At 41.7% G+C, this 140,692-nt stretch overlaps 4 protein-coding genes and 2 long non-coding RNA genes across 6 annotated transcripts in view; 3 read left to right on the plus strand and 3 right to left on the minus strand.

Annotated features, from left to right (window-relative positions):
• The window catches only part of LOC145867156 (uncharacterized), a 2,558-nt gene extending 2,148 nt beyond the window's left edge, over nucleotides 1-410 (plus strand). Inside the window, exon 3 of the long non-coding RNA XR_014383246.1 lies at nucleotides 1-410. This exon is cut by the window's left edge and continues 576 nt beyond it. This is a non-coding gene — a long non-coding RNA (uncharacterized LOC145867156).
• A 26,071-nt stretch (nucleotides 411-26,481) lies between these two features.
• On the minus strand, nucleotides 26,482-30,523 carry LOC145867143 (NLR family CARD domain-containing protein 3-like). The gene is made up of 3 exons (XM_082971198.1): nucleotides 30,440-30,523; nucleotides 30,084-30,312; nucleotides 26,482-29,697 (listed from the first exon to the last, which is right to left on the minus strand). Exons 2-3 carry the CDS (start codon nucleotides 30,265-30,267, stop codon nucleotides 27,902-27,904), a joined length of 1,980 nt encoding a protein of 659 aa, XP_082827324.1. The 5' UTR covers nucleotides 30,268-30,312; nucleotides 30,440-30,523; the 3' UTR covers nucleotides 26,482-27,901.
• A 149-nt stretch (nucleotides 30,524-30,672) lies between these two features.
• On the minus strand, nucleotides 30,673-33,633 carry LOC145867155 (uncharacterized). The gene is made up of 3 exons (XR_014383245.1): nucleotides 33,560-33,633; nucleotides 31,506-31,739; nucleotides 30,673-30,804 (listed from the first exon to the last, which is right to left on the minus strand). It is a non-coding gene; the product is annotated as an uncharacterized LOC145867155 (long non-coding RNA).
• A 16,404-nt stretch (nucleotides 33,634-50,037) lies between these two features.
• Nucleotides 50,038-96,030, plus strand: LOC123740283 (NLR family CARD domain-containing protein 3-like). The gene is made up of 12 exons (XM_082971222.1): nucleotides 50,038-50,168; nucleotides 51,487-51,585; nucleotides 57,311-57,427; nucleotides 57,767-57,851; nucleotides 57,981-58,209; nucleotides 58,571-60,335; nucleotides 60,612-60,785; nucleotides 69,310-69,483; nucleotides 77,846-78,019; nucleotides 84,383-84,556; nucleotides 85,642-85,815; nucleotides 95,322-96,030. Exons 2-12 carry the CDS (start codon nucleotides 51,503-51,505, stop codon nucleotides 95,401-95,403), a joined length of 3,231 nt encoding a protein of 1,076 aa, XP_082827348.1. The 5' UTR covers nucleotides 50,038-50,168; nucleotides 51,487-51,502; the 3' UTR covers nucleotides 95,404-96,030.
• LOC145867151 (stonustoxin subunit beta-like) lies at nucleotides 78,808-90,104 on the plus strand. Its single transcript, XM_082971214.1, has 4 exons — nucleotides 78,808-78,959; nucleotides 86,649-86,822; nucleotides 86,996-87,042; nucleotides 87,437-90,104. Exons 3-4 carry the CDS (start codon nucleotides 87,021-87,023, stop codon nucleotides 87,961-87,963), a joined length of 549 nt encoding a protein of 182 aa, XP_082827340.1. The 5' UTR covers nucleotides 78,808-78,959; nucleotides 86,649-86,822; nucleotides 86,996-87,020; the 3' UTR covers nucleotides 87,964-90,104.
• Nucleotides 96,031-121,293: 25,263 nt separating the features above from the next.
• Nucleotides 121,294-133,501, minus strand: LOC145867144 (uncharacterized). Its single transcript, XM_082971200.1, has 2 exons — nucleotides 132,977-133,501; nucleotides 121,294-123,951 (listed from the first exon to the last, which is right to left on the minus strand). Exons 1-2 carry the CDS (start codon nucleotides 133,263-133,265, stop codon nucleotides 122,477-122,479), a joined length of 1,764 nt encoding a protein of 587 aa, XP_082827326.1. The 5' UTR covers nucleotides 133,266-133,501; the 3' UTR covers nucleotides 121,294-122,476.
• Between the last annotated feature and the right edge of the window lie 7,191 nt (nucleotides 133,502-140,692).

A 140,692-nucleotide genomic window follows, 5' to 3' on the forward strand; every position in this document is an offset into this window, starting at 1 on the left:
CCCAACCAATCTACCTACCTCATCATTGTTTTTATTTACTTTGCTGCTCTTTTGCACACCAGTATCACTACTTGCACATCATCATCTGCTCATCTATCACTCCAGTGTTAATCTGCTAAATTGTGATTACTTTGCTACTATGGCCTATTTATTGCCATAAGTCCTCACGCCATTTGCACAACCTGTATATAGACTTTTTTTTAAATTTTGTGTTGACTGTACACTTGTTTATTCTATGTAACTCTGTGTTGTTGTTTCTGTCACACTGCTTTGCTTTATTCTTGGCCAGGTCGCAGTTGTAAATGAGAACTTCTCAACTAGCAACCTTGTTAAATAAAGTTGAAATAATAAAAATAAAAATATCCTATATCATAATGAGTCAGATTACATGGAGAGGGGGGACCTGATCCTAGATCATAATGAATCAGATTACATGGAGAGGGGGGACCTGATCCTATATCATAATGAATCAGATTACATGGAGAGGGGGGGACCTGATCCTAGATCATAATGAATCAGATTACATGGAGAGGGGGGACCTGATCCTAGATCATAATGAATCAGATTACATGGAGAGGGGGGACCTGATCCTAGATTATAATGAGTCAGATTACATGGAGAGGAGGGACCTGATCCTAGATCATAATGAGTCAGATTACATGGAGAGGGGGGACCTGATCCTAGATCATAAATAATCAGATTACATGGAGAGGGGGGGACCTGATCCTAGATTATAATGAGTCAGATTACATGGAGAGGGGGGACCTGATCCTAGATCATAATGAATCAGATTACATGGAAAGGGGGGGACCTGATCCTAGATTATAATGAGTCAGATTACATGGAGAGGGGGGGACCTGATCCTAGATCATAATGAATCAGATTACATGGAGAGGAGGGACCTGATCCTAGATCATAATGAATCAGATTACATGGAGAGGGGGGACCTGATCCTAGATCATAATGAATCAGATTACATGGAGAGACGGATATATATAATATAGGCTACTATTTTTTAAATATTTAATATGCCATAAACTATTGTTTTTTTAACAGTTTCATTAATTCATTGTAATTAACTTAATCATTATGACACACCCCTCTCTATTGTCATTGGTTGCACTAATTGCACTGTTTGTCAACATAACCTGGTTCAAGTATTGATGACATCACCCTGAAGAAGGCACAGTGATGCTGAAACGTTGGTAAATACCCAATAAATTACTGGGAGTTTATATATGGAGTGTGGGATTCTCTTTATTTTGATAGTTTATAACTCTTATGTAGTTGCCATCTTTTTGTGTTTTTCAGGCAGCCTGGGAAAGAACTGAAAAAACTCACTAAAGAGTCAAGACAGAGACACCAGAAAGACCCAAGAAGACTTGGACGCAGCATCAGAGGACAGAGAGGGATGTTCAGAACTCACTCAGTCTGGTCAGTTGGTGAGGGTAGACTTGGAGGCTGCTTACCTGACACGAAGTCTGGAGGACATGGAGGAAGTCCCCCCTCCTCTCCCCTACCTTCCCTATACCCCCCTCCTCTCCCCTACCTTCCCTATACCCCCCTGTCCCCTACCTTCCCTATACCCCCCTCCTCTCCCCTACCTTCCCTATACCCCCTCCTCTCCCCTACCTTCCCTATACCCCCCTCCTCTCCCCTACCTTCCCTATACCCCCTCCTCTCCCCTACCTTCCCTATACCCCCCCCTCTCCTCTACCTTCCTATACCCCCTCCTCTCCCCTACCTTCCCTATACCCCCTCCTCTCCCCTACCTTCCCTATACCCCCCTCCTCTCCCCTACCTTCCCTATACCCCCCTCCTCTCCCCTACCTTCCCTATACCCCCCCCTCTCCCCTACCTTCCCTATACCCCCTCCTCTCCCCTACCTTCCCTATACCCCCTCCCCTACCTTCCCTATACCCCCTCCTCTCCCCTACATTCCCTATACCCCCTCCTCTCCCCTACATTCCCTATACCCCCTCCTCTCCTCTACCTTCCCTATACCCCCTCCTCTCCCCTACCTTCCCTATACCCCCTCCTCTCCCCTACCTTCCCTATACCCCCTCCTCTCCTCTACCTTCCCTATACCCCCTCCTCTCCCCTACCTTCCCTATACCCCCCCTCCTCTCCCCTACCTTCCCTATACCCCCTCCTCTCCCCTACCTTCCCTATACCCCCTCTTCTCCCCTACCTTCCCTATACCCCCTCCTCTCCCTTATACCCCCTCCTCTCCCCTACCTTCCCTATACCCCCTCCTCTCCCCTACCTTCCCTATACACCCTCCTCTCCCTTATACCCCCTCCTCTCCCCTATAACCCCTCCTCTCCCCTACCATCCCTATACCCCCCTCCTCTCCCCTACCTTCCCTATAACCCCTCCTCTCCCCTACCTTCCCTATACCCCCTCCTCTCCCCTATCTTCCCTATACCCCCTCCTCTCCCCTACCTTCCCTATACCCCCTCCTCTCCCCTACCTTCCCTATAACCCCTCCTCTCCCCTACCTTCCCTATACCCCCCTCCTCTCCCCTACCTTCCCTATACCCCCTCCTCTCCCCTACCTTCCCTATACCCTAATCCTCCTCCCCCCTACCTTCCCTATACCCCCTCCTCTCCCCTACCTTCCCTATACCCCCCCCTCCTCTCCCCTACCTTCCCTATACCCCCTCCTCTCCCCTACCTTCCCTATACCCTCCTCCTCTCCCCTACCTTCCCTATACCTCCCCTCCTCTCCCCTACCTTCCCTATACCCCCTCCTCTCCCCTACCTTCCCTATACCCCCTCCTCTCCCCTACCTTCCCTATACCCCCTCCTCTCCCCTACCTTCCCTATACCCCCCCTCCTCTCCCCTACCTTCCCTATACCCCTCTCCTCTCCCCTACCTTCCCTATACCCCCTCCTGTCCCCTACCTTCCCTATACCCCCTCCTCTCCTCTACCTTCCCTATACCCCCTCCTCTCCCCCACCTTCCCTATGCCCCCTCCTCTCCCCTACCTTCCCTATACCCCCTCCTCTCCCCTACCTTCCCTATACCCCCTCCTCTCCCCTACCTTCCCTATAACCCCTCCTCTCCCCTACCTTCCCTATAACCCCTCCTCTCCCCTACCTTCCCTATACCCCCTCCTCTCCCCTACCTTCCCTATACCCCCCTCCTGTCCCCTACCTTCCCTATACCCCCGCCCCCCCCATTATGTTGGACCATCATGTTTATTTGTTTGAATCTTGTCTTTGTTTGTGATCAGGTTAGAAGAGAATGACTCCTCAACCCAAGAGGCCGTGGAGCAGCTGTGATCAGGTTAGAAGAGAATGACTCCTCAACCCAAGAGGCCCTGGAGCAGCTGTGATCAGGTTAGAAGAGAATGACTCCTCAACCCAAGAGGCCCTGGAGCAGCTGTGATCAGGTTAGAAGAGAATGACTCCTCAACCCAAGAGGCCCTGGAGCAGCTGTGAGAGAGCAGCAGTGTGGAAACATTTGGGGAAATTTAAGGAAGGTTTCCTGGTAAAGAGGATTGACTGTTACGTAAAGGGTCAGAGCCACTGAGTGGACAAAATATTAAGGATACCTTCCTAATATTGAGTTACGCCTGGTCAGTTTGTCATGGAAAGAAAGGTGTCCTTAATGTTTTGTGTAAATTACATAATAACTATACATTTATGGATTGATTTATATAGCCTATTGTTTTCTATTTATTCAACCTGCCATCTACCCACCTGGGGACTGAGGGTTATGAGAGAACCCCCACATCACTAGCTTCTCTTTATTCAACCTGCCATCTACTCACCTGGGGACTGAGGGTTATGAGAGAACCCCCACATCACTAGCTTCTCTTTATTCAACCTGCCATCTACCCACCTGGGGACTGAGGGTTATGAGAGAACCCCCACATCACTAGCTTCTCTTTATTCAACCTGCCATCTACCCACCTGGGGACTGAGGGTTATGAGAGAACCCCCACATCACTAGCTTGCAGGTTCTGCAGCCTTGTAAAGATAAGGAGGGGATGAATGGGAGGCAGGTTGGCATTTATTGTCATAAATCTTGCCCTGGAGGCAGGTTGGTATTTATTGTCATGAATCTTGCCCTGGAGGCAGGTTGGCATTTATTGTTATGAATCTTGTTCTGGAGGCAGGTTGGCATTTATTGTCATGAATCTTGTTCTGGAGGCAGGTTGGCATTTATTGTCATGAATCTTGTTCTGGAGGGAGGTTGGCATTTATTGTCATGAATCTTGCCCTGGAGGCAGGTTGGCATTTATTGGTATGAATCTTGCCCTCTAGGCAGTTCAGCAAAGTATTCACTAGCTGGCACAGGCACAAAGTAATACAATCAGATTTTAATCCTTACCTCAACCCTAACCACACTGCTAATCCTTCCCTTAAATTAAGACCATAAAACAACATTATTTTCCACAGCCAATTCTGACTTTGCAGCTGACATATCTAGAGGAAATCGCACAGTTCTGCCTCCAGGTCAAGATTCATGACAAACGTCAACATGAGACAGGGAGAAGCAATGTAAAAATCAATAACGAAATTGTTTTCACAATAAACATGCTTTTTCTTGTTTCAAGTATGTTTTATTATGAAAAGTACAATATATCCATGTATACTTGTACAACTATGGAGCGTATGTCCACATATAATTGTACAATTTGTTTTTCCAACATAAAAGACAAGAAATGATCACATTGGTATTTTAACAGTGTTATTGTAAGAGTTTAAATGTTTAAACAGAGGATACATCTAAAACAGGATAAAACAAGTGCAGTATGTTGTGAGAATGTTACTTTAACGTCGACTCATAACGTCACACTATAACTTCATGGGAGTCTTGTGGAAAGACTAACGGTGTTATTGTAAGAGGTCATGGGTCAAGGTCCTCACAATTATAGGAAGATGCGCATGTGTGTGTGTATGTGTCCTGTTTGTGTGTGTGTGTGTGTGTGTGTGTGTGTGTGTGTGTGTGTGTGTGTGTGTCCAGTGTGTGTGTGTCCAGTGTGTGTGTGTGTGAGTCCAGTGTGTGTGTGTTTGTTTGTCTAGTGTGTGTGTGTGTGTGTGTGTGTTTGTCCAGTGTGTGTGTGTGTGTGTGTGTGTTTGTTTTTGTCCAGTGTGTGTGTGTGTGTGTGTGTTTGTCCAGTGTGTGTGTGTGTGTTTGTCCAGTGTGTGTGTGTGTGTGTGTTTGTCCAGTGTGTGTGTGTGTGTGTTTGTCCAGTGTGTGTGTGTGTGTGTGTTTGTCCAGTGTGTGTGTGTGTGTGTCCAGTGTGTGTGTGTGTGTGTCCAGTGTGTGTGTGTGTGTGTCCAGTGTGTGTGTGTGTGTGTCCAGTGTGTGTGTGTGTGTTTGTCCAGTGTGTGTGTGTGTTTGTCCAGTGTGTGTGTGTGTGTGTGTGTGTGTGTGTTTGTCCAGTGTGTGTGTTTGTCCAGTGTGTGTGTGTGTGTGTGTGTTTGTCCAGTGTGTGTGTGTGTGTGTTTGTCCAGTGTGTGTGTGTGTGTGTGTGTTTGTCCAGTGTGTGTGTGTGTGTGTGTTTGTCCAGTGTGTGTGTGTGTGTGTGTTTGTCCAGTGTGTGTGTGTGTGTGTGTGTGTTTGTCCAGTGTGTGTGTGTGTGTGTGTTTGTCCAGTGTGTGTGTGTGTGTGTCCAGTGTGTGTGTGTCCAGTGTGTGTGTGTCCAGTGTGTGTGTGTGTGTGTGTCCAGTGTGTGTGTGTGTGTCCAGTGTGTGTGTGTGTGTGTCCAGTGTGTGTGTGTGTGTGTCCAGTGTGTGTGTGTGTGTCCAGTGTGTGTGTGTGTGTGTCCAGTGTGTGTGTGTGTGTGTCCAGTGTGTGTGTGTGTCCAGTGTGTGTGTGTGAGTCCAGTGTGTGTGTGTTTGTCTAGTGTGTGTGTCCAGTGTGTGTGTGTCTGTGTGTATCCAGTGTTTGTGTGTGTGTGTGTCCAGTGTGTGTGTTTGTCCACTTTGTTTGTCCAGTGTGTGTGTGTGTCCAGTGTGTGTGTGTGTGTGTGTGTATTTTTGTTTGACCAGTGTGTGTGTGTGTGTGTCCAGTGTGTGTGTGTGTGTGTGTGTGTGTGTGTGTGTGTCCAGTGTGTGTGTGTGTGTGTGTGTGTGTCCAGTGTGTGTGTGTGTATGTGTGTGAGTGTGTGTGTGTTTTCGTTTGTCCAGTGTGTGTGTGTGTGTGTAAGTGTGTGTGTGTGTGTGTGTGTGTGTGTGTGTGTGTGTGTGTGTGTGTGTGTGTGTGTGTGTGTGTGTCCAGTGTGTGTGTGTGTGTGTGTGTCCAGTTATTATTTCAGGGACACTGAAGAGCCAACATCCCAAACCCCAAACCCTGGATAGAGGGGCTCAGTGAATGTGGAGGTGAATGTGATCAGGTGGGTCAGTGTGTCAGAGGAGGCTCTATAGAAGGACAGAGTGCCGGCTGACCAGTCCAGATACACTCCTACTCTGTGGGATCTGGAGGAGGGGACGTCTATGGTAGTGGAGTTATTATTATACCAGCTGGAGGAGGGGACGTCTATGGTAGTGAGATTATTATTATACCAGCTGGAGGAGGGGACGTCTATGGTAGTGGAGTTATTATTATGCCTGGCAGAGTAACTGTTGTCATAGCAGAACAGACACCAGGACTTGTCATTGTATCCAAGCCAACAGTCCTTACTCCTTCCTCTCCTGCTGATTCCTTTATATGTCACTCCTATACCAGCCCCCATTATCCCACTCCACTCTACCTCCCAGTAACAGCGCCCAGTCAGACCCTCTCTACACAGCACCTGTCCCCAGTCCTCAAATCTCTCTGGGTGATCAGGATACGGCTGCTCCTCTGTCCTACATGTCACCTTTCTGTTCTCCTCAGACAGAGAGAGGAGTCTGTTTACTGTGTTTGGGTCCAGTGTGAGATCACAGACATCTGATGGATGAAACCAGACACAATATTAGAAATCATCATCATTCACATTAGAATGTTAACTCACTTTTCACTAATTCATTTAATGTAGATGTTTCTAGGTATCAAAAGGAGAAGTTAAGGTAACTTGAGACTTGTTGAATGATCATATGTTATACTGTATGGTAATATAATACACACTTATTCACATTAATTACACACACACACACACACACACACACACACACACACACACACACACATCAACTCTTTGTAAACGTTGGTGTCCCTGATTTCTGCTTCTGTAGAACTACAGATGATATTTAATATGACCAAGTCAGTAATGATGGTGGTCTTTGACTTAACTTGAATTAAGACTTATTCTTAGTCATATTCTTCACAGCAGTCAACACTCACATTTTCTAAGTCCAGGTTTCATTCTGTTCTCTCCACCATGTTCCACACTGTAGCGGTAAGCAGAAGAACAGACAGTCATTGAGGGATACACCTGAACTCTCTCACACACACACACACACACACACACAGCATATAGCTTTGTCCAAGTGGTGGTCAGAATGTTTGTATTAACTAGCCTGAAAAGTCAAACATGTCTGATATGAACATTGACATAAACCCTCTACATACTTGAGTTTCTCCAGTCTGCAGTGTGGATCCTCCAGTCCAGCAGAGAGCAGTCTGACTCCTGAGTCTCCTGGGTGATTGTAGCTCAGGTCCAGCTCTCTCAGGTGTGAGGGGTTTGACCTCAGAGCTGAGACCAGAGAAGCACAGCCTTCCTCTGTGACTAGACAGCCTGACAGCCTGCAAAGAGTCAAATCATATTAAAATCACACTGATATTCTTTGGTGGTGAAAATAGTGGCAGTATATTTCTTCAACATATTCAGATATATCAGTCATGAAACCTTTCATATCTATTCAGAAATGAATGTATCATATTATAAATTACAAATTATCAATGTGTTACCTGCAGATAGAAACATATATAGTACAAATATTTGAGTAGACTGACCAGACCAGTTTAAAAGCAGTATCAGTCAAAAGACAGACAGTGAGGTATCAGATTTAGATTGTATTGAGTATACAGTCCACACCATAGCTATTTTGACAGTGAAGATAACAATTTAAATGTGGTTCTAAACTCTAACATTTTGGATTTCAGATCAAATGTTTCATATGAGGTGACAGTATATAATGTCACCTTTTATTTGAGGATATTTTCATACATATCTGTTTCATTATTTAGAAAAATGAAAGCACTTTATGTATCTAGTCCCCCTATTTAAAGAAGTCATATGTTTTCTGACCAATTCACTCATAGTGGCTTAAAGTAGTCACAAGTTGAGTATTTGATCCGATATTCCTTGAACGCAGCGACTACATCAAGCTTGTGACTCAAACTCGTTGATTGATTTTTCAGTTTGTTTTGGTTGTGTTTTGGGTTGTGTTTTGCCCAATATTAAAATGGTGGATGGTGTAACGTCTGCTTCCAGCTCACACTCTCAAACACGTGGATCCCCCTGAACGCAGCTCACTCTCCAGATCCCAGTCACCTGAATTCTGATCACCTGTTCACACACCTGTATGTCATTATCAAACTCTATTTAGTTCAGTTCTTTGCACCCCCATCATTGTGATGTAATGTTTGATTTGCGACACACGGCTATTCGGAGCGCTGAGTTTCCTTTAATTTACTCCTCCCGTGTATGATAGTTTTTGCCTGCCTCCCTAACGACGCCTTTTGCCTATTCCCTGCCTGTACCTTAGCCCATTGGATTTCCTGTTATCAACCTATTCCCTGCCTGTACCTTAGCCCATTGGATTTCCTGTTATCAACCTATTCCCTGCCTGTACCTTAGCCCATTGGATTTCCTGTTATCAACCTATTCCCTGCCTGTACCTTAGCCCATTGGATTTCCTGTTATCAACCTATTCCCTGCCTGTACCTTAGCCCATTGGATTTCCTGTTATCAACCTATTCCCTGCCTGTACCTTAGCCCATTGGATTTCCTGTTATCAACCTATTCCCTGCCTGTACCTTAGCCTATTGGATTTCCTGTTATCAACCTATTGCCTGATCTCCCGGACCACGGCCTTTTCCCTGCCTGTTGCATTTTTGGACCCTTTTTGATCTTCTGCCTGCCCCTGGACCTGTGGTCCTTTACAATAAACACCTGCTGAGCCCTGCACTTGAAACCAGCTCTCTGTCTCCCATCGTGTTCATTACAGATGGTGACTGGAGTCATTTTATTTATAAGTGAGTAGATAACATGTTTCTAAACACTACTAAAAGCATCCTGATGATGCCATGATTAAGAGAAATCATGAATGAATCATGAATAATAGTGAGAAAGTTACAGAAGCTACAATAAAACATGCTAACCTCTCACCATTACCAATAACAGAGGATACAACAAAACATGCTAACCTCTCACCATTACCAATAACAGAGGATACAACAAAACATGCTAACTCCTCACCATTACCAATAACAGAGGCTACAACAAAACATGCTAACTCCTCACCATTACCAATAACAGAGGCTACAACAAAACATGCTAACCTCTCACCATTACCAATAACAGAGGCTACAACAAAACATGCTAACCTCTCACCATTACCAATAACAGAGACTACAACAAAACATGCTAACCTCTCACCATTACCAATAACAGAGGATACAACAAAACATGCTAACCTCTCACCATTACCAATAACAGAGGATACAACAAAACATGCTAACCTCTCACCATTACCAATAACAGAGGCTACAACAAAACATGCTAACCTCTCACCATTACCAATAACAGAGGCTACAACAAAACATGCTAACCTCTCACCATTACCAATAACAGAGGCTACAACAAAACATGCTAACCTCTCACCATTACCAATAACAGAGGCTACAACAAAACATGCTAACCTCTCACCATTACCAATAACAGAGGCTACAACAAAACATGCTAACCTCTCACCATTACCAATAACAGAGGCTACAACAAAACATGCTAACCTCTCACCATTACCAATAACAGAGGATACAACAAAACATGCTAACCTCTCACCATTACCAATAACAGAGGCTACAACAAAACATGTTAACCTCTCACCATTACCAATAACAGAGGCTACAACAAAACATGCTAACCTCTCACCGTTACCAATAACAGAGGCTACAACAAAACATGCTAACCTCTCACCATTACCAATAACAGAGACTACAACAAAACATGCTAACCTCTCACCATTACCAATAACAGAGGCTACAACAAAACATGCTAACCTTTCACCATTACCAATAACAGAGGCTACAACAAAACATGCTAACCTTTCACCATTACCAATAACAGAGGCTACAACAAAACATGCTAACCTCTCACCATTACCAATAACAGAGGATACAACAAAACATGCTAACCTCTCACCATTACCAATAACAGAGGCTACAACAAAACATGCTAACCTCTCACCATTACCAATAACAGAGGATACAACAAAACATGCTAACCTCTCACCATTACCAATAACAGAGGCTACAACAAAACATGCTAACCTCTCACCATTACCAATAACAGAGACTACAACAAAACATGCTAACTCCTCACCATTACCAATAACAGAGGCTACAACAAAACATGCTAACCTCTCACCATTACCAATAACAGAGACTACAACAAAACATGCTAACCTCTCACCATTACCAATAACAGAGGCTACAACAAAACATGCTAACCTCTCACCATTACCAATAACAGAGACTACAACAAAACATGCTAACCTCTCACCATTACCAATAACAGAGGCTACAACAAAACATGCTAACCTCTCACCATTACCAATAACAGAGGCTACAACAAAACATGCTAACCTCTCACCATTATCAATAACAGAGGCTACAACAAAACATGCTAACCTCTCACCATAACCAATAACAGAGGCTACAACAAAACAGGCTAACCTCTCACCATTACCAATAACAGAGGCTACAACAAAACATGCTAACCTCTCACCATTACCAATAACAGAGGCTACAACAACACATGCTAACCTCTCACCATTACCAATAACAGAGGCTACAACAACACATGCTAACCTCTCACCATTACCAATAACAGAGACTACAACAAAACATGCTAACCTCTCACCATCACCAATAACAGAGGCTCATTCCTCATTATTCACAATTAATTCCTGATTATTCATAATCATGGTAGCATCCACATGAATGTAGAAGTGTTCAGAAACATCTATTCTTACTGACAATACAAGTGAAGTGACTCCAAAATGACAGGACATTATTCACCATTCAGTTTCTATTAGGAAAAACATCATCCAAAACACAACCAAGACAAACTGTAAATGAATTCAACAAGTTAGTAGAATCACAGGCTTGATGTAATCACTGCAGGCATGGAATATGGGACTAAATACTAAACTTATGATTAAATACATTTGTCCAAATAATTAAGACTTCTTCAAATGGGAGAACTAAACTCAGCAATAAAAGAAACGTCCTCTCACTGTCATTTGCGTTTATTTTCAGAAAACTTAACATGTGTAAATATTTGTATGAACATAACAAGATTCAACAACTGAGACATAAACTGAACAAGTTCCACAGACATGTGACTAACAGAAATGGAATAATGTGTCCCTGAACAAAGGGGGGGGGGTCAAAATCAAAAGTAACAGTCAGTATCTGGTGTGGCCACCAGCTGCATCAAGAACTGCAGTGCATCTCTTCCTCATGGACTGCACCAGATTTGCCAGTTCTTGATGTGAGATTACCCCACTCTTCCACCAAGGCACCTGCAAGTTCCTGGACATTTCTGGGGGGAATGGCCCTAGCCCTCACCCTCCGATCCAACAGGTCCCAGATGTGCTCAATGGGACTGAGATTTCGGGCTCTTCGCTGGCCATGGCAGAACACTGACATTCCTGTCTTGCAGGAAATCACGCACAGAACATGCTGTATGGCTGGTGGCATTGTCATGCTGGAGGGTCATGTCAGGATGAGCCTGCAGGAAGGGTACCACATGAGAGAGGAGGATGTCTTCCCTGTAACGCACAGCATTGAGATTGCCTGCAATGACATCAAGCTCAGTCCGATGATGCTGTGACACACTGCCCCAGACCATGACGGACCCTCCACCTCCAAATCAATCCCGCTCCAGAGTACAGGCCTCGGTGTAACGCTCATTCCTTCGACGATAAACGCGAATCCGACCCTCACCCCTGGTGAGCCAAAACCTCGACTCGTCAGTGAAGAGCACTTTTTGACAGTCCTGTCTGGTCCAGCAACGGTGGGTTTGTGCCCATAGGCGACGTTGTTGCCGGTGATGTCTGGTGAGGACCTGCCTTACAACAGGCCTACAAGCCCTCAGCCCAGCCTCTCTCAGCCTATTGAGGACAGTCTGAGCACTGATGGAGGGATTGTGCATTCCTGGTGTAACTCGGGCAGTTGTTGCCATCCTGTACCTGTCCCGCAGGTGTGATGTTCAGATGTACCGATCCTGCGCAGGTGTTGTTACACATGGTCTGCCACTGTGAGGACGAACAGCTGTCCGTCCTGTCTCCCTGTAGCGCTGTCTTAGGCGTCTCATAGTACGGACATTGCAATTTATTGCCCTGGCCACATTTGCAGTCCTCATGCCTCCTTGCAGCATGCCTAATGCACGTTCACACAGATGAGCAGGGACTCTAGGCATCTTTCTTTGGGTGTTTTTCAGAGTCAGTAGAAAGGCCTCTTTAGTGTCCTAAGTTATCATAACTGTGACCTTCATTGCCTACCGTCTGTAAGCTGTTAGTGTCTTAAGGACCATTCCACAGGTGCATGTTCATTAATTGTTTATGGTTCATTGAACAAGCATGGGGAAACAGTGCTTAAACCCTTTTCAATAAAGATCTGTGAAGTTATTTTGATTTTTACGAATTATCTTTGAAAGACAGGGTCCTGAAAAAGGGATGTTTCTTTTTTTGCTGAGTTTAGATGCCGAAAGTGCTTTCATATCTAAAACGGTAAAAAATACAGTCTTGGCCAAAAGTTTTGAGAATGACACAAATATTAATTTTCACAAAGTCTGCTGCCTCAGTTTGTATGATGGCAATTTGCGTATACTCGAGAATGTTATGAAGAGTGATCAGATCAATTGCAAATAATTGCCAAGTTCCTCTTTGCCATGCAAATGAACTGAATCCCCCAAAAACATTGCCACAAAAGGACCAGCTGACATCATGTCAGTGATTCTCTCGGTAACACAGGTGTGAGTGTTGACGAGGACAAGGCTGGAGATCACTCTGTCATGCTGATTGAGTTCGAATAACAGACTGGAAGCTTCAAAAGGAGGGTGGTGCTTGGAATCATTGTTCTCCCTCTGTCAACCATGGTTACCTGCAAGGAAACACGTGTCGTCATCATTGCTTTGCACAAAAAGGGCTTCACAGGCAAGGATATTGCTACCAGTAAGATTGCACCTAAATCAACCATTTATTGGATCATCAAGAACTTCAAGGAGAGCGGTTCAATTGTTGTGAAGAAGGCTTCAGGGCGCCCAAGAAAGTCCAGCAAACGCCAGGACTGTCTCCTAAAGTTGATTCAGCTGCGGGATCGGGGCACCACCAGTACAGAGCTTGCTCAGGAATGGCAGCAGGCAGGTGTGAGTTTTTCGGAGGATGGCCTGGTGTCAAGAAGGGCAGCAAAGAAGCCACTTCTCTCCAGGAAAAACATCAGGGACAGACTGATATTCTGAAAAAGGTACAGGGATTGGATTGCTGAGGACTGGGGTAAAGTCATTTTCTCTGATGAATCCCCTTTCCGATTGTTTGGGGCATCCGGAAAAAAGCTTGTCCGGAGAAGGCAAGGTGAGCGCTACCATCAGTCCTGTGTCATGCCAACAGTAAAGCATCCTGAGACCATTCATGTGTGGGGTTGCTTCTCAGCCAAGGGAGTGGGCTCACTCACAATTTTGCCTAAGAACACAGCCATGAATAAAGAATGGTACCAACACATCCTCCGAGAGCAACTTCTCCCAACCAGTCAGGAACAGTTTGGTGACAAACAATGCCTTTTCCAGCATGATGGAGCACCTTGCCATAAGGCAAAAGTGATAACTAAGTGGCTCTGGGAAGAAAACATCGATATTTTGGGTCCATGGCCAGGAAACTCCCCAGACCTTAATCCCATTGAGAACTTGTGGTCAATCCTCAAGAGGCAGGTGGACAAACAAAAACCCACAAATTCTGACAAACTCCAAGCATTGATTATGCAAGAATGGGCTGCCATCAGTCAGGATGTGGCCCAGAAGTTAATTGACAGCATGCCAGGGCAGATTGCAGAGGTCTTGAAAAAGAAGGGTCAGCACTGCAAATATTGACTCATTGCTTCAACTTCATGTGATTGTCAATAAAAGCCTTTGACACTTATGAAATGCTTGTAATTATACTTCAGTATTCCATAGTAACATCTGACAAAAATATCTAAAGACACTGAAGCAGTAGACTTGTGAAAATTAATATTTGTGTCATTCTCAAAACTTTTGGCCACGACTGTATATGTATGAATACCTTTAAATAAAAGGTGACATTCTGTACTGTCACCTAATATGAAACATTCGATCTCAAATCCAAAATGCTGGAGCATAGCACCACATTTAAAACTGTAAGCTTCACTGTCCAAACATATATGGTGTGGACTATGTGTGTCTGGTAAACACATGTGGATCTGGTGAACAGTTATCACTTGTTGACCAACTACAGGAATACTGACCTCAGAGTCTCCAGTCTGCAGTGGGGATTCCCCAGTCCAGCAGAGAGCAGCTTCACTCCTGAATCCTTCAGGTCATTGTTACTCAGGTCCAGCTCTCTCAGGTGTGAGGGGTTTGACTCCAGAGCTGAGACCAGAGAAGCACAGCCTTCCTCTGTGACTCCACAGCCTGACAGCCTGCAAAGAGTCAAATCATATTAAAATCACACTGCTATGCTTTGGTGGTGAAAATAGAAGCAGTATATTTTTATTAACATATTCAGATACATCAGTCTCCTGAAACCTGCCATATATATTCATAAATTAATGTATCATTATTAGAAATGACAAATTATCAAAGTTTTGCCTGCAGATAGAAACATGTATAATACAAATATTTGAGTAGACTGACCAGACCAGTTTAAAAGCAGTATCAGTCAAAAGACAGACAGTGAGGTATCAGATTTAGATTGTATTGAGTATACAGTCCACACCATATCTATTTTGACAGTGAAGATAACAATTTAAATGTGGTTCTAAACTCTAACATTTTGGATTTCAGATCAAATGTTTCATATGAGGTGACAGTATATAATGTCACCTTTTATTTGAGGATATTTTAATTCATATCTGTTTCACCATTTAGACAAATAAAAGCACTTTATGTATCTAGTCCCCCCATTTGAAGAAGTCATAAGTATTCTGACCAAATCACTCATAGTGTATTAAAATAGTCAAACGTTTAGTATTTGGTCCCATATTCCTTTAATGCAACAACTACATCAAGCTTGTGACTCAAAGTCGTGTGTTGCATTTGCAGTTTGTTTTGGTTGTGTTTTGGGTTATGTTTTGCACAATATTAAAATGGTGGATGTTTTCTGTCTAAGTGAGAAGATACATGCTGGAGCATAGCACCAAATTTAAAACTTTAAGCTTCACTGTCCAAACACATATGGTGTGGACTATGTGTGTCTGGTAAACACATGTGGATCTGGTGAACAGTTATCACTTGTTGACCAACTACAGGAATACTGACCTCAGAGTCTCCAGTTTACAGTGGGGATTCCCCAGTCCAGCAGAGAGCAGCTCCACTCCTGAATCCTTCAGGTCATTGTTACTCAGGTCCAGCTCTCTCAGGTGTGAGGGGTTTGACTCCAGAGCTGAGACCAGAGAAGCACAGCCTTCCTCTGTGACTAGACAGCCTGACAGCCTGCAAAGAGTCAAATCATATTAAAACCACACTGATATTCTTTGGTGGTGAAAATAGTAGCAGTATATTTTTTTAACATATTCAGATATATCAGTGTCCTGAAACCTTCCATATCTATTCAGAAATTAATGTATCATATTATAAATTACAAATTATCAACGTTTTGCCTGCAGATAGAAACATGTATAGTACAAATATTTGAGTAGACTGACCAGACCAGTTTAAAAGCAGTATCAGTCAAAAGACAGACAGTGAGTTATCAGATTTAGATTGTATTGAGTATACAGTCCACACCATATCTATTTTGACAGTGAAGATAACATTTTAAATGTGGCTCTAAACTCCAACATTTTGGATTTGAGATCAAATGTTTCATTTGAGGTGACAGTATAAAATGTCACCTTTTATTTGAGGATATTTTCATACATATCTGTTTCACGTTTAAAAATGAAAGCACTTTATGTATCTAGTCCCCCTATTTGAAGAAGTCATAAGTATTTTGACCAATTCATTTATAGTGTATTAAAGTAGTCAATAGATTAGTGTTTGGTTGTAAACTAGTTGGTCTTATTTGCAGTTTGTTTTGGTTGTGTTTTGCACCAATAATAAAATGGTGGATGATGACTGGATAATTTTCTGTCTAAGTGAGTAGATAACATGTTTCTAAACACTAAATTAATCCTGATGATAACATGATTAATACAAATCATGAATGAATCATCAATAATAATGAGAGAGAAAGTTACAGAGTCTACAACAGAACATGCTAACCTCTCACCATTACCAATAACAGAGGCTACAACAAAACATGCTAACCACTCACCATTACCAATAACAGAGGCTACAACAAAACATGCTAACCACTCACCATTACCAATAACAGAGGCTACAACAAAACATGCTAACCTCTCACCATTACCAATAACAGAGACTACAACAAAACATGCTAACCTCTCACCATTACCAATAACAGAGGCTACAACAAAACATGCTAACCACTCACCATTACCAATAACAGAGGCTACAACAAAACATGCTAACCTCTCACCATTACCAATAACAGAGACTACAACAAAACATGCTAACCTCTCACCATTACCAATAACAGAGGATACAACAGAACATGCTAACCTCTCACCATTACCAATAACAGAGGCTACAACAAAACATGCTAACCTCTCACCATTACCAATAACAGAGGATACAACAGAACATGCTAACCTCTCACCATTACCAATAACAGAGACTACAACAAAACATGTTAACCTCTCACCATTACCAATAACAGAGGCTACAACAAAACATGCTAACCTCTCACCATTACCAATAACAGAGGCTACAACAAAACATGCTAACCTCTCACCATTACCAATAACAGAGGCTACAACAAAACATGCTAACCTCTCACCATTACCAATAACAGAGGCTACAACAAAACATGCTAACCTCTCACCATTACCAATAACAGAGGCTACAACAAAACATGCTAACCTCTCACCATTACCAATAACAGAGGGGGTTTGATCTTTGTGCCTCCGTTTCTCATTTATCATCATTCACGATTCATTCATGGTTATTCATAATCATGGTAGCATCCACATGAATGTAGAAGTCACTGACAATAAAAGTGAAGTGACGCCAAAATGACAAGAGACATTATTTACTATTCAGTATCTATTAGGAAAAACATCATCCAAAACACAACCAAGACCAACTGCAAATGAATTCAACAAGTTAGTCGAATCACAAGCCTCACTGCAGGTGTCAGGAATCCCGCTTCCTGAGTCTGTTTCTGCCTGAGCTGACTGTTTTCTGTTTGGAGTCTAAGGGTGCGTTCAGAAACCTATCTGGTTGCTAGGCAACGAAGTTAGGCGGGAGATCTAGTGATATTATTACCCTATCTGGTTGCTAGGCAACGAAGTTAGGCGGGAGATCTAGTGATATTATTACCCTATCTGGTTGCCAGGCGACGAAGTTAGGCGGGAGATCTAGTGATTACCCTACACCTGCATCTCATCAACCTTCTGCACACCTGGTCCTGATCATCACCTCTTCATAAGCCCTGAGCTGACATCCATTCCCTGCTGGATCGTTAGCAACGAACAGCCTCATGTTTCCTGAGCTAGTCTTGTTGTTTTGTTCTTGTTACTGGTTACTCCCCCCCCGTTTACTCTGTCTACAGTCATCCTCCCGGAACATTCAACTCCCTTGCCTGGCCGTCGGTGGATACAGTGACGTCATTGAATCCACCCATCTACTCTCATCAACTCACCTCCGCTTCGTCTCCTGGATCACTCAAATTACACATCAAGACTACCAATAAATACTCACCTTCATTTTACTCACCTTGTCCTGGTCTGCTTCTGGGTTCTGTCTTAGAGAAACGTGACAGCGGGCATGGAATATGGGACAACATGCTAAACTTATGACTACTTTAATACACTATAAGTAATATGTCCGAATAATTACGACTTTTTCAAATGGGAGAACTACATGCATAAAGTACTTTCATATCTGATAATACTGACCTCAGAGTCTCCAGTTTACAGTGGGGATTCCCCAGTCCAGCAGAGAGCAGCTTCACTCCTGAATCCTTCAGGTCATTGTTACTCAGGTCCAGCTCTCTCAGGTGTGAGGGGTTTGAACTGAGAACTGAGGCCAACACTTTACAGGATGTCTTTCTGAGTTTACAGCCTGACAGCCTGCAAAGAGTCAAATCATATTAAAATCACACTGCTATTCTTTGGTGGTGAAAATAGTAGCAGTATAATTTTTCAACATATGAAACCTTCCATATCTATTCGTAAATGAATGTATCATTAAAAATGACAAATGATCAAAGTATTGCCTGCAGATAGAAACATGTATAGTACAAATATTTGAGTAGACTGACCAGACCAGTTTAAAAGCAGTATCAGTCAAAAGACAGACAGTGAGGTATCAGATTTAGATTGTATTGAGTATACAGTCCACACCATATCTATTTTGACAGTGAAGATAACATTTTAAATGAGGCTCTAAACTCCAACATTTTGGATTTCAGATCAAATGTTTCATATGAGGTGACAGTATATAATGTCACCTTTTATTTGAGGATATTTTCATACATATCTGTTTCACCATTTAGAAAAATGAAAGCACTTTATGTATCTAGTCCCCCTATTTAAAGAAGTCATATGTTTTCTGACCAATTAACTCATAGTGTATTAAATTAGTCAAATGATTAGTATTTGGTCCCATATTCTTTGACTGCAATGACTACATCAAGCCTGTGACTGCCATGATCGAGAAAGATCATGAATAATAATGAGTGAGAGAGTTACAGAGGATACAACAAAACATGCTAACCTCTCACCATTACCAATAACAGAGGCTACAACAAAACATGCTAACCTCTCACCATTACCAATAACAGAGGCTACAACAAAACATGCTAACCTCTCACCATTACCAATAACAGAGGCTTCAACAAAACATGCTAACCTCTCACCATTACCAATACAGAGGCTACAACAAAACATGCTAACCTCTCACCATTACCAATAACAGAGGCTACAACAAAACATGCTAACCTCTCACCATTACCAATAACAGAGGATACAACAGAACATGCTAACCTCTCACCATTACCAATAACAGAGGCTACAACAAAACATGCTAACCTCTCACCATTACCAATAACAGAGGCTACAACAAAACATGCTAACATCTCACCATTACCAATGACAGAGGGGGTATGATCTTTGTACCTCTGTAAATTTCTCATTCCTCATTATTCACGACTAATTCCTGATTATTCATAATCATGGTAGCATCCACATGAATGTAGAAGTGTTCAGAAACATCTTCTATTCTTACTGACAATACAAGTGAAGTGACTCCAAAATGACAGGACATTATTCACCATTCAGTTTCTATTAGGAAAAATATAATCCTAAACACAACCAAGACAAACTGGAAATGAATTCAACAAGTTAGTAGAATCACACGCTTGATGTAATCACTGCAGGTATGGAATATTGGACCCAACACTAAACTTTTGACTAAATTAATTTGTCCAAATAATTAAGACTTCTTCAAATAGGAGAACTAAACTCAGCAAAAAAAGAAACGTCCTCTCACTGTCATTTGCGTTTATTTTCATCAAACTTAACATGTGTAAATATTTGTATGAACATAACAACATTCAACAACTATGACATAAACTGAACAAGTTCCACAGACATGTGACTCACAGAAATGGAATAATGTGTCCCTGAACAAAGGGGGGTCAAAATCAAAAGTAACAGTCAGTATCTGGTGTGGCCACCAGCTGCATTAAGTACTGCAGTGCATCTCCTCCTCATGGACTGCACCAGATTTGCCAGTTCTTGATGTGAGATGTTACCCCACTCTTCCACCAAGGCACCTGCAAGTTCCTGGACATTTTGGGGGGGAATGGCCTTAGCCCTCACCCTCCGATCCAACAGGTCCCAGATGTGCTCAATGGGATTGAGATCCGGGCTCTTCGCTGGCCATGGCAGAACACTGACATTCCTGTCTTGCAGGAAATCACGCACAGAACAAGCTGTATGGCTGGTGGCATTGTCATGCTGCAGGGTCATGTCAGGATGAGCCTGCAGGAAGGGTACCACATGAGAGAGGAGGATGTCTTCCCTGTAACGCACATCGTTGAGATTGCCTGCAATGACAACAAGCTCAGTCCGGTGATGCTGTAACACACTGCCCCAGACCATGACGGACCCTCCACCTCCAAATCGATCCCGCTCCAGAGTACAGGCCTCGGTGTAACGCTCATTCCTTCGACGATAAACGCGAATCCGACCATCACCCCTGGTGAGCCAAAACCTCGACTCGTCAGTGAAGAGCACTTTTTGCCAGTCCTGTCTGGTCCAGCGATGGTGGGTTTGTGCCCATAGGTGACGTTGTTGCCGGTGATGTCTGGTGAGGACCTGCCTTACAACAGGTCTACAAGCCCTCAGTCCAGTCTATCTCAGCCTGTTGCGGACAGTCTGAGGACTGATGGAGGGATTGTGCATTCCTGGTGTAACTCGGGCAGTTGTTGCCATCCTGTACCTGTCCCACAGGTGTGATGTTCGATGTACCGATCCTGCGCAGGTGTTGTTACACGTGACCCTGCCACTGTGAGGACGATCAGCTGTCCGTCCTGTCTCCCTGTAGCGCTGTCTAAGGCGTCTCATAGTACGAACATTGCAATTTATTGCCCTGGCCACATCTGCAGTCCTTGTGCCTCCTTGCAGCATGCCTAAGGCACGTTCACGCAGATGAGCAGGGACCCTGGGCATCTTTCTTTTGGTGTTTTTCAGAGTCAGTAGAAAGGCCTCTTTCGTGTCCTAAGATTTCATAACTGTGACCTTCATTGCCTACCATCTGTAAGCTGTTAGTGTCTTAACGACCGTTCCACAGGTGCATGTTCATTAATTGTTTATGGTTCATTGAACAAGCATGGGGAAACAGTGCTTAAACCCTTTACAATGAAGATCTGTGAAGTTATTTGGATTTTTATGAATTATCTTTGAAAGACAGGGTCCTGAAAAAGGGATGTTTCTTTTTTTGTTGAGTTTAGATGCATAAAGTGCTTTCATATCTAAACGGTAAAAAATACAGTCTTGGCCAAAAGTTTTGAGAATGACACAAATATTAATTTTCACAAAGTCTGCTGCCTCAGTTTGTATGATGGCAATTTGCATATACTCCAGAATGTTATGAAGAGTGATCAGATAAATTGCAAATAATTGCCAAGTCCCTCTTTGCCATGCAAATGAACTGAATCCCCAAAAAACATTTCCACTGCATTTCAGCCCTGCCACAAAAGGACCAGCTGACATCATGTCAGTGATTCTCTCGGTAACACAGGTGTGAGTGTTGACGAGGACAAGGCTGGAGATCACTCTGTCATGCTGATTGTGTTTGCATAACAGACTGGAAGCTTCAAAAGGAGGGTGGTGCTTGGAATCATTGTTCTTCCTCTGTCAACATGGTTACCTGCAAGGAAACACGTGTCATCATCATTGCTTTGCACACAAAGGGCTTCACAGGCAAGGATATTGCTGCCAGTAAGATTGCACCTAAATCAACCATTTATCGGATCATCAAGAACTTCAAGGAGAGCGGTTCAATTGTTGTGAAGAAGGCTTCAGGGCGCCCAAGAAAGTCCAGCAAACGCCAGGACCGTCTCCTAAAGTTGATTCAGCTGCGGGATCGGGGCACCACCAGTACAGAGCTTGCTCAAGAATGGCAGCAGGCAGGTGTGAGTGCATCTGCACGCACAGTGAGGCGAAGACTTTCGGAGGATGGCCTGGTGTCAAGAAGGGCAGCAAAGAAGCAACTTCTCTCCAGGAAAAACATCAGGGACAGACTGATATTCTGCAAAAGGTACAGGGATTGGATTGCTGAGGACTGGGGTAAGTCATTTTTTCTGATGAATCCCCTTTCTGATTGTTTGAGGCATCCGGAAAAAAGCTTGTCTGGAGAAGGCAAGGTGAGAGCTACCATCAGTCCTGTGTCATGCCAACAGTAAAGCATCCTGAGACCATTCATGTGTGGGGTTGCTTCTCAGCCAAGGGAGTGGGCTCACTCACAATTTTGCCAAAGAACACAGCATGAATAAAGAATGGTACCAACACATCCTCCGAGAGCAACTTCTCCCAACCAGTCAGGAACAGTTTGGTGAGGAACAATGCCTTTTCCAGCATGATGGAGCACTTTGCCATAAGGCAAAAGTGATAACTAAGTGGCTCTGGGAACAAAACATTGATATTTTGGGTCCATGGCCAGGAAACTCCCCAGACCTTAATCCCATTGAGAACTTGTGGTCAATCCTCAAGAGGCAGGTGGACAAACAAAAACCCACAAATTCCGACAAACTCCAAGCATTGATTATGCAAGAATGGGCTGCCATCAGTCAGGATGTGGCCCAGAGGTTAATTGACAGCATGCCAGGGCAGATTGCAGAGGTCTTGGAAAAGAATGGTCAGCACTGCAAATATTGACTCATTGCTTCAACTTCATATGATTGTCAATAAAAGCCTTTGACACTTATGAAATGCTTGTAATTATACTTCAGTATTCCATAGTAACATCTGACAAAAATATCTAAAGACACTGAAGCAGCAGACTTTGTGAAAATTAATATTTGTGTCATTCTCAAAACTTGTGGCCACGACTGTATATGTATGAACACCTTTAAACAAAAGGTGACGTTCTGTACTGTCACCTAATATCCAACATTCTATCTCAAATCCAAAATGCTGGAGCATAGCACCAAATGTAAAACTGTAAGCTTCACTGTCCAAACACATATGGTGTGGACTATGTGTGTCTGGTAAACACATGTGGATCTGGTGAACAGTTATCACTTGTTGACCAACTACAGGAATACTGACCTCAGAGTCTCCAGTTTACAGTGGGGATTCCCCAGTCCAGCAGAGAGCAGCTTCACTCCTGAATCCTTCAGGTCATTGTTACTCAGGTCTAGCTCTCTCAGGTGTGAGGGGTTTGACCTCAGAGCTGAGACCAGAGAATCACAGCCTTCCTCTGTGACTCCACAGCCTGACAGCCTGCAAAGAGTCAAATCATATTAAAATCACACTGCTATGCTTTGGTGGTGAAAATAGTGGCAGTATCATTTTTCAACATATTCAGATATCAGTGTCCTGAAACCTTTCATATCTATTCGTAAATGAATGTATCATCATTAAAAATGACAAATTATCAAAGTTTTGCCTGCAGATAGAAACATGTATAATACAAATATTTGAGTAGACTGACCAGACCAGTTTAAAAGCAGTATCAGTCAAAAGACAGACAGTGAGGTATCAGATTTAGATTGTATTGAGTATATAGTCCACACATATCTATTTTGACAGTGAAGATAACATTTTAAATGTGGCTCTAAACTCCAACATTTTGGATTTCACATCAAATGTTTCATATGAGGTGATAGTATATAATGTCACCTTTTATTTGAGGATATTTTAATACATACAGTTGAAGTCAGAAGTTTACATATACCTTAGCCAAATGCATTTAAACTCAATTTTTACAATTCCTGACATTTAATCCTAGTAAAAGTCCCCTGTCTTAGGTCAGTTAGGATCACCACTTTCTTTTAAGAATGTGAAATGTCAGAATAATAGTAGAGAAAATGATTAATTTCAGCTTTTATTTCTTTCATCACATTCCCAGTGGGTCAGAAGTTTACATACACTCAATTAGTATTTGGTAGCATTGCCTTTAAATGGTTTAACTTGGGTTAAACGTTTCGGGTAGCCTTCCACAAGCTTCCCACAATAAGTTGGGTGAATTTTGGCCCATTCCTCCTGACAGAGCTGGTGTAACTGAGTCAGGTTTGTAGGCCTCTTGCTCGCACACGCTTTTTCAGTTCTGCCCACAAATTTTCTATAGGATTGAGGTCAAGGTTTTGTGATGGCCACTCCAATACCTTGACTTTGTTGTCCTTAATTCATTTTGCCACAACTTTGGAAGTATGCTTGGGGTCATTGTCCATTTGGAAGACCCATTTGTGACCAAGCTTTAACTTCCTGACTGATGTCTCGAGATGTTGCTTCAATATTTCCACAATTTTCCTCCCTCATGATGCCATCTATTTTGTGAAGTGCACCAGTCCCTCCTGCAGCAAAGCACCCCCACAACATGATGCTGCCACCGCCGTGCTTCACAGTTGGGATGGTATGATGGCTGTGTGGTCCCATGGTGTTTAGACTTGCATACTATTGATTGAACGTATTACCTTCAGGCGTTTGGAAATTGCTCCCAAGGATGAAGCAGACTTGTGGAGGTCTACAATTTTTTTTTCTGAGATTTTGGCTGATTCGTTTTCATTTTCCCATGATGTCAAGCAAAGAGGCACTGAGTTTCAAGGTAGGCCTTGAAATACATCCAAATTATGTCAATTAGTCTATCTGATGCTTCTAAAGCCATGACATAATTTTCTGGAATTTTCCAAGCTGTTTAAAGGCACAGTCAACTTAGTCTATGTAAACTTCTGACCCACTGGAATTGTGATACAGTGAATTATAAGTGAAATAATCTGTCTGTAATCAATTGTTTCAAAAATGACTTGTGTCATGCACAAAGTAGATGTCCTAACCAACTTTCCAAAACTATATAGTTTGTTAACAAGAAATTTGTGGAGAGGTTCAAAAACACGTTTTAATGACTCCAACCTAAGTGTATGTACACTTCCGACTTCAACTGTATGTGATTGACGATTAAAAATTAAATTCTGATGATGCCATGATTAAGAAAAATCATGAATAAATCATGAATCTGAATGAGTGAGAAAGTTAAGAGGCTAAAACAAAACATGCTAACCTCTCACCATTACCAATAACAGAGGCTACAACAAAACATGCTAACCTCTCACCATTACCAATAACAGAGGATACAACAAAACATGCTAACCTCTCACCATTACCAATAACAGAGACTACAACAAAACATGCTAACAGCTCACCATTACCAATAACAGAGGCTACAACAAAACATGCTAACCTCTCACCATTACCAATAGCAGAGGCTACAACAAAACATGCTAACCTCTCACCATTACCAATAGCAGAGGCTACAACAAAACATGCTAACCTCTCACCATTACCAATAACAGAGGCTACAACAAAACATGCTAACCTCTCACCATTAGCAATAACAGAGGATACAACAAAACATGCTAACCTCTCACCATTACCAATAACAGAGGCTACAACAAAACATACTAACCTCTCACCATTACCAATAAGAGAGGCTACAACAAAACATGCTAACCTCTCACATTACAAATAACAGAGGCTACAACAAAACATGCTAACCTCTCACCATTACCAATAACAGAGGCTACAACAAAACAGCTAACATCTCACCATTACCAATTACAGAGGCTACAACAAAACATGCTAACCTCTCACCACTACCAATAACAGAGGCTACAACAAAACATGCTAACCTCTCACCATTACCAATAACAGAGACTACAACAAAACATGCTAACCTCTCACCACTACCAATAACAGAGGCTACAACAAAACATGCTAACCTCTCACCATTACCAATAACAGAGGCTACAACAAAACATGCTAACCTCTCACCATTACCAATAACAGAGGCTACAACAAAACATGCTAACCTCTCACCATTACCAATAACAGAGGATACAACAAAACATGCTAACCTCTAACCATTACCAATAACAGAGGCTACAACAAAACATGCTAACCTCTCACCATTACCAATAACAGAGGATACAACAAAACATGCTAACCTCTCACCATTACCAATAACAGAGACTACAACAAAACATGCTAACCTCTCACCATTACCAATAACAGAGGCTACAACAAAACATGCTAACCTCTCACCATTACCAATAACAGAGGCTACAACAAAACATGCTAACCTCTCACCATTACCAATAACAGAGGCTACAACAAAACATGCTAACCTCTCACCATTACCAATAACAGAGGCTACAACAAAACATGCTAACCTCTCACCATTACCAATAACAGAGGCTACAACAAAACATGCTAACCTCTCACCATTACCAATAACAGAGGCTACAACAAAACATGCTAACCTCTCACCATTACCAATAACAGAGGATACAACAAAACATGCTAACCTCTCACCATTACCAGTAACAGAGGCTACAACAAAACATGCTAACCTCTCACCATTACCAATAACAGAGGCTACAACAAAACATGCTAACCTCTCACCATTACCAATAACAGAGGCTACAACAAAACATGCTAACCTCTCACCATTACCAATAACAGAGGGGGTTTGATCTTTGTTAGTAGAATCACAAGCCTCACTGCAGGTGTCAGGAATCCCGCTTCCTGAGTCTGTTTCTGCCTGAGCTGACTGTTTTTTGTTTGGTGTCTAAGGGTGCGTTCAGAAACCTATCTGGTTGCTAGGCAACGAAGTTAGGCGGGAGATCTAGTGATATTATTACCCTGTCTGGTTGCCAGGCGACGAAGTTAGGCGGGAGATCTAGTGATTACCCTACACCTGCATCTCATCAACCTTCTGCACACCTGGTCCTGATCATCACCTCTTCATAAGCCCTGAGCTGACATCTATTCCCTGCTGGATCGTTAGCAACGAACAGCCTCATGTTTCCTGAGCTAGTCTTGTTGTTTTGTTCTTGTTACTGGTTACTCACTCCCCGTTTACTCTGTCTACAGTCATCCTCCCGGAACATTCAACTCCCTTACCTGGCCTTCGGTGGTTTCAGTGACGTCATTGAATCCACCCATCTACTCTCATCAACTCACCTCCGCTGCCGCTTCGTCTCCTGGATCACTCAAATTACACATCAAGACTACCAATAAATACTCACCTTCATTTTACTCACCTTGTCCTGGTCTGCTTCTGGGTTCTGTCTTAGAGAAACATGACAGCAGGCATGGAATATGGGACAACATGCTAAACTTATGACTACTTTAATACACTATAAGTAATATGTCCGAATAATTACGACTTTTTCAAATGGGAGAACTACATGCATAAAGTACTTTCATATCTGATAATACTGACCTCAGAGTCTCCAGTTTACAGTGGGGATTCCCCAGTACAGCAGAGAGCAGCTTCACTCCTGAATCCTTTAGGTCATTGTTACTCAGGTCCAGCTCTCTCAGGTGTGAGGGGTTTGACCTCAGAGCTGAGACCAGAGAATCACAGCCTTCCTCTGTGACTCCACAGCCTGACAGCCTGCAAAGAGTCTAATCATATTAAAACCACACTGCTATTCTTTGGAGACAAAGAGATCATTACTTCAAACACATTGTTAATTTAGTGTAGAAGGACAATGGCAGATGCATTTGGTTAATTCTCCCAAACAACATATAGATTCTTCTTCTGTCTCCTAGAATTGTATGGTCATATTGTTATACTATACTAATGTGAAAATCAATGCATTTATTCAATGTTTTCAATATAATATTATACACATATTATAATGCATATTTTTCTTTAACCTGAATATTTCTTCCTGATGAATACTTCTTATATGTCATTTTATGTACTCACAGAACAGCTCTGGAGGCTTTGACCACTGGCAGCAGCCTCAGAAGACCTTCCTCTGATCTGGAGTATTTCTTCAGGTCAAACACATCCAGCTCCTTTTCTGAAGTCAGCAACACAAAGACCAGAGCTGACCACTGTGCAGGTGACAGGTTGGGTTTTGAGACACTTCCTGAGCTCAGGTAGCTTTGGATCTCCTCCACTAGAGAATGGTCATTCAGTTCATTCAGACAGTGGAACAGATTGATGCACCTCTCTGGAGAGGGATTCTCCCTGATCTTCTTCTTGATGTACTTGACTGTTTTTTCATGGGTCTTTGAGCTGCTTCTTGTCTTTGTCAGTAGATCTCGTAAGTGCTTCTGATTGGACTCCAGTGAGAGTCCCAGAAGGAAGCGGAGGAAAAGGTCCAGGTTTCCCATCTCACTGTGTAAGGCTTTATCCACAGCACTCTTGTAGAAAGAAACTTCAGACTTGTCTCTGAACAGCACAGAAAGGTTCCTGGACGTTGATTGCGGTTCGGCCATTAGATTCTCATTGTTGTTGATGAATGAGAGGAACACATATACAGCAGCCAGAAACTCCTGAATGCTCAGATGAACAAAGCAGTACACCTTGTCTTGGTACAGAACACATTCCTCTTTAAAGAGCTGTGTGCACAATCCTGAGTACACCGAGGCTTCATTGACATCAATGCCAGCCTCTTTCAGGTCTTCTTCATAGAAAATCAGATTGCCATTCACAAGCTGTTGAAAAGCCAGTTTTCCCAGTGACAGAATGCTCTCTTTATTCCAGTGGGGACCTGTCTCTTCTTCCCCAAGATACTTTTCATTCTTCTGTTTGGTATAAAACTCCACAAGGTGTGTGTACATATCAGTCAGAGTCTTGGGCATCTCTTCTCTCTTATGTTTCAGCATGTGTTCGAGGACTGTTGCAGAAATCCAACAGAAGACTGGAATGTGGCACATGATGTGGAGGCTCCTTGATGTCTTTATGTGTGAGATGATTCTGCTGGCCAGGTCCTCATCACTGAATCTCTTTCTGAAGTACTCCTCCTTCTGTGGGTCATTGAACCCTCGTACCTCTGTCACCTGGTCAACACACCCTGAAGGGATCTTATTGGCTGCTGCAGGTCGGGTAGTTATCCAGAGGAGAGCAGAGGGAAGCAGATTTCCCTTGATGAGATTTGTCAGCAGAACATCCACTGAGGTTGACTCTGTGACGTCCCAACAGATCTTGTTCTTCTGGAAGTCTAGGGGCAGTCGGCACTCATCCAGACCATCAAAGATGAACACAACTTTGTACTTGTCGAAGTTTGAGATTCTTGATTGTTTGGTTTCCATTGAGAAGTGATAGAGAAGTTCAATGAAAGTGTGTGTGTCATCTTTCATCAAATTCAGCTCCCGAAAAGGGAATGAAAACACAAATTGAACATCCTGATTTGCTTTTCCTTCAGCCCAGTCCAGAATGAACTTCTGCACAGAGACTGTTTTTCCAATGCCAGCGACTCCCTTTGTCAGCACAGTTCTGATACGTTTGTCTTGTCCAGTTAAGGGTTTGAAGATGTCGTTACATTTGATTGCAGTCTCTGGTCTTGCTTGTTTCCTGGTTGTTGTCTCAATCTGTCTCAGCTCATGTTCATTATTGACCTCTCCTGTTCCTCCCTCTGTGATGTAGAGCTCCGTGTAGATCTTATTGAGAAGTGTTGGGTTTCCTTGTTTAGCGATCCCCTCAAATACACATTGAAACTTCTTCTTTAGATTAGATTTGAGTTCACGTTGGCAAATCACAGCAAGCTCATCTGAATGAAGAAATAACACAGAGGATATTAATATTACGTCTGTTTTAATGTCTACAGTATTGAAGGACTGTTAAAGTTTTAAAATAATAATTTATTCTCTTAAGTGACTGTATAAATGTATCAATGTTTTCTTAATGCATTACAGACTGGTGTGACTGATTATATTATTATTGGTGTTATTGATGGTATTATTAATGTTGTCTCTCTCTGTCTCTCTCTCTAAATTAATCAACACAACACATCCCTTCTGCTACTTGATGAGGTCACAAGGTGTTGTGTTAAGGTTGCTACAATATCATTGAGTTACACAGCTACTTTAGCTGTACTTTAGCCACAGCTTTTAAATGTTATAAAACAGCATTCAACATGAGGCAGACATATCTTACATTTCTCCAGTGTGTCAGCAAGCTCCTTCCGGTTCATTTTCCTCAGGACGTGCAGTGTGATCTTCAGAGCCCCCTCTCTGGCACTGCTCTCCTGCTTCTCATCTTCAGCATCCACCACTTCCTCCTCCTGCTTCTGACTCTCAAAGCCTTCTGGGAGTTCAGGACCAAGAATCCTCTTGAACATCTTCAGCTCGTTCTTCACAAATGTTATAATTTTCTCTTCAAGCAACTGAAATAAATCAAGTAAATAAGTTAAGCAAGAGAAGAAATGCTTTCTCATTAACACATGAATTAATAATTGAAAGAAACATTACTTGAGGAAAACAAAAACAAATGTACATAACAGGATCACATACACTGAATATAGAGTCCAGGTCTGTTTGATGACTCTGGGAAGACTGACCACTGAGAATCTCTGACTCTGATCTCTCCTGTTGGTTTCTGTGGACAAAACATGAGATTACAGTACACACACACACACACACACACACACACACACACACACACACACTGTTTTAGGACTATGAAAATGGACTAAAGTAGGAGAAATGACTAGAGACAGTGTTGTTTAACACACTGACCATGACCCATGAGTTCTTCTTACCTTTGTTCAGTAGAAAAGTCTCCCTCTCTAAAGTGTATAGGATGATTCATAGACTTGTCACTCTTCATGGACACACAGCTGGGAACAGGGGAGGCTGGTCTCTCCTGCTTGATTGGTCTTCAACACAACAGAGACAAACATTACATCTCTCATCTACTCTGATCTCAGATGGGGAACATAAGAAGAGTTCCAAAACGCAACATATCACTTTACAGAAATGAGCTTTTATTGTTTAAAGAAATTATGTATAAATTATTACATCTCTCACAGACAAGGATTTGTTTCAAATCTATCACTTGATGGTTTCATTTCAGAGAGACAAAAATCTTTTTTTTTATGCAAAATGCTATATATCTCCCTCACTCTCAAATGTGACCGACCGGCTCAATTTGGTCATTAACTAAATAACTACATATATAGTGATTTTGGTTTATGTCAGTTTAATTGTTTGTTATGTATAAGTTGTTATTTTATGATTGTAAGTGATAAAATTAACTAGTAATTCTCAGTAATTACTACTTTAGTAAGGAATAACAAATTTTTTCAGCACTACTGCAGTTGCTAAATAATTCCAATAGATGGGAACATAAGACCACAATGACATTTCAGAATATTAGTTTAGTTTTCTCCCTGGATACACCACCACTCCCCGCGCTTCCTGCAGAACCCCTGCAGTACCTCCGCAGACCCCGGATTGAGAACCCCTGATTTAGCAGATGCTCTTATCCAAAGAGATTTACAGTAACTGCATTCACCTTAAGATAGCTATTTATTTAGGAAATAAACTTAGTTAATTATTCATAAAATTGTCATCTTACCTCTTAGCTTTGGTGTTATGTCCGCCAGAGAGATGCATTTTGGAGGCAGGGCCCCCCTTCTCTCTCTCGCCAGAGAGACTCATTTTAGAGGCAGGGCCCCCCTCCTCTCTCTCCCCAGAGAGACTCATTTTAGAGGCAGGGCCCCCCTCCTTCCTCTCGCCAGAGAGACTCATTTTAGAGGCAGGGCCCCCCTCCTCTCTCTCCCCAGAGAGACTCATTTTAGAGAACTGACCCCTAAACAGAGATCCAACATGTTGGTTGTGGTTAACACAGTGACGTCCTAAACAGAGATCCAGCATGTTGGTTGTGGTTAACACAGTGACAACTAAACAGAGATCCAGCATGTTGGTTGTGGTTAACACAGTAACAACTAAACAGAGATCCAGCATGTTGGTTGTGGTTAACACAGTGACAACTAAACAGAGATCCAGCATGTTGGTTGTGGTTAACACAGTGACAACTAAACAGAGATCCAGCATGTTGGTTGTGGTTAACACAGTGACTAATTCTTGAATGTCAATTGTTCTCATTCATTCATTATCTCTTTGAGAAATATATTTTTAACAACTTTCTCTTTTACTTCACTACATTCATGAAGAAAATGATGTACTTTTTACTCCATACATTTTCCCTGACACCCAAAAGTACTCGTTACATGTTGAATGCTTATTAGCAGGACAGAAAACGGTCCAATTTGAACACTTATCAAGAGAACATCCCTACTGCCTCTGATCTGGAGGACTCACTAAACAGAGAACATCCCTGGTCATCCCTACTGCCTCTGATCTGGAGGACTCACTAAACAGAGAACATCCCTGGTCATCCCTACTGCCTCTGATCTGGAGGACTCACTAAACAGAGAACATCCCTGGTCATTACTGCCTCTGACCTGGAGGACTCACTAAACACAAATGCTTCATTTTTAAATGATGTCTGAGTGTTGGAGTGTGACCCTGGCTATCCGTAAATTAAAATAACAAGAAAATTGTGCCGTCTGGTTTGCTTAATAAAATGATTTTTAAATGATCACTACTTTACTTTTACTTTTGATGCTTAAGTATATTTTAGCAATTACATTTACTTTTGATACTTAATTATATTTTAAACCAAATACTTTTAGACTTCTACTGAAGAAGTATTTTACTGGGTGACTTTCACTTTTAATTGAGTCATTTTCTATTAAGGTATCTTTACTTTAACTCCAGTATGAGAATTGAGTACTTTTTCCACCACTGTTCTAACGTTCTAGAGACATATGAGCCACAGTTTCAACAGACATTTTGTAACTGCGTGGGCTACAAAGTTACTTTCAGTTTCATATAAGGAAATAAAGTAACGGTCACTGGGTGAATTTGTTTTGCATTGCCCGGCTCCCCGGGTGCGCAGAGTTTACGCATTTTAGACCATTCCATTGTTCCTTAAAATAAAACTCCACTCACCTGTAGCACCGGGCCATGCAAAACGAACTTCCCACTGTCGCAGGGCACTGAGACACAGAGTTCTAAACCCAGAGGCATTTACAACAGTAACCAGAGGTAACAGTCAGTTGCATGCGACAGCAGCAAATCATGACATTGTACCGAATCTTGCTTCAGTTTTTTTATTATAGTCCTTCTTATGTTATTTTTGCTAAACATATAATTTACTCGTAACCAAGTTTAGCTGTGTTTTTTTCCTCCAAAATATGAATTACTGTAGGACTTTAATAATTGGAAACAGGCCTACAAACCCAAAAGGTTTTAATGATGCCTTAAATCTATCTTCAAATATATATTTGATGATTAGTTGAATCAGGTGTGTAAGTGCTGGTAAGAACAAAAGGATGAGAAACCCTGAGATAAACATTAAACCATATAATGTAAAAGCTCCTCCGCCATCTTTACCAGACGTTTTACTGATAACATGTAGACCTACTGATTAGTTTCCACTTTGAAAACTGCTGTCTGTCAGCAACTCAGCTCAAGTAGCAGTTCTACTAACTAGTAATATCTCATTCCAGGTATTCATTATCTTACTCTGTCCATTAGAATAAATTAATGTTCAGAAATACTTACTTTATTTTTCAATAATCTCCATGTAGTGTTTTCTGCTCTGTCGTCTCAAAATGGATCCTGAACAAAAGAACAACTTTACTTTCGGTTTCAATCAGGCGTCTCCCCACCCTGAAAATAAAGTGTTTTATTGGTATCTTCCACTAGATGGCAGTAAACACCTGCTGTAACTACACTTTACAACTATGTGTTCGGTTTCATACAGGCAGTGTCCCAGAGTTAGATTGCTGATGTAGGATCAGGTCCCCCCCTCTCCATGTAATCTGATTCATTATGATTTAGCATCAGTTCCCTCCTCTCCATGTAATCTGATTCATTATGATCTAGGATCAGGTCCCCCCCTCTCCATGTAATCTGATTCATTATGATCTAGGATCAGGTCCCCCCTCTCCATGTAATCTGATTCATTATGATATAGGATCAGGTCCCCCCTCTCCATGTAATCTGATTCATTATGATATAGGATCAGGTCCCCTCCTCTCCATGTAATCTGATTATTTATGATGTAGGATCAGGTCCCTCCTCTCCATGTAATCTGATTCATTATGATCTAGGATCAGGTCCCCCCCTCTCCATGTAATCTGATTCATTATGATATAGGATCAGGTCCCCCCTCTCCATGTAATCTGATTCATTATAATCTAGGATCAGGTCCCCCCTCTCCATGTAATCTGATTCATTTTGATCTAGGATCAGGTCCTCCTCTCCATGTAATCTGATTCATTATGATCTAGGATCAGGTCCCCCCTCTCCATGTAATCTGATTCATTATAATCTAGGATCAGGTCCCCCCTCTCCATGTAATCTGATTCATTATAATCTAGGATCAGGTCCCCCCTCTCCATGTAATCTGATTCATTATAATCTAGGATCAGGTCCCTCCTCTCCATGTAATCTGATTCATTATAATCTAGGATCAGGTCCCCCCTCTCCATGTAATCTGATTCATTATGATATAGGATCAGGTCCCCCCTCTCCATGTAATCTGATTCATTATGATTCATCATTATGCTTTGTTTGGCTACTTGTTGTCCATTGTCTGAAGACGCCTATTGTGGTGAAATGTCAGGAACACATTTTTTAAAATGTACTTTTAATCTTTTTAGAAACTTTTAAAAGAACCACATGGATTCTAACTGGGGATTCAGCTAAAATGTGTATTTTTTGGACCAGATAAATTGATACCAACAGTGGACAATTCCCAGCAAAAGCATGGAGCTACAACTGTCAAGAGGAGAACAGGGGGAGTATTCCCCTTGGAGAACCCAGAGTGCAACACTGAAGAAAAACATACTGTAGAATAACAACAATCTCAATCTGAAGCTCTAAAGAAAAAATAGGAATTGTATGAATCAGGAACACCATTCTTCCTCCTGTCCACCTATTGTCCCTGTATGAATCAGGACCACCATTCTTCCTCCTGTCCACCTATTGTCCCTGTATGAATCAGGACCACCATTCTTCCTCCTGTCCACCTATTGTCCCTGTATGAATCAGGAACACCATTCTTCCTCCTGTCCACCTATTGTCCCTGTATGAATCAGGACCACCATTCTTCCTCCTGTCCACCTATTGTCCCTGTATGAATCAGGACCACCATTCTTCCTCCTGTCCACCTTTTGTCCCTGTATGAATCAGGACCACCATTCTTCCTCCTGTCCACCTATTGTCCCTGTATGAATCAGGAACACCATTCTTCCTCCTGTCCACCTATTGTCCCTGTATGAATTAGGACCACCATTCTTCCTCCTGTCCACCTACTGTCCCTGTATTAATCAGGAACACCATTCTTCCTCCTGTCCACCTATTGTCCCTGTATGAATCAGGACCACCATTCTTCCTCCTGTCCACCTATTGTCCCTGTATGAATCAGGACCACCATTCTTCCTCCTGTCCACCTATTGTCCCTGTATGAATCAGTACCACCATTCTTCCTCCTGTCCACCTATTGTCCCTGTATGAATCAGGACCACCATTCTTCCTCCTGTCCACCTATTGTCCCTGTATGAATCAGGACCACCATTCTTCCTCCTGTCCACCTATTGTCCCTGTATGAATCAGGACCACCATTCTTCCTCCAGTCCCACCTATTGTCCCTGTATGAATCAGGAACACCATTCTTCCTCCTGTCCACCTATTGTCCCTGTATGAATCAGGACCACCATTCTTCCTCCAGTCCCACCTATTGTCCCTGTATGAATCAGGAACACCATTCTTCCTCCTGTCCACCTATTGTCCCTGTATGAATCAGGACCACCATTCTTCCTCCTGTCCACCTATTGTCCCTGTATGAATCAGGACCACCATTCTTCCTCCTGTCCACCTATTGTCCATGTATGAATCAGGACCACCATTCTTCCTCCTGTCCACCTATTGTCCCTGTATGAATATTAGTTGGCATCTAATTGAAGAACATACTGCTTTATAGATCCCAGCCTGACAAACAATTGTCTGGACCTTACTTTGGGCACTTGCACTGGGCCTCCATTGAGTCTCCATGTGTCAAGCAGTACAGAGAAACCCCCTCTAGATGACAGCAGAGGCTCTTGGATCTACCCTGTCTATCCACCAGTTTAGTGACCTTGTTCCATCAATATGTCCATACTACTTCACAACCCATTTGAGGTCTTGACCAGCAATGTCCCATTGGGCTCAACCAAGCCGAGAGTGAGGTTCTAGAAAGAGGACTGACTTTCATACCAACTCCTAAACAGGTGGACTGACTTTCATACCAACTCCTAAACAGGTGGACTGACTTTCATACCAACTCCTAAACAGGTGGACTGGCTTTCATACCAACTCCTAAACAGGTGGACTGACTTTCATACCAACTCCTAAACAGGTGGACTGACTTTCATACTAACTCCTAAACAGGTGGACTGACTTTCATACCAACTCCTAAACAGGTGGACTGACTTTCATACCAACTCCTAAACAGGTGGACTGACTTTCATACCAACTCCTAAACAGGTGGACTGACTTTCATACCAACTCCTAAACAGGTGGACTGACTTTCATACCAACTCCTAAACAGGTGGACTGACTTTCATACCAACTCCTAAACAGGTGGACTGACTTTCATACCAACTCCTAAACAGGTGGACTGACTTTCATACCAACTCCTAAACAGGTGAACTGACTTTCATACCAACTCCTAAACAGGTGGACTGGGAGGAGCTCCGGAGGGGATCAACACGTCTATCATAGAAGATTGAAGTTATCAGATCATTGTGAATATGAAACAGATTTTCCTCAGATACTATTTCCAAACCCCTCACATTGGGAACCTCAGTTGGAGTCAGAAACTATACAGATACGTAGGGATGTGGCTTCCTTTTCACAATTCAGAACCAGACCTGTTTATCAGCTTAACCTTACAAATGGTTAAAAACCAAGCTCTAGAAATATAGTGATTAAACCAGCAGATAAGGGGGCTCAGATAGTTGTAATGGATAAAGTGAATATCTTCTTGAAGCCAATAGACAATAGGATCATGTTAAACACTATGTTGCATTGTTCCACTCAACACAACCGGAAAACACAAAGATTAATCCAGGAGATAAACTGTATGAGGATAAGTACATTACAGATAAACAGATGGTCTGTCTTTTTGGGCCAGATTCACTAAGGACTAGGCAGTTTTACTTACTGCCTAAAATACATATCTCCTGAGACGTGGGCGGTTCCCTGCGGCTGACCAATAGGAAGTGATTGTGTCTCAGAGACGTGGGTGGTTCCCTGCAGCTGACCAATAGTAAATGATTGTGTCTCAGAGACGTGGGCGGTTCCCTGCGGCTGACCAATAGGAAGTGATTGTGTCTCAGAGACGTGGGCGGTTCCCTGCGGCTGACCAATAGGAAGTGATTGTGTCTCAGAGACGTGGGCGGTTCCCTGCAGCTGACCAATAGGAAGTGATTGTGTCTCAGAATCTTACTGTATTGCTGAATATATAGAATTTTATTGCTGAATATATAGACTTTTATATCAACCCTCTATCCCAGAAACACACAGCTATGTTCAGGATACTGATGAATGAAGGGTTTATTACTATTGTAGTACTGACTTTAATATCAACCCTCTATCCCAGAAACACCCAGCTATGTTCAGGATACTGATGAATGAAGGGTTTATTACTATTGTAGTACTGACTTTAATATCAACCCTCTATCCCAGAAACACCCAGCTATGTTCAGGATACTGATGAATGAAGGGTTTATTACTATTGTAGTACTGACTTTAATATCAACCCTCTATCCCAGAAACACCCAGCTATGTTCAGGGTACTGATGAATGAAGGGTTTATTACTATTGTATTACTGACTTTTATATCAACCCTCTATCCCAGAAACACCCAGCTATGTTCAGGATACTGATGAATGAAGGGTTTATTACTATTGTAGTACTCTTTTTATTAACTTAGCTACTGACTTGTTCTATTGTTGTTGCATTGTCAAGAGGTTAACCTGAAAGGAAGCATTTCAGTACATAATACTTGTATTGTACTTTATATTATTATAGATATTTTAGGGTTGCCATGGATTTCAAGCAGACAATGCCATCAGGTCCAAACCCAAAACAAGGAAATTGTAGGAGACAGGCGTGTTGGGGTTTCCTGCCAGCGTGACCACCCGCTTCACTTCCTGAACATGAAAAAGGCTGAAAGGTGGGATGCAGTAATAAGGAGTTTTTTTCAGTTTCTTTTTCAGTATTTTATTTCAGTGTTGATTAATTTTGTTAATTTAGTAAATTGTATTTAGTTATTTAGTGCAGATAATGATGTACTTCTTCTGTAGTTTGTCAAATGCAGTGAACCTGCTGAGAGATGAAGGAGGGGATGAGAGGCCAGAACATCAATCTCATCTTCATGGAGGACATTGATGCCAGATGCAGTGAACCTGCTGAGAGATGAAGGAGGGGATGAGAGGCCAGAACATCAGTCTCATCTTCATGGAGGACATTGATGCCAGATGCAGTGAACCTGCTGAGAGATGAAGGAGGGGATGAGAGGCCAGAACATCAGTCTCATCTTCATGGAGGACATTGATGCCAGATGCAGTGAACCTGCTGAGAGATGAAGGAGGGGATGAGAGGTCAGAACATCAACCTCATCTTCATGGAGAACATTGATTCCAGATGCAGCTGCATGTGCAAGTAATTCATCTTTTTTATTCAAGATCTCATTGACTTTAACATTTTAAAAGCAGTTTCTCCAACAATAGTTTTAACATGAACATTTTGTCCATAACCTTTTAGAGAAACTTTCCTGAATTGAATCATGGGACCAAATTGGTTGATCCAGTTTTCCATGCTGATGGACATGACTTGCCATGTCAGGTACTTGAACAGGATCATTAATATTATCAGTAGGTATTAATTCATATTTTATAAGGTTTTAACCAAATAACCCTTTTACCATGGTATGACATGATTTTATATTTCTAGATGAAATTCAACACCCGATATGTGGAAGGTGCTGGACTGGCAGATGGGGAGCAGATGGAGAGGCTGTGGTCGTATCTGAGGCGCTTTGGGAAGGTCACCAAAGAAATGAGGCCGTCCCATCTTATTGACCTCCTGACTGATGCACTTCTCCACCATGGGAAAACGCCAGAGGCTACGTTAGTACACTTGGAATTGTTATTCATTTACTTGATGCTGGTTGACTCTAGTGATGTTCCTAACATTTCCTGTTGTTTTGATGTAGTGGACTCTCTGCCATAGAGGGTTTCCCCAGCAACAGAAGTTGCAACAGAGGCAAAAAGGGAAATGGAAGAAATTGCACAGTCTCTTCCAGGTAAACCATTGTATCAATAATCTAAGCATAGAATTTCAGTATTGATTAGAAATGTTGTCACATCTGTCACTGTTGTTATGTTTTAGGAACAACACTGGACACCATTAGGGATTGGGGCAGGAATGTCAGTGTAGTTATGTTGTAGGAACAACACTAGACACCATTAGGGATTGGGGCAGGAATGTCAGTGTAGTTATGTTGTAGGAACAACACTAGACACCATTAGGGATTGGGGCAGGAATGTCAGTGTTGTTATGTTGTAGGAACAACACTGGACACCATTAGGGATTGGGGCAGGAATGTCAGTGTTGTTATGTTGTAGGAACAACACTGGACACCGTTAGGGATTGGGGCAGGAATGTCAGTGTTGTTATGTTGTAGGAACAGCACTGGACACCATTAGGGATTGGGGCAGGAATGTCAGTGTTGTTATGTTGTAGGAACAACACTGGACACCATTAGGGATTGGGGCAGGAATGTCAGTGTTGTTATGTTGTAGGAACAACACTGGACACCATTAGGGATTGGGGCAGGAATGTCAGTGTTGTTATGTTGTAGGAACAACACTGGACACCGTTAGGGATTGGGGCAGGAATGTCAGTGTTGTTATGTTGTAGGAACAACACTGGACACCATTAGGGATTGGGGCAGGAATGTCAGTGTTGTTATGTTGTAGGAACAACACTGGACACCATTAGGGATTGGGGCAGGAATGTCAGTGTTGTTATGTTGTAGGAACAACACTGGACACCATTAGGGATTGGGGCAGGAATGTCAGTGTCACCCTTGAGAGGCAAAAACCTGTTCTGTGCTGGGAGGAGCAATATGTTGCAATGCTCCAGCAACATACAATTGCAATGTATGCAATTAATTTCAAATGACTAAACAAAGTTGTTATTTTTCGACATGCATTATTGTATGCCCTCTGTAATCCATGTTTTATTTTCAGGGCACAGCAGGAAAGTGGAGATGGAACAGCTGTTTTTCAGCTTGTGCAGTTCGATAGGTACTTCCTCAGTTTTTAACAGTGTAATTGTTAGATCAATGAATATAATTGATCTCCCTGGTCAAAGTATTTAGAACCTTTCTGATGACAGAAAACTGAAGACGATGGAGAGGAAGAACAGCATCCTCCATCGATGGTCCCCAACCAGCAGTCTCTTCCAGACTGCACTCCACAGACTGCAGAGTAACAGATTGATGGTCCCCCACCAGCAGTCTCTTGCAGACTGCACTCCACAGACTGCAGAGTAACAGATTGATGGTCCCCCACCAGCAGTCTCTTCCAGACTGCACTCCACAGACTGCAGAGGAACAGATTGATGGTCCCCCACCAGCAGTCTCTTCCAGACTGCACTCCACAGACTGCAGAGGAACAGATTGAGGACCAATCTGGAGGGAACCTTCAGTCTGCTGCTAGAACGGAGGTTCCTCTGTGGCCTGAAAATATGCAGGTTATAGATATATATTCAACAATAGGAACAAGTCAGCTCATATCAGTTCTATGATAATTCTGGGTGGTCAAACACAATAATAATGTTTATTTGTATCTGAACTTGGTTTCTGTTGCTAATGATCTATTGTTGGATGGTAATCAGAGTAATTTTATAGCAGCTTTAGGTCATTTTTTATGTATTTTTTATTTAGATTGGATTACCTTTAACATATTTTCTGTCTGTATTATCTGTTATCAATAGATGGTCAAGGTATTGATTATGTCACACTCTGACCTAGGAGAGCTGTGTTTTCTCTGTTTAGCTAGGCCAGGGTGTGATAGGTGGGTGGGCAATCTATGTTTTATTTTCTATGTTTTGGCCGGGTATGGTTTCCAATCAGAGGCAGGTGTCTTTCGTTGTCTCTGATTGGAAGCCATACTTAGGCAGCCTGTTTTTCCTTTGTCCTTGTGGGTAGTTATTTTCTGTTTAGTTGGTGAAACCTGACAGAACTGTTTTGCTGTCGTTTTGTTTGATTGTCAGAGTGTTCTGAGTAAAATAAATACAAGATGAACATCTTCCACGCTGCACCTTGGTCTACTCCTTTCAACAGCTGTGACAGATTATCTGTTATCAATCGATGGTCAAGGTATTGATTATCTGTTATTAATAGATGGTCAAGGTATTGATTATCTGTTATTAATAGATGGTCAAGGTATTGATTATCTGTTATCAATAGATGGTCAAGGTATTGATTATCTGTTATCAATCGATGGTCAAGGTATTGATTATCTGTTATTAATTGATGGTCAAGGTATTGATTATCTGTTATCAATAGATGGTCAAGGTATTGATTATCTGTTATTAATTGATGGTCAAGTTATTGATTATCTGTTATTAATTGATGGTCAAGGTATTGATTATCTGTTATCAATAGATGGTCAAGGTATTGATTATCTGTTATAAATAGATGGTCAAGGTATTGATTATCTGTTATCAATAGATGGTCAAGGTATTGATTATCTGTTATCAATAGATGGTCAAGGTATTGATTATCTGTTATCAATAGATGGTCATGGTATTGATTATCTGTTATAAATAGATGGTCAAGGTATTGATTATCTGTTATCAATAGATGGTCAAGGTATTGATTATCTGTTATCAATAGATGGTCAATGTATTGATTATCTGTTATCAATAGATGGTCAAGGTATTGATTATCTGTTATCAATAGATGGTCAAGGTATTGATTATCTGTTATCAATAGATGGTCAAGGTATTGATTATCTGTTATCAATAGATGGTCAAGGTATTGATTATCTGTTATCAATAGATGGTCAAGGTATTGATTATCTGTTATCAATAGATGGTCAAGGTATTGATTATCTGTTATCAATAGATGGTCAAGGTATTGATTATCTGTTATCAATAGATGGTCAAGGTATTGATTATCTGTTATCAATAGATGGTCAAGGTATTGATTATCTGTTATCAATAGATGGTCAAGGTATTGATTATCTGTTATCAATAGATGGTCAAGGTATTGATTATCTGTTATCAATAGATGGTCAAGGTATTGATTATCTGTTATCAATAGATGGTCAAGGTATTGCCAACTGCCTGTCCAAAAGGCCACGGTCGGTAGTAGCATAAAAACACATGTGAAGGACTACAACCTGAGGAGACGAGGTTTGTCCTCACAGCTCCTACAGGCCCTGGTGTATGAGGATGCAATGCAGGTGGACAGCACTGATTGGTCCTGGAGAGCAGGAGGAGCAGAGGATGATGGGGAGGTGCACCTCAAGCTAAGGCTCTTGGTGCTCTTTGTGAAGAGAAGCGGTAGATTGAGGATGATGTCTTCACTGCCAAGATGTTCTACTCACATGAGCAGGAACTGATCGTGGAGACCTTACAACATTACACAGAGCAGGAACTGATCGTGGAGGCCTTACAACATTACACAGAGCAGGAACTGATCGTGGAGGCCTTACAACATTACACAGAGCAGGAATTGATCGTGGAGGCCTTACAACATTACACAGAGCAGGAACTGATCGTGGAGGCCTTACAACATTACACAGAGCAGGAACTGATCGTGGAGGCCTTACAACATTACACAGAGCAGGAACTGATCGTGGAGGCCTTACAACATTACACAGAGCAGGAACTGATCGTGGAGGCCTTACAACATTACACAGAGCAGGAACTGATCGTGGAGGCCTTACAACATTACACAGAGCAGGAACTGATCGTGGAGGCCTTACAACATTACACAGAGCAGGAACTGATCGTGGAGGCCTTACAACATTACACAGAGCAGGAACTGATCGTGGAGGCCTTACAACATTACACAGAGCAGGAACTGATCGTGGAGGCCTTACAACATTACACAGAGCAGGAACTGATCGTGGAGGCCTTACAACATTACACAGAGCAGGAACTGATCGTGGAGGCCTTACAACATTACACAGAGCAGGAACTGATCGTGGAGGCCTTACAACATTACACAGAGCAAGATGGATGTTGTCTTGGGGAAAGAGCTGTCCTTGCTGGAAAGCTTGATGAGCTACAGCACGCAGAAGGACAATGTGAATCGTTCAGAAGGGCTTTTATTGAGGGCAGAAACTATGAAGAGGAGGAGGATGACTATTATGATGTCGACGATGACGATGACAACGATGGTGATATTGATGGAGGAATAGATGAATGAGGCTGAGGGTGATGACTACAACAACCATGGTGATGTTGATGGAGGAATAGATGAATGAGGCTGAGGGTGATGACTACAACAACGATGGTGATATTGATGGAGGAATAGATGAATGAGGCTGAGGGTGATGACTACAACAACCATGGTGATATTGATGGAGGAACAGATGAATGAGGCTGAGGGTGATGACTACAACAACGATGGTGATATTGATGGAGGAACAGATGAATGAGGCTGAGGGTGATGACTACAACAACGATGGTGATATTGATGGAGGAACAGATGAATGAGGCTGAGGGTGATGACTACAACAACGATGGTGATATTGATGGAGGAATAGATTAATGAGGCTGATGGTGTATTGTTTTTAACATGTCCATTGCTTTTTAATTGATGTCATTGTATTCCTGCCCTTTGTTTATAATGGTATGTTTTATTGCTCTTTTGGGGTTGAAAGAAGCACATTTCTGTTTAATTGTTAGATGTGATACAGGCCATTGTTGCATGTCATTTACTATTGATGTGATGGTGAGGAGAACCTGACTTGAGCCTGATATACCCCAAGAGTCTAATGGAATAGACAGGTTTGCTTCCTCTAAAGTATTGTCTTTTTATTGACCTGTTAGTTGTGGAGTTTGTAAATATATTTTATTTAACCTTTATTTAACTAGGCAAGTCAATTTAGATTAGTGTGTAAATATTGTCATGTGAATATCTAGATCCCCATCATCAATGTAGATTATTGTGTAAATATTGTCATGTGAATATCTAGATCACCATTGTCATCTTTAAATAAATTAATAACTTCTGCAGCTGATCCTGCCTGGCACCCACTAAATTTAACCGTCCAATAATGGAATTAGTAACTAAGGATTGTAGCTTTAAGGTTTCAGTATGTAGCCTACAGAGAAACACATTCAGAGATCAAGCCTTGTCATTTCAGATAAATTCACTTTGCAGGAGAGGGGAGACTGGAGGCCATGGTGGGGTCAAAGTAGCACATTTAATAAATAATTATTCTAAACAAAAACATTGTTTCTATTGAACATGCCATACTAATAAAGGCATTTTAATCAATTATATGAAGAGTGCCTTGGTCCTCCTTTCTTTTTGATGACCAACTCACCCCTTTTACCAAAGAGCACCTTCTGTCTACCAACATTTACTATTGTGTACCTTAGTAGCGCTTCCCTTCCTCCTCTTTCTACTAAACCACAAAGGGGTTAGAACTACAATTCCGGCGCCATTTCCGGTTGCCGTCGCTGGACGCGATGCAACGTGAAACAGGGAGTTGTAGTTCTTCACAGAAAGCCCAGGTGTATTCAAACCATTACAGTTTTACATTTTACATTTTAGTCATTTAGCAGACGCTCTTATCTAGAGCGACTTACAGTAGTGAATGCAGACATTTCATACATTTTTATTTTCCCGTACTGGGAAAAAAATGACACACAGTTCCTCAGCACTGGAACATTTTGGAATCACAGTCATGAAACCCCCCTTAAACATATGACACAATGTTCTCACTACAACTGAGGACTCTTACAGTGGTGGACTTTATTTTAATAAATAGGTCTCAAATCAAATCAAAGTTTATTTGTCACTTGCGCCGAATGCAACAGACCTTAGAGTGAAATGCTTACTTACAGGCTCTAACCAATAGTGCGAAAAAAAAGGTAGTGTGTGTGTGTGTGTGTGTGTGTGTGTGTGTGTGTGTGTGTGTGTGTGTGTGTGTGTAAGTAAAGAAATAAAACAACAGTAAAAATACATTTGAAAATAAGAGTCGCAAGGCTATATAAAGACATCGGTTAGTCAGGCTTAAGAGTTGTGAACTACAAATATGGCGTCTTTTTGTAGTTTTCTTCCTAACTCTAACCCTAGCTCAGTTGATCTGCTTTATCAATGGTGCAACATTCAACCCCTCCAAAATGCCTTAATTCATCTGATGCATCCCTCACGCAGATCCACTGACGTCCGAATCACTATTTCAATTTGTCTACAGACTCAATAGTATTTGCATTTCAAAATGCAATATTCTCATTCATTTTGATAATTCTTTCTTATTAAGAGACATTCACTAAGAGGATTTGTTCAGACCAATGTGCTGCTCTAACATTTTAACACTGAGCCATGTGACTATACAGTAGCCTACATCTATAGTCTACTGTAAAATCATATGCTGCTTTAGGCTAAATACTATAGTTTTCTGTGTGTTTCAAAGGGACAAATGGAAAGAGGTCCTACTGTATTCTAAATTGTGGTGTAGAGTATCTACAATGTGACCTCCCTAAATAATGGTGGTGTAGAGTATCTACAATGTTACCTCCCTAAATAATGGTGGTGTAGTGACTCTACAATGTGACCTCCCTAAATAATGCAAAAGTTACATTTTACCTTCATTCATGAGGAGAGAATGCAGGAGACAGTCAACTAATAAAGCAGGCAGAGGACCATTTTGTGGTGCTGAAATGTAAAGCTGCAACTGCAGCGCAATCAATAGGAGGTGAACAGCACCTGGTGCTGAAAATATAGCAGCACAATCAATAGGAGGTGAACAGCACCTGGTGCTGATAATATAGCAGCACAATCAATAGGAGGTGAACAGCACCTGGTGCTGATAATATAGCAGCACAATCAATAGGAGGTGAACAGCGCCTGGTGCTGAAAATATAGCAGCACAATGAATAGGAGGTGAACAGCACCTGGTGCTGAAAATATAGCTAACTTGTGATGCAAGTGTTGCACAGCAACAGATGGAGAAAACCTACACCAGTCGAGTAATTAATTTCAACAATAATCTTCATTTTAATTTGACTTTAAAAACAACAAGAGAGCTTAATTGGAGTCTATTTCTTCAGAATGAAGGCCCATATAAAATAACTTAACTGGCTGAGCTAGGCTGTGTGGGGGTGAAGGCCCATATAAATAACTTAACTGTCTGAGCTAGGCTGTGTGGGGGCGCAGGCCCATATAAATAACTTAACTGTCTGAGCTAGGCTATGTGGTGCCGAAGGCCCATATAAATAACTTAACTGTCTGAGCTAGGCTGTGTGGGGGCGCAGGCCCATATAAATAACTTAACTGTCTGAGCTAGGCTATGTGGTGCCGAAGGCCCATATAAATAACTTAACTGTCTGAGCTAGGCTATGTGGTGCCGAAGGCCCATATAAATAACTTAACTGGCTGAGCTAGGCTGTGTGGCTTAACAGCATCTTTCACAAGACAACAACATGGCCTAATAAAAGAGGGATTTGTATTTATTTATTAGGCCAACTTACAACTGCAACATGGCCAAAAAGGCAGCATCCTACATAAAACAATAATTTAAGAAAAAAAGGTGATGTCTGTGTCTGAGTGTCTGTAGCCCTGTATCAGGAGTCTGGGATAACCTGAGTGTCTGTAGCCCTGTATCAGGAGTCTGGGATAACCTGAGTGTCTGTAGCCCTGTACCAGGAGTCTGGGATAACCTGAGTGTCTGTAGCCCTGTGTCAGGAGTCTGGGGATAACCTGAGTGTCTGTAGCCCTGTACCAGGAGTCTGGGATAACCTGCTCCTGTAACGACAAAACAAACAGAAAATACTGTCAGCATGAGACCTAAAATAGCCATTGATAAGCACTAATAATCACAATAATAATAATAGCAATAATAACAATTATAATAATAATAATAATAATAATTACTATAATGTTAGTAGCCTATATGACTATTTATTAAATACTAAGTGATTTACTTAATGGGAAAAGTTGCATTTCCCCTCGGACACGATCTTGTGGATGTCAGGTGAGAGGGATGTGATGTTGATGAGCAGGCAGTCCTCGGTTGCCTTATGTGAAAGCCGGTTCCTGTCGTGAGTCGATTGCATTCATAGAGGAAAAGGAGGACTCACAGGTGTAAGTTGATCCAAACATTGTTAGCACATAAAAGGAATTCCTCCATTTCCAAAATACGAAGGTGGTCAGCTGCTGCCCTCATTGGGTATAGCGAGCACCATCCCCCTCTCTCTCCCTCCATCTCCCTCTCTCTCCCTCCATCCCCCTCTCTCTCCCTCCATCCCCCTCTCTCTCCCTCCATTCCCCTCTCTCTCCCTCCATCCCCCTCTCTCTCACCCAGGTTCTGTTATCTCAGGTCATAAATTCCTGGAGGAGACTCTCTCCCTCGTGCAGTATAGAGAGAGGGTTTCACACTCTGATGGATGAGACAATGCAAGCCATTCATTTGTGGGGCGATTTCCTTCAACCTGCTGACCAGGCCCCTGTGTCTGTCCACCATAGCAGGAGCCCTGACGGTGACCACAAAGTTGACTTTTTCCAGTGACAGGCCATGCTACGTAAACAATTGTTCCAGCTTTGTGAATAGGATGTCCCCGGTGGTGTGTCCTTCCAGGGGAACGTCCCCGGTGGTGTGTCCATCCAGGGAAACGTCCACGGTGGTGTGTCCTTCCAGGGGAACGTCCCCGGCGGTGTGTCCTTCCAGGGGGATGTCCCCGGTGGTGTGTCCTTCCAGGGAAACGTCCACGGTGGTGTGTCCTTCCAGGGGACCGTCCCCGGAGGTGTGTCCTTCCAGGGGAACGTCCCCGGCGGTGTGTCCTTCCAGGGGAACGTCCCCGGCGGTGTGTCCTTCCAGGGGAACGTCCCCGGCGGTGTGTCCTTCCAGGGGAACGTCCCCGGCGGTGTGTCCTTCCAGGGGAACGTCCCCGGCGGTGTGTCCTTCCAGGGGAACGTCCCCGGCGGTGTGTCCTTCCAGGGGAACGTCCACGGTGGTGTGTCCTTCCAGGGGAACGTCCCCGGCGGTGTGTCCTTCCAGGGGAACGTCCCCGGCGGTGTGTCCTTCCAGGGGAACGTCCCTGGTGGTGTGTCCATCCAGGGGAACGTCCCCGGCGGTGTGTCCTTCCAGGGAAACGTCCACGGTGGTGTGTCCTTCCAGGGGAACGTCCCCGGTGGTGTGTCCTTCCAGGGGAACGTCCCCGGTGGTGTGTCCTTCCAGGGGAACGTCCCCGGTGGTGTGTCCTTCCAGGGGTACGTCCCCGGTGGTGTGTCCTTCCAGTTGAATCAGTGCCAGTAGCTCTTCTTTAAAGTCATTTCCATGAAAATAACGGACATAAACACACAACTGTGCTACATCGGTGTTGTCAGTACTCTCATCAATAGCCAGGGGAAAATGCTCAGCCTGACTGAGCCCCTCCAGAACAATCCTATGCACATCATCCGCCAGAGCACAGACACGCCGTCCAGGCTGTTGTCACAGACAGGGGCACCTGTTTGACAGACGCAATTATGCTGTCCATAGACTTGTCTGTAGCCAATTCCTCCAAAACTGTCACCATGCAGTTTTTAAACAGCTCTGCGTCTGTGAAGGGCATGTTGTGTTTGGTTAGAACCCAGGATGCTTTTAGGAAAGCACTTGGACCTTCTGTTGTTGGATCAGGCCACGAAGGAGGATTCTACTGCCGTGTTTGTAGGTTGTAGTTAATGCTTCAGTGTTTCTGCGTCGGGCCTCTGTCTGGGGCGGGAAGGCCCCTTTGAAAGTACTACGCTTAGATTCATAATGCCATCTGAGATTGAATTATTTGCAAACAATGACATTTTCATTGCAAACAAGACACTCTGGCTTGGCATTGGAGAAAGATGGTAAGATGAATGGATATCTCTCTGTCCGTTCTTCCCTGAAACTTTGATTTTCATTATCCACCTTTTGTTACTTTTTGAGAACGACATGTTCTCTTGCTATCAAGCCAATTGTTCTGAATGAATGTTGATATTAATAAAGTAGTGTAGACTACAATAGGCTACGTAGACCTGTTTTTCCCCACCAATCAACGCACAGAGAAATAAACAAAAAGTTATAATTGAATAGAGATATTGGTGATTTTATGAACTTAATCAGATCTAAATTATTTTATTGTCCCTCAATGTACTATGTACTAATCAAATGTGTTAAACATGTTGTTAAATTTGTAGTGTTGGCGTATTAATTGTGCTAATATTATATGCTAATTATGTTCTGGCCTGCCGACTTTAACTCAGAAAAAAATTCTCCCGATGTCACGTCCTGACCATAGAAAGCTGTTCTTTTCTATGGTAGAGTAGGTCAGGGCGTGACAGGGGGGTTTTCTAGTTTCGTTTTTCTATGTTGTTTTCTAGTTTTGTATTTCTATGTTGGGTTTTGTTTGGGATGATCTCCAATTAGAGGCAGCTGGTCATCGTTGTCTCTAATTGGAGATCATACTTAAGTAGGTGTTTTTCCCACCTGGGTTTGTGGAAGATTGTTTTTGAGTAGTGTATGTTTCACCTCTGCATCACGGTTTGTTGTTTTTTTGTTCTTTAGTTTATGTGTATGTATTGCATAGTTTCACAGTTCAATAAAATATGTGGAACGATAATCACGCTGCACTTTGGTCCGCTCCTCTCTATGACAACCGTGACACCCGAAGCCAAATCTAGTTGACAAACCCTGTTTTATAGTATGTCATGGCCTTTTCTGGCCAACTGCTGTTATGTTTATAATATACTATGGTGTTGTGTCACTAGACTTTGACCAGATATTATTGCATCCAAAGATCAACTGTACCTAGAACATAGATACAGAGACACTTGTTATCAGGAAGCTGCTCTCTCAGCCCAACGGAAAATATCTCAATAACTTGACATGTTCTGGTTGTGAATTCAGGCTACAAGGTAAGAATCTTCCCAGGGATTATTGGAAAGTGTGTAGAGAAATTAAATGTATGGTGTTATTTTAGTATAGTGACTGACAGTAAAACACTCAGATTTAAAAGTCCATTTCACCTGGGACAGTTATGTGACAGTTCAATCATACAAAATGGCGCTAACTGGGCGTAGGCAAGTCAAATTCAAAAACATATTGTTCATATATTCGTATATTGTGGTTATTTTACAATTTGTATATTTTTATGTATAAGTTGTAAATCGTCTTTTCAAAATATCGTAAAATTTGTTTTCTAAACTACAATGAGCTCCTCTTTCCTGTGTAATCTGGTTTGAAACCACTGAACATACTTTTCTTAACATTGTTATTATGAACTGAATTCAGTAACAGCATAATAATATCATACCTGTTAAACAAAGCAACACACTAGAATGAGAGAAATTATTAAAAGAGAAAGTGACTTATTAATATTATATTGTTGTTATTATTATTATTATTATTATTATTATTAGTTAAACTATATGGAGAAAAGGTTAAAATATCAGTCACGACTACATGTTCATGTGATGCATTAAATCACCTGACTGTTGGGATGTATCTGTTAGTAAATGTTTTATTGCTAAGAGATAATTAATAAAATACAACAATTGACATTCAATAATTAGTTGTCACTGTGTTAATCACAACCAACATGCTGGATCTCTGTTTAGTTGTCACTGTGTTAACCAACATGCTGGATCTCTGTTTAGTTGTTACTGTGTTAACCACAACCAACATGCTGGATCTCTGTTTAGTTGTCACTGTGTTGACCACAACCAACATGTTGGATCTCAGTATTTAAAATGTAATAAAATGTATGCACTCTACTGTAAGTCGCTCTGGATAAGAGCGTCTGCTAAATGACTAAAATGTAAATGTAAAATGTTTAGTTGTCACTGTGTTAACCACAACCAACATGCTGGATCTCTGTTTAGTTGTCACTGTGTTGACCAACATGCTGGATCTCTGTTTAGTTGTCACTGTTAACCACAACCAACATGCTGGATCTCTGTTTAGTTGTCACTGTGTTAAACACAACGAACATGCTGGATCTCTGTTTAGTTGTCACTGTGTTAACCACAACCAACATGCTGGATCTCTGTTTAGTTGTCACTGTGTTAACCACAACCAACATGCTGGATCTCTGTTTAGTTGTCACTGTGTTAACCACAACCAACATGTTGGATCTCTGTTTAGTTGTCACTGTGTTAACCACAACCAACATGCTGGATCTCTGTTTAGTTGTCACTGTGTTAACCACAACCAACATGCTGGATCTCTGTTTAGGGGTCACTGCTCTAAAATGAGTCTCTCTTGGAAGAGAGAGGAGGAGGGCCCTGCCTCTAAAAGGAGTGTCTCTGGGGAACATGGCACCAAATCTAAGAGGTGAGATTAGTTTTGTAAAGAATTTATCAAGAGTTTATATCCAAAACACTATATCCACCATTTCTTCTCATTTGTGTTTTTTTCTTCAGAAATTAAGGCTTATGGGTGTGTAAAATATTACTGTTCTAAGATTTAAAATTCATAGATTTTAGCTTATGACATTTTACTGAGAACATCACAGCAAGATGAAACAAATATTGTTGCATTCTCTAGATTCTGCATTCATAGATTCTCACATTTAATTTGCGTTATAGAGCCTCACAGTGGAGGTGTTATAATACCCATAACACCTAGCGGTCAAACAGGGAAATGGTTCCAATAGTTTTATAGAGCCCCACAGTGGAGGTGTCATAATACCCATAACACCTAGCGGTCAAACAGGGAAATGGTTCCAATAGTTTTATAGAGCCCCACAGTGGAGGTGTCATAATACCCATAACACCTAGCGGTCAAACAGGGAAATGGTTCCAATAGTCTTATAGAGCCCCACAGTGGAGGTGTCATAATACCCATAACACCTAGCGGTCAAACAGGGAAATGGTTCCAATAGTTTTATAGAGCCCCACAGTGGAGGTGTCATAATACCCATAACACCTAGCGGTCAAACAGGGAAATGGTTCCAATAGTTTTTCCAATAAAAAACATGAGCTGTCGCACACCCAGATAATGTTTATTTATGTGGAGGTTCTGACTAACGGCTAAACTATAAGCTATAAAAAATAGAGTCCCACACTCCATATATAAACTCCCAGTAATTTATTGGGTATTTACCAACGTTTCAGCATCACTGTGCCTTCTTCAGGGTGATGTCATCAATACTTGAACCAGGTTATGTAGACAAACAGTGCAATTAGTGCAACCAATGATAATAGAGAGGGGTGTGTCATAATGATTAAGTTAATTAGAATGAATTGAGTGAAACTGTTAAACAAACAATATTTTATGGCATATTGAATATATCAGGCTATTGTTATCATATAGAAACATAACTGATAATTGTACATAACATTAGCGTCAACATGCATTATTGTTTTATTCAATTTCACATATTTAATTGTTTCCTATTTCAATAAAAACATTTGTTCCATGTAATGTTTTGGTTCAACCATAATGCATAATGAGCATCATCAACAGGGGAACATATTGGATGTACTCTGATAAGCTGTAGAAAGAATATATACATTTAAAACAGAGAACTGTTCATAAGGGCCAGAGATCAAAGTCAATATTCAGACCACTAGGGGTCCATGTTTTTAGACAGGATCTCCAGTAAGCCTCCCTTTGTAGTAGTAGGATCTCCATGTTACCTCCTCTCCTTGGTAGAGCAACATGCTCAATGCCTGTGTATTGGAGGGAGGAGATTGGATGGTCAGCTTCAACAAAGTGAGCTGCTATTGGACAGTCAATGTTCTTACACCTGATTGAGCTGCTGTGTTCAGCTATGCGTTGTTTTAATTGTCTTTTCGTTTGTCCTACGTAGGCTTTCACACATGAACAGGTGATGAGATGGATTACTCCCTTGGTCTTGCATGAGATGATCCCTCTAACAGGGATTTTTCCACCTGTATGTTGATGTCTGAAGATGGATGTTTTTATAGTGCTGTTGCACTGTGCTCATGAGCCACGTTTGTAGTTCCCATTTGGGATGGGTGTCAAGAGTGTCTGAATGGGCTCAGGGGGCAGGTCAGATCTCACCAAGTTATCTCCAATATTGTGACCACGCTTATAGACCACCAGTGGGGGTTCATTATAGACCACCAGTGGGGGTTCCTTATAGACCACCAGTGGGGGTTCATTATAGACCACCAGTGGGGGTTCCTTATAGACCACCAGTGGGGGTTCCTTATAGACCACCAGTGGGGGTTCCTTACAGACCACCAGTGGGGGTTCCTTATAGACCACCAGTGGGGTTCCTTATAGACCACCAGTGGGGGTTCCTTATAGACCACCAGTGGGGGTTCCTTATAGACCACCAGTGGGGGTTCCTTATAGACCACCAGTGGGGGTTCCTTATAGACTACCAGTGGGGGTTCCTTATAGACCACCAGTGGGGGTTCCTTATAGACCACCAGTGGGGGTTCCTTATAGACCACCAGTGGGGGTTCCTTACAGACCACCAGTGGGGGTTCCTTATAGACCACCAGTGGGGGTTCCTTATAGACCACCAGTGGGGTTCCTTACAGACCACCAGTGGGGGTTCCTTATAGACCACCAGTGGGGGTTCCTTACAGACCACCAGTGGGGTTCCTTACAGACCACCAGTGGGGGTTCCTTATAGACCACCAGTGGGGGTTCCTTATAGACCACCAGTGGGGGTTCCTTATAGACCACCAGTGGGGGTTCCTTATAGACCACCAGTGGGGGTTCCTTATAGACCACCAGTGGGGTTCCTTGAAGAGGTGTGTGTTTATTTTTGTCTGATTGTAGAATATTCCAGTGCTTTTCCAGTATTGCTATCTATCAGAATACTTGGTGTACTTGGTGCAAAAGACGGTTGTTTTTCTTATTTGGTCGAGTTTTTAGCAATTCCTCTGTTGGTTTTTGAGATATTTTCATCATTGCTGCATCAAGAGTTCTGTCCTTTTAGCCTCTCATTTTGAATTTATCTGTAACTTCTTAGCATTGCTGTCAAAATCCAAACATTTTTCTACCGTACAGTTTTCCCATAGGGAATTGTAGAAACACTTCAAATAAGGGATGTGTTTCGTATAGGGTGGGGTGGCGCGGCGGTCCTTGTGGGCAAATTCTGTCATCAAAGTATGTCATTCTCTGGATTTATGGTGTTTTCAAGACAACTGTGAACTGGGAAGTTCTAATGATGACGTCAGTGATCTTCGGGTTGGAGCTCTAGAAAGAGGCTGAGATCCCCACTTGGAATTTCGAGTTGGATGACTTTTCAAACCGTATTTTCTCAGTCGGAGCTCGTTTTTTTCAGAGTTTCTAGTTGTCCTGAACTCACTGAAGTCTGAGATTTCCCAGTTTCCAGTTGTTTTGAAGGAAGCAGAATTCATGCTGGATTCACAGCACGGCCAATGTATTCAGCCTTTTCTGTCCCATGGTGTTGCATGTAAATATTTATATTTTTAAGCTTGGAAAAGAGACCCTTAAACTCAGAATTGGACCACACACCCTCTCCACTGAATTGCTGGCTAGTGACTGCTTTGCAATGCGTGCAGTTAGCCACTGATTCCTTCCAAACCACTCATTGCTAGCTAAGATTTTGAACGTATGATGTTGACATGATCAGTCCAATCAAAGCTAAGGTAGATATAACGTGATTTGACAATTTTATCTGTGGCCAATGACCTTGAGCCTTTTGGATGGGCACTTCTAATGTAACTCTATGGCAGCACCCAATGGGCTTGAATTTTTGAGCTCTCCCTGTAGATTTTACGGTGACGTAGTGTCTCCATGAGTGACAGAACACTGAGCCAATCAAGGCGCAACTACAGATCATTACCAACCCCTACGCTCAGTATTTTCCTCTGGCTGCCCCACCACCACAGAAAGCACTGAGCTAGACTGAAACACCTGCATTTAGGAGCTGCCTAACTCAAGACAACAAAAAAGAGCATGTTTGTATGCAGCTTTATTATCATTTGTTTTACATTGTTTGCAAACTAATATGTGAAACGTATTAACTAGGCAAGTCAGTACAAATTCTTATTTACAAACCCCGGCCAAACCCGGACGACGCTGGGCCAATTGTGCGCCTCCCTATGGGACTCCCAATCACGGACGGATTCGAACCAGGTACTTGCAGTGTGTTAGACAACTGTGCCAGTCGGGTGCCAATGTATATTGTATGTTGACTTTGACATGTTGTGGCTTTCAATATAAAAGAATATAAATATGAAGACTCGTATTTCACTTACCAGTCTAATGTAACGTTAGCAGGTAACGTTAGCGTCCTCTCCTTTAGCTGTTGTCTCAAAAAAAATGTATGCAAGAATATCGTCAAAAATCTCTATGCTTGGACATTGATTTAGCTTTTCCAGTATTAGTAGCCATATTGTAAGTTCAAAATTTGCAAAACACTTTGTTTTCATAACTTTCATAACTCATAGATATGCGTAACGCGCTTCGCCATATACTTGCATAAATGGCCAAAAGGAACTAGCCTCCTGGCGCGCAAGCAAGCAATTGGTGTGGGATAGGTGAGGCAGGTTTGAGACTGATCTAATGAATTTACAAGAAAAATACACTTTATTTCTCAGCTGCCTCACCTACGTCTTTATGTGAATTAATAACTTTTAAATGCTAAATATTTCCCATAGATGGCAGCATAAGACCACGAAGCATCAGTTATAGGCTACAAGCAGCAATATGATTGACATAAAATAGCATGCAACCCCAGACTATATGTCCCATGATTTTCTAAAATGGTCACTCATTACTTTAGGTAGCTATATATCTGGTATTAGGGCTGTGTTGCTTTTGGGAGAGCAAATAAACAGTGACTATAGCAGGTATTGAACCCCGGGTAAATAATCACTAGTCAGAACCTCAACCTTAGCACTGGGATTAGGATACATTATAGAAAATCATTTTAAATATCTGATATTGTGAGTAAACAACCTCGGAATAGAAAAGACAAGACTGCATCTTCCATCCTGCCAATAAATTACATCGTACAACCCTCGTGGTTAGAAAATTATCTCAACATGCCCCTCGTTTTGCTCGAGAAGGCAGAGTGCACGTCCTGAACCACAGATACTGTAGTTTCGAAATGGGACTAGAAATAAGAACTACAATTCTCAGACCTTACACTTCCTGGTTGAAATGTTCTCAGGTTTTTGCCTGCAGTATGAGTTCTGTTATACTCACAGACACCATTCAAACAGTTTTAGAAACTTCAGAGTGTTTTCTATCCAAATCTACTAATAATATGCATATTCTATTTCCTGGGCAAGAGTAGTAACCAGTTTAAATTGGGTACGTTTTTCATCCGGCCGTGAAAATACTTCCCCCTAGCCCCAAGAAGTTAAATAATTGTTATATATTTTGTCAACTTTTATGATGAGTATTTTTGTAAATTGATGTGCACATTCACCGATGGTTTTGGTGGGAATACATTTTCTGAACATCACGCGCCAATGTAAAATCCTGTTTTTGGATATAAATATGAACTTTATCGAACAAAACATACATGTATTGTGTAACATAATGTCCTAGGAGTGTCATCTGATGAAGATCGTCAAAGGTTAGTGCTTCATTTAGCTGTGTTTTGGGTTTTATTGACACATGTCCTTGCTTGGAAAATGGCTGTGTGATTATTTTTGTCTATGTACTCTCCTAACATAATCTAATCTTTTGCTTTCACTGTAAAGCCTTTTTGAAATCGGACAATGTGGTTACATCAAGGAGAAGTGTATCTTTAAAATGGTGTAAAATAGTCATATATTTGAGAAATTGAAATTATTAGATTTTTGCGCTAGCGTCCCACGTAGCCCATAGAAGTTAAACAGTTTTAGAAATGTCAGGGTGTTTTCTATCCAATACTACCATGCATATGCATATCCTAGCTTCTGGGCCTGAGTAACAGGCAGTTTACTTTGGTCACGTTTGTCATCGAAACTTCAAAATTCTGCCCCTACCCTAAAAGCTAATACATGAACGTTTCTGAAAGTGATACATAGCGTTTTGTAATGAAACTCTTCTTATGATTCCCCATCTGAGATCAGAGTAGATGAGAGATGTAATGTTTGTCTCTCTTGTGTTGAAGTCCAATCAAGCAGGAGAGACCAGCCTCCCCTGTTCCCAGCTGTGTGTCCATGAAGAGTGACCGGTCTATGGGTCGTCCTCCAAACTTTAGAGAGGGAGACGTTTCTACTGAACAAAGGTAAGAAGAACTCATGGGTCATGGTCAGTGAGTTAAACAACACTGTCTCTAGACATTTCTCCTCTCCCATTTTCCCGTTTCTTTTGGTTGTTTTCATAATCCATAGGCTAATACTTTTGTCCATTTTCATAGTCCTAAAACAATATTAAACAAACACAACGTTCCCTCCCTGTGTGTGTGTGTGTGTGTGTGTGTGTGTGTGTGTGTGTGTGTGTGTGTGTGTGTGTGTGTGTGTGTGTGTGTGTGTGTGTGTGTGTGTGTGTGTGTGTGTGTGTGTGTGTGTGTGTGTGTGTGTGTACTCCCTGGATGAGGAGATGTAATCTCATGTTTTGTCCACAGAAACCAACAGGACAGATCAGAGTCAGAGATTCTCAGTGGTCAGTCTTCCCAGAGTCATCAAACAGACCTGGCCTCCATATTCAATGTATGTGGTCCTGTTATGTACATTTGTTTTTGTTAACCTCGAGTAAAGTTGATCTGTCAAGCATTCAATAATGTGTTAATGAGAAAGCATTTCTTCTCTTGCTTAACTTATTTTATTTATTTATTTCAGATGCTTGAAGAGAATATTATGACATTTGTGAAGAACGAGCTGAAGATGTTCAAGAGGATTCTTAGTCCAGAAATCCCAGAAGGCTTTGAGAGTCAGAAGCAGGATAAGGAAGTGGTGGATGCTGAAGATGAGAAGCAGGAGAGCAGTGCCAGAGAGGGGGCTCTGAAGATCACACTGCACGTCCTGAGGAAAATGAACCAGAAGGAGCTTGCTGACACACTGGAGAAATGTAAGATCTGTCTGCCTCATGTTGAATGCTGTTTTATAACATTTAAAAGCTGTAGCTAAAGTACAGCTAAAGTAGCTGTGTAACTCAATGATATTGTAGCAGCCTTAACACAACACCTAGTGACCTCATCATGTAGCAGCAGAGAGAGAGAGAGACAACATTAATAATACCATCAATAACACCAATATTATTATAATCAGTCACACCAGTCTGTAATGTATTATGAAAACATTTACACATTTATACAGTCAGTTAATTAAGAGAATAAATGATTATAATTTAACTTTATAACAGTCCTACAATACTGTAGGCATTAAAACAAATGTAATATTAATATCCTCCTTGTTATTTCTTCATTCAGATGAACTTGCTGTGATTTGCCAACGTGAACTCAAATCTAATCTAAAGAAGAAGTTTCAATGTGTATTTGAGGGGATCGCGAAACAAGGAAACCCAACACTTCTCAATAAGATCTACACAGAGCTCTACATCACAGAGGGTGGAACAGGAGAGGTCAATAATGAACATGAGCTGAGACAGATTGAGACAACAACCAGGAAACAAGCAAGACCAGAGACTGCAGTCAAATGTAACGACATCTTCAAACCCTTAACTGGACAAGACAAACTCATCAGAACTGTGCTGACAAAGGGTGTCGCTGGCATTGGAAAAACAGTCTCTGTCCAGAAGTTCATTCTGGACTGGGCTGAAGGAAAAGCAAATCAGGATGTTCAATTTGTGTTTTCATTCCCTTTTCGGGAGCTGAATTTGATGAAAGGGGACAAACACACTTTGATTGAACTTCTCAATCACTTCTCAATGGAAACCAAAGAATCAAGAATCTCCAACTACAACAAGTACAAAGTTCTGTTCATCTTTGATGGTCTGGATGAGTGTCGACTGCCCCTAGACTTCCAGAAGAACAAGATCTGTTGTGACGTCACAGAGTCAACCTCAGTGGATGTTCTGCTGACAAATCTCATCAAGGGAAATCTGCTTCCCTCTGCTCTCCTCTGGATAACTACCCGACCTGCAGCAGCCAATAAGATCCCTTCAGGGTGTGTTGACCAGGTGACAGAGGTACGAGGGTTCAATGACCCACAGAAGGAGGAGTACTTCAGAAAGAGATTCAGTGATGAGGACCTGGCCAACAGAATCATCTCACACATAAAGACATCAAGGAGCCTCCACATCATGTGCCACATTCCAGTCTTCTGTTGGATCTCTGCAACAGTCCTCGAACACATGCTGAAACATAAGAGAGAAGAGATGCCCAAGACTCTGACTGAGATGTACACACACCTTGTGGTGTTTCATACCAAACAGAAGAATGAAAAGTATCTTGGGAAAGAAGAGACAGATCCACACTTGAATAACGAGAGCATTCTGTCACTGGGAAAACTGGCTTTTCAACAGCTTGTGAATGGCAATCTGATTTTCTATGAAGAAGACCTGAAAGAGGCTGGCATTGATGTCAATGAAGCCTCAGTGTACTCAGGATTGTGCACACAGCTCTTTAAAGAGGAATGTGGGCTGTTCCAGGACAAGGTGTACTGCTTTGTTCATCTGAGCATTCAGGAGTTTCTGGCTGCTGTATATGTTTTCCTCTCATTCATCAACAACAATGAGAATCTAATGGACAAACTGAAAACAAAAGACGAGCCTGAAGTTACTTTCTACAAGAGTGCTGTGGATAAAGCCTTACAACGTGAGACAGGAAACCTGGACCTGTTCCTCCGCTTCCTTCTGGGCCTCTCACTGGAGTCCAATCAGAAGCTCTTACGAGGTCTACTGACAAAGACAAGAAGCAGCTCACAGAGCCATGAAGAAACAGTCAAGTACATCAAGGATAAGATCAGGGAGATTCCCTCTCCAGAGAGGAGCATCAATCTGTTCCACTGTCTGAATGAACTGAATGACCATTCTCTAGTGGAGGAGATCCAAAGCTTCCTGAGCTCAGGAAGTCTCTCAAAACCCAACCTGTCACCTGCACAGTGGTCAGCTCTGGTCTTTGTGTTGCTGACTTCAGAAAAGGAGCTGGATGTGTTTGACCTGAAGAAATACTCCATATCAGAGGAAGGTCTTCTGAGGCTGCTGCCAGTGGTCAAAGCCTCCAGAGCTGTTCTGTGAGTAAATGAAATGACATTTAAGAACTTATCATCAGGAAGAAATATTCAGTTTAGAGAAAAATATGTATTGTAATATGTATATAATATTATATTGAACAACATATTGAATCAGATATTAAATTTATTATAACAATATGACCATACAATTCTAGGAGACGGAAGAAGAATATATGTGTTGTTTGGGAAAATAAACCAAATGCATCTACCATTGTCCTTCTACACTACTCGTTAAATTAACAGTGTGTTTGTGAAGTCATGATGATCTCTTTGCAGGCTGTCAGGCTGTGGAGTCACAGAGAAAGGCTGTGCTTCTCTGGTCTCAGCTCTGGAGTCAAACCCCTCACACCTGAGACAGCTGGATCTGAGTAACAATGACCTGAAGGATTCAGGAGTGAAGCTGCTCTCTGCTGGACTGGGGGATCCCCACTGCAGACTGGAGACTCTGAGGTCAGTATTCCTGTAGTTGGTGAACAAGTGATAACTGTTCACCAGATCCACATGTGTTTACCAGGCACACATAGTCCACACCATATGTGTTTGGACAGTGAAGCTTACAGTTTACATTTTGGTGATATGCTCCAGGATGTTGGATTTGAGATCGAATGTTTCATATTAGGTGACAGTACAGAATGTCACCTTTTTTTTGAGAGTATTCATGTTTTACCATTTACAAATGAAAGAATTGTATGTATATACAGTGGCTTCACCCCCCCCCCCCCCCCCCCCCCCCAAAGTCAATACTTTGTAGAGCCACCTTTTGCAGCAATTACAGCTGCAAGTCTCTTGGGTATGTCTCTATAAGGTTGGCACATTTAGCCACTGGGATTTTTGACAATTTTTCAAGGCAAAACTGCTCCAGCTCCTTCAAGTTGGATGGGTTCCACTGGTGTACAGCAATCTGTAAGTCATTCCACAGATTCTCAATTGGATTGAGGTCTATGCTTTGAGTTGACCATTCCAAGACATTTACATTTTTCCCCTTAAACCACTCGAGTGTTGCTTTAGTGGTCTCTAAATCTCTGGAAGTCTGAAACAGGTTTCACTCAAGAATTTCCCTGTATTTAGCCCCATCCATCATTCCTTCAAATCTGACCAGTTTCCCAGTCCCTGCCGATGAAAAACATCCCCACAGCATGATGCTGCTGGGGATGGTGTCTCGGGGTGATGAGAGGTGTTGTGTTTGCGCCAGACATAGTGTTTTCCTTGATGGCCAAAAAGCAGAAGTTTAGTCTCATCTGACCAGAGTACCTTCTTCCATATGTTTGGGGAGTCTCCCACCTGCCTTTGGGTGAACACCAAACATGTTTGCTTATTTCTTTCTATAAGCAATGGCTTTTTTTCTGGCCACTCTTCCATAAATCCCAGCTCTATGTAGTGTATGGCTTAAAGTGGTCCTATGGACAGATACTCCAATCTCTGCTGTGTAGCATTGCAGCTCCTTCAGGGTTATGTTTGCCTCTCTGATTAACCTCTTACATCTAGATGTGCCGCTAGCGGAATGCCTCGCCAATATCCAATGATAGAGCGTGGCGCGAATTACAAACTCCTCAAAAATCCAAAAACTTCCATTTTTCAAACATATGACTATTTTACACCATTTTAACCTCTATGGGCTAGGTGGGACGCTAGCGTCCCACCCGTGGTGCACTCCATCAACAGCAGGTGCATTTCAAGAGCGGCAAATTTGAATCCAAATAAATGTCAAAATTCAAATTTTTCAAACATACAACTATTTTACACCCTTTGAAAGATAAACATCTCCTTAATCTAACCACGTTTTACGATTTCTAAAAGGTTTTACGGCGAAAGCATAAATTTAGAGTATGTTAGGACAGTTCATTTACAAGAGTTGTGTGTAATGTTTTGTCAATTCAAAGACAGGGTCACCAAAACCATAAAACCAGCTAAAATGATGCACTAACCTTTTACAATCTCCATCAGATGACACTCCTAGGACATTATGTTAGACAATGCATGCATTTTTAGTTCTATCAAGTTCATATTTATATCCAAAAACAGCGTTTTACTATGGCATTGATGTTGAGGAAATCGTTTCCCTCCAATAACCGGCAGTCAAGTCAACACCACAAATTAAATAATTAAAATTAGAAAACATTGGTAAAATATTATATTGTCATTTAAAGAATTATAGATTTACATCTCTTGAACGCAATCAACTTGCCAGATTTAAAAAGAACCTTACTGGGAAATCACACTTTGCAATAATCTGAGCACTGCGCCCAGAAAAATACGCGTTGCGATACAGACTAGACGTCATGTTGGGGAGATCTAAAATCGAAAATACTATGTAAATAATCCATTACCTTTGATTCTCTTCATCAGATGTCACTTCCAGGTATCACAGGTCCATAACGAATGTAGTTTTGTTCAAAAAAGCTCATCATTTATGTCCAAAAATCTCTGTCTTGTTAGCACATGATCTAAGCCAGCCGGACTTCTCGTCATGAACGAGGAGAAAAAATATATTTACGTTCGTTCAAACATGTCAAACGTTGTATAGCATAAATCATTAGGGCCTTTTTTAACCAGAACATGAATAATATTCAAGGTGGACGAATGCATACTCTTTTATAACGTATTGGAACGAGGGTAACCAAAACATGAACTCGCGCGCCAGGTGTCTAATGGGCCATCATCGTTCCATGGCTCTTGTTCGGTCAGATCTCCCTCCAGAAGACTCAAAACACTTTGTAAAGGCTGGTGACATCTAGTGGAAGCAATAGGAAGTGCCAAAATATTCCTCAGCCCCTGTGTTTTTCAATGGGATAGGTTTAAAGGTAATACAACACATCAGGTATCCACTTCCTGTCAGAAAATGTCTCAGGGTTTTGCCTGCCAAATGAGTTCTGTTATACTCACAGACATCATTCAAACAGTTTTAGAAACTTTAGAGTGTTTTCTATCCATATATAATAAGTATATGCATATTCTAGTTACTGGGTAGGATTAGTAACCAGATTAAATCGGGTACATTTTTTTTATCCAGCCGTGCAAATACTGCCCCCTAGCCCTAACAGGTTAAAGACAAGACTCTCCTTTATCTAACCACATTGTCCGATTATAAAAGGCTTTACAACGAAAGAAAAACATTAGATTATGTCAGGAGAGTACCCAGCCAGAAATAATCACACACCCATTTTTCAAGCTAGCATATAATGTCTCAAAAACCAAAACCACAGCTAAATGCAGCACTGACCTTTGATGATCTTCATCAGATGACCCTCCTAGGACATTATGTTATACAATACATGCATGTTTTGTTCAATCAAGTTCATATTTATATCAAAAACCAGCTTTTTACATTAGCATGTGACGTTCAGAACTAGCAAACATACCGAAAACTTCTGGTGAATTTACTAAATTACTCACGATAAGCGTTATAGATACAGAACTCCTTTATGCAATTGCGGTGTCCGATTTTAACCTCTATGGGCTAGGTGGGACGCTAGCGTGCCACCCGTGGTGCACTCCATCAACAGCAGGTGCATTTCAAGAGCGGCAAATTTGAATCCAAATAAATGTAAAAATTCAAATTTTTCAAACATACAACTATTTTACACCCTTTGAAAGATAAACATCTCCTTAATCTAACCACGTTTTACGATTTCAAAAAAGGTTTTACGGCGAAAGCATAAATTTAGAGTATGTTAGGACAGTACATTTACAAGAGTTGTGTGTAATGTTTTGTCAAGTCAAAGACAGGGTCACCAAAACCATAAAACCAGCTAAAATGATGCACTAACCTTTTACAATCTCCATCAGATGACACTCCTAGGACATTATGTTAGACAATGCATGCATTTTTAGTTCTATCAAGTTCATATTTATATCCAAAAACAGCGTTTTACTATGGCATTGATGTTGAGGAAATCGTTTCCCTCCAATAACCGGCAGTCAAGTCAGCGTCACAAATTAAATAATTAAAATTAGAAAACATTGGTAAAATATTATATTGTCATTTAAAGAATTATAGATTTACATCTCTTGAACGCAATCAACTTGCCAGATTTAAAAATAACCTTACTGGGAAATCACACTTTGCAATAATCTGAGCACTGCGCCCAGAAAAATACGCGTTGCAATACAGACTAGACGTCATGTTGGGGAGATCTAAAATCGAAAATACTATGTAAATAATCCATTACCTTTGATTCTCTTCATCAGATGTCACTTCCAGGTATCACAGGTCCATAACGAATGTAGTTTTGTTCAAAAAAGCTCATCATTTATGTCCAAAAATCTCCGTCTTGTTAGCACATGATCTAAGCCAGCCGGACTTCTCGTCATGAACGAGGGGAAAAAATATATTTACCTTCGTTCAAACATGTCAAACGTTGTATAGCATAAATCATTAGGGCCTTTTTTAACCAGAACATGAATAATATTCAAGGTGGACGAATGCATACTCTTTTATAACGTATTGGAACGAGGGTACCCAACATGAACTCGCGCGCCAGGTGTCTAATGGGACATCATCGTTCCATGGCTCTTGTTCGGTCAGATCTCCCTCCAGAAGACTCAAAACACTTTGTAAAGGCTGGTGACATCTAGTGGAAGCAATAGGAAGTGCCAAAATATTCCTCAGCCCCTGTGTTTTTCAATGGGATAGGTTTAAAGGTAATACAACACATCAGGTATCCACTTCCTGTCAGAAAATGTCTCAGGGTTTTGCCTGCCAAATGAGTTCTGTTATACTCACAGACACCATTCAAACAGTTTTAGAAACTTTAGGGTGTTTTCTATCCACATTTCCTAATTATATGCATATTCTAGTTTCTGGGCAGGAGTAATAACCAGATTAAATCGGGTATGTTTTTTATCCGGCCGTGAAAATACTGCCCCCTATCCTAAACAGGTTAATGCCCCCCTTGCCTGGTCTGTGAGTTTTGGTGGGCGGCCCTCTCTTGGCAGGTTTGTTGTGGTGCCATATTCTTTCCATTTTTTAATAATGGATTTAATGGTGCTCCATGGGATGTTCAAAGTTTCTGATATTTATTTATAACCCAACCCTGATCTGTACTTCTCCACAACTTTTTCCCTGACCTGTTTGGAGAGCTCCTTGGTCTTCATGGTACCGCTTGCTTGGTGGTGCCTCTTGCTTAGTGGTGTTGTAGAATCTGGGGCCTTTCAGAACAGGTGTATATATACTGAGATCATGTGACAGATCATGTGACACTTAGATTGCACACATGTGGAGTTCATTTAACTAATGATGTGACTTCTGAAGGTAATTGGTTGCACCAGATATGATTTATGGGCTACATAGCAATGGGGGTGAATACATATGCACGCACCACTTTTCTGTTTTTAACTTTATTTTTTAAACAAGTCTTTTTTTTTTCTCTCTTGACCAATTTGGACTATTTTGTGTTTGTCCATTACATGAAATCCAAATAAAATCAATTTAAATTACATGTTGTAATGCAACAAAATGGGAAAACGCCAAGGGGGATGAATACTTTTGCAAGGCACTGTAGTTCTCCCATTTGAAGAAGTCTTAATTATTTGGACAAATTCACTTATATTGCATTAAAGTAGTCATAAGTTTAGTATTTGGTCCCATATTCCATGCCTGCAGTGATTACATCAAGCTTGTGATTCTACAAACTTGTTGAAATCATTTGCAGTTTGTTTTGGTTATATTTTGGACTATGTTTTTCCTAATAGAAACTGATTGGTGAATAATGTCCTGTCATTTTGGAGTCACTTCACTTGTATTGTCAGTAAGAATAAGAATGAATCGAGAATGATGATGAATGAGAAAGTTACAGCGGCACAATGATCATACCCCCTCTGTTATTGGTAATGGTGATGGGTTAGCATGTTTTGTTGTAGCCTCTGTTATTGGTAATGGTGAGAGGTTAGCATGTTTTGTTGTAGCCTCTGTTATTGGTAATGGTGAGAGGTTAGCATGTTTAGTTGTATTCTCTGTTATTGGTAATGGTGAGAGGTTAGCATGTTTTGTTGAAGCCTCTGTTATTGGTAATGGTGAGAGGTTGTCATGTTTTGTTGTAGCCTCTGTTATTGGTAATGGTGAGAGGTTAGCATGTTTTGTTGTAGCCTCTGTTATTGGTAATTGTCACAGATTATGTCGTGGTGTTGCAGGGAAGACCAGAATGCAGCGGAGTTGTGGATACTCATATTTTAATTACCAAAAAAAAGAGTAAAGCATCCACTTGACAAAACAATAAATGATACCCACGAAACAGTTTTGCAGGCTCACCAACGCAGTGCAAAAACAACTACCCATAAAACCAAGTGACAAACATACTCCTACATATATGACTCCCAATCAGGAACAACGATCCCCAGCTGTTCCTGATCAGGAGTCACAAGACCAACACAGAACATTCACACACACACAAGACTGCCACGTCCTGACCCCAAAACTACTACAACAGCTCCATCTGCTGGTCAGGACGTGACAGTAATGGTGAGAGGTTAGCATGTTTTGTTGTAGCCTCTGTTATTGGTAATGGTGAGAGGTTAGCATGTTTTGTTGTAGCCTCTGATATTGGTAATGGTGAGAGGTTAGCATGTTTTGTTGTAGCCCCTGTTATTGGTAATGGTGAGAGGTTAGCATGTTTTGTTGTAGCCTCTGTTATTGGTAATGGTGAGAGGTTAGCATGTTTTGTTGTAGCCTCTGTTATTGGTAATGGTGAGAGGTTAGCATGTTTTATTGTAGCCTCTGTTATTGGTAAAGGTGAGAGGTTAGCATGTTTTGTTGTATCCTCTGTTATTGGTAATGTTGAGAGGTTAGCATGTTTTGTTGTAGCCTCTGTTATTGGTAATGGTGAGAGGTTAGCATGTTTTGTTGTGGCCTCTGTAACTTTCTCACTCATTCTGATTCATGATTTATTCATGATTTTTCTTAATCATGGCATCATCAGAATTTAATTTTTAATCGTGAATCACATACAGTTGAAGTCGGAAGTGTACATAGACTTAGGTTGGAGTCATTAAAACGTGTTTTTGAACCTCTCCACAAATTTCTTGTTAACAAACTATATAGTTTTGGCAAGTCGGTTAGGACATCTACTTTGTGCATGACACAAGTAATTTTTTAAACAATTGTTCACAGACAGATTATTTCACGTATAATCCACTGTATCACAATTCCAGTGGGTCAGAAGTTTACATACATTAAGTTGACTGTGCCTTTAAACAGCATGGAAAATTCCAGAAAATTATGTTATCGCTTTAGAAGCGTCTGGTAGGCTAATTGACATCATTTGGATGTATTTCAAGGCCTAGCTTCAAACTCAGTGCCTCTTTGCTTGACATCATGGGAAAATGAAAAGAAATCAGCCAAGATCTCACAAAAAAAATTGTAGACCTCCACAAGTATGGTTCATCCTTGGGAACAATTTCCAATCGCCTGAAGGTAACACGTTCATCTGTTCAAACAATAGTACGTAAGTCTAAACACCATGGGACCACACAGCCGCCATTCCGCTCAGGAAGGAGACGCGTTCTGTCTCCTAGAGATGAACTTACTTTGGTGCAAATCAATACCAGAACAACACCAAAGGACCTTGTGAAGATGTTGGAGGAAACAGGTACAAATTTATCTATATCCACAGTAAAACAAGTCATAACATAATCTGAAAGGTTGCTCAGCAAGGAAGAAGCCACTGCTCCAAAACCACCATAAAAAAGCCAGACTACGGTTTGCAACTGCACATGGGGACAAAGATCGTAATTTTTGGAGAAATGTCCTCTGGTCAGATGAAACAATACAAGAACTGTTTGGCCATAATGACCATTGTTGTTTTTGGAGGAAAAAGGGGTAGGCTTGCAATCCAAAAAACACCATCCCAACCGTGAAGCCCGGGGGTGGCAGCATCATGTTGTGGGGATGTTTTGCTGCAGGAGGGACTGGTGCACTTCACAAAATAGATGGCATCCTGAGGGAGGGAAATTATGTGGATATATTGATGCAACATCTCAAGACATCAGTCAGGAAGTTAAAGCTTGGTCACAAATGGGTCTTCCAAATGGACAATGACCCCAACGATACTTCCAAAGTTGTGTCAAAATGGCTTAAGGACAACAAAGTCAAGGTATTGGAGTGGCCATCACAAAACCCTGACCTCAATCCTATAGAACATTTGTGGGCAGAACTGAAAAAGTGTGTGCGAGCAAGAGGCCTACAAACCTGACTCAGTTACACCAGCTCTGTCAGGAGAAATGGGCCAAAATTCACCCAACTTATTGTGGGAAGCTTGTGGAAGGCTACCCGAAACGTTTAACCCAAGTTAAACCATTTAAAGGCAATGCTACCAAATACTAATTGAGTGTATGTAAACTTCTGACCCACTGGGAATGTGATGAAAGAAATAAAAGCTGAAATTAATCATTCTCTCTACTATTATTCTGACATTTCACATTCTTAAAATAAAGTGGTGATCCTAACTGACCTTTGACAGGGGATTTTTACTAGGATTAAATGTCAGGAATTGTAAACATTCAGTTTAAATGTATTTGGCTAAGGTGTATGTAAACTTCTGACTTCAACTGTATGTATTAAAATACCCTCAAATAAAAGGTGACATTATACACTGTCACCTCATATGAAACATTTGATCTGAAATCCAAAATGTTGGAGTTTAGAGCCACATTTAAAATGTTTGCTTCACTGTCAAAATAGCTATGGTGTGGACTGTATACTCAATACAATCTAAATCTGATACCTCACTGTCTGTCTTCTGACTGATACTGCTTTTTAAACTGGTCTGGTCAGTCTACTCAAATATTCATACTATATATGTTTCTATCTGCAGGCAATACTTTGATCATTTGTCATTTTTAATGATGATACATTCATTTCCGAATAGATATGGAAGGTTTCAGGACACTGATATCTGAAAAATGTTGAAAAATTATACTGCCACTATTTTCACCACCAAAGCATAGCAGTGTGATTTTAATATGATTTGATTCTTTGCAGGCTGTCAGGCTGTGGAGTCACAGAGGAAGGCTGTGATTCTCTGGTCTCAGCTCTGAGGTCAAACCCCTCACACCTGAGAGAGCTGGACCTGAGTAACAATGACCTGAAGGATTCAGGAGTGAAGCTGCTCTCTGCTGGACTGGAGGATCCACACTGCAGACTGGAGACTCTGAGGTCAGTATTCCTGTAGTTGGTCAACAAGTGATAACTGTTCACCAGATCCACATGTGTTTACCAGCCACACTTAGTCCACGCCATATGTGTTTGGACAGTGAAGCTTACAGTTTTAAATTTGGTGCTATGCTCCAGCATTTTGGATTTGAGTTGTTTCATATTAGGTGACCTTACAGAATGTCACGTTTTATCTGAGGGTATTTTCACACATATCTGTTTTACCATTTAGAAATTAAAGCACTTTCTGTACGTAGTTCTCCCATTTGAAGAAGTCTTAATTATTTGGACAAATTCACTTATATTGTATTAAAGTAGTCATAAGTTTAGTAGTTGTACCATATTCCATGCCTGCAGTGATTACATCAAGCTTGTGATTCTACAAACTTGTTGAAATCATTTGCAGTTTGTTTTGGTTATATTTTGGATTATGTTTTTCCTAATAGAAACTGATTGGTGAATAATGTCCTGTCATTTTGGAGTCACTTCACTTGTATTGTCAGTAAGAATAAGAATGAATCGAGAATGATGATGAATGAGAAAGTTACAGCGGCACAAGGATCATACCCCCTCTGTTATTGGTAATGGTGAGAGGTTAGCATGTTTTATTGTAGCTTCTGTAATTGGTAATGGTGAGAGGTTAGCATGTTTTGTTGTAGCCTCTGTTATTGGTAATGGTGAGAGGATAGCATGTTTTGTTGTAGCCTCTGTTATTGGTAATGGTGAGAGATTAGCTGTTTTGTTGTAGCTTCTCTTATTGGTACTGGTGAGAGGTTAGCATGTTTTGTTGTGGCCTCTGTAAATTTCTCACTCATTCTGATTCATGATTCATTCATGATTTTTCTTAATCATGGCATCATCAGAATTAAATTTTTAATCGTGAAACACATACAGTTGAAGTCGGAAGTGTACATAGACTTAGGTTGGAGTCATTAAAACGTGTTTTTGAACCTCTCCACAAATTTCTTGTTAACAAACTAGAGTTTTGGCAAGTCGGTTAGGACATCTACTTTGTGCATGACACAAGTAATTTTTGAAACAATTGTTTACAGACAGATTATTTCACTTATAATTCACTGTATCACAATTCCAGTGGGTCAGAAGTTTACATACACTAAGTTGACTGTGCCTTTAAACAGCATGGAAAATTCCAGAAAATTATGTTATGGCTTTAGAAGCATCTGGTAGGCTAATTGACATAATTTGTATGTATTTCAAGGTCTACCTTCAAACTCAATGCCTCTTTGCTTGACATCATGGGAAAATGAAAAGAAATCAGCCAAGATCTCAGAAAAAAATGTGTAGACCTCCACAAGTATGTTTCATCCTTGGGAACAATTTCCAAACGCCTGAAGGTAACACGTTCATCTGTTCAAACAATAGTACGCAAGTCTAAACACCTTGGGACCACACAGCCGCCATTCCGCTCAGGAAGGAGACGCGTTCTGTCTCCTAGAGATTAACTTACTTTGGTGCAAATCAATCCCAGAACAACAGCAAAGGACCTTGTGAAGATGTTGGAGGAAACAGGTACTAAAGTATCTATATCCACAGTAAAACGAGTCATATATCGACATAATATGAAAGGTTGCTCAGCAAGGGAGAAGCCACTGCTCCAAAACCACCATAAAAAAAGCCAGACTACGGTTTGCAACTGCACATGGGGACAAAGATCGTACTTTTTGGATAAATGTCCTCTGGTCAGATGAAACAATACAAGAACTGTTTGGCCATAATGACCATCGTTATGTTTGGAGGAAAAAGGGGGAGGCTTGCAAGCCGAAGAACACCATCCCAACCGTGAAGCCCGGGGGTGGCAGCATCATGTTGTGGGGGTGTTTTGCTGCAGGAGGGACTGGTGCACTTCAGAAAATAGATGGCATCATGAGTGAAGAAAATTACTTGGATATATTGATGCAACATCTCAAGACATCAGTCAGGAAGTTAAAGCTTGGTCACAAATGGGTCTTCCAAATGGACAATGACCCCAACGATACTTCCAAAGTTGTGGCAAAATGGCTTAAAGACAACAATGTCAAGGTATTGGAGTGGCCATCACAAAGCCCTGACCTCAATCCTATAGAAAATGTGTGGGCAGAACTGAAAAAGTGTGTGCGAACAAGAGGCCTACAAACCTGACTCAGTTACACCAGCTCTGTCAGGAGGAATGGGCCAAAATTCACCCAACTTATTGTGGGAAGCTTGTGGAAGGCTACCCGAAACGTTTAACCCAAGTTAAACCATTTAAAGGCAATGCTACCAAATACTAATTGAGTGTATGTAAACTTCTGACCAACTGGGAATGGGATGAAAGAAATAAAAGCTGAAATTAATCATTCTCTCTACTATTATTCTGACATTTCACATTCTTAAAATAAAGTGGTGATCCTAACTGACCTAAAACAGGGGATTTTAACGAGGATTAAATGTCAGGAATTGTAAAAATTGAGTTTAACCTCTATGGGCTAGGCGGGACGAATTCGTCCCACCTACGTAACAGCCAGTCTAATCCAGTGGCGCGATTTTTGAATCGTTTGAAATACTATTACTTCAATTTCTCAAACATATTACTATTTTACAGCTATTTAAAGACAAGACTCTCGTTTATCTAACCACACTGTCCGATTTCAAAAAGGCTTTACAACGAAAGCAAAACATTAGATTATGTCAGGAGAGTGCCCAGCAAGAAATAATCAGACACCCATTTTTCAAGCTAGCATATAATGTCACCAAAAACCCAAACCACAGCTAAATGCAGCACTAACCTTTTATGATCTTCATCAGATGACACACCTAGGACATTATGTTATACAATACATGCATGTCTGTTCAATCAAGTTCATATTTATATCAAAAAACAGCTTTTTACATTAGCATGTGACGTTCAGAAAAAGCATACCCCCCGCAAACTTCCGGGGAAATAACTAACAGTTTGCTAAATTACTCACGATAAACGTTCACAAAAAGCATAACAATTATTTTAAGAATTATAGATACATTACTCCTCTATGCACTCGATATGTCCGATTTTAAAATAGCTTTTCGGATGAAGCACATTTTGCAATATTCTAAGTACATAGCCCAGCCATCACGGCTAGCTATTTAGACACCCGGCAAGATTAGCCTTCACCATAATAACATTTCCTATAAGAAAAATGTTCTTACCTTTCCTGTTCTTCGTCAGAATGCACTCCCAGGACTTCTACTTCAATAACAAATATAGGTTTGGTCCCAAATAATCCATAGTTATATCCAAATAGCGTCGTTTTGTTCGTGCGTTCTAGACACTATACGAATGGTAATCCACGGTCGTGCGCATGGCGCATGGCGTGACAAAAAATGTCTAAATATTCCATTACCGTACTTCGAAGCATGTCAACCGCTGTTTAACCTCTCTGGGCTAGGCGGGACGAATTCGTCCCACCTACGTAACAGCCACTGGCAGCCTGTGGCGCGATTTTCAAAACCTTAAAAATCCTATTACTTCAATTTCTCAAACATATGACTATTTTACAGCTATTTAAAGACAAGACTCTCGTTAATCTAACCACACTGTCCGATTTCAAAAAGGCTTTACAACGAAAGCAAAACATTAGATTATGTCAGGAGAGTGCCCAGCCAGAAATAATCAGACACCCATTTTTCAAGCTAGCATATAATGTCACCAAAAACCCAAACCACAGCTAAATGCAGCACTAACCTTTTATGATCTTCATCAGATGACACACCTAGGACATTATGTTATACAATACATGCATGTCTGTTCAATCAAGTTCATATTTATATCAAAAAACAGCTTTTTACATTAGCATGTGACGTTCAGAAAAAGCATACCCCCCGCAAACTTCCGGGGAAATAACTAACAGTTTGCTAAATTACTCACGATAAACGTTCACAAAAAGCATAACAATTATTTTAAGAATTATAGATACATTACTCCTCTATGCACTCGATATGTCCGATTTTAAAATAGCTTTTCGGATGAAGCACATTTTGCAATATTCTAAGTACATAGCCCAGCCATCACGGCTAGCTATTTAGACACCCGGCAAGATTAGCCTTCACCATAATAACATGTCCTATAAGAAAAATGTTCTTACCTTTCCTGTTCTTCGTCAGAATGCACTCCCAGGACTTCTACTTCAATAACAAATATAGGTTTGGTCCCAAATAATCCATAGTTATATCCAAATAGCGTCGTTTTGTTCGTGCGTTCTAGACACTATACGAATGGTAATCCACGGTCGTGCGCATGGCGCATGGCGTGACAAAAAATGTCTAAATATTCCATTACCGTACTTCGAAGCATGTCAACCGCTGTTTAACCTCTCTGGGCTAGGCGGGACGAATTCGTCCCACCTACGTAACAGCCACTGGCAGCCTGTGGCGCGATTTTCAAAACCTTAAAAATCCTATTACTTCAATTTCTCAAACATATGACTATTTTACAGCTATTTAAAGACAAGACTCTCGTTAATCTAACCACACTGTCCGATTTCAAAAAGGCTTTACAACGAAAGCAAAACATTAGATTATGTCAGCAGAGTACCAAGCCAGAAATAATCAGACACCCATTTTTCAAGCCAGCATATAATGTCACCAAAACCCAGAAGACAGCTAAATGCAGCACTCACCTTTGATGATCTTCATCAGATGACAACCCTAGGACATTATGTTATACAATACATGCATGTTTTGTTCAATCAAGTTCATATTTATATCAAAAACCAGCTTTTTACATTAGCATGTGACGTTCAGAACTAGCATACCCCCCGCAAACTTCCGGGGAATTCGCTAACATTTTACTAAATTACTCACGATAAACGTTCACAAAAAGAAAAACAATTATTTTAAGAATTATAGATACAGACCTCCTCTATGCACTCGATATGTCCGATTTTAAAATAGCTTTTTGGTGAAAGCACATTTTGCAATATTCTAAGTACATAGCCCAGGCATCACGGGCTCGCTATTTAGACACCCGGCAAGTTTAGCACTCACCATAATCATATTTACTATTATAAAAGTTTGATTACCTTTTGTTGTCTTCGTCAGAATGCACACCCAGGACTGCTACTTCAATAACAAATGTTTGTTTGGTCCAAAATAATCCATCGTTATATCCGAATAGCGGCGTTTTGTTCGTGCGTTCCAGACACTATCCGAAATAGTAAAGAAGTGTCGCGCGCATGGCGCAATTCGTGACAATAAAATTCTAAATATTCCATTACCGTACTTCGAAGCATGTCAACCGCTGTTTAAAATCAATTTTTACGACATTTTTCTCGTAGAAAAGCGATAATATTCCGACAGGGAATCTCCTTTTCGGCAAACAGAGGAAAAAATCCCAAAGGCGGGGGCGGTCGGGTCACGAGCATAAGCCCAGTGTCCCTTGATCGGCCACTTGAGAAAGGCGATAATGTGTTTCAGCCTGGGGCTGGAATGACGACATTCTGTTTTTTCCCGGGCTCTGAGCGCCTATGGACGACGTGGGAAGTGTCACGTTAGAGCAGAGATCCTTAGTAAATGATAGAGATGGAAAAGAAGTTCAAGAAATGGTCAGACAGGCCACTTCCTGTAAAGGAATCTCTCAGGTTTTGACCTGCCATTTGAGTTCTGTTATACTCACAGACACCATTCAAACAGTTTTAGAAAATTTAGGGTGTTTTCTATCCATATGTAATAAGTATATGCATATTCTAGTTACTGGGTAGGAGTGGTAACCAGATTAAATCGGGTATGTTTTTTATCCAGCCGTGTCAATACTGCCCCCTATCCTAAACAGGTTAAAACCAATTTTTATGCCATTTATCTCGTAGAAAAGCGATAATATTCCGACCGGGAATCTGCAATAAACCAAACAGACGAATTAAAATACTCCACGGGGGCTAATCGCGCACGCGCCTCATTCCATTGTCACCTAATGGGACACTTGGATAAGGTGATAATCTGTTTCAGCCTGAGGCTGCCTCGTCAACCTTCATGATTTTCCCGGGTCCTGAGAGCCTATTGGAGCCCTGGGAATTGTCACGTTACAGCTAAGATCCTTACTCTTCAATAAACAGATGCAAGACGCACGACTCCTTGTCAAACAGGCCACTTCCTGCATGAAACCTTGTCAGGTTTTTGCCTGCCATAGGAGTTCTGTTATACTCACAGACACCATTCAAACAGTTTTAGAAACTTTAGGGTGTTTTTCTATCCAAACCTGAACAATAATATGCATATTCTAGCTTCTGAGTTGGTGTAGGAGGCAGTTAAAAATGGGCACATATTTTTTCCAAAATTCTCAATACTGCCCCCTAGCCCAAACAGGTTAAATGTATTTGGCTAAGGTGTACAGTGGGGCAAAAAAGTATTTAGTCAGCCACCAATTGTGCAAGTTCTCCCACTTAAAAAGATGAGAGAGGCCTGTAATTTTCATCATAGGTACACGTCAACTATGACAGACAAAATGAGAAAAAAAATCCGAAAATCACATTGTAGTATTTTTTATGAATTTATTTGCAAGTTATGGTGGAAAATAAGTATTTGGTCACCTACAAACAAGCAAGATTTCTGGCTCTCACAGACCTGTAACTTCTTCTTTAAGAGGCTCCTCTGTCCTCCACTCGTTAACTGTATTAATGGCACCTGTTTGAACTTGTTATCACTATAAAAGACACCTGTCCACAACCTCAAACAGTCACACTCCAAACTCCACTATGGCCAAGACCAAAGAGCTGTCAAAGGACACCAGAAACAAAATTGTAGACCTGCACCAGGCTGGGAAGACTGAATCTGCAATAGGTAAGCAGCTTGGTTTGAAGAAATCAACTGTGGGAGCAATTATTAGGAAATGGAAGACATACAAGACAACTGATAATCTCCCTCGATCTGGGGCTCCACGCAAGATCTCACCCCGTGGGGTCAAAATGATCACAAGAACGGTGAGCAAAAATCCCAGAACCACACGGGGGGACCTAGTGAATGACCTGCAGAGAGCTGGGACCAAAGTAACAAAGCCTACCATCAGTAACACACTACGCCGCCAGGGACTCAAATCCTGCAGTGCCAGACGTGTCCCCCTGCTTAAGCCAGTACATGTCCAGGCCCGTCTGAAGTTTGCTAGAGAGCATTTGGATGATCCAGAAGAGGATTGGGAGAATGTCATATGGTCAGATGAAACCAAAATAGAACTTTTTGGTAAAAACTCAACTTGTCGTGTTTGGAAGACAAAGAATGCTGAGTTGCATCCAAAGAACACCATACCTACTGTGTAGCATGGGGGTGGAAACATCATGCTTTGGGGCTGTTTTTCTGCAAAGGGACAAGGACGACTGATCCGTGTAAAGGAAAGAATAAATGGGGCCATGTATCGTGAGATTTTGAGTGAAAACCTCCTTCTATCAGCAAGGGCATTGAAGATGAAACGTGGCTGGGTCTTTCAGCATGACAATGATCCCAAACACACCGCCCGGGCAATGAAGGAGTGGCTTCGTAAGAAGCATTTCAAGGTCCTGGAGTGGCCTAGCCAGTCTCCAGATCTCAACCCCATAGAAAATCTTTGGAGGGAGTTGAAAACATCACTGCTCTAGAGGACATCTGCATGGAGGAATGGGCCAAAATACCAGCAACAGTGTGTGAAAACCTTGTGAAGACTTACAGAAAACATTTGACCTGTGTCATTGCCAACAAAGGGAGTATAACAAAGTATTGAGATAAACTTTTGTTATTGACCAAATACTTATTTTCCACCATAATTTGCAAATAAATTCATTAAAAATCCTACAATGTGATTTTCTGGATTTTATTTTCTGATTTTGTCTGTCATAGTTGAAGTGTACCTATGATGAAACTTACAGGCCTCTCATCTTTTTAAGTGGGAGAACTTGCACAATTGGTGGCTGACTAAATACTTTTTTGCCGCACTGTATGTAAACTTCTGACTTCAACTGTATGTATTAAAATACCCTCAAATAAAAGGTGACATTATATACTGTCACCTCATATGAAACATTTGATCTAAAATCCAAAATGTTGGAGTATAGAGCCACATTTAAAATGTTTGCTTCACTGTCAAAATAGATATGATGTGGACTGTATACTCAATACAATCTAAATCTGATACCTCACTGTCTGTCTTTTGACTGATACTGCTTTTTAAACTGGTCTGGTCAGTCTACTCAAATATTTGTACTATATATGTTTCTATCTGCAGGCAATACTTTGATCATTTGTCATTTTTAATGATGATACATTAATTTCCAATAGATATGGAAGGTTACAGGACACTGATATCTGAATATGTTGAAAAATTATACTGCCACTATTTTCACCACCAAAGCATAGCAGTGTGATTTTAATATGATTTGACTCTTTGCAGGCTGTCAGGCTGTGGAGTCACAGAGGAAGGCTGTGCTTCTCTGGTCTCAGCTCTGAGGTCAAACACCTCACACCTGAGAGAGCTGGACCTGAGTAACAATGACCTGAAGGATTCAGGAGTGAAGCTGCTCTCTACTGGACTGGAGGATCCCCACTGTAAACTGGAGACTCTGAGGTCAGTATTCCTGTAGTTGGTCAACAAGTGATAACTGTTCACCAGATCCACATGTGTTTACCAGACACACATAGTCCACACCATATGTGTTTGGACAGTGAAGTGTCATGACGTTGGCCTGTGGGTAAGGTTTATGACCGCCCCCCATAAATACCTTTCTCCCTTCCCCTCTCTTACCCTACTGAAGGATTTGAATAGCCTGTGTTAAATATAGAGAGTCTGGGAACATCAAACAAATGGGGAAAAGGAACCATATTTTGGTAATAAAACCAGTTGGAAATATGTTTGAGAACGTAATGAGTATGTATGTCAGTTCGCTTGTCATCTGAGACATTATGACTGATGACAGGATGACATAAACGGTACCTGAGAAAGTATACACTCTCTAGTTATCAGAGTAACATGGAATTGTTATGCAATTGAAATGTTTGATATTGAAATTGTTTGTTAGGAGATTAAATGTAATTTTAGCTTCCAAATGAGAGAATTGGGTTTTCATAAGGAAAGTGCCCTGCTTGATCAGTGGCCCACCCCTGTGAAGAGACAGGGGTTATAAACACATCCACCCCCTCTCCACTATATAAGCCTTTGACGAAAAGATAACCACGTGGTTCCAGTACGTAAGGTCTGCAGCCTCTACGTTAGAAGGACACACATGTCAAGAACAGAACTAAGCCAACCTCGGCGTGAGCTTTGGTGGCGAATGGTATGAACTTTGAGCTTATTCACTACAGAAGTGATACTTCCTAGCCGTTGAGTTAGCAGCGGCCGCTGTAGACGGGGGCTAGGAAAGGACGGACGACGGATCCAGTCTAACAGACGGACGAAGATACCACCACGTATCCAATTTACCACCAGAGACATTCTTCCGAGTTTACAGGAAGATCTGTTGGCCAACCCGGCCAGCATCTACGACCAACCTACCGAAGCGCAGCTCAGAGTAAATATTTATTGCATTTTCCTTTTCCAAATGGGCGGTAATTTAGAATGCATAAGATAATGTATTTACGATAGCATAGCTGCTGTTTCTTTGTTCCTAAATCTTCCCGCTCTTTCATTCAAGCCCAACCCCCTTTCCTTTGTGTAACCAGTCATCATGTATGACATCATTTGTATTCGGTGTATTTGTAATTCTCTGTGATTAGTTTAGGTATTTAGTAAATAAATAATTAAACCCAAATTTGTATTGCTGATTCAACTTGTTAGCCAGGGTTCGTGAAGATAGCCAAGAATTTACAACTTTCATTATGAGACTGAAAATAAGATAAGGGTTAATATTGACTGCTATCGATGTAAAATATTACTAAGTATTTTAAGAGTTTATTAGGAAGATAACGGCTCTATAAACGTTCTTCCGTGGTGCCCCGACTTTCTAGTTAATTACATTTACATGATTAGCTTAATCAGGTAATATTAATTACAGTGAGAATTTTATAGGTTAGCATGTCATATCACTTAATCCGGCATAGCGAAAGACACAACAAAAGCTTACAGTTTTACATTTGGCGCTATGCTCCAGCATTTTGGATTTGAGATGTTTCATATTAGGTGACCTTACAGAATGTCACCTTTTATTTGAGGGTATTTTCATACATATCTGTTTTACCATTTAGAAATTAAAGCACTTTCTGTACGTAGTTCTCCCATTTGAAGAAGTCTTAATTATTTGGACAAATTCACTTATATTGTATTAAAGTAGTCATAAGTTTAGTATTTAGTCCCATATTCCATGCCTGCAGTGATTACATCAAGCTTGTGATTCTACAAACTTGTTGAATTCATTTTTCAGTTTGTTTTGGTTGTGTTTTGGATTATGTTTTTCCTAATAGAAACTGAATGGTGAATAATGTCCTGTCATTTTGGAGTCACTTCACTTGTATTGTCAGTAAGAATAGAAGATGTTTCTGAACACTTCTACATTCATGTGGATGCTACCATGATTATGAATAATCAGGAATGAATCGTGAATAATGATAAATGGGAAAGTTACAGAGGCACAAAGATCAGACCCCCTTTGTTATTGGTGTTATTCTGTATACTTCTGGCCCTTCTTTGGACACTGTGTTAACTAACCTCCAGGCGAGCTTCAATGCCATACAGCTCTCCTTCCGTGGCCTCCAACTGCTCTTAAATACAAGTAAAACTAAATGCATGCTCTTCAACCGATCGCTGCCTGCACCTGCCCGCCTGTCCAGCATCACTACTCTGGACGGTTCTGACTTAGAATATGTGGACACCTACAAATACCTAGGTGTCTGGTTAGACGGTAAACTCTCTTTCCAGACTCACTATAAGCATCTCCAATCCAAAGTTAAATCTAGAATTGGCTTCCTATTTCGCAACATAGCATCCTTCACTCATGCTGCCAAACATACCCTTATAAAACTGACCATCCTACCAATCCTCGACTTCGGCGATGTCAATTACAAAATAGCCTCCAATACCCTACTCAATGAATTGGATGCAGTCTGTCACAGTGCCATCCGTTTTGTCACCAAAGCCCCATATACAGTGGGGGGAAAAAGTATTTGATCCCCTGCTGATTTTGTACGTTTGCCCACTGACAAAGAAAGGATCAGTCTATAATTTTAATGGTAGGTTTATTTGAACAGTGAGAGACAGAATAACAACAAAAAAATCCATAAAAACTCATGTCAGAAATGTTATAAATTGATTTGGATTTTAATGAGGGAAATAAGTATTTGACCCCCTCTCAATCAGAAAGATTTCTGGCTCCCAGGTGTCTTTTATACAGGTAACGAGCTGAGATTAGGAGCACACTCTTAAAAGGAGTGCTCCTAACCGCAACTTGTTACCTGTAAAAAAGACACCTGTCCACAGAAGCAATCAATCAATCAGATTCCAAACTCTCCACCATGGCGAAGACCAAAGAGCTCTCCAAGGATGTCAGGGACAAGATTGTAGACCTACACAAGGCTGGAATGGGCTGCACGACCATCGTCAAGCAGCTTGGTGAGAAGGTGACAACATTTGGTGCGATTATTCGCAAATGGAAAAACACAAAAGAACTGTCAATATCCCTCGGCCTGGGGCTCCATGCAAGATCTCACCTCGTGGAGTTGCAATGATCATGAGAACGGTGAGGAATCAGCCCAGAACTACACGGGAGGATCTTGTCAATGATCTTAAGGCAGCTGGGACCATAGTCACCAAGAAAACAATTGGTAACACACTACGCCGTGAAGGACTGAAATCCTGCAGCGCCCGCAAGGTCCCCCTGCTCAAGAATACATATATATGCCCGTCTGAAGTTTGCCAATGAACATCTGAATGACTCAGAGGACAACTGGTGAAAGTGTTGTGGTCAGATGAGACCAAAATAGAGCTCTTTGACATCAACTCAACTCGCCGTCTTTGGAGGAAGAGGAATGCTGCCTATGACCCCAAGAACACCATCCCCACCGTCGAACATGGAGGTGGAAACATTATGCTTTGGAGGTGTTTTTCTGCTAAGGGGACAGGACAACATCACTGCATCAAAGGGACGATGGATGGGGCCATATATCGTCAAATCTTGGGTGAGAACCTCCTTCCCTCAGCCAGGGCATTGAAAATGGGTTGTGGATGGGTATTCCAGCATGACAATGACCCAAAACACACGGCCAAGACAACAAAGGAGTGGCTCAAGAAGAAGCACATTAAGGTCCTGGAGTGGCCTAGCCAGTCTCCAGACCTTAATCCCATAGAAAATCTGTGGAGGGAGATGAAGGTTCAAGTTGCCAAACGTCAGCCTCGAAACTTAATGACTTGGAGAAGATCTGCAAGGAGGAGTGGGACAAAATCCCTCCTGAGTTGTGTGCAAACCTGGTGGCCAACTACAAGAAACGTCTGACCTCTGTGATTGCCAACAAGGGTTTTGCCACCAAGTACTAAGTCATGTTTTGCAGAGGGATCAAATACTTTTTCACTCATTAAAATGCAAATAATTGTATAACATTTTTGACATGCGTTTTTTTCTGGATTTTTTTGCTGTTATTCTGTCTCTCACTGTTCAAATAAACCTACCATTAAAATTATAGACTGATCATTTCTTTGTAAGTGGGCAAAAGTACAAAATCAGCAGGGGATCAAATACTTTTTCCCCCCACTGTACTACCCACCACTGCGACCTGTACGCTCTCATTGTCTGGCCCTCGCTTCATACTCGTCGCCAAACCCATTGGCTCCAGGTCATCTACAAGACCCTGCTAGGTAAAGTCCCCCCTTATCTCCGCTCACTGGTCACCTTAGCAGCACCCACCTGTAGCACGCGCTCCAGCAGGTATATCTCTCTGGTCACCCCCAAAGCCAATTCCTCCTTCGGCCGCCTCTTCTTCCAGTTCTCTGCTGCCAATGACTGGAACGAACTACAAAAATCTCTAAAACTGGAAACACTCTTCTCCCTCACTAGCTTTAAGCACCAGCTGTCAGAGCAGCTCACAGATTACTGCACCTGTACATAGCCCATCTATAATTTAGCCCAACTACCTCTTCCCCTACTGTATTTATTTATTTAGCTCCTTTGCTCCCCATTATTTCTACTTTGCACTTTCTTCCACTGCATATCTACCATTCCAGTGTTTTACTTGCTATATTGTATTTACTTTGCCACCATGGCCTTTTTTTGCCTTTACCTCCCTTATTTCACTTCATTTGCTCACATTGTATATAGACTTATTTTTCTACTGTATTATTGACTGTATGTTTGTGTAATACCCTTGTTTGAACCAAGTATTGAGTTTATTTGTTATAATTAATTGGTATTATATTTAAAAGATGATTGAATTGCTCCTAAACTGTAATGTTGTTAATGCATTATGCTTTTTGAAGAAATATTTATTTAATGTATAAGTGAATAGTTTGTTTTACTTTGAAGTTTACGTTTTGACCAATAAGGTTGCTTGTTAAGTTGTGGCCAATGGGAGTTGACCTGGTTAACGGGAGGGAAAAAGACGTTGATGAAAGGATGGACGTTTTACCTCAGGACGGTTGGTGAAGAAAAATTATAAAAGAAGACGACAGAACTACAACAAAACCCATAGCTACTAAGACATGAAGGGAAATACATGTTTTATTTAATAAAAGAGTTGTTATAATTTAGTTAAAACTTAGTAAAGACTGAAGCTACCGTCTCGTCGTGGAGGTATTAGCCAGCCTAGAGGTTAGCCTAGCATCGTGTGACACCGGGAGATAATTGCTTGGGAAGCTTAACTAGTTCGTGTTGCCATGGGGATATCGGTTACGGCTAAGGAGTACTGTCTGCATGGGTAGCTGTGCTGCCTTGGACTTTGTGAGGAAACCTGCATGGAACTGCCATACTTCGCTGAGGGAATATCTACCAAGTCGTGAGTAACCACAATGTGAGGTGCTTAATTTGGACACGGGTTGTGCACGACTCATTGGGGTTTATTATTTTATTTCTTTTAAAATAAAGGTGAAACAAATAAATAAATTGGTAATGGTGAGAGGTTAGCATGTTTTGTTGTAGCCTCTGTTATTGGTAATGGTGAGAGGTTAGCATGTTTTGTTGTAGCCTCTGTTATTGGTAATGGTGAGAGGTTAGCATGTTTTGTTGTAGCCTCTGTTATTGGTAATGGTGAGAGGTTAGCATGTTTTGTTGTAACCTCTGTTATTGGTAATGGTGAGAGGTTAGGATGTTAATCCAGTCATCATCCACTATTTTTTTATTGGGCAAAACATAACCCAAAACACAACCAAAACAAACTGCAAATGCAACCAACGAGTTTGAGTCACAAGCTTGATGTAGTCGTTGCTTTAATGGAATATGGGACCAAATACAAAACTTTTGACTATTTTAATACACTATGATTTAATTGGTCAGAAAACATATCACTTCTTTAAATAGGGGGACTAGATACATAAAGTGCTTTTATTTTTCTAAATGGTGTAACAGATATGTATGAAAATATCCTCAAATAAAAGGTGACATTATATACTGTCACCTCATATGAAACATTTGATCTGAAATCCAAAATGTTGGAGTTTAGAGCCACATTTAAAATGTTATCTTCACTGTCAAAATAGATATGGTGTGGACTGTATACTCAATACAATCTAAATCTGATACCTCACTGTCTGTCTTTTGACTGATACTGCTTTTTAAACTGGTCTGGTCAGTCTACTCAAATATTTGTATTATACATTTTTCTCTCTACAAGATTATTTGACTCTTTGCAGGCTGTCAGGCTGTCTAGTTACAGAGGAAGGCTGTGCTTTTCTGGTCTCAGCTCTGAGGTCAAACCCAACACATTATTTGTAAACGGGTAACAGCGTAAACAGGGCAAGCTAAGCGTATCATTGTAATACAACCTGTCTGTCATTGTATTTCTTCTGTGTTGGCAGAATCACTGGCTGTAAACTCAGAAACACATCCTGTAAAGTTTTGGCCTCAGTTCTCAGTTCAAACCCCTCACACCTGAGAGAGCTGGACCTGAGTAACAATGACCTGAAGGATTCAGGAGTGAAGCTGCTCTCTGCTGGACTGGGGAATCCCCACTGCAGACTGGAGACTCTGAGGTCAGTATTCATGTAGTTGGTCAACAAGTGTTTTGTTGTATCCTCTGTTATTGGTAATGGTGAGAGGTTAGCATGTTTTGTTGTAGTCTCTGTTATTGGTAATGGTGAGAGGTTAGCATGTTTTGTTGTAGTCTCTGTTATTGGTAATGGTGAGAGGTTAGCATGTTTTGTTGTATGCTCTGTTATTGGTAATGGTGAGAGGTTAGCATGTTTTGTTGTAGTCTCTGTTATTGGTAATGGTGAGAGGTTAGCATGTTTTGTTGTAGCCTCTGTTATTGGTAATGGTGAGAGGTTAGCATGTTTTGTTGTAGCCTCGGTTATTGGTAATGGTGAGAGATTAGCATGTTTTGTTGTAGCCTCTGTTATTGGTAATGGTGAGAGGTTAGCATGTTTTGTTGTAGCCTCTGTTATTGGTAATGGTGAGAGGTTAGCATGTTTTGTTGTAGCCTCTGTAACTTTCTCACTCATTATTATTCATTATCTTTCTCAATCATGGCAGTCACAGGCTTGATGAAGTCATTGCAGTCAAAGAATATGGGACCAAATACTAAACTTTTGACTATTTTAACACACTATGAGTTAATTGGTCAGAAAACATATGAAAACATATGACTTCTTTAAAGAGGGGGACTAGATACATAAAGTGCTTTTATTTTTCTAAATGGTGAAACAGATATGTATGAAAATATCCTCAAATAAAAGGTGGCATTATATACTGTCACCTCATATGAAACATTTGATCTGAAATCCAAAATGTTGGAGTATAGAGCCACATTTAAAATGTCAGCTTCACTGTCAAAATAGATATGGTGTGGACTGTATACTCAATACAATCTAAATCTGATACCTCACTGTCTGTCTTTTGACTGATACTGCTTTTAAACTGGTCTGGTCAGTCTACTCAAATATTTGTACTATACATGTTTCTATCTGCAGGCAAAACGTTGATAATTTCTCATTTTTAATGACGATGTATTAATTTACGAATAGATATGGAAGGTTTTATATGTTGAAAAAATATACTGCCACTATTTTCACCACCAAAGAATAGCAGTGTGACTTTAATATGATTTGACTCTTTGCAGGCTGTCTGGCTGTCGAGTCACAGAGGAAGGCTGTGCTTCTCTGGTCTCAGCTCTGAGGTCAAACCCCTCACACCTGAGAGAGCTGGACCTGAGTAACAATGACCTGAAGGATTCAGGAGTGAAGCTGCTCTCTGCTGGACTGGGGAATCCCCACTGTAAACTGGAGACTCTGAGGTCAGTATTCCTGTAGTTGGTCAACAAGTGATAACTGTTCACCAGATCCACATGTTTTTACCAGACACACATAGTCCACACCATATGTGTTTGGACAGTGAAGCTTACAGTTTTAAATGTGGTGCTATGCACCAGCATGTATCTTCTCACTTAGAAAACATCCACCATTTTAATATTGGGCAAAACATAACCCAAAACACAACCAAAACAAACTGCAAAATCAATCAACGAGTTTGAGTCACAAGCTTGATGTAGTCGCTGCGTTCAAGGAATATCGGATCAAATACTCAACTTGTGACTACTTTAATACACTATGAGTGAATTGGTCAGAAAACATGACTTCTTTAAATAGGGGGACTAGATACATAAAGTGCTTTCATTTTTCTAAATGGTGAAACAGATATGTATGAAAATATCCTCAAATAAAAGGTGACATTATATACTGTCACCTCATATGAAACATTTGATCTGAAATCCAAAATGTTGGAGTTTAGAGCCACATTTAAAATGTTATTTTCACTGTCAAAATAGATATATGGTGTGGACTGTATACTCAATACAATCTAAATCTGATACCTCACTGTCTGTCTTTTGACTGATACTGCTTTTAAACTGGTCTGGTCAGTCTACTCAAATATTTGTACTATACATGTTTCTATCTGCAGGCAAAACTTTGATAATTTGTCATTTTTAATGACGATATATTAATTTACGAATAGATATGGAAGGTTTCAGGACACTGATATATCTAAATATGTTGAAAAAATATACTGCCACTATTTTCACCACCAAAGAATAGCAGTGTGGTTTTAATATGATTTGACTCTTTGCAGGCTGTCAGGCTGTCTAGTCACAGAGGAAGGCTGTGCTTCTCTGGTCTCAGCTCTGAGGTCAAACCACTCACACCTGAGAGAGCTGGACCTGAACTACAATCACCCAGGAGACTCAGGAGTCAGACTGCTCTCTGCTGGACTGGAGGATCCACACTGCAGACTGGAGAAACTCAAGTATGTGGAGGGTTTATGTCAATGTTCATATCAGACATGTTGGACTTTTCAGGCTAGTTAAGACAAACATTCTGACCACCACTTGGACAAAGTTATATGCTAACTGTGTGTGTGTGTGTGTGAGTTCAGGTGTATCCCTCATTGACTGTCTGTTTTTCTGCTTACCGCTACAGTGTGGAACATGGTGGAGAGTTCAGAATGAAACCTGGACTTAGAAAATGTGAGTGTTGACTGCTGTGAAGAATTTGACTAAGAATAAGTCTTAATTCAAGTTAAGTCAAAGTCAAAGACCACCATCATTACTGACTTGGTCATATTGAATATCAGCTGTCGTTCTACAGAAACAGAAATCAGGGACACCAACGTTTACAAAGAGTTACTTTGACAATGTATGTGTGTCTGTGTGTGTGTGAGTGTTTGTGTGTAATTAATGGGAATAAGTGTTTTTTATATTACCATACAGTATATGTGATCATTCAACAAGTCTCAAGTTACCTTAACTTCTCCTTTTGATACCTAGAAACATCTACATTAAATGAATTAGTGAAAAGTGAGTTAACATTCTAATGTGAATGATGATGATTTCTAATATTGTGTCTGGTTTCATCCATCAGATGTCTGTGATCTCACACTGGACCTAAACACAGTAAACAGATTCCTCTCTCTGTCTGAGGAGAACAGAAAGGTGACATGTAGGACAGAGGAGCAGCCGTATCCTGATCACCCAGAGAGATTTGACTACTGTAGACAGGTGCTGTGTAGAGAGGGTCTGACTGGGCGCTGTTACTGGGAGGTAGAGTGGAGTGGGGGGGCTGTTATAGGAGTAACATATAAAGGAATCAACAGGAGAGGAGGGGTTGATGACTGTTGGCTTGGATACAATGACAAGTCCTGGAGTCTGTTCTGCTATGACAGCAGTTACATTGCCAGATATAATAATAACTCCACTACCATAGACGTCCCCTCCTCCAGCTCCCACAGAGTAGGAGTGTATCTGGACTGGCCAGCCGGCACTCTGTCCTTCTATAGAGCCTCCTCTGACACACTGACCCACCTGATCACATTCACCTCCACATTCACTGAGCCCCTCTATCCAGGGTTTGGGGTTTATTATATTGACTCTTCAGTGTCCCTGAAATAATAACTGGACACAAACACACACACTGGACACACACACTGGATATACACACACTCAACACACACACTGGACACACACACACTGGTTGCACACACTCACACACTCACACACTCACACACACACACACTGGACACAAACACACACACACTGGACACACACTGGACACACACACACACACACACTGGACACAAACTGGACACACACACACACACACTGGACACAGACTGGACACACACACACACACACTGGACACACACTGGACACACACTGGACACACACTGGACACATACAGACACTGGACGCACACACACACACACACACACACACACACACACACACACACACACACACACACACACACACACACACACTGGACACAAACTGGACGCACACGCACACACTGGACACAGACACACACACACACACACTGGACACAAACTGGACACACACACACACACACACACACTGGACACAAACTGAACACACACACACACTCAACACACACACTCTCAACACACAAACTGAACACACACACACACACACACACTGAACACACACACACACACACTCAACACACACACACACACTCAACACACACACACACACACACATTCTGGACATACACACACACTGAACACACACACACACTGGACACAAACTGGACACACACACATAAACACACTCAACACCCAACACACACACACACTCACACTCGACACACACTCACACTCGACACACACACACACTCGAAACACACACACTCGACACACACACACTGGACAGACACACACACACACACACACTGGACAGACACACACACACTGGAAACACACACACACACACACACACTGGACAGACACACACACACTGGACAGACACACACACACTGGACAGACACACACACACACTGGACACACACACACACACACACACACTGGACACACACACACACACACACACTGGACACACACACACACACACACACACACACACTGGACACACACACACACACACACACACACTGGACACACACAACACTGAACACACACACAAACATAAACACACACTCAACACACACACACTCAACACACACACACTCAACACACTCGACACACTCAACACACACACACACTGAACACACACAGACACTGGACACACACACACTGAACACACACACACACACACACACACACACACTGAACACACACACACACACACACACACACACACACACACACACACTGGGCACATACTCACACACTGAAACACACACACACACACACACACTGAACGGACACACACTGGACACACTCTGAACACACACACACACACACACACACACACACACACTGAAACACACACACACACACTGAACAAACACACACTCTGGACATACACACACACACACACTGGACCCACTGGACACACACACACACTGGACACACACACACACACACTGGACACACACACCCACTGGACACACACACACCCACTGGACACACACACACACACTGGACACACACACTCACTGGACACACACACTCACTGGACACACACACTGACACACTGGACACACACACGCTTGACACACTGGACACACACGCTTGACACACTGGACACACACACGCTTGACACACTGGACACACACACGCTTGACACACTGGACACACACACAAACACACTGGACACACACACATGACAGGCTTGTAATATTTTCTGATCTTTTACCACTTTGCATTTTTTATGATATATTTTACTGTTTATGTTTGTACCACAGGAGGTTGGTGGGACCTTATTTGGGGAGGACAGGCTTGTAATGGCTGGAGTGGAATAAGTGGAATGGTATCAAACACGTGGTTTCCATGTGTTCCATTTAATTCACTCTGTTCCAGACATTATTATGAGCCGTCCTCCCCTCAGCAGCCTCCTCTGGTATGTACTGTCCTGTATGTGAGAGAGATCCAACAAGGAATTACAATGTATGTATTACTTTTAATACCTGCAAATGGCAAATAAACTACTGGAACTCCTTATAAATGTCTGCAGCCGACAAGAGGTGAAAATACTACCGGAATATTCTGCAAATGTTGATGAAGACGTCACTCAATCCACCCAAAACAACATGCAGTCTTTCCACAAGACTCCCATGACAGGGAGTTATAGTGTGACGTTATGTGTGACGTTATGAGTCGACGTTAAAGTAACATTCTCACAACATACTGCAATTGTTTTATCCTGTTTTAGATGGATCCTCTGTTTAAACATTTCAACTCTGACAATAACACCGTTAAAATACCAATGTGATAATTTCTTGTCTTTTATGTTGGAAAAACAAATTGTACAATTATATGTGGACATACGCTCCATAGTTGTACAAGTATACATGGTTATATTGTACTTTTCATAATAAAACATACTTGAAACAAGAAAAAGCATGTTAACTGTGAAAACAATTTCGTTATTGATTTTTACATTGCTTCTCCCTGTCTCATGTTGACGTTTGTCATGAATCTTGACCTGGAGGTAGAACTGTGCGATTTCCTCTAGATATGTCAGCTGCAAAGTCAGAATTGGCTGTGGAAAATGTTTTATGGTCTTAATTTAAGGGAAGGATTAGCAGTGAGGTTAGGGTTGAGGTTAGGATTAAAATAGGATTGTATTACTTTGTGCCTGTGCAAGCCAGTGAATACTTTGCTGAACTGCCTCCAGGGCAAGATTCATGACAATAAATGCCAACCTGCCTCCAGGGCAAGATTCATGACAATAAATGCCAACCTGCCTCCCAGTCGTCCCCTCCTTATCTTTACAAGGCTGCAGAACATGCAAGCTAGTGATGTGGGGTTCTCTCATAACCCTCAGTCCCCAGGTGGGTAGATGGCAGGTTGAATAAAGAGAAGCTAGTGATGTGGGGGTTCTCTCATAACCCTCAGTCCCCAGGTGGGTAGATGGCAGGTTGAATAAAGAGAAGCTAGTGATGTGGGGGTTCTCTCATAACCCTCAGTCCCCAGGTGGGTAGATGGCAGGTTGAATAAAGAGAAGCTAGTGATGTGGGGGTTCTCTCATAACCCGCAGTCCCCAGGTGGGTAGATGGCAGGTTGAATAAAAAGAAAACAATAGGCTACATAAAAGAATCCATAAATGTATAATTATTATGTAATTTACACAAAACATTAAGGACACCTTTCTTTCCATGACAAACTGACCAGGCGTAACTCAATATTAGGAAGGTATCCTTAATATTTTGTCTACTCAGTGGCTCTGACCCTTTACGTAACAGTCAATACTCTTTGCCAGGAACCTTCTGTAACGGTTGGCGTCGGATGAAGCAGACCAAGACGCAGCGGGGAAATGTGCACTAATCTTTTTTTATTTAATTGGCAAAGAAGGTGAACCAAAAATAAACACATTCACCAAAAAGACACAGCGACGAATAACAGTCTAGTAAGGCACAAGGCACACAGAAAAATCTCCCACAAAACACAAACATAACACATACCAATATATAGGACTCTCAATCAAAGCCGACTACAAACACCTGCCTCCAATTGAGAGTCCAACACCCAAATACCTAACATAGAAATACTAAACTAGAGAGAACATAGAAATACAAAAAACATAGAACATAACCCAAAACCCGGGATTAATAAATCAAACACCCTTCTAAGCAAACCACCACCCCGAACCACATAAAACAAATACCCTCTGCCACGTCCTGACCAAACTACAAACACAAATAACCCTTATACTGGTCAGTACGTGACACCTTCTTTAAATGTTCCCAAATGCTCCCACACTGATGATCACTCACAGCTGCTCCAGGGCCTCTTGGGTTGAGGAGTCATTCTCTTCTAACCTGATCACAGCTACTCCAGGGCCTCTTGGGTTGAGGAGTCATTCTCTTCTAACCTGATCACAGCTGCTCCAGGGCCTCTTGGGTTGAGGAGTCATTCTCTTCTAACCTAATCACAAACAAAGACAAGATTCAAACAAATAAACATGATGGTCCAACATAATAGGGGACGGGGGGGGGGGGGGGGTATAGGGAAGGTAGGGGAGAGGAGGGGGGGTATAGGGAAGGTAGGGGAGAGGAGGGGGTATAGGGAAGGTAGAGGAGAGGAGGGGGTATAGGGAAGGTAGGGGAGAGGAGGGGGTATAGGGAAGGTAGGGGAGAGAAGGGGGTTATGGGGAAGGTAGGGGAGAGGAGGGGTATAGGGAAGGTAGGGGAGAGGAGGGGGGTATAGGGAAGGTGGCAGAGAGGAGGGGGTATAGGGAAGGTAGGGGAGAGGAGGGGTATAGGGAAGGTAGGGGAGAGGAGGGGGTATAGGGAAGGTAGGGGAGAGGAGGGGGTATAGGGAAGGTAGGGGAGAGGAGGGGGGTATAGGGAAGGTAGGGGAGAGGAGGGGGGCATAGAGAAGGTAGGGGAGAGGAGGGGGCATAGTGAAGGTAGGGGAGAGGAGGGGGTATAGGGAAGGTAGGGGAGAGGAGGGGTATAGGGAAGGTAAGGGAGAGGAGGTGGGGGCACAGGGAAGGTAGGGCAGAGGAGGGGGGATAGGGTAAGATAGGGAGAGGAAGGGGGGTATAGGGAAGGTAGGGGAGAGCAGGGGGTATAGGGAAGGTAGGGGAGAGGAGGGGGTATAGGGAAGGTAGGGAGAGGAAGGGGGGTATAGGGAAGGTAGGGGAGAGGAGGGGGTATAGGGAAGGTAGGGGAGAGGAAGGGGGGCATAGGGAAGGTAGGGGAGAGGAGGGGGTATAGGGAAGGTAGGAGAGAGGAGGGGGGTATAGGGAAGGTAGGGGAGAGGAGGGGGGTATAGGGAAGGTAGGGGAGAGGAGCGGGGTATAGGGAAGGTAGGGGAGAGGAGGGGGGTATAGGGAAGGTAGGGGAGAGGAGGGGGGTATAGGGAAGGTAGGGGAGAGGAGGGGTGTATAGGGAAGGTAGGGGAGAGGAAGGGGGTATAGGGAAGGTAGGGGAGAGGAGGGGGGTATAGGGAAGGTAGGGGAGAGGAGGGGGTATAGGGAAGGTAGGGGAGAGGAGGGGGTATAGGGAAGGTAGGGGAGAGGAGGGGGTATAGGGAAGTTAGGGGAGAGGAGGGGGGACTTCCTCCATGTCAGGTAAGCAGCCTCCAAGTCTACCCTCACCAACTGACCAGACTGAGGGAGTTCTGAACATCCCTCTCTGTCCTCTGATGCTGCGTCCAAGTCTTCTTGGGTCTTTCTGGTGTCTCTGTCTTGATTTTTTCAGTTCTTTCCCAGGCTGCCTGAAAAACACATAAAGATGGAACATTCATAAGAGTTATAAACTATCAAAATAAAGAGAGTCCCACACTCCATATATAAACTCCCAGTCATTTATTGGGTATTTACCATTGTTTCAGCATCACTGTGCCTTCTACAGGGTGATGTCATCAATACTTGAACCAGGTTATGTAGACGAACAGTGCAATTAGTGCAACCAATGACAATAGAGAGGGGTGTGTCATAATGATTAAGTTAATTACAATGAATTAATGAAACTGTTAACCTCTATGTGCTAGGTGGGACGCTTGCTATTTTTGAATGTCCTGTTTAATAAAATGTTTGCTAAAGCATTAAGAATTATGTGTAATTATTGAAGAACTGCGTTAATGACAGTATCCATTTGGGTGTTGTCAATAAAGTTAAGATTTTATTTATTTATTTAACCAGGTAGGCCAGTTGAGAACAAGTTCTCATTTACAACTGCGACCTGGCCAAGATAAAGCATAGCAGTGCGACACAAACAACACAGAGTTACAAGTGGGATAAACAAACGTACAGTCAATAACACGACAGAAAAATCTATATACAGTGTGTGCAAATGGATTAAGGAGGTAAGGCAATAAATAGGCCATAGTAGCAGAGTAATTACAATTTAGCAAATTAACCTCTATGGGCTAGGCGGGACGAATTCGTCCCACCTACGTAACAGCCACTGCCAGCCTGTGGCGCGATTTTCAAAACCTTAAAAATCCTATTACTTCAATTTCTCAAACATATGACTATTTTACAGCCATTTAAAGACACGACTCTCGTTAATCTAACCACACTGTCCGATTTCAAAAAGGCTTTACAACGAAAGCAAAACATTAGATTATGTCAGCAGAGTACCAAGCCAGAAATAATCAGACACCCATTTTTCAAGCCAGCATATAATGTCACCAAAACCCAGAAGACAGCTAAATGCAGCACTCACCTTTGATGATCTTCATCAGATGACAACCCTAGGACATTATGTTATACAATACATGCATGTTTTGTTCAATCAAGTTCATATTTATATAAAAAAACAGCTTTTTACATTAGCATGTGACGTTCAGAACTAGCATACCCCCCGCAAACTTCCGGGGAATTCGCTAACATTTTACTAAATTACTCACGATAAACGTTCACAAAAAGCATAACAATTATTTTAAGAATTATAGATACAGACCTCCTCTATGCACTCGATATGTCCGATTTTAAAATAGCTTTTTGGTGAAAGCACATTTTGCAATATTCTAAGTACATAGCCCAGGCATCACGGGCTCGCTATTTAGACACCCAGCAAGTTTAGCACTCACCATAATCATATTTACTATTATAAAAGTTTCATTACCTTTTGTTGTCTTTGTCAGAATGCACACCCAGGACTGCTACTTCAATAACAAATGTTGGTTTGGTCCAAAATAATCCATCGTTATATCCGAATAGCGGCGTTTTGTTCGTGCGTTCCAGACACTATCCGAAATAGTAAAGAAGTGTCGCGCGCATGGCGCAATTCGTGACAATAAAATTCTAAATATTCCATTACCGTACTTCGAAGCATGTCAACCGCTGTTTAAAATCAATTTTTACGACATTTTTCTCGTAGAAAAGCGATAATATTCCGACAGGGAATCTCCTTTTCGGCAAACAAAGGAAAAAATCCCAAAGGCGGGGGCGGTCGGGGTCACGAGCATAAGCCCAGTGTCCCTTGATCGGCCACTTGAGAAAGGCGATAATGTGTTTCAGCCTGGGGCTGGAATGACGACATTCTGTTTTTTCCCGGGCTCTGAGCGCCTATGGACGACGTGGGAAGTGTCACGTTAGAGCAGAGATCCTTAGTAAATGATAGAGATGGAAAATAAGTTCAAGAAATGGTCAGACAGGCCACTTCCTGTAAAGGAATCTCTCAGGTTTTGACCTGCCATTTGAGTTCTGTTATACTCACAGACACCATTCAAACAGTTTTAGAAAATTTAGGGTGTTTTCTATCCATATGTAATAAGTATATGCATATTCTAGTTACTGGGTAGGAGTGGTAACCAGATTAAATCGGGTATGTTTTTTTATCCAGCCGTGTCAATACTGCCCCCTATCCTAAACAGGCTAAAATACATGAGAGCCTTGTGTCAAAAGGGTGGGCCAGGAGGAGCGCAAGATAGAGAGCAGAAGGTAAGAATCACATAATAAGTCAGGATTGAGAGAAGATAGAAGTGATACAGAATTGTTAGATAACAGTTACTGAGTGGAGAGCAGCATAGTTAAGTTTTAGGCAGGTATAGATGCAAACTGAATTGTAGAAGTGAGAACTTAACCTGGGGTCCACTTAGACGTGGGGCCCGATTAATGCCAGGATGATTTGTTTTTAAATTAGGAACAGGAAGAAGAGTTAAAAGCGGTACCCTCCATGTTAGGGTCCCAAGGACCTATTGATGTGGGGTTAATTAAAGGAGTTATTTTAGTATAAGTAGTCCTGAAGTCAAATTTGAGATTTTATTAAAAGTAATTATTAGTAATTTAGGAAAATTTGGGCAGAGCCATGTGTCAAAAGGGGGGATAGTAGAGCAGGTTCGGAAACACTTTGTGGCCTATTGGATAACGAACTACTTAAAAAAACATTTTTTTTTATAGATAAGTATATTAAATGGGAAGAAGCGGTCCCAACTTACTGGTTGGACACAATTAGGGTAGTTGATTTACTAGGATCTATCTCTTTAAATAATGGATTACATTTTAGCTGATCAGGTAAACCATATAGAATGCCAGAGTTAGGGAGGCCAGAACAGGTAGACATAGAAGTTGAAGATATACTAACAGAACACATGGTTAACCAAACCCGTATGTCCGAGACTTTGTGTCCAACAGGTGAATTACAGGAGAAGATGATTCACTCAATCCAACCAGGAGACTGGGTGTGGATCCAGTCCCTGAGGAGAAAAGAACTGGAAGCAGCCATGGTGGGAGGGCCCATATCAAGTGTTCCTGGTAATAGCCTTCGCGGTGAGAATAGCTGAAAGAGCAACCTGGGTTCATATCACACAATGCGGGAGGGTAAGACACACTGACACTGTCGAACAATCACAGAGTTAGGAGAAGAACCGAATACCAATAAGGTTCGGGGGTTACCTCTCTAACGAAGATTCCCTAACCCGCCCGATACTCACTGTGTGCGTTCATAGAAGTGAAAGTTTGGGTTAGCCTCTAGCCAGTGATATATTCACCGGGAGGGGGTGGGGCTTTACAGGGGTACTGGTCTGTCTGAGCTGTCTGATTGTGTAAGCCATATTCCTAATACACCATGAACCACTCGAGAAGTCAGAAAGTGGTAACTTGACCCATAGTGTAGAAGATGAGGAGTTTTTATGGCCTAGGTACAAAAGGTCACTCGATCTGGATAAAAAGGAAGTGAGAGTAGAGTTAGGGAAGGATGTCTCAATAGAGTTCTCTGCAGACCAAATGGGGTCCCTAACCTCCTGGCAGTCTAGGACTCGGACTTCATGGGGAAGATATGTGTAGATCCCGGTGTAACTCATGGAATCAGGTCATAGCTCACACAGAGAGAGAAGGCTATGTCTATCCACACACCCAATATAGAAACAGATGGTGTATAGTGAAAGCCAGGGTTTTTGACTGCAATCCAGAGCAAGGGAAGTATTGCTTGAAGATAGGAATGACCAATTAAAGCATAAAGAAAGAGGATTTAGGGTTATGGTATGTTGGCCTTGACCAGACCATTGTCGACACTGCGGTACCATTCTGAGTAGTAGAGGTTAGGACAGGAGATAGTTCTACCGCCAGCCAGAATACCAGTAGTACCCCTGATAAAACGGACATTACCCGTGTAGTCATCCAGAGCCAAGGACCGGTGAGGATAGTTCAGACGAAAGATCTTAAGGAAGTGATTGAGGTGGAGACTTGGTTTGGGGATTCCAACCTATGGCTGGAATGGATTCAGTATACAGCTAGATCAGTAGCTAAAGAAGAAGGTTATGCCTGCGCAACAGCCAAACTTCAGTTGACAACCATCCCCTTTCTACCCGATGGAATTAATTTACCAAGGGGAATGGCCTGAATGGTAAAGCTGTTCATGAAGGCAAGGAAGCCAGACAGTTGCACTGATCTGCATTATCTGTATCCTATGTGCCCATTAGATCCAGACTTCCCCCTTTCACAGTCGCAGGAGGAGACTATTATTGTGTGGCTCGACACAACACACACGGATGGAACGTAGGGGAAGTAAGAACATGCAATAGGACAGAGAATGTTACAACTGACGAGACAATGAGGGACCTGACTGGGTGGTTGAGTTCCGAGGACTTTAGTAAGATAAAAAGGCCGAGAGCGGATGTCTGGTGGTTGTGTGGAGGTATGAAGCTGTCGCCAAACCTGCCTGCAAATTGGACTGGTATTTGTGCAGTGGTACAGTTAGGCATGCCCTTCACCCTTATACAACACAAAGACCTAGTGCCAGGTGAAAGAGAGGGGAGGAGTGCTCCGTCAGGGTCCTTTGACGATAGAATTTACATTGATAGCATTGGGGTTCCAAAGGGGGTGCCTGATGAGTTTAAAGCTAGGAATCAGATATGGGCTGGATTGGAATCAAGTCTTTTTTGCTGGTCGACTCTCAATAAAAATGTGGATTGGATAAATTACATTTATTATAACCAACAGCGTTTCATCAACTATACCAGAGAGGCAATTCAAGGGTTAGCAGAACAGACAGCTGCGACCACTTTGATGGTATTGCAGAATAGAATAGCTTTGGATATGCTTCAGGCTGAAAAGGGTGGTGTGTGTGTGATTTTCTGATCTGAATGCCGGTCTAAACAATTTAGCTCAGGAGTTAGCAGAAAATTCCGGGGTGGACACGGCACTCACGGGATGGTTTGATAGTACATTCGGAAAATGGAAAAAGGTTGTAATCACTGTGTTGTGGGCTGCTTTCACCCGTATGACTGTGTTGATATTATGTGGTTGTTGTTTGGTCCCTTGTGCGAGAGGTCTCATTTCCAGGGCTCTGGAGAGATCGATGACGGAGCAGATGGTGAGATACAGACCGATTCCAAGTTCAGACCAGTGGGATGACAAATACCTAACGCCGAGCCTGGTGGAGGATTCATTCAATTACGAGGAGACCATGTTAGACGAGACCATCTTTAATGTTTAGTGTTAATGTTGCGACAGTTCTTTTCTGGTAACAGAACAAAATAGTCAGCTCATGGTAACTTCTGATATAGCTGTACTTTAATCAATGCAAACACGTGCGTGGTATATGTGTGGTTCGTATATATACGGTCTCGCTGTTTTGCCTCGCAGGGTAAAACAGAGAAGAGAGCGACACATCCTATTGTTCTCGCTTTTATACTCTGACAGAGATAGTTCCTGCTCAATGCTGGCCTGTCAGAGGGAGGAGGAGCGTGGTTTAAACTTGCTCCTCCTATCGTTGGCGTGCAGGCTGGTCTCAGCCTAGTGACGCACTTCCTGTCGCCGGTTGTAGTTCTTCTTGTCTTCAACAGTTGATTTATCCGTAGTTCATATACTTAATATTGTAGCATAGCGTCCCCAGTATATTATATAAGTTATGCATACAAATAGCCAGTTCAACCCTAACAATCCCCCTTTTCACACCCCTTGGGGTGTGAACATACTCTAATAAGAAATTTCAGGGAAATTTAAGAGTCCCCCTTTTGACACCCCCTAGGGTGTCACTCAACACAATTTGTATATCTCCATTTCAATGATTATATATTTCCTTATAAACCTTCACATCAGGAAAGACAAATAGTATACAGGATAAATTCATAACATATTACTCAACACGTATAAAAAGCCTTTTTGCGACAGTGGCTACACCTAACATGTGTGGGACAGAATCTTTGTCCCAGTACTTAAAACCTTCACATCCACCTGCCACTACATTCAATACATATGAATTTATTGTGCATACGCTTTATTCAACCACTTCCTCAACAGTAAAACAAGGATCGTCCTCTGACAGATCCATCTTTGGCCCAGAGCTGGATTTAGTGTTTTCCGGGATCAATTCCATCAAAGGCATCATTCCGGTTGCTCTGACAACTTCTGTAAGAGACTTTCTTAAGCAAGGGATTATACAGGCAGCACAACTAAACAATAATAGGACCACAAGTACTAGGGTTCGAATTCCAGTAGCCACCATAGATGTGTACTTGCCAAAAAAGAAATTCATCCAATTTCCCTCGTCTACCCCTGCTTCACCCCTGCATCTCTGCAGATAGCTTGTCAAGTCTCAATAGGGATTAAAATCATATCATTCCCATTACAATCCACCCGTTTTGCTAGATATTTCACATACATTATAACACATCTATTTTGATTGGATTCAGAAATTTCACACAAATTCAAACTAATTCATGCATCCCAATAGATGGTCTAATCTAACATGTGCTCCTCATATTTGAATGAATCCTCCACCTTGCTCGGCGGTAGGTACTTGTCGTCTCATTGATCTGAACTTTGACTCGGTCCGTAGCTCACCATCTGCTCCGTTATCCATCTCTCTAGAATTCTGGTGATTAAACCTCTCGCACACGGGACCAAACAACAACCACACAACCCAAACACACTCATACAGGTGAAAGCAGCCCATAATACAGTTCTTACAACACTTTTCCATTTCCCAAACATGAGCTGTGTTATCAAAAATGTACGTACAGCAATGAACCTAATCATTCTACCTACACCATCCTCTTTGCCCGTAACCTATCGAGAGTCAGTCTATTTTACCAGGTCATGAGGGAGGTGGCGGATAATTGGTCAGAGAACCTCTTTACTGCATCCCCTGTTTCATTCATGAATCTCTGTTGATTAAAAGATGTCATTAATTCAATCCCCATTATTATTTATTGTTAACCACCAAAATAATGTAGTGTTAAAGCCTTCACATATTTGATTCATAGCTTTGTATTCATCTGGAACTTCCCTGAGGATGCCAATAGCATCCATCTTGTAAAGCTACTCCCATCCTGGTCAAAACTCCTCCTGTGCCTACTTTAGCCTCCTATAACTGGCCTCTGATGACTAACTTGAACTGGTTAGACCAATAACCCCAGGGCGCAATTCCTAACCACCCTTTGTGGTAATTTCTGTCGTCTGCGTCCTTTGCTGGTACTAGCCCACCCTTCATCAGTTATAGTTGCTATGAGGTTACACATTTTCTCCTGTGCTTTCAAACCTAAGTCAGTCATATTAACCTCTTGGGGCTAGGTGGGACGCTAGCGTGCCACCCGTGGTGCACTCCATCAACAGCAGGTGCATTTCAAGAGCGGCAAATTTGAATCCAAATAAATGTCAAAATTCAAATTTTTCAAAAATACAACTATGTTACACCATTTGAAAGATAAACATCTCCTTAATCTAACCACGTTTTACGATTTCAAAAAGGTTTTACGGCGAAAGCATAAATTTAGAGTATGTTAGGACAGTACATTTACAAGAGTTGTGTGTAATGTTTTGTCAAGTCAAAGACAGGGTCACCAAAACCATAAAACCAGCTAAAATGATGCACTAACCTTTTACAATCTCCATCAGATGACACTCCTAGGACATTATGTTAGACAATGCATGCATTTTTAGTTCTATCAAGTTCATATTTATATCCAAAAACAGCGTTTTACTATGGCATTGATGTTGAGGAAATCGTTTCCCTCCAATAACCGGCAGTCAAGTCAGCGTCACAAATTAAATAATTAAAATTAGAAAACATTGGTAAAATATTATATTGTCATTTAAAGAATTATAGATTTACATCTTTTGAACGCAATCAACTTGCCAGATTTAAAAATAACCTTACTGGGAAATCACACTTTGCAATAATCTGAGCACTGCGCCCAGAAAAATACGCGTTGCGATACAGACTAGACGTCATGTTGGGGAGATCTAAAATCGAAAATACTATGTAAATAATCCATTACCTTTGATTCTCTTCATCAGATGTCACTTCCAGGTATCACAGGTCCATAACGAATGTAGTTTTGTTCAAAAAAGCTCATCATTTATGTCCAAAAATCTCCGTCTCGTTAGCACATGATGTAAGCCAGCCGGACTTCTCGTCATGAACGAGGGGAAAAAATATATTTCCGTTCGTTCAAACATGTCAAACGTTGTATAGCATAAATCATTAGGGCCTTTTTTAACCAGAACATGAATAATATTCAAGGTGGACGAATGCATACTCTTTTATAACGTATTGGAACGAGGGTACCCAACATGAACTAGCGCGCCAGGTGTCTAATGGGACATCACCGTTCCATGGCTCTTGTTCGGTCAGATCTCCCTCCAGAAGACTCAAAACACTTTGTAAAGGCTGGTGACATCTAGTGGAAGCAATAGGAAGTGCCAAAATATTCCTAAACCCCTGTGTTTTTCAATGGGATAGGTTTAAAGTCAATACAACACATCAGGTATCCACTTCCTGTCAGAAAATGTCTCAGGGTTTTGCCTGCCAAATGAGTTCTGTTATACTCACAGACACCATTCAAACAGTTTTGGAAACTTTAGAGTGTTTTCTATCCATATATAATAAGTATATGCATATTCTAGTTACTGGGTAGGATTAGTAACCAGATTAAATCGGGTACATTTTTTTTATCCAGACGTGCAAATGCTGCCCCCTAGACCCAACAGGTTAACAATTACCTTTCCAGCCATTAAAATCATCTTAATTCTCGGTGCCATTTTTGTATCTATAACACTGGTATTCATCCGGAATTTAAGTGAACCGAGGTGGGTTGGCTGAGTACTTCAATCTGGCCAACCCATATTCCTGTACAGTTGTCTGCTTCCCCAGGAAATTGTTTAATGTTTACCTTACATTCTACATCTTGATTTTCTTTGATTCCTTATTCTGTACGTCACTCATCAGTGTATTATATAGTTTATCTTTTACTTCTTCTCCATGACAACGGTAACCTATGTTTAGTACCAGTAGGTGGTGGATCTGAATATATCAGAAAGATTAGACTATGATGCAGCTCAGAGTTTCTACTCTTCCCAAAAACTGTCAACCCTCTCCTACCCTTAGTCTCTCTGCTTGGTACCACCCCATACTCACACCTCTAGGAGCACACACAGTGATGAACGGTCGGGATAGGGAATCTTCGTTAAGGAGGTAACCCCCGGACCCTGTTGGTATCGGTTCTTCTCCTAACTCTGTGTGTGATCAGCAGCGGTCATATGTGTACATACCTCCTTGCAGTGGGTAACGTGGACCCAAGTGACTCTCTCAGCTTTTCTAATGGCAAAGGCAATGGTTTAACAGCACCTGGTATGGGCCTTCCCCACGGGGCTGCTTCCCGTCTTTTCTCCTCAGGGACTGGATCCACACCCAGTCTCCTGGTTGGATTGAGTGAATCACCTTCTCCTGTAATTCACCTGTTGAACACAAAATCTTGGACATACGGGTTTGGTTAACAAACAGTCTTCTCATGTGCTCTGCTAGTATATCTTTAACTTCTATGTCTACCTGTTCTGGTATCTCTATTCTCCCTAACTCTGGCATTCTATAGGCTCTACCTGATTAGCTAAACTGTCATCCATCATTTAAAGAGATAGATCCCAGTATCAACACTAGGGATTATATCTTGTCCTAATATTCTAGCTACCATAATCATGTCCACCAAGTAAGTTGGGAACACTTCTACCCATTTGCTATACTTATCTGTTATTGTTAAACACCCCTTCTTCCCCTCAATTCGGAATAGTTCAATAAGTCCATTTCCAAATGTTGGAATGGACATTCTACAAAAAATGTTTTTGTTCTAGTAGCATCCTATCCTGTTCTATCGCCTGCTCTACCATACTCCCCCTATTTATACATGGCTCAAGCCATGTATCAATTTTGCTGCATTTCTTAACCTGTTAGGGCTAGGGGGCAGCATTGACACGGCTGGATAAAAAACATACCCGATTTAATCTGGTTACCACTCCTACTCAGTAACTAGAATATGCATATACTTATTACATATGGATAGAAAACACCCTAAATTTTCTAAAACTGTTTGAATGGTGTCTGTGAGTATAACAGAACTCAAATGGCAGGTCAAAACCTGAGAGATTCCTTTACAGGAAGTGGCCTGTCTGACCATTTCTGGAACTTCTTTGCCATCTCTATCATTTACTAAGGATCTCTGCTCTAACGTGACACTTCCCACGTCGTCCATAGGCGCTCAGAGCCCGGGAAAAAACAGAATGTCGTCATTCCAGCCCCAGGCTGAAACACATTATCGCCTTTCTCAAGTGGCCCATCAAGAGACACTAGCTTATGCGCGTGACCCCGACCGCCCCCGCCTTTGGGATTTTTTCCTCTGTTTGCCGAAAAGGAGATTCCCTGTCGGAATTTTACCGCTTTTCTACGAGAAAAATGACGTAAAAATTGATTTTAAACAGCGGTTGACATGCTTCGACGTACGGCAATTGAATACTTTGAATTTTATTGTCAGGAATTGCGCCAAGCGCGCGACACTTCTTTACTATTTCGGATAGTGTCTGGAACGCACGAACAAAACGCCGCTATTCGGATATAACGATGGATTATTTTGGACCAAACCAACATTTGTTATTGAAGTAGACGTCCTGGGTGTGCATTCTGACGAAGACAACAAAAGGTAATGACATTTTTATAATAGTAAATATGATTATGGTGAGTGCTAAACTTGCCGGATGTCTAAATAGCGAGCCCGTGATGCCTGGGCTATATACTTAGAATATTGCAAAATGTGCTTTCACCAAAAAGCTATTTTAAAATCGGACATATCGAGTGCATAGAGGAGGTCTGTATCTATAATTCTTAAAATAATTGTTATGCTTTTTGTGAACGTTTATCGTGAGTAATTTAGTAAAATGTTAGCGAATTCCCCGTAAGTTTGCGGGGGGTATGCTAGTTCTGAACGTCACATGCTAATGTAAAAAGCTGTTTTTTGATATAAATATGAACTTGATTGAACAAAACATGCATGTATTGTATAACATAATGTCCTAGGGTTGTCATCTGATGAAGATCATCAAAGGTGAGTGCTGCATTTAGCTGTCTTCTGGGTTTTGGTGACATTATATGCTGGCTTGAAAAATGGGTGTCTGATTATTTCTGGCTTGGTACTCTGCTGACATAATCTAATGTTTTGCTTTCGTTGTAAAGCCTTTTTGAAATCGGACAGTGTGGTTAGATTAACGAGAGTCTTATCTTTAAATGGCTGTAAAATAGTCATATGTTTGAGAAATTGAAGTAATAGGATTTTGAAGATTTTGAAAATCGCGCCACAGGCTGGCAGTGGATGTTACGTAGGTGGGACGAATTCGTCCCGCCGGTCCCATAGAGGTTAACAATGTCTTTTGTAAGGTTAGTAAATTATCCTTATGTCAGCCCTTCTCTTGTAGGATTGCCCCCTTTCATATACCACATGTACAATTCTCCCTGGGGCATTCATCCTTAGCTACCCTGTGCATTTCTCTATCAAGTGTCCTATCTTTAAGATTGAACAACTTCTTTCAACTAAATTATCATATCTTTTCCTAGCGAATTTTACCAAACATAACTTAAAATCATAACTATAATACATGCCTATGGAGCCGATAGTCTCTCCATGTATTAATATCCTAACTAAATGAACCTAACATCTTCTATTCTTATGTCTTTTCTGTCTCTCCAGTGTTATTTCTGTCCTCACCTGTTTATAATTTAACTATGCTGGTCTCCACTCACTAACCGTTATCTAATTCTTCTGTTTCACTTTTATCTTCTCTTCCTTGCTTATGCTCTCCTCCTTCTACTTCCAACCCATCAAGGTCTCAGCAGTGCAGGGGAGTACTAAATGTCTCATGGTCTTATTGCATAGCTACTTACATTTATCTCGATACCCTCAATAATCCTGGATTCCCTACAGATGTCATATATTCCTGTCCTGTTGGCTTAAGTCTACCATTATTAACCTGTTTTATCAACAAAATATAATATTACTATTATATTAATTCCACTGTCTTGTTGTGTTAAATCTCTTCCACTAAATACAACCACAGCTGACTTCCTAAGGGAAAATAAACTTATCTAGATAATGTAAAAAGTACCCCTACTTATCAAACGATATTGACGTAACATAATCAGATCAAAATGACTAATCTGAACTACTCCCCAAAGAAAAATTATTGTACCCTTTTCGTCATTTTGTCTTCTCATTGGTTCAAATTATCAATTGTGTCTAAGAACTTTAACTCCATCATAATTATCAGTTCTCCTAGTTTCCTTAAAGTTAGTATCCCAAATGACCTTAAATTCACCATCCAATGGCTTTTCATTGCGGCTGATCAGACCACAAAAGGAAAAGTCACCAGTGGGGTCAAAAAAGTCATAACCCCTTTTCAGAACCGTTTTTTCTTTCTTACTACATTTGACAAATGAAAGCTAATAACCTTATCTAGATTTCGTATCTCAAGTTCCCAGAACATTCCCTATCAAAAGAATTTCACGTGTTTAATTAAAACTCAGAAAATAAAACTTTAAAATGCCATGTGTGTCTACCCCTTTAAGATATCCTGTCCCTAGGAATTTTTCCCCAAAGAGCTAAGCGCTCCATATTCCATAAAATAACCACTTGGTCAGCATTTCCTCATACTACACCGATTCAGAAACCCAAAAGTTAACTACAAACAAAACCTAAAAATGCTTATACTTCCATTGTACTCCCCCCAATCATTAGTTTTAAACTTAGTTGAACATGCGCTACCCTTGGATACAATACTGTACTTCAATCTATGAAACCCCATATTTTAACATACTATTTAACCAATTTGACCCAAGATTGCTTAAAACCCTAAAACCCTTTCAGTTTGTCTGCAAACCGGCCCATTCTGTTTGCTAGGAATACCCCGCCATTATACACAACTGTGTTTAATGTGCACCTTCCCAGTTAATTATAAAATTAACTCCACCTGTAATTCACTTTAATGACTTGACATTTTTCCACGTAATGGAAACAGAGTATAATGTTTAAATACATAAACTTCCTTTTCTAATGCACTGGTGTTACCTAAACATTCAAACCAAGAATCAATAACCAGCTTCACATTTATGAAATATCCAAGACTTTAAAAGTAACATTTAAATCGCCATACTTATAAAAATAACATCATTCAACTCTTTCTCTGTATGCCATTTCCAGCAACAGACAACGTATTATATCAAAATTCCCTTGCTATTATTTTCTAATTAGTTAGCCTTTCAATTTAAACTAATCAAGCTATCAAAACGTTACATTTATATCTTAAACAAACGCTAGCAACCGTATCTCTCCAGGCAAAACATATCTTCTTACATTTTAGTCCCCTGGTGCATGGGCTGGGATCCGAACCCGGGCCTCCCGCGTGGCAGGCGTGAAAACTAAACTATTCGAATGCATACTCGGGTTCAGTGTCTTCCACCTGAAGCAAAGGAAACATTAGGCCCCTATCTGCCTGACCAGGGTCAATAGCGGTGGTGATCAGCCTAGTAGTGTACACTCACAAAAATAACAAACAGGGGAGCTGATATCCCCAGCCTCTCCCAGGGAGGGATGTACCCCGACCCTGGGCGTGGTGCCTTAGGTCGTGGAAACGGAAGCCATTGTCCCATTTTCCCCAACTAAGGTTTCAGTGGTTGGAATCGAATTTATGTAGGGCGCGCAAATCGGCCCTGGTTTCAGTCAAAGTTCTGGAAGGGGTTGGGGCTGGAGTGCAATGTGTAAGGTGTTGCCAAGGTGCTCCTGATTTACCTTTGACCTGGACAGAGTGTGAACTAACTTCCTTCACTTCGTACGGCCCAGTCCACCTGGGTTCCAGCCACTTTCTCTTGTGGACCTTGACCCTCACCCAGTCCCCAACTTTTACCTTCAGTGGTGGCGAGTCTCCCAACAGCTCCCCCTCTTTGACCTTGCGGATCTGTGTGGAGAGAGCTGCAGAAAGTTCCGTCAGTTTTCTCACATACAGACATTACAATTTGTTGTACATCAAGGGCGGGCATATGACCTCCCTCCCTTGGTGGACCAGGCATATTCAAACCTGCACATACCTTAGCTATTTAGCCTTAAGGGTTTGAGTGGCGCATTCCACTAACTTTGTATACTTAGCCCGTCGCTGGTTGGAACCAGCGACTTATCTCTTGTGCCCCACCCTCGTAAACAAAGTGTTATTCCTTGTCTAATTTCCCAGGCAATATTCACGGCACGGCGGCCACATCAGTTTATTTATTCGAATTGGTCGGGGTCTCAAGGAACGGACCTTAATAACTTGCAATTACCAGTCCGGAATTAACTATAAAACTTTCAATCAGGCTTATACAAATGCAGTTTATCAAACACTTACAATCAGAACAGATTTATAAACAATTATGCAGCAAGGAATACAAATATGCGGGTCAGCAAATTATGGCTCCTTCCCAGACTACCGGGCAGAATAAACTGAAATCCGGGACGTGGTTTGCACCTATAGTGTCGCGTCGGAAGGAGCTACACTTCTATCAAGTCTCACCGAGCAGTATGCAGTTTACTGAATTCGGGACGAGGCTGAATCAGCCTATTCTATAAGTTTAAACAATACCTATTCTAATACTCATTTCTTTCAGCCGAATGAATCTACCACTTTTTAAGTTTTCTGTATGACATGGGTAGATTGCAGCCGATTCCAAAATCAGTCCTCCCCCATACCAACAGTCGTTTCCCTAAAATTTGGGGCCACACAGGCCTGCTTATTTACTTTAAATAAACCTGAAAAATACGGGTGAATTTTAGCGGGTGGCCAGACCAGTCATTCCCCGAATCTCACAGATTTATGCTATCAATATTGGGCCACACAGGCCGGGTCCACACAGGACGGGTCCACACAGAACGGGTCCACACAGGACGGGTCCACACAGGACTACAAACAGACTCTTTATCTACTTTTAATTAATCTGAATAATATGGGTGGACTCAACTGGTTGCCACGTCAGTCGTCCCCCAAGTCAACAGATATATTCTATCAATGATGGGCCACACAGGCCGGGTCCACACAGGACGGGTCCACACAGGACGGGTCCACACAGGACTTAACTAACTTAAAATCTATTCAGTCAAATATCTTTGTGTTCGGCCTTAACATTTAATTACAGTTATTACAATTTCGACAACAATTCATACTCACGCCCAGTACTACTGATCAGAATTTGGATGAGACTATAATACAATATGCAGATTTTGTTTTAACAGGCTCTGCTTACCTTATTTAGTCGAGCTCGTTGATCAGTTTCCTGGGGCGGGCAGAATCGCCGATGTCTCCTGCGAACAGGTCACCCGTCCTTACGAGATTGTCCCGGACTTGTCTCCTCTCACATCAACCATTAATGGACCGAATTTCAGAAGTATGAAACCATCCTCTGCTACCAATTTTGTTGATGATCAATTATTTGAGAAGGAGACAAGTCAAGACGCTTGACCGGGTTGATTCAGTTTATAGTAAGGCAGTTTATTATGAGACAAAGATATTTGGCTGAGCGTGCACGGACTCCTTCGTTTAGCTCATAGGGAACAAGCAGAAGAGAGCCCCGAAACATAGTGTACATCCAATTTATACAATGAAATAACAGTGTGTTGACGTTGAGTCTAGTAGGTCCGCTCTCCTGACTGGTCGATGAGTGGAGGGACGGTCCACTCTCCAGGTGGTGTCCACTTCCCATTGGCCCTTGGCAGTGTCCTTTGTCCTCGGAGTCCAACACACCTAAGTGTGTGTGTGTGTATTTCTGGTAATTCGTGTCTGGGTGCTTGCGATATTCATGGAATGTTGTTCTTTACACCAGTGGTCAGTTCGTGTGGCTAGGGCTTAAGTCAGCCATCTGTCTCTGGGTGTGGTCGTGATTGGTATCAGTTGGTCGCTCAATATGTCTCTGGAATTTTGTTGTGTGCTGTTGTGAAACATGTTGTGCAAATGCCCTCCTTATATATCATTAGGTAAAACGTTAGATTATCTTTATTACACTGTCCACCATCTTTACTGAAGAAATTCTAACAGTCACTAGTGCAGCAGCAGCCTCCCCCGGTCCTAGTGCGGCCCCATAAAAAGTTTAAGATGCGATGGAACGGTTGACGAAAAAAATAAATCACAGAAAAAATATATTGACTGATATTGATTTATTTAGGGGGGGGCTAATTAATATTTTAGTACCAGCGATGTCCCTAATGAATATTTAGGCTAATGAATATTTAAGCCTATCGACGTCCCGGATTCCTACCCTTTAACTTTTGTCTGAAAATTAAATAAACATTTTACTCAACTGCGTTACCCACTCCAGTCAGCAGATAGCGGTGTGGGAATTTAAGGTAATGCTGTTGGTGTGACGTATAATGTAGTGGACGGAACGCTTCTTTCAACAGTAGCAACAGTTCGTCAGCCACCCCGGTAGCTTGCTAGACAAAATAGCCGAACCGATAAAGCTCATTAGACGCTTTAGTGTATATTAGCCACTGTGTTTTAAACCCACTTCTGTCGTCTAGTTAGTTATCCGATTTAATTTCATATTTACGGTGTTGTTGTTATTATTCAGCTAGCGGGCTGGTTAAGTTAGCATTAGCCTAGCTAGCTAACATCTCCGACCATGCGGTCACTGAGCTACTCTCCTGCTAATGAAGAGGAGGACATCACAGTAAAACAAGAAGTAGAGGGTGAGGCCGTTACTGTGAAAGAAGAAAAAGACGCGTTCAGAGTGAAAGAGGAGGAGGATGTTACAGTAAAAGAAGAGGAGGATGCAGTTTATGGAGTGAAAGAGGAAGAGGGGGAGATGACTGTTACATCGATAGAGGAGGAAACTGGACATCTGGGCCCGGTTTCCCAAACGCATCTTAAGGCGTCCAATGGTTCTAACGGTGAACTTAGCCATAAGATGGTTTTGAGAAACCGTTCCCTGATTAACACTAGTAAGTACTGTCTTAAATACAGAGGCACAAACTCTGTAGTTGTTGATCTGATGTTTGGTGTTAAAGGGGAAATATTAAATTGCTACATCTATATTTAGACTTTTTAAATTATTAATTTATAGCCATTGATTCTTGAAGAATATAACACATGTCTCATGAGCTTAGTTCAACCAGGGTCCATCAGAACCCCAAATAAGCTTTTTTTACTCCAATGTTCAGAAACAATGTAAATCAACACTGTATAGCCTCAACATGGTTAAAACTATAATGTTGATATTATGGATGGTCAGTCCTTGCATCCATAGGTCAGTCTATGAATTTGATACTAGTTACATTTCTCCAGCCCCATCATCATCTTATTACCAAAACAGTGGTGGAATTAAAGCTCTGTTATTGTTTGGACTGCAGGTTGGTTGATTGATTGTGTGGCTTTTTTAAAGGGACAACCTAGTTTTAAAACAGAAACAAAATGGCTGCTCAGAGACTTGGTTTGGTGAACAGCTGAGGGATGGGAGCTGGAGAATTGTAACCACTCTCACATTCATAGAGAACGCTATTGTAGCCCAAAACTTAGTGACCTCGTCAAGAAGTTCAGACATCTTGGCGTAACAGTTATAAGGTGTTGGCTTGACAGTCACTGGACCCAGGATTGAGTTCAGCTCAGGACAACCCCCTGAATTCACTACACTATGAATACAAAGACTGGCCATCCATGATGTCATAATGATAGTTTAACCAGGTTTCTAGGCTATATAGTATATTCTAGAATTCATCCATGATGTCAAAATGATAGTTTAACCAGGTTTCTAGGCTATATAGTATATTCTAGAATTCATCCATGATGTCATAATGATAGTTTAACCAGGTTTCTAGGCTATATAGTATATTCTAGAATTCATCCCTGATGTCATAATGATAGTTTAACCAGGTTTCTAGGATATATAGTATATTCTAGAATTCATCCATGAGGTCATAATGATAGTTTAACCAGGTTTCTAGGCTATATAGTATATTCTAGAATTCATCCATGATGTCATAATGATAGTTTAACCAGGTTTCTAGGCTATATAGTATATTCTAGAATCCATCCAGGATGTCATAATGATAGTTTAACCAGGTTTCTGGGCTATATAGTATATTCTAGAATTGCCAGTGTAGATTTCCTGTGGAGGCAAATTATTAGAGCTGTTAAGTCATTGTATAATATTCAGCCAATTGTTTTTCATGCCATTACATTAAAGGCAAGACATACCTAGATTCAATTACATTCATGAATTGGTTTGAAACCTTTGTTTTAAACCCTTCTCAAAATTGGTGCCTTGCCGGATTTGTAAAAAATGGTTTGTCATGAAACTCTATTTTTTAAATGTATTTAAATGTAACCTTTATTTAACTAGACAAGTCAGTTAAGAACAAATTCTTATTTACAATGACTTCCTACCCCGGACAACGCTGGGCCAATTGTGCGCCGCCCTATGGAACTCCCAATCACGGCCGGTTGTGATACAGCCTGGATTTGAACCAGGGTGTCTGTAGTGAAGCCTCAAGCACTGAGATGCAGTGTCCGCTGCGCCACTCGGGAGCCCCAACATCATGTTCTAGTGCTGTCCCCAACTAAAATACATCTTGGTCAACCAAGAGTCATATGTTCTTTCTACCAATCACCCCATGTGTTTTAATAAAATCAACTATATGTACTGAACTTGTCTGATGCTTTAAGCTGTTTGATTAAATAATTTAAACACACAAATGACTGGAGGGAGCCAGTCATCACTATAACCTGACTAGAGGGAGGGAGCCAGTCATCACTATAACCTGACTAGAGGGAGGGAGCCAGTCATCACTATAACCTGACTAGAGGGAGGGAGCCAGTCATCACTATAACCTGACTAGAGGGAGGGAGCCAGTCATCACTATAACCTGACTAGAGGGAGGGAGCCAGTCATCACTATAACCTGACTAGAGGGAGGGAGCCAGTCATCACTATAACCTGACTAGAGGGAGGGAGCCAGTCATCACTATAACCTGACTAGAGGGAGGGAGCCAGTCATCACTATAACCTGACTAGAGGGAGGGAGCCAGTCATCAATATAACCTGACTAGAGGGAGGGAGCCAGTCATCACTATAACCTGACTAGAGGGAGGGAGCCAGTCATCACTATAACCTGACTAGAGGGAGGGAGCCAGTCATCACTATAACCTGACTAGAGGGAGGGAGCCAGTCATCACTATAACCTGACTAGAGGGAGGGAGCCAGTCATCACTATAACCTGACTAGAGGGAGGGAGCCAGTCATCACTATAACCTGACTAGAGGGAGGGAGCCAGTCATCACTATAACCTGACTAGAGGGAGGGAGCCAGTCATCACTATAACCTGACTAGAGGGAGGGAGCCAGTCATCACTATAACCTGACTAGAGGGAGGGAGCCAGTCATCACTATAACCTGACTAGAGGGAGCCAGTCATCACTATAACCTGACTAGAGGGAGGGAGCCAGTCATCACTATAACCTGACTAGAGGGTGCCAGTCATCACTATAACCTGACTAGAGGGAGGGAGCCAGTCATCACTATAACCTGACTAGAGGGAGGGAGCCAGTCATCACTATAACCTGACTAGAGGGAGGGAGCCAGTCATCACTATAACCTGACTAGAGGGAGGGAGCCAGTCATCACTATAACCTGACTAGAGGGAGGGAGCCAGTCGTCACTATAACCTGACTAGAGGGAGGGAGCCAGTCATCACTATAACCTGACTAGAGGGAGGGAGCCAGTCGTCACTATAACCTGACTAGAGGGAGGGAGCCAGTCATCACTATAACCTGACTAGAGGGAGGGAGCCAGTCATCACTATAACCTGACTAGAGGGAGGGAGCCAGTCATCACTATAACCTGACTAGAGGGAGGGAGCCAGTCATCACTATAACCTGACTAGAGGGAGGGAGCCAGTCATCACTATAACCTGACTAGAGGGAGGGAGCCAGTCATCACTATAACCTGACTAGAGGGAGGGAGCCAGTCATCACTATAACCTGACTAGAGGGAGCCAGTCATCACTATAACCTGACTAGAGGGAGGGAGCCAGTCATCAATATAACCTGACTAGAGGGAGGGAGCCAGTCATCACTATAACCTGACTAGAGGGAGCCAGTCATCACTATAACCTGACTAGAGGGAGCCAGTCATCACTATAACCTGACTAGAGGGAGGGAGCCAGTCATCACTATAACCTGACTAGAGGGAGGGAGCCAGTCATCACTATAACCTGACTAGAGGGAGGGAGCCAGTCATCACTATAACCTGACTAGAGGGAGGGAGCCAGTCGTCACTATAACCTGACTAGAGGGAGGGAGCCAGTCATCACTATAACCTGACTAGAGGGAGGGAGCCAGTCATCACTATAACCTGACTAGAGGGAGGGAGCCAGTCATCACTATAACCTGACTAGAGGGAGGGAGCCAGTCATCACTATAACCTGACTAGAGGGAGGGAGCCAGTCATCACTATAACCTGACTAGAGGGAGGGAGCCAGTCATCACTATAACCTGACTAGAGGGAGGGAGCCAGTCATCACTATAACCTGACTAGAGGGAGGGAGCCAGTCATCACTATAACCTGACTAGAGGGAGGGAGCCAGTCATCACTATAACCTGACTAGAGGGAGGGAGCCAGTCATCACTATAACCTGACTAGAGGGAGGGAGCCAGTCATCACTATAACCTGACCAGAGGGAGGGAGCCAGTCATCACTATAACCTGACTAGAGGGAGCCAGTCATCACTATAACCTGACTAGAGGGAGCCAGTCATCACTATAACCTGACTAGAGGGAGCCAGTCATCACTATAACCTGACTAGAGGGAGCCAGTCATCACTATAACCTGACTGGAGGGAGGGAGCCAGTCATCACTATAACCTGAATGGAGGGAGGGAGCCAGTCATCACTATAACCTGACTAGAGGGAGGGAGCCAGTCATCACTATAACCTGACTAGAGGGAGCCAGTCATCACTATAACCTGACTAGAGGGAGGGAGCCAGTCATCACTATAACCTGACTAGAGGGAGGGAGCCAGTCATCACTATAACCTGACTGGAGGGAGTCAGTCATCACTATAACCTGACTAGAGGGAGCCAGTCGTCACTATAACCTGACTAGAGGGAGCCAGTCGTCACTATAACCTGACTAGAGGGAGCCAGTCATCACTATAACCTGACTGGAGGGAGCCAGTCATCACTATAACCTGACTAGAGGGAGGGAGACAGTCATCACTATAACCTGACTGGAGGGAGCCAGTCATCACTATAACCTGACTAGAGGGAGCCAGTCATCACTATAACCTGACTAGAGGGAGCCAGTCATCACTATAACCTGACTAGAGGGAGGGAGCCAGTCATCACTATAACCTGACTGGAGGGAGCCAGTCATCACTATAACCTGACTAGAGGGAGCCAGTCATCACTATAACCTGACTAGAGGGAGCCAGTCATCACTATAACCTGACTAGAGGGAGCCAGTCATCACTATAACCTGACTGGAGGGAGCCAGTCATCAATATAACCTGGCTAGAGGGAGCCAGTCGTCACTGTAACCTGACTAGAGGGAGCCAGTCATCACTATAACCTGACTAGAGGGAGCCAGTCATCACTATAACCTGACTGGAGGGAGCCAGTCATCACTATAACCTGACTAGAGGGAGGGAGCCAGTCATCACTATAACCTGACTAGAGGGAGGGAGCCAGTCATCACTATAACCTGACTAGAGGGGGTCAGTCATCACTATAACCTGACTAGAGGGAGGGAGCCAGTCATCACTATAACCTGACTAGAGGGAGCCAGTCATCACTATAACCTGACTAGAGGGAGGGAGCCAGTCATCACTATAACCTGACTAGAGGGAGGGAGCCAGTCATCACTATAACCTGACTAGAGGGAGGGAGCCAGTCATCACTATAACCTGACTAGAGGGAGGGAGCCAGTCATCACTATAACCTGACTAGAGGGAGGGAGGGAGCCAGTCATCACTATAACCTGACTAGAGGGAGGGAGCCAGTCATCACTATAACCTGACTAGAGGGAGGGAGCCAGTCATCACTATAACCTGACTAGAGGGAGGGAGCCAGTCATCACTATAACCTGACTAGAGGGAGGGAGCCAGTCGTCACTATAACCTGACTAGAGGGAGGGAGCCAGTCATCACTATAACCTGACTAGAGGGAGGGAGCCAGTCATCACTATAACCTGACTAAATCAAATCAAATTTATTTATATAGCCCTTTGTACATCAGCTGATATTCTCAAAGTGCTGTACAGAAACCCAGCCTAAAACCCCAAACAGCAAGCAAAGCATGTGAAAGAAGCACGGTGGCTAGGAAAAACTCCCTAGGAAAAACTCCCTAGAAAGGCCAAAAACCTAGGAAGAAACCTAGAGAGGAACCAGGCTATGAGGGGTGGCCAGTCCTCTTCTGGCTGTGCAGGGTGGATATTATAACAGAACATGGTCAAAATGTTAAAATGTTCATAAATGACCAGCATGGTCAAATAATAATAATCATAGTAGTTGTCGAGGGTGCAACAAGCACGTCCGGTGAACAGGTCAGGGTTCCATAGCCGCAGGCAGAACAGTTGAAACTGGAGCAGCAGCACGGCCAGGTGGACTGGGGACAGCAAGGAGTCATCATACCAGGTAGTCCTGAGGCATGGTCCTAGGGCTCAGGTCCTCCGAGAGAAAGACAGAAAGAGAGAAAGAGAGAATTAGAGAGAGCATATTTAAATTCACACAGGACACCGGATAAGACAAGAGAAATACTCCAGATGTAACAGACTGACCCTAGCCCCCCGACACATAAACTACTGCAGCATAAATACTGGAGGCTGAGACAGGAGGGATCAGAAGACACTGTGGCCCCATCCGATGATACCCCCGGACAGGGCCAAACAGGCAGGATATAACCCCACCCACTTTGCCAAAGCACAGCCCCCACACCACTAGAGGGATGTCTACAACCACCAACTCACCGTCCGAAGACAAGGCCGAGTATAGCCCACAACGATCTCCGCCATGGCACAACCCAAGGGGGGGGGGGGCGCCAACCCAGACAGGAAGACCACGTCAGTGACTCAACCCACTCAAGTGACGCACCCCTCCCATGGACGGCATGGAAGAACACCAGTAAGTCAGTGACTCAGCCCCTGTAAAAGGGTTAGAGGCAGAGAATCCCAGTGGAAAGAGGGGAACCAGCAAGGCAGAGACAGCAAGGGCGGTTCGTTGCTCCAGCCTTTCCGTTCACCTTCACACCCCTGGGCCAGACTACACTTAATCATAGGACCTACTGAAGAGATGTGTCTTCAGTAAAGACTTAAAAGTTGAGACTGAGTCTGCGTCTCACATGGATAGGCAGACTATTCCATAAAAATGGAGCTCTACAGGAGAAAGCCCTGCCTCCAGCTGTTTGCTTAGAAATTCTAGGAACAATTAGGAGGCCGTAGCGTACGTGTAGGTATGTACGGCAGGACCAAATCGGAAAGATAGGTAGGAGCAAGCCCATGTAATGCTTTGTAGGTTAGCAGTAAAACCTTGAAATCAGCCCTTGCCTTAACAGGAAGCCAGTGTAGGGAGGCTAGCACTGGAGTAATATGATCAATTTTTTTGGTTCTAGTCAGGATTCTAGCAGCCGTATTTAGCACTAACTGAAGTTTATTTAGTGCTTTATCCGGGTAGCCGGAAAGTAGAGCATTGCAGTAGTCCAACCTAGAAGTAACAAAGGCATGGATTAATTTTTCTGCGTCATTTTTGGACAGAAAGTTTCTGATTTTTGCAATGTTACGTAGATGGAAAAAAGCTGTCCTTGAAACAGTCTTGATATGTTCTTCAAAAGAGAGATCAGGGTCCAGAGTAACGCCGAGGTCCTTCACAGTTTTATTTGAGACGACTGTACAACCATCCAGATTAATTGTCAGATTCAACAGAAGATCTCTTTGTTTCTTGGGACCTAGAACAGCATCTCTGTTTTGTCCGAGTTTAAGAGTAGAAAGTTTGCAGCCATCCACTTCCTTATGTCTGAGACACAGGCTTTTAGCGAGGGCAATTTTGGGGCTTCACCATGTTTCATTGAAATGTACAGCTGTGTGTCATCCGCATAGCAGTGAAATTTAACATTATGTTTTTGAATGACATCCCCAAGAGGTAAAATATATAGTGAAAACAATAGTGGTCCTTAAACAGAACCTTGAGGAACACCGAAATTTACAGTTGATTTGTCAGAGGACAAACCATCCACAGAGACAAATTGATATCTTTCCGACAGATAAGACCTAAACCAGGCCAGAACTTGTCCATGTAGACCATTTTGGGTTTCCAATCTCTCCAAAAGAATGTGGTGATCGATGGTATCAAAAGCAGCACTAAGATCTAATTAAAATGTCATTTACCACCTTCACAAGTGCAGTCTCAGTGCTATGATGGGGTCTAAAACCAGACTGAAGCGTTTCATATACATTGTTTGTCTTCAGGAAGGCAGTGAGTTGCTGCGCAACAGCTTTTTCTAAAATTTTTGAGAGGAATGGAAGATTCGATATAGGCCGATAGTTTTTTATAATTTCTGGGTCAAGATTTGGCTTTTTCAAGAGAGGCTTTATTACTGCCACTTTTAGTGAGTTTGGTACACATCCGGTGGATAGAGAGCCGTTTATTATGTTCAACATAGGAGGGCCAAGCACAGAAAGCAGCTCTTTCAGTAGTTTAGTTGGAATAGGGTCCAGTATGCAGCTTGAAGGTTTAGAGGCCATGATTATTTTCATCATTGTGTAAAGAGATATAGTACTAAAACACAGTCCAGCAACAATGGAGGTTCCTCGATGAACCCACCTTCTAACAAGTTCTTTGAAGAACCTTTTGTGGCTGTTTTTCATTGACCAAGAACCCTACGGTTCTTAGGGGATCTGAGAACAACTCCAGTTGAACCCGTCATTTTTAGAGTGTAGTCGGCTCTATTTACTCTCAGATTCAAACATGATGATTAGTATCAACGATCAAGTCAGCTGCTGCTGCTCCAATACAGTATGAGGTGAGACGGTGAACTGATGTTGAACTGGGCAGTCAGCTGCTGCTGCTCCAATACAGTATGAGATGAGACGGTGAACTGATGTTGAACCGGGCAGTCAGCTGCTGCTGCTCCAATACAGTATGAGGTGAGACGGTGAACTGATGTTGAACTGGGCAGTCAGCTGCTGCTGCTCCAATACAGTATGAGGTGAGACGGTGAACTGATGTTGAACTGGGCAGTCAGCTGCTGCTGCTCCAATACAGTATGAGGTGAGACGGTGAACTGATGTTGAACTGGGCAGTCAGCTGCTGCTGCTCCAATACAGTATGAGGTGAGACGGTGAACTGATGTTGAATCATAATGATTAAGTTAATTAAAATTAATTAGTGAAACTGTTAAAAAATAGTATATGACATATTAAATATATTACTCTATTGTTATCATATAGAAACATCATGGAATATTGTACATCATATCAGCATCAACATACATTGTTTCATTCAATTTCACATAATAAGGATATTTAATATTTTCAAGTTCAGAAGTCAGAACCCATCACCTGCTATGTAAAAGAGACAGAAGAATGCACAATGGTCAATGCTATCTGGGATCCTTGGGACATCCCTACCCTAAACCCTAAGTGATTTAATAGTTGGTATTCAGCAGTCATAAAGCGTTATTTACTTTAACGAACTACTAAAATTGTGATTTTGTCAGACAGCATAGACAGCAGCTCTACACTTTATTGAGTGACTGATCCATTCATCCTTCCATCCCTCCTCAGCCTTCCTCTCCTCTGAAGACCCAGTGAGGGTGGAGCTCAGTCAGAGAGCTGTTGAGGGACTGGTTAGGCAGAACACTTCTACAGCCAGAGAGGTGAGAGGTCACACATGGTTTAGATGGTAAATATTTATGTCCCCTTAGCGGTTCATCACATCAGCAAAAGGGAATATGTTCCATCATCTATATTTATTTAAATTAGTGCAAATTGTCCACTGATATCGGTGTAATTTCTCACCCCTTTAAGCTGTATGAAAGTGAATTTCCCCTTAGGCATACATACATGTTTTTTGTTATTACCCGAGCCACCTGAGCCACTGCCTGTTCACCCGCTATCATTCAGAAGGCGATATCAGTACAGGTGCATCAAAGCTGGGACCGAAAGACTGAAAAACAGCTTCTATCTCAAGGCCATCAGACTGTTAAACAGCACAGAGAGGCTGCAGCCTACATATAGACTTGACATCATTGGCCACTTTAATAAATGGAACACTAGTCACTTTAATAATGTTTACATATCATTTCTCATCTCATATGTATTAACTGTATCTCAGTCTATGCTGCTCTGACATTGTTTATCCATATATTTATATATTCCTAATTCCATTCCTTTACTTAGATTTGTGTGTATTAGGTATTTGTTGTGGACAAGCATTTCGCTACACCCGCAATAACATCTGCTGAACACCTGTATGTGACCAACAACATTTGATTTATGAAGGTCATTTGTGTAAAATGTACTTTTCCCAGCATATCTTTACATTGCTTATGCATATTCAATGGCTGGACTGCATCCAGACTATGTCAAAAGCCCATCCTGGTAGATCTGAACCTAATGCAGCTTGGAGTGATCAGAAGTCACATTTAGGTGCCAGTTGTAACTGAGGCCCTAGATGCTCCATATCCATTACTTTGAGTGTTTTATATAATATGACTAAATGTGTTTCTGTGTTGCAGGGACAGTCAGAAATGGAACAGCAAGGCCACAGAACATGACATAATCAGAGCTGTGGGAGACCACCTCAAGCCCCTGGTAGAGCCGGGGGTGGTGTTTACCACTCCACTACGCCTTCAGCAGGCTGGAAAAGAGTGATTGATACGGTTTTTCATACTAAGGTGGACCAATAGTTTGTTGATTGGTCAGTCATTGGGTAAATTTGTTTTACAATGTGTTCAAATCAAATCAAGCTTTATTTATACAGCACATGTCAGACATGGATGCAACACAATGGCTTCACAGGAAAAAACTATGAAAATAATCAGAAATATTTAGTACACAAATATGAGGATAAAAAACAATAATAACAACTGAAAGACTAATGAGCATTGTAAGGAAATGCCATTGATTAAAATATCAACAATATGATGCAATATCCAACCCAAAATATAACTTGTTTTTTAGGAGGGGCTCTGAAAGACACTATGGGGGTGTCCACTGGAAGTTGACTAGTAACAACAACTGGGACCTAAAAGACACCCACCATGAGACCCACTAAATCTGCCCAAGAAGAGGAAAACAAAAGAAAATCCCACACCAAACTTAAAGACAGGAAGTAAACCAAAAAGGTGGAGCAACTAAAGGTGTTGACTCTCCACATGTATCAAGACAACTGGAGCACTGGGCCAGACACTCTTAAATAGAACCTGGACCAGCTCAGGTGAAACACCTTCCCACTAACGAGATGGACAAGCCAGCACAGGTGTAACACATACTGACTAACGAGGTGACACCAATCAGTGCGTCCTACGTGCTAACGAGCTAGACGTGCTGACGAGCTAGACGTGCTAACGAGCTAGACGGGCTAACGAGCTAGACGGGCTAACGAGCTAGACGTGCTAACGAGCTAACGGGCTAGACGGGCTAACGGGCTAGACGTGCTCACGAGCGAGACGTGCTCACGAGCTAGACGTGCTAACGTCCAACCTCAAAACATAAATGGAAAAACCAAAGCCTGTAACACCTTATGACAACAAATATATCCTATATTTCTTTTGGACAAGTTTGCTCACCACCAACAGAAAACAACTTACTTTTCACATTATAATCAACTACAATGCTTCACCTTCACCAATATAAACATGGTGTCTACTGGATGTCAACAATTAAAAACAAGAAAAAAAACACGTATTTCTAAATAATAATATACAATAGTATTATTTGTTTCTCCTTTTTCTTTCTATAGAATCCTAAATCCCACTAGCTTCTAGAACTCTCGTCTTCCTAAATCCCACTAGCTTCTAGAACTCTCATCTTCCTAAAACTCACTAGCTTCTAGAACTCTCGTCTTCCTAAATCCCACTAGCTTCTAGAACTCTCGTCTTCCTAAAACTCACTAGCTTCTAGAACTCTCGTCCCCTTGGAACGAGCCCAAACAAAAATCATCTCCAATACGGAAAAACGTGCAGTCAAAATACATTGTGATCCATGGCAACGCACTGTCTAAACACAAAACTTTTTGACTGCCCACCTTGAGACAATCAGCAACCAAGTTGTCCTCACCACAGACATGTCTGATTTCAAGAGGAAACTCCTGCAATATCCATAGTAACTTTCCACCTCACTGCAGAGCTTCTCTCCCTTTTCAGGGTTCACTAGATAGGCATGTTGTTGGATCGGGGCCCAGTCCCCAATGTCATGCTCTAGTACATTTGGGTTGGCACATCTGAGAATGAACCCTGATATTTTAAAAGCAGGGCAACAATGTCAATATAATTGTACCAAAAATTGTCAGTTGGTTGCATGAATAAATATCATCAATAAATCGATTACTAAATCTGATCATGAAATGTAAATATGAAATATTTGGTTGCATAGTCATATTTTCAATGTCTTTTCAATGACATGTTGCTAGATGGGATATCCCCAATGTCAAAACACAGTTTTAACGTGTCCAAATCAATAACCAATATGCAGAAACAGTTTGGGATATATTGAAAACATAAAATGTGCTATATACACAAACATCTGCCACAATAATCATGTTACTCCTTATAAAATAGGGGGAAATTAGGGGGAAATCAGGTTGTACGTGATGTTGAAACTAACAACTAAACAAAACACATGGAAATGGGAGATATATTTTACCTCACTGATTAGAGGACAACCTGCAGAAGACAGTCAGCTACATTTTGGAGTGATGCATTTAAATGTAGGGGTCGCTAAACAAAGGAACACAACACTTATTTGTCATAACTCATCGATATCATGTTAAAATCATTTGTGTGACAGGAGGGAGATGAAGTTGCACGTCCTGTTAAAACGAACAGCTCAAAAAGCACACGGAATCTGGGAATAATGTGTACATCCCTGGTTAGAGGACAATTTGTAGAAAGCAGCTAGCTACATTTTGAAGTGTTGCATTTTGATTCAAGTGCGTCACCAACATGGTAAGTGTAACACAGCTCTTTTTGGTTCTACATTGTGACATCATTAAAATACTCCTTCTACAATGTTAAAACATTCTACATTGTGACATTATTTCATTGATATCATGAAACAACTCCTTCATGTATTTTCTGATGTTTAATCAGAGATCTGTTATCAGAGTATCTCTTCCCACATTGATCACAGCTAGGAGATTTCTCTCCTGTGTGTGTTCTCTGATGTGATACTAGGCTGGTTAGCCAAGAAAATCTTGTCCCACATTGACTACAGCTATATTGTTTCTCTCCTGTGTGTGTTCTCTGGTGTATAGTGAGATAGCTAGACGTAGAAAAACTCTTCCCACATTGAGTACAGCTATATGGTTTCTCTCCTGTGTGTGTTCTCTGGTGTATAGTGAGATAGCTAGACGTAGAAAAACTCTTCCCACATTGAGTACAGCTATATGGTTTTTCTCCTGTATGAGTTCTCTGGTGTTTAGTGAGATAGCTAGATGTAGAAAAACTATTCCCACATTGGTTACAGCTAAAAGGTTTCTCTCCTGTGTGTGTCCTCTGGTGTATAGTGAGATAGCTAGATGTAGAAAAACGATTCCCACATTGGTTACAGCTATAAGGTTTCTCTCCTGTGTGTGTTCTCTGGTGTAATATCAGGCCGTCTGACCGAGTAAAACTCTTCCCACATTGATTACAGCTATAAGGTTTCTCTCCTGTGTGTGTTTTCTGGTGCTTCTTCATATTCTGTGAAGTTGAGAATATTTTTCCACAATCTGAACAGTGGAAAGATTTCTCTCCTGTGTGTGTTTTCTGGTGTAGAGTCAGAGAGCCAGATGCAGCAAAACTCTTCCCACATTGATCACAGCTATATTGTTTCTCTCCTGTGTGTGTTTTCTGGTGTAATATCAGGCTGTCTGGCCGAGTAAAACTCTTCCCACATTGATTACAGCTATAAGGTTTCTCTCCTGTGTGTACTCGCTGGTGTTTAGTCAGATGGCAAGATGAAATATAAGTCTTCCCACATTGATCACAGCTATAAGGTTTCTCTCCTGTGTGTGTTCTCTGGTGTATTATCAGGCTGTCTGGCCGAGTAAAACTCTTCCCACATTGATTACAGCTATAAGGTTTCTCTCCTGTGTGTACTCGCTGGTGTCTACTCAGATGGCAAGATGAAATATAAGTCTTCCCACATTGATCACAGCTATAAGGTTTCTCTCCTGTGTGTGTTCTCTGGTGTGATAACAGGTTGCTTGACTGAGTAAAACTCTTCCCACATTGAGTACAGCTGTACGGTTTCTCTCCAGTGTGAATTCTCAGGTGTACTTTTAGTGCTTTTAAACTTGAGTAACTCTTCCCACAATCAAAACAGTGGTGAGATTTCTCTCCTGTGTGTGTTCGCTGGTGTATTTTAAGTTCTGATGAAGATTTGCAATGTTTTCCACAGTCAGAGCAGCAGATAGATTTCTTCCCTGTGGGTCTCTGCTGGTGTTTCTTGAGGTGATAGAATCTGGACAGACTCTTCTCTGACTCGTCAGCATCATGATGTTGAGGCTCCCCAGAGGATCCATGATAGTCACGTCTCTCACCTGTGTGAACAAGTCAGACAGATAGTTAAAGGCTCACAACAGCAGAAATCCACTGAAAAAGGTGATGCCAACAGCGTAGCCATGATACTGTACAACAATTGACGTCTGTAATGAATGTTAAAATGACTTGACAATTGTCTTAAGACAGTCAAGTGAGCAACAATAGTCATATTTAGTCTTGTTTTCACATTAGTAGTAACTAGAAATAAGTAAAAGGTGTTGAACTCCTAAGCAGTGTGCCAGGCGACTTTTGTTCTCAAATATAGGCACCTTTCTGTGTTTGCTAAAATTGCGACAAGGGCGATGCGCACACAATTTGATTGCAGAAACACCTCCCTGCTAATGCAGAAACCGCTAGTTATGGATGTAGTATATCTGCCTGGAGCAAAAATGGTGAGCAAGTGGCCTAAGCTGTGCCATTAGAGATTCTGGGTTCGAGTCCAAGCTCTGTTGCAGCCGGCCGCGACCGGGAGGCCCATGGGGCGACGCACAATTGGCCCAGCGTCGTCCGGGTTAGGGGAGGGTTTGGCCGGCAGGGATATCCTTGTTTCATCGCGCACTGGCGACTCCTGTGGCGGGCCGGGCGCAGTGCACGCTGACCAGGTCGCCAGGTGTACAGTGTTTCCTCCGACACATTGGTGCTGCTGGCTTCCGGGTTGGATGGGCATTGTGTCAAGAAGCAGCGCGGCTAGGTTGGGTTGTGTTTCAGAGGACGCATGGCTCTCGACCTTCGCCTCTCCAGAGTCCGTATGGGAGTTGCAGCAATGAGACAAGACTGTAAGTACCAATTGGGGAGAAAAAAGGGGTGAAAAAAAATATATATTTAACAAATGGTGAGCAAAGATTAGTTTTCACAATGTATTCTGAATATTACAGCACTAGATCAGGAGTGTTACTCAAGGAAACTCACATTAAGCTCTGTGTCTATTCACTAATTCACCACCGTGGGGGAAACTCAGGGGAGTTCTCATAGGCTGACAGCAAAAATAGCCTCCATTTCCAGGTTGATTATGATTATTATCATCATTTGACACTACTTTGGATTATAATTGTAAGGCTCGTTTGAATGTCCTGATTTAATATAATATTTGTGTTATTGTCAAATGTACTACTTTATATTTAAAAACGACTTCAACCAGTAAAATGCTCATTGGCTAGTTTTCCATCAGCCTGACATCAGCCTGACAATGAGGTTTTGTCCACTAAGTGTATGCCAAAATGGTCTATAATCTCACCTAACAATAACATAGACCTACTGTAGGACCCATAACTTCACCTAACAACAACATAGACCTAGGACTATAAATCATTTAATATTTTAGGTGAAACAAGGAGACTAAAATGTCTTTGTCATGACAATTCATAACCTGATCACCAGATAATTTTGTGAATAATCCCACTAGGCTACTCTGTAATGTGTTGTCATTCTAAATGTCCTGAATAAAGGAAAATAGCTCTGTGTGTTGTACAATAGCCTATCCATCAAGGAACAGTTCTCTACACATTATGAGCTAAGTATCTCCGTTTCCAAACGGACTAACGAGACCCTACTGTAAATCAAGTAGACAATAACACATTATAAATATCGATTTGTTTGGGATGTTGGATCCAACGTGGAGCACGGCATAACTGTCTTTACCGGTGTAATGAATGAAGAACTACGTTTGACTGGCATGCAGAAAATGATTTCCTGGATCAGCTGATGATAGTTGAACATGTGACTGTAACTAAACAGCTACAGTATTAAGTATTATGTGTAATTATTGAAGAACTGCATTAATGACAGTATCCATTTGGGAGTTGTCAATAAAGTTAAGGTGACTCTCGGTTAGAACCATTGGATTTAGTAAACTGAAATGATTTAGGATTTCTGTGCCCATGAAAACTGTTTTCCCAGCGTAACAAAAGGAGACACTAAATGTTACGTAGTTAGAGAGCATTTCGGAGATCTGAATATACAAAACAACTGTCCGACAGCAAGATCCAGTATTTAAGTTAAAGTTCATCATATGACAAGCATAACGTTATGACTATAACTACTGTTCCCTGAAGGAGGGAAACTAGGTAGAACATACTATTAAATCCACACGTTATGACTATAACTACTGTTCCCTGAAGGAGGGAAACTAGGTACAACATACTATTAAATCCACACGTTATGACTATAACTACTGTTCCCTGAAGGAGGGAAACTAGGTACAACATACTATTAAATCCACTGGCTTACTGGTGTTCTTCCATGCCGTCCATGGGAGGGGTGCGTCACTTGAGTGGGTTGAGTCACTGACGTTGTCTTCCTGTCTGGGTTGGCGCCCCCCCTTGGGCTGTGCCGTGGCGGAGATCTTTGTGGGCTATACTCGGCCTTGTCCCGGGATGGTATGTTGGTGGTTGGAGATATCCCTCCAGTGGTGTGGAGGCTGCGCTTTGGCAAAGTGGGTGGGGTAATATCCTACCTGTTTGGCCCTGTCCGGGGGTTTCATCAGATGGGGCCACAGTGTCTCCTGACCCCTCCTGTCTCAGCCTCCAGTATTTATGCTGCAGTAGTTTATGTGTCGGGGGGGCTAGGGTCAGTCTGTCACATCTGGAGTATTTCTCTTGTCTTTTCCGGTGTCCTGTGTGAATTTAAATATGCTCTCTCTAATTCTCGGAGGACCTGAGCCCTAGGACCATGCCTCAGGACTACCTGGCTTGATGACTCCTTGCTGTCCCCAGTTCACCTGGCCGTGCTGCTGCTCCAGTTCAAACTATTCTGCCTGCAGCTATGGAACCCTGACCTGTTCACCGGAGGTGCTACCTGTCAAAGACCTGTTGTTTTCAACACTCTAGAGAGCAGGAGCGGTAGAGATACTCTCAAAGATCGGCTATGAAAAAGCCAACTGACACTTACTCTTGTGTTACTGACTTGTTGCACCCTCGACAACTACTATGATTATTATTATTTGACCATGCTGGTCATTTATGAACATTTGAACATCTTGGCCATGTGCTGTTATAATCTCCACCCGGCACAGCCAGAAGAGGACTGGCCACCCCTCATAGCCTGGTTCCTCTCTAGGTTTCTTCCTAGGTTTTGGCCTTTCTCTGGAGTTTTTGCTAGCCACCGTGCTTCTACACCTGCATTGCTTGCTGTTTGAGGTTTTAGGCTGGGTTTCTGTACAGCACTTTGTGATATCAGCTGATGTAAGAAATACATTTGATTTGATTTGTGACTATAATTACTGTTCCCTGAAGGAGGGAAACTAGGTACAACATACTATTAAATCCACACCTCGCTGGAAGCCCCGCATTCCACAGGTGATGAGCGTGAGACTCGGATATATTCCTTAACCTGTTAGGGCTAGGGGGCAGTATTGACACGGCTGGATAAAAAACATACCCGATTTAATCTGGTTACCACTCCTACCCAGTAACTACAATATGCATATACTTATTACATATGGATAGAAAACACCCTAAATTTTCTAAAACTGTTTGAATGGTGTCTGTGAGTATAACAGAACTCAAATGGCAGGTCAAAACCTGAGAGATTCCTTTACAGGAAGTGGCCTGTCTGACCATTTCTTGAACTTCTTTTCCATCTCTATCATTTACTAAGGATCTCTGCTCTAACGTGACACTTCCCACGTCGTCCATAGGCGCTCAGAGCCCGGGAAAAAACAGAATGTCGTCATTCCAGCCCCAGGCTGAAACACATTATCGCCTTTCTCAAGTGGCCGATCAAGGGACACTGGGCTTATGCGCGTGACCCGACCGCCCCCGCCTTTGGGATTTTTTCCTCTGTTTGCCGAAAAGGAGATTCCCTGTCGGAATATTATCGCTTTTCTACGAGAAAAATGGCGTAAAAATTGATTTTAACCTGTTGGGTCTAGGGGGCAGCATTTGCACGTCTGGATAAAAAAAATTTACCCGATTTAATCTGGTTACTAATCCTACCCAGTAACTACAATATGCATATACTTATTATATATGGATAGAAAACACTCTAAAGTTTCCAAAACTGTTTGAATGGTGTCTGTGAGTATAACAGAACTCATTTGGCAGGCAAAACCCTGAGACATTTTCTGACAGGAAGTGGATACCTGATGTGTTGTATTGACTTTAAACCTATCCCATTGAAAAACACAGGGGTTTAGGAATATTTTGGCACTTCCTATTGCTTCCACTAGATGTCACCAGCCTTTACAAAGTGTTTTGAGTCTTCTGGAGGGAGATCTGACCGAACAAGAGCCATGGAACGGTGATGTCCCATTAGACACCTGGCGCGCTAGTTCATGTTGGGTACCCTCGTTCCAATACGTTATAAAAGAGTATGCATTCGTCCACCTTGAATATTATTCATGTTCTGGTTAAAAAAGGCCCTAATGATTTATGCTATACAACGTTTGACATGTTTGAACGAACGGAAATATATTTTTTCCCCTCGTTCATGACGAGAAGTCCGGCTGGCTTACATCATGTGCTAACGAGACGGAGATTTTTGGACATAAATGATGAGCTTTTTTGAACAAAACTACATTCGTTATGGACCTGTGATACCTGGAAGTGACATCTGATGAAGAGAATCAAAGGTAATGGATTATTTACATAGTATTTTCGATTTTAGATCTCCCCAACATGACGTCTAGTCTGTATCGCAACGCGTATTTTTCTGGGCGCAGTGCTCAGATTATTGCAAAGTGTGATTTCCCAGTAAGGTTATTTTTAAATCTGGCAAGTTGATTGCGTTCAAAAGATGTAAATCTATAATTCTTTAAATGACAATATAATATTTTACCAATGTTTTCTAATTTTAATTATTTAATTTGTGACGCTGACTTGACTGCCGGTTATTGGAGGGAAACGATTTCCTCAACATCAATGCCATAGTAAAACGCTGTTTTTTGATATAAATATGAACTTGATAGAACTAAAAATGCATGCATTGTCTAACATAATGTCCTAGGAGTGTCATCTGATGGAGATTGTAAAAGGTTAGTGCATCATTTTAGCTGGTTTTATGGTTTTGGTGACCCTGTCTTTGACTTGACAAAACATTACACACAACTCTTGTAAATGTACTGTCCTAACATACTCTAAATTTATGCTTTCGCCGTAAAACCTTTTTGAAATCGTAAAACGTGGTTAGATTAAGGAGATGTTTATCTTTCAAATGGTGTAACATAGTTGTATTTTTGAAAAATTTGAATTTTGACATTTATTTGGATTCAAATTTGCCGCTCTTGAAATGCACCTGCTGTTGATGGAGTGCACCACGGGTGGCACGCTAGCGTCCCACCTAGCCCCAAGAGGTTAAACAGCGGTTGACATGCTTCGAAGTACGGTAATGGAATATTTAGAATTTTATTGTCACGAATTGCGCCATGCGCGCGACACTTCTTTACTATTTCGGATAGTGTCTGGAATGCACAAACAAAACGCCGCTATTCGGATATAACGATGGATTATTTTGGACCAAACCAACATTTGTTATTGAAGTAGCAGTCCTGGGTGTGCATTCTGACGAAGACAACAAAAGGTAATCAAACTTTTATAATAGTAAATATGATTATGGTGAGTGCTAAACTTGCCGGGTGTCTAAATAGCGAGCCCGTGATGCCTGGGCTATGTCCTTAGAATATTGCAAAATGTGCTTTCACCAAAAAGCTATTTTAAAATCGGACATATCGAGTGCATAGAGGAGGTCTGTATCTATAATTATTAAAATAATTGTTATGCTTTTTGTGAACGTTTATCGTGAGTAATTTAGTAAAATGTTAGCGAATTCCCCGGAAGTTTGCGGGGGGTATGCTAGTTCTGAACATCACATGCTAATGTAAAAAGCTGGTTTTTGATATAAATATGAACTTGATTGAACAAAACATGCATGTATTGTATAACATAATGTCCTAGGGTTGTCATCTGATGAAGATCATCAAAGGTGAGTGCTGCATTTAGCTGTCTTCTGGGTTTTGGTGACATTATATGCTGGCTTGAAAAATGGGTGTCTGATTATTTCTGGCTTGGTACTCTGCTGACATAATCTAATGTTTTGCTTTCGTTGTAAAGCCTTTTTGAAATCGGACAGTGTGGTTAGATTAACGAGAGTCTTGTCTTTAAATAGCTGTAAAATAGTCATATGTTTGAGAAATTGAAGTAATAGGATTTTTAAGGTTTTGAAAATCGCGCCACAGGCTGCCAGTGGCTGTTACGTAGCGTCCCACCTAGCCCATAGAGGTTAAATGATTTAATCCTTAAATGTAATACCTCACTTCACCGACCCAGGAAGTGGAGGAGCCAAACAGGTGTTGTAACTCGTTCATAACTGGCACGCAGATCGTAGAAATGGTAAGATAAATTGGCACTTCAAACGGAAATGGAAAAAGTTTGCCTATTTTACCGGAAACTTCAGGAGCATAACGTCAGAATTAACGAAGGCCAGCAGCAGGTGGGGAATTGGTTATTTTCTTCTGGTTATATTGACCTCTGGCTTCCTCAAGTAATTTGTTTGTGTTAATTATTTAATCAAATGCTTGAAGCATCAGTTCAATTCAAGTTCTGCACATACAGTTGATTTTATTAAACACATGGGGTGTGTCTATATGAACAAATACACGTCATAAAATTTCAACCAATCAATTGGTAGAAAGAATACAGTAGGTTGTATCTCTCTAGGTCATGCCAGTAGGTTACAGTAGGTTGTATCTCTCTAGGTCATGCCAGTAGGTTACAGTAGGTTGTAACTCTCTAGGTCATGCCAGTAGGTTACAGTAGGTTGTAACTCTAGGTCATGCCAGTAGATTACAGTAGGTTGTAACGCTCTAGGTCATGCCAGTAGGTTACAGTAGGTTGTAACTCTCTAGGTCATGCCAGTAGGCTACAGTAGGTTGTATCTCTCTAGGTCATGCCAGTAGGTTACAGTAGGTTGTAACTCTCTAGGTCATGCCAGTAGGCTACAGTAGGTTGTATCTCTCTAGGTCATGCCAGTAGGTTACAGTAGGTTGAACCTCTCTAGGTCATGCCAGTAGGTTACAGTAGGTTGTATCTCTCTAGGTCATGCCAGTAGGTTACAGTAGGTTGTAACTCTCTAGGTCATGCCAGTAGGTTACAGTAGGTTGTATCTCTCTAGGTCATGCCAGTAGGTTACAGTAGGTTGTATCTCTCTAGGTCATGCCAGTAGGTTACAGTAGGTTGTATCTCTCTAGATCATGCCAGTAGGTTACAGTAGGTTGTAACTCTCTAGGTCATGCCAGTAGGTTACAGTAGGTTGTACCTCTCTAGGTCATGCCAGTAGGTTACAGTAGGTTGTAACTCTCTAGGTCATGCCAGTAGGTTACAGTAGGTTGTAACTCTGTAGGTCATGCCAGTAGACTACAGTAGGTTGTATCTCTCTAGGTCATGCCAGTAGGTTACAGTAGGTTGTAACTCTCTAGGTCATGCCAGTAGGTTACAGTAGGTTGAACCTCTCTAGGTCATGCCAGTAGGTTACAGTAGGTTGTATCTCTCTAGGTCATGCCAGTAGGTTACAGTAGGTTGTACCTCTCTAGGTCATGCCAGTAGGTTACAGTAGGTTGTACCTCTCTAGGTCATGCCAGTAGGTTACAGTAGGTTGTAACTCTCTAGGTCATGCCAGTAGGTTACAGTAGGTTATAACTCTCTAGGACATGCCAGTAGGCTACAGTAGGTTGTAACTCTCTAGGTCATGCCAGTAGGTTACAGTAGGTTGTAACTCTCTAGGACATGCCAGTAGGCTACAGTAGGTTGTATCTCTCTAGGTCATGCCAGTAGGTTACAGTAGGTTGTAACTCTCTAGGTCATGCCAGTAGGCTACAGTAGGTTGTAACTCTCTAGGTCATGCCAATAGGTTACAGTAGGTTGTATCTCTCTAGGTCATGTCAGTAGACTACAGTAGGTTGTACCTCTCTAGGTCATGCCAATAGGCTACAGTAGGTTGTAACTCTCTAGGTCATGCCAGTAGGTTACAGTAGGTTGTAACTCTCTAGGTCATGCCAGTAGGTTACAGTAGGTTGTACCTCTCTAGGTCATGCCAGTAGGTTACAGTAGGTTGTATCTCTCTAGGTCATGCCAGTAGGTTACAGTAGGTTGTATCTCTCTAGGTCATGCCAGTAGGTTACAGTAGGTTGTATCTCTCTAGGTCATGCCAGTAGGTTACAGTAGGTTGTATCTCTCTAGGTCATGCCAGTAGGTTACAGTAGGTTGTATCTCTCTAGGTCATGCCAGTAGGTTACAGTAGGTTGTATCTCTCTAGGTCATGCCAGTAGGTTACAGTAGGTTGTATCTCTCTAGGTCATGCCAGTAGGTTACAGTTGGTTGTATCCAAGTGGAAACAATTATCAACCCAATGTGGAAAGTGTTGAATTTGGTCAACAACAAAATGAATGGCTTATTTGCTACGTGAGGTTTACTTGATCTAACAGAAGTTTCGTAATGATTAAGTTGTTACGTGGACACGTGACATACCGACAACTTTGATAAAAACACTATTGGAGTTGTCTCCAGATTGCTATGCATATTCATGCTAGTAGCTTAGCATCTCTCTCCATTGAATACAGGCGGTTGACGACAACAACCCTCATAGAATATAAACAATAGATTACAATAATAAGATGTATCCACCAATCCAAAGACAGGATAGGCGGGAGATAGACAACCCACAGTGCAGCTTTGTGGACAACGACTCCCCTTGTCAGGACGGAGAGACATCTTGTCAGTATATCCATAATCTTTGGTGTAGCCAACCCAACTCTCACATGGCTCTATTGGGGGTCACGGTGTGTAGTAAAACATCACTACATTAAAATCACTACATGCCGTGGCCCCCCAGTCTGCAGTCAGCAGATAGACCCTCCTCAAATATATATGTTAAGTCACTTTTTGGAAACGGAACGGAGAAAACAAGGGGTAGCTTGTCTCTACGTCGTCTGATTCTGGACATATCAGTCATCATCCCAGGACCCTCCGTTGAAGAGGTATTGACGAGCCAACTCCGAATATCCAAAGTTAAAAACTAATTGAAGGCGGTACTTACTGGTGTTAATCAGATCTCCTATCTCCTCCTCTTCATCTTTCAATGTGACAGTAATCTCCCCTTCCTTCTTCACTCCAAAAACAGCATCATCCTCTTCTTCCTCTTGTTTAACTGAAACGTCTTTCTCTTCATCTTTCACTGTAACAGCCTCACCCTCTACTTCTTGTTTTACTGTAACATCCTCCTCTTCCTTCTCCTCTTTCACGACAATGTTCAGCCCCAGAGCTTCTGTCTCCGTCCAGCAGACCTCCTCTTCTTTAACAGGAGGGGAGTAGTTTAGGGAGCTCATGTTCGGGGATGTTAGCTAGCTAGCTATCATTAGCGACTAGGCTAATGCTAACTTAACCAGCCAGCTACTATAGCTGACTAATAAAAAATAACGTAATATTAAATTAAATAGGTTAACAAGTAGATACGACAGAAGTGTGTCTAAAACACAGTAGCTAATATAGACCGAAAGCGTATAAATAGCTTGATTCTTTCGGCTATGTTGGCTAGCAAGCTACCGAGGTGGTTGACGAGCTGTTTATGAAGAACCGTCCACTAGATTATACGTCACGCTGGCAGCATCGCCTGAAAGACGCACATCGCCGTCTGCTGACTGGAGGGAAACGCAGTTGAGGATCACATTTTATATTCAGTCAAAGATTATTTTACATGGATTTAATTAAATAATACTATTGAGACATACAAAGACAGGAATGTGGTGATTGATTAGTGAGAATAAAAAATGTTTACTACAGCACATTTAAGGCAGTTTCATTCAGTCAAACAACATATAAATAAGTAGCCAGCTGCTGTAGGTCTATACTGCTCCTACATGGTGTAACAATACATCATGTAGATGTATATAATGAACAGACTAGGTCTATACTGCTCCTACATGGACTAACAATACATCATGTAGATGTATATAATGAACAGACTAGGTCTATACTGCTGCTACATGGTGTAACAATACATCATGTAGATATATATAATGAACAGACTAGGTCTATACTGCTCCTACATGGACTAACAATACATCATGTAGATGTATATAATGAACAGACTAGGTCTATACTGCTGCTACATGGTGTAACAATACATCATGTAGATGTATATAATGAACAGACTAGGTCTATACTGCTCCTACATGGTGTAACAATTGTTAGGGTTGAACTGGCTATTTGTATGCATAACCTTTATAATATACTGGGGAAGCTATGCTACAATATTAAGTATATGAACTGCGAGTAAATCAACTGAAGACAAGAAGAACTACAACCGGCAACAGGAAGTGCGTCACGACGCTGGTTATCAGCCTACACGCCGACGACAGGAGGAGCAAGTTTAAACCACGCTCCTCCTCCCTCGGACAGGCCAGCATTGAGCAGGAACTATCTCTGTCAGTGTAAAAGACAGAACAATAGGATGTGTCGTCCTCTTCTCTGTTTTGCCCTGCGAGGTAAAACAGTGAGACCGTATATATACACGAACCACACATATACCACGCACGTGTTTGCATTAATTAAAGTACAGCTAAATCAGAAGTTACTATGTGCTGACTATTTTGTTCTGTTACCAGAAACGAACTGTCGCAACATTAACATGGTGAACCCCGACGGTCTGGTATATAGGACGTTTACGCTGAGCATTTAATCAGCCAATTGGACTTCGCTTTCGGGGAAACGGTGTACTTTACAAATTGTCCGGGCTACTAAAAACAGGTAAGCAGACACCTATTGTTATAATAACTAAAGATCTGCATATTGGCTTTAACCAAATTAATTTTGTGAAGCACCTGTTCGATGTAAGTGAACAAAATTATGAATTATTATGAGTAGATAAGAAATTTGATAGTCACCATTGTGAAATGCAAACCTGTGGTAGATGTGTTGTTATTAATGGTACCTTTGAGTATTTTGCACCTGGCGAGATCCGTAAAATATAAAAGGTGCGGTTAGGTTCAGGGAGAATACTGAAATCTATCGGCGAGATTCGTAAGGAAGGATACGATTAGGTTCGATGATATAGGGAATAATTGGGTTTGTAATTGGTATCGGCAATGATTCGTACATATAGAAATGCGGTTAGGTTCGATCGGGAAATTTTAGATAGAGAATAATTGGGTTTGTAATTGGTATCGGTAATGATTCGTACATATAAAAGTGCGGTTAGGTTCAAGGAATTACCCCGACAATGATCGTGAAATTTTAGATAAGAATACTGGATGACAGGCAAGATTCGTTCATATAAAGGTGCTGTTGGGTTCGGTAGAGTAATTCTTGGGAAAGGAGGTGAGGTTATAAGGCGAAATAAAAGAGGAATACTGAATTGAGGATTTAAAGATAAGAGAATAATGGTATAATAAAAGGATTGGAAATAAAATAATATGATACATTTAGGCGTGGAATAATAGGGAATAGTTTACTGTTTGAAATTATTAACGAAAAAGCAATAAAAGACGGGAGGAATATTTTAGATAGGACGATAATTGTGGCTATTGGCAAGGCCCATACTGCGGGAGTGGTTGGGTCTGAAGAATATATGGTTTAAATGAGAGATATTGTTGACTCGACTGGAGAGTTATCAAATTAGTTGATGTTTGAAGCTTGACACTGTAAAACACGGGTTTAAATAATTGGTTTGAAATGTTATGGAGTGATATTTGAATTGTATTGAATAACTCCGGTTCCATATAATTAGGTTAAAATAAGAACCGAGTTTAACTAAATAGGTTGAAATAAGTGGATTTAAATAAATAGTTAACGTGCTTTAAATAAGGGACTAATTATCGAATTGGTCAGAAATAAAAATGAAAATAATGCAGTAAAACTAAAATATGACTATCAGTGAAGAAGCGGAGAGAGTATTACAGGCTCTAAAATCCACGCTGGAAATCAACGGAGGGAAAGAATAGAAGAGACGAGGAGAGAAACTCTATATGGATAGAGGATGGTTGGGTATTGTCTCCTGATGGAGTTCCCACTGAAGGTGAGCCAGGTGGAATACTGGGAGCATTGAAGCGGAAAATTCAGAAAGCAGAGGGGAAATGGAAGAAAGCGGGATAACCCGGAGAAGGTAAATTTATGGAAGCAATGGAGAAAGCCAGACAGAAGGAGAGAATAGGACTGATAATGATAGAGAAGCTTAAGTAAATGGGGAAAGAAAAACAAAGTAACGAGGAGGAACAGGAAAAGACAGAGAGGACTCCCACGGCTCACACAGAGACAACATCTAAAACCATATTATACCCCTCCCTGGCTGACCAGGGGTGGCGGGAGAAACCAGATAGCGAGGTGGTGGTAGTGGGACGGAGGCAACTATATCAAGTGCCGCCCGTAACTTTACCCCCTCCCCCATATGCTAGTCCTCAGGGAGCCGAGGGAGGTAAAGAGGAAGAGACACAGGGAGGAGGACAGGATGTAGCCACTTTATTAAAAAAGTGGATAGAAACAAAGGGAGATATAATGATAAGAACGTGGGGTCGAGAGCGTGTAAGTGGTGCTGCACCACCCAGAGCCCCCAGTAGACCCGTTTACCATAACCAAAGTCCGGATGTGAATAGACAAAAGAAAGGGGGAGATGGATGCTTTAACTGTCACAAACCGGGTCATTTTGCTAGAGAATGTGAGGTTCTGTGTAAACACTGCAATAAAATAGGTCGAAACTGCAAAAAGAGTGAATCGGTTGAGATAGAGCAACTAACAGTAACTGTCGGGGTAACAGAGTACCTGATAACAAACCTAGGAGAAATAGCGGGGAGGAGCAGAGACTCCGTAGACAGAAGGGGAAAAACAGGGAGATACGCTGACAAAGACGGAGTGAAGCGGTGTTTTAACTGCGATAGGACGGGACATCTCGCAAGAAACTGTTATACACCCTGTAAACATTGTGACGGAGTTGGACATAACCACCGAAATTGCACCTCCAAGCAATAGCATTGGTGGTTCAGTGGTAGAATTTTCGCCTGCCACGCGGGAGGCCTGGGTTCGGATCCCAGCCCATGCACTATGGGACTAAAATGTTATTGTTATGTTTTGAATGGAACCATAAGGTTGATGGTGGTTGTTTAAGATATAAACCGAACGTTTTGATGGCTTGTTTAGTTTAAAATGAAGAGAAGGTTACCGAAATCTAATGAATTATAATGAGCGGATAGGGAGTAGTAATAAATTGTATTAAGTATTATATAAATTTGGCGATTTACATGGTACATATAAAGTCATAGACATTTCAAAAATGTGAAGCCGAAAGAGATACAGTTGGAACATTGGTTTTAATTTTACTATAGAGGTAAGGCAGAACGTTGGTTGAGTAGTGGGTTATATTTTTGCTTACGGGTAAAACAAAAGATGAGAAGAGAATTGGTTATGTGCGCTGAGCTATGCTTGGGCTATGTTTGGCTGGAAGGAAGCATTTTGTGATGTGAAGCTGGTTATTGATTCTTGGTTTGAATGTTTAGGTAACACCAGTGAATTACAAAAGGAAGTTTATGTATTTAAACATTATACTCTGTTTCCATTACGTGGAACAATGTCAGGACAGTACAGTGAATTACAGGTTGAGTTAATTTTATATTTACAGGGACAGGGCAAATTCATCACAGTTGTGCGTGTGCTTGGCCGGTATGCGCGTTCCTGTAAGACGTAAGATAGCGCGAGGACGAGCTTTGTGAGGGGGTGAGTGTAACCGATGTGAAATGGCTAGTTAGTTAGCGGTGGTGCGCGCTAATAGCGTTACTCGCTCTGAGACCTTGAAGCATAGTTTAGTTACTTCTGTAGTAAAAAAATTTCATATGTTTTGGAAATTAGCTAGGTTGCATATGGTTATTTGAAGACATTTTTTTCATTTGCTTTTAAAAGAGAGGTTGGAATCAAGTATGATGCCGTGGAACTTAAAATCAGATATCACCTGGAACTTTTCCCCTGATACAATAGACATCTGTCTCAGGGGCATCAGTTGTTTTCCTTGTAAGGAACATGCAGACTGTGTTTGGTGTTTTTTAATTTTATTGAGATGCAAACATGAGTCTCTTAGCAACTTTGTCATCTGAACCATTACAGTAGTGAGTTTTTGTGTAGGTTGTTTGTTAATTGCATGCATTTATCACTGTATCATCTGCATACATTGGAACTTCAGACCCTGTACAGACAGAAGGAAGATCATTCATGTATGAGCTGAACAGTATTGACCTTTGGGGAATTAAAACATTGTATATTATGAATGGAAAAAAGTTTGTTTTGATTCTTACGCTGATGAGACAGCACACATTTTTTGAAAGGTTTTAGATTTGTTAAACAAGGATTGTTGTACTAAATTTATGCTACAGGTTGAAATGATTTGATTGCTGGAAAGAGGTTATGGGTTTGTTTATTGTTTACTGTTTATTGTTTATTTTTGGTGTTGTTTTCACTTAAACATTGTATTATCTGATGTGTTTGAGTAGGATTCTTTCCTCCAGGACGGATGAAAGTCAACTGAAGTATTAAAGGCGACATGAGAGAACACGTCTCAAACTACATTTTATTAAATGCCTGGGATTAAATATTGCTGAACAATCCAAAGGTGGAAAAAGCTATCACATATTTGTTGGACATTGGTCTAGTAATGATACCAGGATAATTGTGTCTAAGGGTCAATTAAGCATGCATATACAATTGATGCAGATTAAAACTAATGATTAATGATTTGAGGGAGTACAGTGGAATTATCATTAGGTTTTGTTTGTAGTTAACTTTTGGGTTTCTGAATCAGTTGTATAATGAATGCTAACGAAGTGTTTTGTGTTTGTCTTTGGGAAAATGGGGATTTCATTGTCTCTCTTGGGAATGTTTCCAGGGACTATAATCTTGGGTGAGTGAGATTGAGGCTGTAAACTACCCAAATGGAAAAGGCCTGGACATATTTTGTTTGTTTTTACTTTAGGGTTTGATAATACCCACACACAACACTGTCATGACGTTGGCCTGTGGGTAAGGTTTATGACCCCCCCCCCATAAATACCTTTCTCTCTTCCCCTCTCTGAATCTACTGAAGGACCTGAATAGACTGTGTTAAATATAGAGGTTTATGACCCCCCCCCCTATAAACATATTTCTAAATATATATTTTTCTACAACCTTATTTTTTGAAAAACTCACTAGCTTCTAGAACTCTCATCACCCCAATCAGGAACCAAGTCGTCCAAAAGAGGAAAACACAAATCTTTTTGACTGCCCACCCTTGAGACAATCAGAAACCAAGTTGTCCTTATCACAGACATGTCTGATTTCAAGAGGAAACTCCTGCAAACATCCGTAGTAACTTTCCACCTCACTGCGGAGCTTCTCTCCCTTTTCAGGGTTCACTAGATAGGCATGTTGTTGGATCGGGGCCCAGTCCCCAATGTCATGCTCTAGTACATTTGGGTTGGCACATCTGAGAATGAACCCTGATATTCTAAAAGCAGGGCAACAATGTCAATATAATTGTACCAAAAACCCAAAAATTGTCAGTTGGTTGCATAAATAATTATCAGTACTAAATGTTACATGTAAATATGAAATATTTGATTGTCTTATTTTCAATGACATGTTGCTAGGTGGGATATCCCCAATGTCAAAACACAGTTTAAACGTGTCCAAATCATTAACCAATATGCGGAAACAGTTTGTGATAAATTGAAAACATAAAATGTGCTACATACACAAACATCTGCCACAATAATCATATTACTTGTATTTTTTAAAACAAGCACCTTATAAAATGCACAAGCACCAAAAACGCTGTTGTTTTGACAAGTAGCTATAAATCACTGATATCGATTAGGGGGGAAATCAGGTTGTACATGATGTTGAAACTAACACAACTAAAAAATAAACATATGGAAATGGGAGATATATTTTACCTCACTGGTTAGAGGACAACCTGCAGAAGACAGTCAGCTACATTTTGGAGTGATACATTTAAATTTAGGGGTCGCTAAACAAAGGAACACAACACTTATTTGTCATAACTCATCGCTAAAATCAATTGTGCGAGAGGAGGGAGATGAAGTTGCACGTCCTGTTAAAACTAACAGCTCAAAAACCACACGGAATCTGGGAATAATGTGTACATCCCCGGTTAGAGGACAACTTGTAGAAAACAGCTAGCTACATTTTGAAGTGTTGCATTTTGATTCAAGTGGGTCACCAACGTGGTAAGTGTAACAGAGCTCTTTTTGTGTTAGTCACTTTTTGTTAAATCACATAAATAGTAACTCTTCCAATTCAGAGCCTGGATTTTCCCCCTGAGGCTAATATCCATATCATGCTGAAATCAATAGAACAGGGGGCAAACATTTAGGTTTCTACATTGTGACATCATTAAAATACTCCTTCTACAATGTTAAAAACATTCTACATTGTGACATCATTTCATTGATATCACGAAACAACTCCATGTATTTTCTGATGTTTAATCAGAGATCTTTTATCAGAGTATCTCTGGTCACATTGACCACAGCCAAAAGATTTCTCTCCTGTGTGTGTTCTCTTGTGTTGAGTCAGATCTCCAGATTGACCAAAACTCTTTCCACATTTACCACAGCTATAAGGTTTCTCTCCTGTGTTTGTTCTCTGGTGCACTGTCAGATGTCCAGATTGACCAAAACTCTTCCAACATTTACCACAGCTATAAGGTTTCTCTACTGTGTGTATTCTCTGGTGTACTGTCAGATTATCAGATGTAGTAAAACTCTTCCCACATTGA

This window comes from Salmo salar, unplaced genomic scaffold, assembly GCF_965601325.2.
Source record: "Salmo salar unplaced genomic scaffold, fSalSal1 ptg000221l, whole genome shotgun sequence".
Taxonomy (NCBI): Eukaryota; Metazoa; Chordata; class Actinopteri; order Salmoniformes; family Salmonidae; genus Salmo; species Salmo salar.

Coding starts and splice junctions, on each gene's coding strand:
- LOC123740283 (XM_082971222.1), top strand. CDS start 51,503: ATGAGTCTCTCTTGGAAGAGAGAGGAGGAGGGCCCTGCCTCTAAAAGG. Junction 58,210..58,570: donor TGCTGACACACTGGAGAAAT/GTAAGATCTGTC, acceptor TTCTTCATTCAG/ATGAACTTGCTGTGATTTGC. Junction 69,484..77,845: donor TGCAGACTGGAGACTCTGAG/GTCAGTATTCCT, acceptor GACTCTTTGCAG/GCTGTCAGGCTGTGGAGTCA.
- LOC145867143 (XM_082971198.1), bottom strand. CDS start 30,267: ATGTTCAAGAGGATTCTTGGTCCTGAACTCCCAGAAGGCTTTGAGAGT. Junction 29,698..30,083: donor TGCTGACACACTGGAGAAAT/GTAAGATATGTC, acceptor TTCTTCATTCAG/ATGAGCTTGCTGTGATTTGC.
- LOC145867144 (XM_082971200.1), bottom strand. CDS start 133,265: ATGAGCTCCCTAAACTACTCCCCTCCTGTTAAAGAAGAGGAGGTCTGC. Junction 123,952..132,976: donor AGGAGATCTGATTAACACCA/GTAAGTACCGCC, acceptor TTGTTCACACAG/GTGAGAGACGTGACTATCAT.
- LOC145867151 (XM_082971214.1), top strand. CDS start 87,021: ATGAAACCTGGACTTAGAAAAT. Junction 87,043..87,436: donor GAAACCTGGACTTAGAAAAT/GTGAGTGTTGAC, acceptor TTCATCCATCAG/ATGTCTGTGATCTCACACTG.